This window comes from Dermacentor andersoni, chromosome 1 (assembly GCF_023375885.2).
Source record: "Dermacentor andersoni chromosome 1, qqDerAnde1_hic_scaffold, whole genome shotgun sequence".
NCBI lineage: Eukaryota > Metazoa > Arthropoda > Arachnida > Ixodida > Ixodidae > Dermacentor > Dermacentor andersoni.
The window spans coordinates 214,932,450-215,076,628 of record NC_092814.1 but is presented as its reverse complement, the minus strand read 5'-3'; the positions used below and the strand labels follow the sequence as shown (position 1 = coordinate 215,076,628).

Sequence of the window (144,179 nt, the reverse complement as noted above, 5' to 3'; positions counted from 1 at the left end):
CCAGCTATATCTTCCTCTCATTTCTACGTCGCACTTATTATCCGTCTTCCAAGGCCGACTGATCACATTGATAACAAAAGGCCCTTGATAACGTGGCCGAAGCGCCGCTCTGTCCGCTCACGAAATGTGAAAAGCAATGTAATATAGGCAGAGAATGTTTCAAAATCCCGGCTTTGCTCGCACCGCATCAAAAGAGTGCGCGCGAACGTATATTTCGGGTCAGAAACTTGCTTCGGACCAGTGGCGTAGCCAGAAATTTCGTTCGGGGGTGGGCTCACGTTGTAGTTCGGCCTCCTCCTCAACAGGAAGCTTTAGTTCGGGTGCTCCTATCAAAATACATGTAGAAGGAGAATTCGTTTTTCTCGGCAACCACTGCACCAAATTTGACGAGGTTTGTTGCATTTAAAAGAAAATCTTAAATTCTAAAGACTGTTTTTTTTTGTATTTTTCATTTAGATTGTGAATTCTTTATTGAAAATTGGCAAAAATCGCAAATATTGAGAAAATGAAACTATCAAGTTTAAAATTCTGTAACTCAACAATAAAAATGATATCACAATTCTGTGAAATGCACGTAATAGTACATCTACAGCGGACAAAATTGATATGTAACACATGAATCTGGAAAAATGTAGTATTATGGAAATGCGGCTTTTGCAGAATCATTGTACACAACGTAACCAATTTACGTAAGATGCAAACTGACATACCAAATTTGTCCGCTTTGACTGTTAGAGTAGATGCCGTTTACAGAACCTCGATATCTGTTCTTGATGCAGAGCTATTAGTTTGTAAACATCGTGCTCCTACTTTTCCGAAATTTCGAATTTTTCAACATATCTTAAACAAAATTCCGGCCTTAAATCGAAATTCCTCTTCCAACAGACACTAGAATTCAACTTTCTATCTCAAATGCAACAGATTTTATTAAAAGCGATCCAGGGGTTATCTCAGAAAAGCGTTTCTGTATTTGACATGTATCTGAATAGATCGTGTCGGAGTTGAGCCCGAGCTAAAGCTTCCTCTTAAACGATTTGTCGAGGGATCAAATACATTAATAACTGCATTGCCATTGCCATAGATGCTGCAAACGAATTCTTGAACGCTACGCACTGTCAAAACAAGTAAAATAATTATTTTTTTATAAAAGAATATACTCTTATGTGCCAAAAATTGTACCCAAGTAACTGATATCATTGCTTCCATGTTTTTGTCTATTTAATATGTAAAGAAAATATCACACGAACTTTAGAACTATATCAGTTCGAAACCAGCAAAGCATTGCATGCCGCTGATATGAAAAATGCAAAGCCCATGAAATGAACGAGTTGAGGACAAATATGTTAATGAAACTTTGTCATTCAAGAACCTTGTTTACATTCTTGCACACATGGAATGGCCAGTGAAAAATCTCAATGTCGCTGTTTCGTGTTGTTCACGTAAAGAATACGATCGAGCCAAGTGTCAGTCAACACAGAACCCCGTTGCTTTATTTGCTCAACTATATATACGTTGTGGGTAGGAGAGGGAACACGTTTAAGATAGCTTTCGAGGGCATGTTCGTTGGTTCGATCGTTAGTGGGCATGCGCAGTAATGCCGAGTTGAACATGATGTGCATGTCTTTATAAAACACGATACAGTCGCTATCATTTGCTCCGATGTATTACGCAAGAGCAGCTGTCACCGGTCCTGTATCGTGAGTAATTGCACCGAAATTATAGTCGCAACAAAGAGCGTGTATAAAAAGCAGGCGTTCTGCAAAATATACTAGGGCGAGTTAAATAAAAGTGATCCAATGCGAATATATGACAAACGGAATACTTTACTTAAAAGTAGTCTCCATGAGCAGGGGCGTAACCAGGGGGGGGGCTTATGGGGCTTCAGCCCCCCCCCCCCCCCCCGAAATTTTTTCGTGCTGTCCATGCACCGCCGACCAAAGCAACCCCCGGCGCCAGAAATAATTCTGGATTTTGTCTAGAATGTCTTTTCACGCTCGAAAAAACAAAAACATTGCGAACTCGGACGTGATTTCGCGACAACATCCATGCACCGGAAGTCACATAACGCAAGCAGCCCCATCCGAGCACAAAGTTTCGAGGGCGTTTTGATGGCGAACGGGCTCGCCGCGGCATCTCGCGGAGGCCGCGGAATCTACGGAGCGCATGGATGTCAATTTCGAAACTTTACGGGTATAAAGTTCTCATGAACTTTTGATGTGAAAGGTGCATTGGCATTTCCAAAGTTGTACTTTCGGTTTTCAATTGCGGAACATTGTTGGTTTAATGCTGTTATTAACATTTGACGCCAAAGGTGTATTTACTTTTCTAAAGTGGTACACCGGAACATACAACAAGGCAAGCCAAATCAACGCACTATCAGACAAGTTGACAAAGCATGGTGCGAGGTCCAATGAGACTAAGCGTTGTGATGGTTCGTTTGTGCCGCCATCTCACACAGAAAAATATCAACGTTTGTTTTCACCTACTCCAAAGCATCCATGTGAAGACACTAAAGCCAGCAAAGGTAGCTACGTCCTTATTTATTTTTCTACTTTGAATTTTATTCACGAGGACACATTGAGCCTCTTCATTTTGTTTGTTCTCGCTACCCTACCCGCGGGCTGCCAGGGACGACCGCACGCCAAGTTTCATCCTAGACGCGAGCGCTCGTTTCTCCCCTGGCGGAACGATTTCATCTCCAACGGGTGTAGGTTTCCGCCGCCGCTTCCCTTAGCGGTCGCGCCCGCGTTCAGTTCGCGCTGCGCGCGAAACGTCTCTTGTTTGCGACGGCGCCTCTTCGGATGACCGGAAATTATTATTGTGTTGTTAACTGTCACGACAGCAATGTAAACACGAAAGGGTTGATGCCACCAGTGAAATTCTGCCGATTCACAAGAAAATGGTACGAAATAAGCAGACGACACACATGGATTACTACGGTGCGCCGAGCGAAGTAAACAACTGGAAAACGAAGCGAGCTCGTTCATTGATCACTCCTGAGTGTATGACGGTTTTTATATGTAACCCACATGAATTTATTAATTACTCGGTACATAATCCTTTTATTCATATAAAAACATTAAGTTGTTCGACGAGCGCTTGTCTTGACTTCTTTCTCGTGTTTCGTTTATGTGTGCGCTGCCCAAGAATGGAAACCACTTCTGTTGTATGCGCTAGCAGTGGGCGAAGTTGAATATGTGCACGATGCATTGAGCATGACCAGAGTTCATTCCGGCTTCACCACTGCACCGATCGATCGAGTTGCTGGACGATACACGCCCGCGTCTTGGTCGCGCCGGCATTGCTGAAGCAGGAATGATTACTAATACTTTCAACTTCCGTCTCTTGAGCACTGTTAAAAAATGGCCAAGCTGTCTACACTGCTGCTTCTATTCCATATTGTAGGGGACGCACTAGTTAAAGTTGTGTTCGCATGTCGTACTTGTGCTATGCAGCGATATATTTTTGAGAGCAGCATTCCGGGCAAGTTGGTAATCCATTACTTAAATGATATTGCGCGACAAAAAACGACACGGACGTGAGAGACGACACACCAAGCGCTTGGTGTGTCGACGACATGCGCTTGGTGTGTCGTCTCTCACGTCCGTGTCGTTTTTTGTCGCGCAGTATCATTTAAGTCATCGATATATTTTGTTTATTTCCGCACAGTGTCGATGGAAGACCGTTGTCGTCATCAGAGACAACACGGATTTGTAGCAAACATATTGTGAGAAACTGCAAAAATGACTTTAACTCGTATGTGCCGTATGTATGTGCCGCATCGATCGTATGTGCTGACGATTTTTCCGGCGGTACATACGATGTCATTTCCAATCACCTGCTCAGCGTCACTTACATGGTTAAGCAGACGCTGCCCTTTCGCCGCATTGCAGCCACAAAAATAATCGTCAAGCGTACCGATCTTCTTAAAGGCAAATAGAAGCGTGTACAGTCTGTTTCACACTTAGGGGAAAACTCGGAACGTATTGCATCGCGATGCGGCAAGCAATGGAGTCGCGCGGTGGCAGCAGCTCGAGCAGTCGCAGACGCTCGAGGGGCGGAGTCGTGATCTGCGTCGTCTGCTACGGCGGCACGCGCTGGCCGCATTGTCAGGAAGCGTGCTACTGTCAGGGGCAGTGCACGTATATTTCTTCACTGTGTGTGCTACCGTAATAAGCAGCGACAAGACGCACTAAGATGTGCGCGCAACGTGTTCAGTCTTTGTTTGACTCGAAAGGAAAACAAAGCACTCAACAATGATAATTATGGGAGTCGAACACGATGAAACAAACGGATACGACTAAATGAATGTTTTAGGTTCAGACAATGAGCTGGAAATGATTTTTCTCGACAATCTTTCGCTACACCAGACAGACTCTGCCCGCCGGCGGGGAATTGGACACGTCACGCACGGAACTTCAGTTAGTATCTCGTCATGTCCCCAGCAGCAGCGATGACAGCGCTCATCCTGGAAGGCAGTGAAGTGAAGAATGACTTGATCAGGGATGTGTTCATTCGCAGCACGTCTCAGTCGCTGACGATGGTGGATCGAAGCCTATCCTCGGGCGACTGATAGAGGGATGGTGCGCCAGCGATACTTTCAACGAGCCCCAGACATTTTAAATGATGTTGGCGCCCGGGGATTGAAGCGGCCACTCCAAGAGAGTGACTGTGCGCTCTTCTAGCAGTTGTTGCACCACACGATAGTGTGGATCGGCGACCTATCGCGTTAGAATATATAGCCGCCTTCCAGAAACGGGCCGTCAAGAATGTATGGAATCAGTACGTCGTCTATGACTGCCCTGTAGCGATGAACTTACCTTCGAGGCATATCAGTTGGCGTCGCACAACGCATATTAAAGAATACCGGCTCATTTCATGCCGTAACGATGAGATCGGCGCCTTGCAACTGATAGTAGAACATTTATTGCGGCCAGCGCGCGCCGCCGTTGCAGACGACGCCGTTCAAGATCCCGCCCCTTGAGCACCTGCGCGAGCTGCTGCCGCCTCCTGACTCAAGCGCTCGCCGCATCGCGATGCAATGCGCTCCGAGTTTTCCCCTAAATGTGAAACAGACTGTACACCGCCCTTTACGCGCACACACGTAGGCACACACCGCGCGCGGCGCGAAACGTGCCCAAACACGCGCAGTGCAGGAGGCAATCAAGGCGGCGCGAACGAGAGATGGGAGAGGGTACCACCCGCTAATAGAATTTTGCTTCGCATGCGGCGCTCTCAACGCCGGCGCAGCAGCGCCGCTCTCGGTGCCGTTCTTGTCTAGAACCAGCCAGAGCGCATGCGTTTTTCTCGTGTTGCCCCTACCACCGCGCGGCGCACTTCGATGGCATTCGGTTTTCTCTGGCAGAGTGCATTTTCGCCTAGCAGAGTTTTGGACGCTTTCTGGCTAGCAGACGAGAAAAAAAAAACAATGCTCGCCATCACTGTGGGGACTCGACGGATTGCACCGCGTTCGCTTGAGAGCAACATCTCCGGAAAGTCTTGTGTAGCCGGTGTAGGATACCGAGCAGTATGCACGTGGTTCTCGGTGGACCAAACCTCTTATGTTTTCTTCGATATTCCTTCGGTAGCCACATTAGGAGCCCAAAGTAGGCATTCGATTGTGCCCAAGATACTTTCCTTTGCGTTTTTTTTTTTTATTTCGGTGCCCATGCCCCACAAAAGGAAAAAAAAAAAGACATCCTTGTGGCGCAGCGAATTGTCGCAGGGTGAAAGTTCGATTTTGTTACTGCTTTTGCGGAAAAGAAAGCAATGGACCACGGGAAAGCTTCACTTACCGGGTACTCTTATATTATTATCGATTATACGGACACTACCGGCGCATTCCTGCCTTCGCCGTCGCCCTCACGTTCCGCATAATGTCCAAGGGCGATAACATCGGTACCGTGCACCGCATGCTGTATGTGCGAGGGAAAGCGTAGGGGGGGGGGGGGTGGCATGGGTGGGCCGACGATGGCGGCTCAGTGTTGTGTGCGCAAAGGAGAAAAGCGGAGAAGAAGCGCGCCGCCTTCCGTCGCGGGGATACATCGGGGGGATTGGATGGAAAGGGGGTGGGATCTAGTATTCCGTGAATCTGTGATTGTGCTACATATTTATTTGCCTTATTTCATGGATTATATACAGTGACTTTTTCTTAGATACGTAGATTTATTGGAGACTTATACGTATATTTAAATAACTTAATTGTTGCGAGGTTTTGTGTATACGTGCAGCGAACTTGGTTTCCAGTGACACTTTTTTGCCCTTTATCAACCTGTATCTTCGCATTTGTATATTCCATTGTATCTTAGAATTTCTAATGTACGAGGGCGAGTCAAATGAAAGTGAGTCTACCTACCCCGCGCAATAATGGTTCAGTTCATTATCTGCGAAGCATGCGCGTAGCACACAGTCATCTCTCATTTACAAAAGTGATACGCAGGTTTGAGGATAAGTGTTCTTTAATGCTCTCATACACTGGGTTGAACATGGACGCTGCAGAAGTTTAGCAGCGTGGTGCTGTGATGTTTTTGACAGCTGAAGGTGTTTCCTAAAAAGAAATTAGTCGTCGTATGGCTGCCGTGTACCTAGAACATTGCACTTCATTGGCCACTGTGAAGAGTTGGAGCAAACGGTTCAAACAAGGACGTGAAAGTTGCAAAGACGATCAAAGACCGGGCCAAAGCCACCATGCAATCACCCCCAACAAAATTGCAAAGGTTGATGAGCTGATGAGACAAGAACGGAGGATAAGCACTGATGAACCGGCTGAGCGTGTGAACATCAGTCACGGTTCCGTTCACGCCATAACTCATGAACTGCTTGGTTATCCGCTCTTGTGCGCGCAATGGATGCCCAGGATTTTGAACCACCGCCAGAAGACGGAGAAGTTCGGCGCTGCCTTGACTCATCTGATCCGGTATCACAATGAGGGTGACGACTTCTTGTCTGCAATTGTGATCGGGGACGAACCATTGTGCCATTACTACGAGCCTGAAACACGACGGCAAAGCTTACAGTGGAAACATTCGAATTCACCACCCTCAAGGAAACAAAGGCCTTCATTTCCGCCGGAAAGGCGTTGACTTTTTCGATCTTCAGGGGCCATTACTGATAGAATTTGCTAAATCTTGAGAGACTATCAATTCTTTCCGATATTGTGTGTGAAATGCGGGATCGGCTACCTGTCGCAATCAAGAACAAACGACGTGGAAAATTGACGAATGGGGTCATCTTATTCCACGACAGTGCCAGTCCCCACGTCGCTGATGTGGTTAATATAAAACTGGCGAAGTTCAAGTGGGAAACGCTGCAATATCCGCCATGCAGCTCAGACCTGTCGCCTTGCGACTTCCACATTTTGGGCCAACTGAAAAAAAAAAAACAGCTCAAGCAAACCAGATTCTTGTCATACGATGACGTGAAAGAATCAGTTGCAGACTTTTGGAGCAGCAACCCAAGGAGTTTTATGAGACGGGAATCACGCGACTGCTTAGTCAATGGGACAAATGTCTAATTGCTCATGGACAGTGGCGTAGCCAGAAATTTCGTTCGGGGGGGGCTCACGTTTCAGCTTGGCCTCCTCCTTAAGAGGAAGCTTAATCTCGGATGCTCCTATCTAAATACATGTAGAAGGTGAATCAGTTTTTCTCGGGAACCACTATACAAAATTTCATGAGGTTTGTTGCATTTAAAAGGAAAACTTAAGTTCTACTGTCTTCTGGTTTCGAATTTTTCATTTAGGTTGTCAATGTTTTATTAAAAATTGGCACAAATCTCAAATTTTCAGAAAACGAAACTATCACGTTTAAAACTCTGTAACTTCTGCTTCCAACAGATACTAGAAGTTAACTTTCTCAAATTCAACAAATTCCCTTAAAAGTGATTCAGGGGTTATCTCTGAAAAGCGTTTCTGCGTTTTACATTTATTTGAATAGGCCGCGTTGGAGTTGGGCCCGAGCTAAAGCTTCCTCTTAAACAATTTGTCGAGAGATCAAATACACGAATAATAACTGCATTGCCATTGCCAAAGATGCTGCAAGCGAATTCTTGAACGCTACGCACTGTCAAAACAAGTAACATATGTATTTTTTAATAAGAAGATATACTCGTATGTGCCAGAAATTGTGCTCAAAATAACTGATATCAATGCTTCCATGTTTTTGTCTATTTAATAAGTAAAGAAAATATCACACGATCCTTAGAACGATATCAGTTCGAAACCAGTAAAGCAGTGCATGCCACTGATATGAAAAATGTAAAGGCCATGAAATGAACAAGTTGAGGACAAATATGTTAATGAAACTTTGTCATTCAACAACCTTGTTTACATTTTTGTACATATGCAACGGCCAGTGAAAAATCTCATGGACGCTGTCATTTATTCCAATGTATGACGCAGGAGCAGCTGTCACCGGTCGTGTATCGTGAGTAATTGCACCGAAATTATTGTCCCAACAGAGAGCACATATATAAAGCCGTTCTGCAATATATACGAGGGCGAGTCAAATGAAAGTGAGCCAATGCAAATATGACAAACGGGGTACTTAATTTAAAAGTAGTCTCCATGAGCATTTAGACATTTATCCCATTGACTAACGAGTCGGGTGGTTCCCGTCTCATAAAACTTCTTAGGTTGCTGCTTCAACAAATCTGCAACTGACTCTTTCACGTCATCGTCCGACACGAATCTGTTTCCCTTAAGCTGTTTTTTCATTTGCCACAATATGTGGAAGTCGCAGGGCGACAGGTCTTAGTTGTATGGCGGATGGTGCAGCGTTTCCCACTTGAACTTTGCCAGTTTTGTATTAAAGGGACCCTGAAACGATTTTGGCGATTTTCTACAAACGTACTGAGTCGTTAGAGTAGGTCCTTCTGATCATTAATTGATGCATCTAAGTGCTCTGCGTAAAGCGTGTAATTTATTATAAGGTTTTAAAAATACGCATCGCTGCCGATCGTAGCGCACTGCTCGGCGGAATTTTAAGCCGCCCCTACCCATATGATGCAAATAACCCATATGACGTCACGTGGGCGAGCTATCTGATTGGCTGACCAGTGTGCGTGGTCAATAATTTTTCCAACTGTATGGTAAACAAATAATCTTCGTAATAGTTGGAATGTTAGTTCATTTGTTTTTATAAAAAGAAAGTAACATAAAGAGAATGCACAAGAACAATTTTTCAGTACACTTCAGCACTTCCGGCACACAGCAAGTGTCGTCTGTTTGTGTTACAACGTACTCCATTTTGACGAGAGCTCCGCGGTCAGAGTCGGTCTCAGTCTTTTCGCGAGCACTATGATTCGACTTTGTTGCCTTGTGGACTGCAAACCTAGCGACTGGCAATATGTCAAGCTGCGACATCGTGTCCCTCTGCAAGGCAGTATACAAGCGAACTGGCTGCTGCGCATGGGACTGCCGGTATCCGATCGGCGCCAGGATTTGAGCGTTTGTGGCCGTCACTTTACACCGGAAGATTACTAACGCAATACCGTTTAGGGCAAACGCAAGCGCAAGGGGACAGGGTCTGGCCGCTTGACTGTGCCGTAACGGGATGAGCCATGGGATGAGCAGAATCGCAAGTGCGAATGGTCTGCACGGTGCAGCCACCTGGTGGCACAGAGCTCAACCATACACAGTAGCAGCAACGAAGTGTGTTCTTTGCTGCTGGTGTGTATTTTTCGCAGGAGTGTAATCATCAACACGTTGATTTATAAATGTTTAAAATGCTTTACACTTGGTTAGAGCAATATTAGCGCTTTGTTTGACTGGTTAAGCGCTGCGCCAGCAAGTGTCTGGACCGTGCAGACCGATCAGGCTGCTCACGTACGTCTACGCTAAAGTTCCTTCATCAGCTTGAGTTTATGCCTCCAGTCATTTGCCGAAATGACCAGCTTGCCTGTTTTTAGCGGAGTACCGGACACGTTCGGCGCTACGACAGAATGCTCGCAACGCACGCTGCTTCGATAGCTCTCGGTCGACGGCCAAGCGGCTAGCGGAGAGGTCTCGCGCGGGAGGGGGCGTGCTCCTAAACAACCGGAAGTGAGCGATGTGACGTCGCATCGTGACGCTAAACCGGTGAAGGCGGAGCTTAGCGCCGCTCGCTCGGCGAGCGAGTTGAGGAGGAAAAGCATAGCTAGGGAAGAGGGTAACTTCTAATCGCTTGCAGCTCCATTAATACGTACCGCTTCACTTAAATTGTGGTGCGAATGTTCTACTTAAGCTGTACCCTACGCGCCTACAAAATTTGTCCGAACCGTTTCAGGGGCCCTTTAACCACATCAGCGACGTGAAGACGGCTATTGTGGAAAAATTAATAATTAAATTATGGGGTTTTACGTGTCAAAACCACTTTCTGATTATGAGGCACGCAGTAGTGGAGGACTCCGGAAATTTCGACCACCTGGGGTTCTTTAACGTGCACCTAAATCTCAGTACACGGGTGTTTTCGCATTTCGCCCCCATCGAAATACGGCCGCCGTGGCCGGGATTCGATTCCGCGACCTCGTGCTCAGCAGCCCAACACCATAGCCAGGTCGTGGAACAAGATTCGTCAAGTTTCCACGTCGTTTGTTCTTGATTGGGACACGCAGTCGATCCGGCGTTTCACAATATCGGAAACGATTGATAGTCTCTCCGGCTTTAGAAAATTATATAAGTAATGGCCCCTGACAATCGAAAAAAACATAGTAAACAACACCTTTCCGGCGGAAATGACGGTCTTTGCTTTCTTTGGGGACGGTGAATTCGAATGTTTCCATTGTAAGCTTTGCCATCGTGTTTCAGGCTCGTAGTAGTGGCACCATGGTTCGTCCCCGATCACAATTGCAAACAAGAAGTCGTCACCCTCATTGTGATACCGGATCAGATGAGTCAAGGCAGCGCAGAACCTTTTTCTGGCGGTGGTTCAAAATCTTGGGCATCCATTACGCACACAAGAGCCGATGAGCGAGATGTTCATGAATTAAGGTGTGAACCGAACCGCGACTGATGTTCGCACGCTCTGCCAGTTCATCGATGTTTATCCTCCGTTCTTGTCTCATCAGCTCATCAACTTTTGCACTTGTGTTGGGGGCGATTGCGCGATGGCTTTGGCCCGGTCTTGAATCGTCTTTGAAACTTTCACGTCCTTTTCCAACCGTTTGCTCCAATGCTTCTCAGTGGCCAATGAAACTCGATGTTCAACGTACACGACAGCCATACGGCGACTAATTCCTTTTCAGGAAACGCCTTCAGCTGTCAAAACATTCACGGCACCCCGCTGCTCAACTTCTGAAGTGTCCATTACGTCACTCAACCATGTTCAATCCAGTGTATGAGAGCATTAAACAACATTTACCCTCACATCTGCGTGTCACTTTTGTAAATGAAAGATGCCTGTGTGCTACGCACATGCCTCGCAGATAATGAACCGAATCATTATTGCGCGGGGTGGGTAGGCTCACTTTCATTTAACTCGCCCTCGTTCATTAGAAATGCGAAGATACCATGGAATATACAAATGCTTGATAGAGGGCAAAAAAAGTGTCACTGGAAAGAAAGTTCACTGCACGTATACACAAAACGTCGCAATAAGATATCTAAATATACGTATAAGTCTCCAATAAACCTACGTATCTAAGAAAAAGTCACTATATATAATGCGTCAAACAAGGCAAATAAACATGTAGCGCAATCACAGATTCACAGAATCCTAGATCCCGCCCCCATTCCATCCACTCCATCCGATGTATCGCGTGCGACGGAAGGCGGCGCGCTTGCTCCCCGCTTTTCTCCTTTGCGCACGCAAGACTGAGCCACCATCGCCGGCTCACCCATTCCAGCCCCCCTACTCTTTCACTCGCACATACAGCATGCGGCGCGCGGTCACGACGTTATTGCCCTGAGACTTGATACGAAACATGAGTGCGACGGCGACAGCAGGAATGCGCCTGGAGTCTTCCTATAATTGCTACCACAATAATATAATAATAGTATCCGGCAACCGAAGCGTGCCGTGGCCGATTACTTTCCGCAAAAGAAGTAACAACTGTCACCATGCGACAATTCGCTGCGCCGCAACAATGTATCTTTTTTTTCCTTCTTTAAGGCGGGGGCACCGAAATAAAAAAAAATAAAACGCAAAGGAGAGTATATGTTGGCAACAATCCAATGCCTACTTTGGGCACCTAATGTGGCTACCGAATGAATATCGAAGAAAACGTGAGACGCTTGGTCCACCGAGAACCATACGCATAGTGCTCGGTATTTTACACCGGCGAGACAAGACTTTCTGGAGAGGTTGCGCTCAAGCGAACACGGTGTAATCCGTCAAGTCTTCACAGTGATGGCGGTGAGCGACCATTGCTTCTTTTTCTCCTCTGCTAGCCAGAAGGCGTCCAAAACTCTGCCAGGCGAAAATTCACTCGGCCAGAGAAAACCACACGCGCCCCGAAGTACGCCGCTCGGTGGTTTCGGGGCAACACAAGAAAAACGCATGCGCTCTGGCTGGCTCTGCCAGCCCACGGGTAGGGTAGCGAGAATAAAAAAATTCAAGAGGCGCAATGTGTCCTCAAGAATAAAAGTCAAAGAAAAAAAAAAATAAGAACGTAGTTACCCTGGCTGGCTTTACTGTCTTGACATGGATGCTTTAGCGTAGGTGAAAAAAAATGTCGATATTTTTTTATGCGACATGACGGCACAAATGAACCACCACAACGCTTCGTCCCATCGTATCTCGCTGCGTGCTTTGTCAACTTGTCCGAAAGTGTGTTGATTTGGCTTGTATCGTTGTATGTTCCGATCTAAGACTTTAGAAAAGGCAATGCACCTTTGGCGTCAAATGTTTATGACAACATTAAGCCTACAAAGTTCCGGAATTGAAAATCTAATGCACGACTTTGGAAATGTTAATGCACCTTTCGCATCAAAAGTTTATTAGAACGTTATACCCATAAAGTGTCAGAAGTGAAATCCAAGCGCTCCCGATTGCGCGGCCTCAGCGAGATGCCGTGATGAGCCCGGCCGTAAGCTTGTGCTCGGATGGAGCTCCTTGCGTTACGATATGTGACTCCCGGTACATGGGCGTTGCCGCGAAATCCAGCCCAATTTCGCAATGTTCGCGCTAAAATGCTTTTTCGAGCGTGAAAAGGACATTCTAGACAAAATCGAGCATGATTTCCTGCGCCGGTGGTTGTTTTGGCCGGCCGCGCATGGACAGCACGAAAAAATTTCGGGGGGGGGGGGGGGGCTGAAGCCCCATAAGCCCCCCCCCCCCCCCGCCCTGGCTACGCCCCTGGTCCGGTGGAAATTCAACGACGCCCTACCAGCGACCAGGACATTGTGAGAGTGGTACAGATCTGTTGATGGAAACCAAGGTTTCACGGCTGAGGCGTTCTCCTCTTTAGAAAAGCTTGCCGAAAGTCGGGGTGAAATGCTGTTCTGTGCTCTGATAGTGGACGACATGGCAATCAGGAAACATGTTGAGCTTGTCGGCGACAAGGTTGTCGGCTATGTGGACTTTGGGACAGGCGTACAAGACGACAGCCTTCCTGAGGCTAAAAACGCATGTGTATACATGCTAGTTGGATTGAACATGTGGCTGAAGTGTCCTGTTGGCTACTTTTTTATTGACTCCCTCACGAGAGCAGAGAGGGCTGAGCTTACTGGGCAACGCATTGATAGGTTGGCATCCATTGGAATTGAAGTGGTCTCTTTGACATTCGACGGTGCTGCATCCAATTTTACCATGGCTGAATGTCTAGGTGCAGAGCTGCGGCATAGCTCTGGGCCTTTTTCAGAAAGCTTCAAGAACCTAAGTGACTTGTTCAAAAGTGTGCACATTATTTTAGACGCCTGTCACATGGTGAAACTGATCCGCAACTCGTTAGCAACCCTGAAACGATTTTGACGATTTTCTACAAACGTACTGAGTCGTTAGAGTAGGTCCTTCTGATCATTAATTGACACATCTAAGTGCCCCACGTAAAGCGTGTAATTTATCATAAGGTTTTAAAAATGCACATCGCTGCCGATCGCAGCGCACTGCTCAGCGGAATTTTAAGCCGCCCCTACCCATATGACCGAAATCACCCATACGACGTCATTGGGGCGAGCTATCCGATTGGCTGACCAGGGCGCGTGATCGATAATTTTTCCAACTTTATGGTAAACAAATGATCTTCGCAATAGTTGGAATGTTAGTTAATTTGTTTTTTCGAAAAGAAAGTAACATAAAGTGAATGCACAAGAACAATATTTCAGTACACTTAAGCACTTCCGGCACACAGCAAGTGTCGTCTGCTTGTGTTACAACGTACTCCATTTTGACGAGAGCTCCGCGGTCAGAGTCGGTCTTAGTCTTTTCGCGAGCACTATGATTCGACTTTGTTGCCTTGTGGACTGCAAACGTAGTGACTGGCAATATGTCAAGCTGCGACACCGTGCCCCCCTGCAAGGCAGCGTACGAGCGAACTGGCTGCTGCGTATCGGACTGCTGCTATCCGATCGGCGCCAGGATTTGCGCGTTTGTGGCCGTCACTTTGCACCGGAAGATTACTAACGCAATAGCGTTTCGCGAGTCCGGTATTAGGGCAAACGCAAGCGCAAGGGGACAGAGTCTGGCCGCTTGACTGTGCCGTAACGGGATGAGCCATGAGATAAGGGCAAATGTGAATGGTCTGCACGGTGCAGCCACCTGGTGGCACAGAGCTCAACCATACACAGTAGCAGCAACGAAATGTATTTTTCTTTGCTGCTGGTGTGTATTTTTCGCAGGAGTGTAATCATCAACACGTTGTTTTTTATAAATGTTTAAAATGTTTTACACTTGGTTAGAGCAATATTAGCGTTTTGTTTGGCTGGTTAAGCGCCGCGCCAACAAGTGTATGGACCGTGCAGACCGATCAGGCCGCTCACGTACGTCTACGCTAAAGTTCCTTCATCAGCTTGAGTTTATGCCTCCAGTCATTTGCCGAAATGACCAGCTTGCCTGTGGTTACCGGAATAAAAGACACGTTCGGCGCTACGACAGAATGCTCGCAACGCACGCTGCTTCGATAGCTCTCGCTTGGGGTCGACGGCCAAGCGGCTAGCGGCGAGGTCTCGCGCGGGCGGGGGCGAGCTCCAAAACAACCGGAAGTGGATGATGTGACGTCGCATCGTGACGCAAGCCAGTGAAGGCGGAGCTTAGCACCGCTCGCTCGGCGAACGAGTTGAGGAGGAAAAGCATGGCTAGGGAGGAGGGTAACTTCTAATCGCTTGTAGCTCCATTAATACGTAACGCTTCACTTAAATTGTGGTGCGAATGTTCTACTTAAGCTGTACCCTACGCGTCTACAAAATTTGTCCGAACCGTTTCAGGGGCCCTTTAGCAACCACATATTAAGTAACTTGGTTGATAATGACGGCAACTTCGTGAAGTGGGCGTACATAAAGGCGCTTGATTACTTGCAGCGCGAGGAAGGGCTGCGGCTTGGTAATAAGTTGACCAATGCCCATGTTCAGTGGGAAAAACAAAAAAAATGAAGGTACGGCTTGCTGTGCAGGCACTGAGCGCATCAGTAGCTGATGCATTAGACTTTTGCGAGGACGTGCTGAAATTGCCACAATTCAAGGGAGCACGAGCTACTGCAAGGTTTATCAGGATTTTTGATCAGCTGTTCGATATTCTAAACTCCTGAAACCCTCTCGCCAGATCTTTTAAGGCGCCAATGCGGAAGCAGAATGAGGCTTGCTGGAAGTCGTTCTTCTCCAGGGCTCGGACATACATAACGTCACTGAAGGATCCAACTGGTCAGCTCGTCATAGAAGGACCAAGAAAAACAGGATTCGTTGGCTAATTTTCCTTCTTTGCATGGAAAGTGCTGGAAATATATTTGAACAGCTCGTGAACCAGGGGCCTCTTAACTACATCTTGACGCATAAGATGAGCCAAGACCATATTGAGACATTTTTTGGCTGTGTGCGAGGTCGAGGAGGCTTCAACAATAAGTCAATAACCCAACTGCATCTCAGTTTATGGCCTCGTATAAGCGCCTTCTATGGCCTCGTATAAGCGCTCGTATAAACGGAAGTGCGATCTTCAAGTTCTAGCAATTGTATGCAAAACTTTGTCTCCATCCTTAGCGGGTCAGTCATCGCTCAGGAAAGTGCCGACCAAGCCATTACTGTGGAGAGATGGTCGGTTATTCAGCCAGAAGACCACGATTACACGCACCGCATAGATTTTCCTGAAAGTCTCTCAGTGTTTACAAATTCAATAGTGCCATATATTGCTGGCTTTGTTTCCAGAAAGGTTGCGGCAGGGTCTTCTTGCGAAGAGTGTGTGATGGCCCTCCAGTCAGAAAAACAACCACCTCTTGTGAGACAAAAAAGCCGCGGCGGGCTTGTTTCACCATTACAGGACGTGCTATCGATTTGCACAGCGGCAGAAAAAGGGCTGCGCTGGCTTCAGGCTGAATGCAGGAACTTCAAGGCTATCCACTCGAAGTCAAAACATTTAGTATTGGAAGTGGTGAGCCCGGCTTCATATAAGAAGTGGTTCTCTGCGCTAGATAATCGCATCCTTGACTGCGATGCCCTGGACAACCACATCTACAACCTGTGCAAGAAGGTAGTGAAATTGTACATTAATATCAGGCTACACCGCATGATGAATGAAAAAGACCGAGCAATGTGTGCAGAAAAAGCCAGGCCCGTTCTTTCAAGGCTAATAATATTCAAGAACCAATTAGAACGAATGGCATACTCGGTAGTGCTGCACACGCGGGAGAGAGCTGAAATAAACTACATTTTCTCACAAGTGTACAAAACTGGGCTTGTAAGTTAAAATCATAGCGCAAAACAGACTTAAGTGAGACAAGCACGGCATTGCGTGTGCGTTTGTCTTTTTCGTCCGTAGCTGCTTTGCGCTATGATTCTGAGGTGAATGTTTTTATTGCGAAAGCAATACTGCTCGCACTTTCGGCCCATCGGTGGTCGTGGCGCCTCCTTACACAGCTGCGCGTCACGTGACCGTATGACGTCACGCCAGACCGAGAGACGGGGCCCCAGCTCGCGGCATCGATGGTGGAGGCGAAGCCTTGCCCGCCGCTGCTGCGCCGCTACCGAGAGAGGGCGCTCGCTGGTGTGACGTCACGCTAGAAGGATAAATGGAGCTACAGCTCGGCTCCTCGCAGTGGTCGGTGCGCTGCCTTGCGCTATGTCGGATGATGTAAGCCATAAGTTTAACAAAGGGCAACCATGTCCACACCATCAGCCGAACCAAGGCGCAGCCAAGGGTATTGCTTTCGCAATCTTCCAGGCTTAACCAAGCTAAGCCTTCAGCCAATTTTTTTTCTCACGCCTTTCCTGGTGAAGCTTCAAAGTAGCCACATCTTGTTGACAGTGTCTCCCTTGACAGTGTAAAACCATGACTGTGGAGGATTTAGCGAGGGAGCGGCCGCCCCCTTTAAGCGAGAAATTTTGTTGAAAAACTACAGAAAAGCGCACATAATCTAACGTAGCCGTGCCCTCTCAGCGAGGAATTTTGTCTAAAAACTACAGAAAAGCGCACATATCCTAACATAGAAAGTAAGAAATGCATTTCGCAAGTAAGACGGTCTATCGCCCCCTCCAAAAGTCACTCATAAATCCGCTCCAGATCTGTAAATGCGACGGCTGAAAGAAGCTACCAGTGCGCTGGACAGCCTTTCTTGCACATGGCAAGATGGCCGCTGCAGGCTTCACCTCCGCGCGTACGCTGGACCAATGGCTGGACTCCAGCAAATCTAAGGTCTCCTCGATTTGGCTGCACTTTCTGCACTAGTTCATGTGGTGCAGCACTCTAGCACTCGATTTGCCAGTGCAGCTAGCGCCACCTGCACTTCGGCACTCGATTTGACGTCGTGCTGCACGAGTTCATGTACACTTTGGCACTAGACTCTCCGCAAGTTCTTTTCTCGTGCACGTAGTGCAAGGCTTTTGATAGCAGACGACACATGCGGCTCCGTGGCCATGCGGGTGTTGGTAGACGGCATCGACGGCGCCTGCTATTAGTAACGCAGCACGGACGCCAGTTTTCTTCAGGATGTGTACGCAGCATCTTGTTAAGGGCGCTTTCCGGGTTCAACTGCTGCTAAGTGCACTGAAGGCCGGGATTTTCCCTCAGGTCACAGTCGTTTGTATTAATTTTCACGAGCTTACCGCTACCTCGACGTTAAGTTTGCGCGAAACCACATCAGTCGTTTGAAACGTTGTGCCATATATGATTCAGAAAGGTGTGGAAACCACGCTTGGTCATGCTTTCTGAATAATGACACACCAACAAAAGAAAAGCCACAGCTGTCCAATCGCAGCAAACGAAGGCCTGTACGTTTCTGCACTTTTGTCCTCGATTTGACCACTGCACCGAAAGCGCTAGTGTCGCGCCACACTCACACTTCAAGAACTGGCACTGCACTGGCACGACACTTTTCTGAACTAGTGCAAAAGGTGCAGCCAAATCGAGGAGACCTCTACATATAACCTCCTTGGGACAAACTTCAGTGCTTCGCGCCATATAGTTTCTCACTACATTACCTAGAGGGAAATCTAGCGCTGCTGCGCTGTGGTATGCATAGAGTTTCCTACAAAATTACTAGAGGGAACTCTGGCGCTGCAGTCGTTGTCCTACCATGGGAATGAATGATCGTACATGGATTTGTCTGATCTTCGTGCTTGTGGATTCAGACGTTCTTGTGGCTTTGTATATTACGCTATATAAATATTATTGTAGTATATTTCGGCGCAATCTATATTCTTCGAAGTGCAGAAGACGTCGGGAACGCGTAAAATTGCTATTAATTACAACGACTGAGCTTGTCCAGGTGGCCAAATCGAAACGCGCCAATCGTCTCAAGGCACTGGCATGCCCGCGATAAATTCATAAGGGCGTTTCATTCGCTTGTCGATACGTGCGTCCGTGGCTTAATGGTTTCAATATAAGGCCTCTGTGCTAGAGTCCCTGTGTTCGAATCCTGCCGTCGGGCAATTTTAATGATGTTTATTTAATTATTTATTCCGCAATATACTGTTGAAAATGACGAGTTAACAAAGTCACAATGCCGTTTGAAGCCAGAAGAACGAAGTTTAGGCAAATCCCATGTACTTCCCATAATTCCCATGCTGGGACAACCGCTCCCATTGCAGCTCCCGTAGACACTAGCGCCAGAGTTCCCTCTAGTAATTTTTGTAGGAAACTCTATGGTGGTATGTATAGTGCACTAGAATAATGTCCTAGTGACACGACCGGAAAGGGGCGCGCGTGCCTCTTTCCGTTGACGCCACCAGGTGTCGTCACTGCGACCTTTTCTAGCAGACCGGCTGCTGTCATATTCGCTGCTTTTCAGGCGGTCCGTGTTATTAAGCGTTTTTTACGGACATAGTTCTTTCATTATAACAGGAAAGGATTGTATTTAACAAAGTATTGTGTAAAGGAAGATTTTGAAGGCCCCATCGAGACTAGTATCGACAATGTCGTCTGCTAGCGTATTCTCGCACAGTCCGGCGCTTTCATTGCGCTCGTCCTGTCGCCTGTGTCAGCTGGCAATTCACCGAACTTCTTCTTGGTCATCTACTGCTCAAGAGCCAATATATCTGGGCCTGCCTTGCTTCTATGGAGCTATATTTACCACTCCATTTAAATCGCGTGCTCATCGCGAATGACCGGAAAGTGCGTAGCGACTTCGGTGTTGCGCTGCTAACCCCGAGGGCGTAGGATAAAAATAATGGTCTTGTTGGCTGCACTTTCATGGTGGCAAAATGCAAACATGTCCGTGTTGCCGGTTATAAAACCCCAGTTGGTCGAAATTATTCCTGTGTCCCTCCCCCCCTTTACTGCGTGCCTAATAATTAGATCTTAGTGCGTTTTACACATGAAACCCCGGAATGAATTCATTTTTGACTATGCGATTGCGCACATACAAACTCACAATTTTTCCCGAAATTATGGCTCCTAAGAAATCCGCCGCATCTTCAGTACATACTGTCAGAGTGGCGCTCGAAAAAAAATCCAGGTTAGTGTTTCTTTTTATTTATTCACAATGAAAATAGCACAGCTATAAAGGAACCCTAAAGTGTACCTTCCCTAGACACCGAGCATCTAATCCCATTATAAGTAACTATTACTGTTAAAACACATGACCAAAAACACCTTGTAGCATGGAGTCCTAGGAACATCAACTGAGCTTAATATATTTTGATGCCTGGCGCCTTCTTTCATTACACTTATTCACGCTTTTTGTGAAGAAATGTAGCCTGGTTATGATGTAGAAAGCAGTGAGTTCTGCTGTGATGGATTCGAAGTGATCAGGGCAGCTAAGTTGATGCTGCAGCCTGGCTTTAACAGCATGTAAAACACCTTAAACACTGTCTGCGCGCAACTCAAGAAGACTAAAACAAACTATGAAGTCTTTGTCCAAGTTGATCATAAACTTGTACAGAGGGGAGGCAGGATATGACAAACCACCGTTGTCTTTCATATGGTAAACTCTGCAAGCCTCAAATTTCCTGCTGCCCATCTTGTGATCAGTAGTAAGTTCAGGCAGGCGTCACAGCCTGTCTTTAAAATGCACTTTCTCGCCACAACCAGCGATATAGAAAATTGGGCGGCTGTCACGGATGCTGGAGTCCCAAATACCACAGCAGCAGGCTGCAACCTCGAGTTAAAACATGTGAAAGGTCATGAAAGTTACTTTCAGGCATTATTCCTTGGCAGATGATGCGGCTCTCAGAGTCTTGTAGCAAATGGTTCGCAGCGGCAAGGGAGCGTACAACTATGTCTTGGCACAGCGCACCTCTAAAGTACAGTTGAGACACTTCGTCTTCATGCCCACTGAAATGCAGAACTAACTTTTTCATGCAATATCTCGAGCCTTTCTTGCTTTTGTACCTACGTTGTCGCGAAAACTACGGTTGAGTCACTGCTGCAGTTAAAGTGGCACCAGAGCTTGAGGGAACATTCACTACTTGGAGCGAGCTAATTGGGAATGGTTCATTCTCCGTAAACTGTCCGTTTTCATCTTACGCAGCCTCGACCAGGATCTCGCGAAGTGATTGGCGGAGCTGACAATCTCCCGCTCTTTCATCATTCTGTGCGGTCCGTGCGCTCTTACGTGGCTTCGAGCTTACCATCGGTGCACTTTCTGCGGCTGGCCTCTTCCTTTCTAGCCTCTCTTCAACAGGTGCGACAGAAAGGTAGGACGTACAGTCGGGCAGGAGGGTAGGCACCGCGCCAGGCGCCAGCGACAGCTTCCCACGTGGAAGTCTCATTTCGGTGCTATTGATGATGTGGACGTAATCCCTCCAAATGTATCGAGGTTCAAAGTGGCGCTCACATGCTTCTGAACATAAAAAATTGTAACATCGCAAGCACATGCAACCACAAAGTAACAAGCACGAGACACAAGCACGCAATTTTTATGTCAAGTATGCACCAACTCGCCCAGAAAGAAGTTTTAAATGAAATACCGCTGAAGATTCAGTGAGATGCTTGTCTGCTGTTAGCAGATTGCGCTCTCCCATTTCTTCCGAAGTTCATTTTCCGTTGGTGCGGCGAACAATGACGCTTTCGGAGCGCCCTGATAATCGCTGTGGCAGCCCGGAGCGTAATTACAATGGGTGTCCGTCTTTCTTTTTGGCATCGAACCTCCTGTGCTGCAGTAGATGCAGGGATAAGCCTTCTCTTTTTCAAATCATCCACTGTTTTTCACAAGCATGGCCACGTTGAACGTAACACGGCTCGGAAAACACATGGAGCAAACAGCCGCAGAGCGTGTCTGAGCCGGCTCGACCGCGCGCCAGTAGCTAGAAAAAAGCACAGCAGCGCCACCGACGGCGGCTACTGGCATTTGCTTCAGCCGGGCACGGCCGGTCTCGAGGAGTGCGCGCGCGCGCTCTCCCCTAGAGACCGGCCGTGAGCCGGGGCATTGTCCCTCCCTCTTGCTCGTGCCACTAGGACATTATTCTAGTACACTATAGGCACTCCCATGCTATAGTGCCTAGAATATACTGGCTAGTGTGCCGTCCGCGGCCTCCCGGGTGGCACCGGATGCAATGAATGCCGGCAGCTGCCGCTAGGAGCGCTGCAGTGCAGGTGGGTGCCGCGGCACCATCCGGTCTTCGTAGGCCGCCGTATTTCCACCGCATCGGCAAGCGGGCTGTTGCGCTTTTTGTTTTTATTAAGCTGTAGCAGCAGCGCAGTTCAAATGTGGGCAGCTGATTTATAAATCGTGGTTTGTTTTGAGAACAACAGGTTTCTCTAGCACTTGTCGCTTGTGTGAAAAGCGTGTGCTATCTCAGCTCGGCTTTGAGCGGGGAACCTGATGTGTTTCTATGCTGGCGAAGAGAAAACGTAATTTTTAAGGCAAATGCATTAGATTTCCATGTTCCAAGGCCGTTTTGCGAGGTACAGAACACATCACACGATCCAAGGAAGGCCAGAAACGAACCAAAGCATGTCCAGCCGTGTATAAGAGATGCTAAATGATTAGCAAATTTAATTATTGATTAGTGATTGGATTAAGGGGTATTAGGTTGAATTAGGGGGATTAAGGTGCATTAATTAAGGAGGATTAGGGTGCATTAAGGTGAATTACAGTAGGCTTTACAAGGCGTTCGCCTTCGTACGTGTCTCTTCGGCGGTAGCTAAGGACACTTGTTTTTTATTCTAGCCATGATGGCAGCGTAATATTTTTAAGGGTAAGTTTTAGGTTACATTTTTCATTCTAATGAAGTAAAGGAATTCTAAGGTTACGTTACTGTTCTATTGATGTTATATTAATGCATAACCATTGAAAACCGCTGTAACCGATCATCCATTGAAATGACTTGAATTTCGCTGTCCTCTTTTTATTTGCTGCTATTTCTGCCTATTATCGTATTGTTGTCCTCATAGGTTTGAATGTTTTTTATTGTTTGTAAACCATGTACCCATCTCCTCATAATGCCCATTGGGCCACAAGGATAGGATAATAAATTAAGTAAAAAATTTGCCTGTAAAATGGACTGTATGCGGTGTTCTGTGTACTATACATTTTTTAATACCTGGTAAACACGTGCAGATTTCTTTTTATGTCTGATATAAGTGAACGAAAATGGGAAACAGATCTTTCATTTAAGCGTAACCAATATTTTATTCTCGCGTAACAACAGTCAAACGCGGGCATATAAGACAGCCCTAGATGAGATAATGCACACATACCTGAAGAAGATAGATCTAGTGGCAGTGACGCAGTTTAAAGAGCTTCTGCCGTTGCCTTTGCGCTTCCCTCTCTTTGTTGATGCCTTTTACGAAAAAAAAAAACAAACCCGAAACCTCAAGAAAACGTAGAACGAAGAAAAACAAGCTTGTCAAAGCTGGTTTTTCATGCTCTGGGCACCCTAGTTGGGGAAAGGCCAGTGTCTGCAGCTGACCTGAAAAATCAGCTAGACTCGCTACATGTAACTTGTTTTTGCTAAAGAACACAGTAAAAGCATCTTCCACGGCCTTCACAGCGGTTGCCAAGGTCTGACTAAGATAGACAAGGCCTCCATTGTCAAAATGCGTAGTGCAATAGCGAAGCAGCGTCGGCATGCACTAGCTTCAGCTTTACTTACGCAAAGGAAGCCTGCACACTGTGGTCAAGAATTTTGGGCAGTGATCTTTCTTGCAACATAACAGTATAGTAGATCAAAGCACTACTGCTCCTTTTTTCTTGTTTTTTTTCCCCCTGGTACTCACGAAAAGTAAGGTGCATGCTTAGGATACTCAGGAAACATCGTGGGTATAGCGTAGGGTTTCAGGCGTGGTTTATCGCGGGGAATCTCGTGGACAACGCCGTTCACGGTGATAGAGAACGCGCGCTCGACTAAGCTGTTTTCGATATGTTTTTTTACAAACCACAGCAGTTGGTGCCGGCCTTCTGTCCGCTCTCCTGATCATTCTTGCCCATTCTGCTGCCGCTTCGTATCAGTGGTGGAGTGAACAAGGATACACGCCCTTTGTTCTAGCGGTAACCGCTTCGACACAACGGCACAAGGTCCTCTCCTTGCACTGTCCCTTCGGCATTTTTTCATCGCCGCCGCATAGTTCTCGTAATGACAGGTACACGAACACAGCAGCGACGCACTCACTCTTTGACAACACCAAGAACAAACACGCAACGCTGTAATAACACTGAAAACGCCAACATAGAAACCGACGCAACAGCTGCGAAACTGATATGCGAAGCAGACGACACGCGCAGTCTGCATGGATGGATGGATGGATGGATGTTATGAGCGTCCCCTGCCACACACCCGTGTGGCAGCGACCTCTGTCGGCAACCGTGGGCATTCATTGCAGGCGGCGCCACGCTCCTCTATTGAAAAGAGCGGGTGCACGGTACACTAGCCAGCATATTCTAGGCACTATACCCATGCATACCACTAGGGTGCCTCGATGCGCGCGCCCCCGCTTAGGGTGAGGACATCTGCGTCGTCTGCTACGGCGGTCGCCATTCTCGTTCCCACTGCATGCTCGTTCTCGCGGAGAACGGACTCCTCCGCTTTCCGGCTCCCTATCTCACGCTCGGCAGCGACTGGGGCTAACCCCCTTTCTCCCGCGCTGTTATGCGGAGGGCGTTAAAAGGCTGAATGGGCATTTTTCTTCGTGAACGGAGGCGCGGTAAACAGGATTGCATGGGAAACCTCACTGATGTCCCAATGCAAGTGAGTGAATTTGATCGGTAAGAAAATTCAGCCGACGCGGTCAATGCAACAACGTCTTGGTTCTGCACGCTTTGAAGAAACAGCATCAGCAACGGTAATAAAATATAAAGTCCCCTTTTCGTCTGGTAACAGCCAGATGAATACAAAAGCTGTTACCCAAGCAAACATGAAATCATTTATTCAGTGCTTATGAAAACACACAAAGTTAGAGATTTGTGTTTAATGGGAACGTGAACACTGAACATTATTGCACTTTTTAAAAGTCGACATTTATGTTAAATAGACCGTAATTGATAAAATAGTTGTGATCACTATATATATAGATGCAGACTTCAGACTTTGAAGGAAAAGGCTCGCAGAACTGCAGATTCCAGCTTGCTTACGCAAGGCTGACCCCTGCACAAGTCTTGCTTCCGTGGCCACTAGGATGAGTGCTCGGAATTTGTCGGAGATGAATTCGGAGCCTCACTCTGGCATATGCAGCAGTCAGCATTTTGCTTATTCGTTCTTTGTGAGCCATGCATGTGTTCACTGAGGGTTTGTCTATGCCTTCGAGATAGGCTATCAGAGAACGAAGTGGCGACTTCATGGTGAAAAATTTGCCTGTGCACCATGAGTTGACAGCGGTGAAATGTTCCTCGTAGTTTTTTAAAGTTTTCATGACATCAGCGCTTGGATATACGAGGTTTTGCCCATCCCTGACGTATTCCTTGAGTGCAGTCAGGGAAGCATACTGATCGTCAGGCTTGCCAAGGAGAGCAGCCTTGCACTGCGGACAAGTTATAGATTTCAAAATTCCTTTCAAAATAAAACCGCCAAGGTAAAACAAGATGCGGCACTCGGTTGACGTGAGCTCTTCAATGAACAGAATTTCCGTGTCGTTGATTTCATCGACTTCGCTTTCTGCACATTCCTTCTTGCTATGTGCAAGCAGATCGACAAGGTATTCGCGGTCGTCAAGTTCGTAGCTTGTTGATCTCGGAGTGTGAAGAAAGTGGCTGACGCTGACGAGTCGGAGTGCACACTTCAAGTCATACGCAGTGGGCACTGGCTTCATGAGCCGCACCACAGAAAAAAGGTTTTCTAGGCAGTCTTGCAACAGCCTGCTCGTGAGGAGGAATTCATACCCTTCACTGCCAAGAAGCACTTCTTGAAGGCGAAGGACAGCCGTTGTCGCAATTAGGACCCCTGCTTGCGATGGCTTCCACTGAGATCCAGTGCCCATTTTCAGTTCTCTGATGGTGTCTGTTGCCGTGCGTAGTGTGTCCAAGGCGGCATGATATTTAGTAATGTTCCTGCGGCTTAGCGCCATGGTGGGATGACGCGATGACATGAGGGCATACCACCTAGAAACGAGGTCCATAAACCACGCTGTTGTTTCGGCCTCTGGCTCAATCACTCCTTCTTTTATTAGGAACCGAATAGCTGGTGGGGCTTCACGGAAGAGCTGGACAGCGACTCCTACTTTCATTTTGGTGAAGTGCCCACAACTAATGTGGGTTTCTGACAAATTTGGTGCTACCTTAAGTTCGTTGGCTGCGTCATAATCCAAGACGGCCTGTACATGCTCCAATTTCACCTTCGAGGCCGTCAGTCCGTTCCTGCTTACTGTAGTATCACTGAGTGTGAAAACTTTTGAGCTTAGAAGCTGTCCTTTCAGGTTCTTAAGGACATGTGCCGGGTCCGAGATGAAAAAAAGTTCCTTCCCTTTTAAGGTTGGGTGAGGTATTGAGCACGAAGTTGTCGAATGGCGGTGGCTCGAAAAGCCAAATTCTCTCCACATAGCGCGGTTTGCTGCACCCATGTCACATGTGATAACACGGACTCTTAGAGAAATCTGGCTGCATATCTGCACTATTTCCAGGACATATGCCTTGAGTACAGAGCCGTCCACGTGCCTACCAGTGAATTCATAGGCTATCACTTGCTTCCATCTCTGGTTTACCCCACCTAGCATAAACACCAAAGCATGATTGGCTGGCTCTTCAGGCTTTGAGGGCAACGTCGTTCCTCCCAGAAGCACGTCTTCGCCACGGTCGAGTTCAAATCCGGGTGCTATCTCCATTTCATCTAAAAAGAGAACGCAGTCTTTCTCCACGTCCTCCATTCCCTCTGCTTTCGACCTCATGACGTCGATCACTTCATGCAGGATACCTGGCAGAAACTTCAGGCCCTGAATTCTTCTTGCTAACGTTCTGCTGGATGGAAGAGGGTAGCCAATCTTTCTGAGTGTTTCATACCCGGTGGTTCCACAAGCAAATTTAATTTTTAGACCTTGCTTTACTGTTTGCGCTGACCACGAATTACCATGATTGTTGTTCCGAGAAAGAGCACGAATTTGGTCTTCATTTAAAAACTTCGTATTTCGTGAGAAATTAGTTGCCTCTTTCTGCAGCTTGCGTACCTGCATCTGTAGTTTTTTGACAGTGTTCTTAGATTCGTTATGATGTTGTCTAAGCTTATTATTGGCTGCTGTGAGATCTGCAATCTTCTTCCTAAGCTCAGCTGCCTCAGAATCGAGGGGTTGGGTCGCAGTAACTATTGCAGTTTCTTGAAGCCGTGCATCCCTGGGGGTCGAAGTAAGTTGCCCATTAGCATTGTTGGTTTCCGTAGCCGCCAATCTCTCATTTATCTCCCCGTCTGACGAAGAATCAGCGGGAGAAAATTCCTGCGTAGTTGAGGGAAGAACGTTTCTCACTTCTCGTGAAGAATTGTGTGCGGCTGCGTCGTCACTGAATAATGCAGGCACGTGTGCATTTCGTTCCCTTGGTGGCCTTCGCTCTTTAGGAAGTTCTGGAAACAGATAAATAAGAAAAAATGCCCATTACATATATTTAAGATTGTGTTAACTAAAAGCAGAATAGAAGGCGCGCCAGAAAATTTAATATGTATGCGCATGAATCGTTTCCTCACATAACTTTTTCAAATGTAGATAATGAGCCGATAAGCAACGTGGTAACAAATACCAGGGTCAGGAGGCATCTCACCTTTGAATGGGAACACCGTTGGTACAGCATTAGGCTTGAGCTTCTTCCACCCATCCGCGCGGTTCTGTTCGAAGCTGCTGGCTTCGAAATGAGCCTGCAGATGAATTTGATATTGAAATTAGCGGCGCATTTCCGGCTCGATAATGAAAACAATGAAGGCAGCACGCAAGAGAACACAGTAGTCCAAATATCAGTCGAATTACTCGAATGAGAGCCTCAATCTGCACATAACATATCCTGTCTATCTCATTCACTGACTTAATCCGCCATCGCAGAACGAAGCGTCGGGTTAACAGGCCAAAGAACAAATTAGTCGAAATATCAGGCGAATTACTCGAATGAGCGCCTCAATCTGCACATAACAACGATCTCTGTTAATCTCATTTACTGACATAATGCGGCGTCGTAGGACGAAGCGTCCGGTTAATAGGCAGCGGAAGCTACCCAACGCCGCACACATGTCAAAAACAACTTCAGAAATCGTGAGTGAATTAATCAAAATTGGTTCCTGGACCATCCATTTGCACAGTAATTGCCACAGCTTATGTGCCCTTGCTTGTCCTCATGCTCTGTGCCTTGATGCAATGTTTGGGCCCAGACCGCAATTCGCTGGCAAGCGCCTAGTAAAGGCAATTACCTTTGAATGAAAAGAAGCGGCGAAAGCACGCGTGGTACGTATTCCCCAGCGGACACGTGTCGTGCAATTTCGGATGCGAACAAGCAAGCGGCAGACAATGGCCTGTACCGCGCTGTAGTGAAACTCATTTACTTTGTTTTAGTGTTTCACGCAGCTTTTTTAAGCCGAGCAAGAAGAATATTGAACGACACTTAGCTGCCCAAACGCAACAAAATACAAATAAATCGCAACAAAAACAGCACTGAACCAACATGTGGCACTTACGCTGCAGACACACGAGGAGTTCGTCGGTTGCCACTTGTCACGCTTGACTCGCACCAGCCACAGAAGCCGCCTTTTTGGGTCCCTTGGAAAATGGAACATCCTCCAACCATTTCTCGAATGGTTGGAGCACTGAGGAACACAACATCCAGGCATTCTACGCCGATGAAAGCCGCGCGAACGCAGCAGCGTTTCGAGGACGCCCGCACAGCAGCGCGGCGAAGTCGACGCGGGCAACGCAATGGCGGAGGGAGCGCGCGAAAACAGGTTTAGGCGGCGCCGGCTGGTTCAAAGGGTGACCTCACCCTAAGCGGGGGCGCGCGCATCGAGGCACCCTACATACCACAGCGCAGCAGCGCCAGATTTCCCTCTAGGTAATGTAGTGAGAAACTCTATGGGAAACTCTATGGCAAAAACCACGTAAACAAATAGACGTTATGAGCGTTCTCTTTGAAACGGGGCGGTGGGTAGCGCCATCAAGCCATTGCTCGGAATATTGATGTTAATGCTGCCATCTATTTTTGAGTACGAGAACTACTGCTCAGTTTGGCAGTGCCTGGTTTTGGTTTCCCGTGTCCTTCATTTATTTTCGGGGGTCGTGTCGTCCGTGCTCTGCGCTTGATGCGAGACTGTGGCAACAAATAGACGGAATGTGGCCGATCTTTAAGAAGGACGTGCTACTTGTTAGCACTCTGTAGCAAGATCCTAAACAAAAGAGCCCTGCACCACTTGCACGCAAAAGTAAACGTATCACCCTTGCATGTGCAGGCAGCATGAGAAGTCGCAGGAATTCTGGAGTGCGCCTTGATTACTATCAGCGACTGGTGTGCCGTACAATTCTTGACTATCAGGTAGGCAAAAAGTGTGCTATTATTCAAAAACCACACCTAAACACAATAATATGTCTGTTGGCGTAAATGGCACTGCATTTATGCGAACCTCTCACGTATGCAGCGCGTTATGCAATGTTTGTTTGCCCGACACGCTCACTTTTGTTTCATTTCCTGACATGCAGTCGGCCAGCTTATTTGCCTCTGGGCAGGCAGTATTTGTGCTTATATTGTTTTTTGAAGACCTTCCAACCATTTCGTTGGTGCTTCTGTTTTTAATTGATTGTTTGTCCAGCTACACACTGGTTGATGTTCGCTTGAAACTTCACAAATACATATAAAAAAATGTGTTTCCTCAGGATCCTGTCACAGGTCTTATTCCAAGTCACAAGCAAGATGATCATGCCTGGGTCAGGGACAATGTCTACTCCATTCTTTCTGTGTGGGCCTTGTCAATGGCTTACAGAAAAAACGCTGATTTGGATGAAGACCGGGCAAAAACATATGAACTGGAACAGGTATGTTAATGCTAATCATTTTTATTCTGTATTAAGTTTCGATCACACTCCATGCCTATCCCCTTGACGCACGAAATGAATCCCGTCTACCGAAAATTTGGTTTCGCCGCATTTCTTGCTTCTTCAGAAACGAATGTAGCTGCAGCAGGAATTAAGAATTTTTAATTCTTCAGTGAATTTTGTCAAGCTTACAGAAAGTGGACTCCATGCGAGAACTCGCTGCAGGAACGTCAGATATGAGGACATAAAATACTTCAAGTATAGCATACTTGAAAATCGCCTGTTTCGATTTTTTAAAGCTGTGCATGCCTGATTGTAAAGCATTGTAAGAAACTAAGAAGCGAACATGCTATATGAAGACATACTGGCACCAAAAGCAAGCACTCTGTAGACTCACTTCCAGCGTGTTTTGCTAAAACACTTTACACATATTCAAACTTGCAGCAATGGCCCAATCAGAAGTGTTTCAAGATCGATGTATGCAACGATTTGTAAATATGATTATTTTCACGAGTACTTTTGCTTTTGATGCACTATTTTGGCTCGGAAAATTGTGCACATAGTGCCTGAAGTGCAGGTATCTTTAATCAGATATGTTACCTGCCACTGTAGCTCGGCGGCTGTGGCATTCTGCCACTGAGCATAGGTTTGATTCCTGGTGGCCACACTGTAATCCAGGTGGCCAAGACCCTGTAATCCAGGGGGGTAATCCATGTTGCCAATTATAGTCAAGCTCCCACTTCAGCTCCCTTCATAGCTGGATTGTGCATTTGGAATGTAAAACCTTGTAATTCTTAATTGGAGCTGCTGCTTGAGATTTCCTTTATTGGTTAAATTAAGCTTATTGAATGCAATTTAAACTTATTGGTAAACTTTTTACACATGGCACACATGTAGTGAGTGCATCCTACTTTGCTACATCACGTTAGCGGTTGTATTTCAAATGGTTCTAATGGTTTAAACAGTTCATTGTAAGGAGACATTTCACAGCTTCCACAAATGAGATTGTAAGTCAATTGCCTATTAATTTTAATTGATGTCCAATAATCACTGTCATAATGTGTCTGCTATTTAGTAACAGCACCAAGGGCATAGGTAGCTATTTGGTAAGTTTATGACAGGACTTTGTGTGGAAATAAAGAGTGTGTATGTGTTATTACCCTTCTCTTCTTGGTATTTCAGGCCTGCATTAAAATGATGCGAGGCCTGCTTTTAGCCATGATGAGACAGAAAGACAAGGTGGAGAAGTTTAAGCAGACTCAAAATCCGGCTGACTCCCTTCATGCAAAGTACAGCTCACAGACGACCGCCACAGTAGTCGGTGACCGTGAGTGGGGACACCTTCAGTTGGATGCCACCTCCCTCTACTTGCTTATCCTGGCTCAAATGACAGCCTCTGGTGTGTTGATTTTTACCCATTGTCACATCTGCTCACAGCTGTGCATCCAAATCCTGCTAAATAGAAAATTCTATATTTGCTCTCTCTCTCTTTGAAAGGGGTGTCAAAGGAGAGTAAAGAAAATATGTATTGCTCTAAGTCAGGCATTATCATGCAAGCTTTTATAAAAAAAAAGTAATACTATTATTGTGTATAGTATTCATGGCCAAAGTTATTTGATCCAAAGTCCTTTAAAGGACTCCGGTATGGCCTATAATCTAATATTGTTGCTAGTAAATGGCTTTTGCAGTATCATGATGCAATGTAACTTTTAACATTTGAACTGAGTGTCTTCTACTATGAAAAATATATTATTTGCTGCACTAAATCAAGTTGCTTGACTAGCATATAAATATGTGACAAAATATATATTATTTGTCGGTAAATCCTTTAAAATTAAGTTGGATATGTAAGCAAAAAAAATTAAAAAATCTAATCTGCCTCTATTCCACCCTGTGAAAGTGGATATGCAGCCAAGCTGTTGCCTACATTAGATGGCATTACACAAGCACCACCACCACAAGCAATGTACATCACGCATGCATGCACGTGTGCAGAAGTGCAGCATGCATCCTCATTCTTCTAGGCCTTCTGCCAAGCATAAATGCAGTATTGAACTAAATTAATGTTTAAACATAGATTGCGTCAGGAAAATGCATAAAGTATGACTTGTACACAAGCTGCAGACATGATAGCTTCGGTTTGTTATTCGAATATACAAGAAAACATAAACCTGCTACGCGGAAACTGAAAGACAGCTGCTGTTTGAGGTCTGTCTAAGTGGCCACGGCCCCTAGGTGGTGGTACCGTTAGCACAGCATACATCCTCATTCTTGTAGGCCCTCCGCCTAGCGCAAATGTATTATTGAACCAATTCAATTTAAAGTAAATTGCGCTCGAAAAATTCCTAAAGTACGACTTACACACAACCTGCAGACATGATAGCATCGGATTCTAATTTGAATATACAAGAAAATGTAATTTTGTTACACGGAAGGCTAAACACAAAACCTTCCACCTGCCGTTTGTTTTTGTGTGAGCACCATGAACGCGGACACAAAAGATCCCCTCCAATTAGAGGCTAGCAGCTTTGCTGTAAAATTATTTGGTTTAATGTTTCGAAACTGCAAAGTGAACTAAGCAAATATAATCAAGAAAGGGTCCTTGTTATGTGCATGTTTATATGGATTTGTGTTTTTATTCCTGAACCTGACTTAATTCCCTATGTGCAAACACTTTAAGTGCAGCTTCAGATGCAATTCTTTCTCCCAACATTACTGTGTACTAAATTAGTTTCTTGAAGTTTAATCACTGCTGACCTACATTTTCTCTTTTGTGGATTCACTGATATTCTTAAAAGAAGAAAGTACCAAAGAAAGGTAAAAATGATTTTGTATTTTACCCTTCAAGCCAAGAAAGTTGAGAAAAAGCACTATAGCAATCAGGTGACTGCAGTGTGTGTCTTAAATTATTCAGAATTTTTACGAGCTGTTGGAGGAGCTTCAGGTGAACTAAAGGGCTCGTGTCAAGTAGCAACCATATGAAGCCAACGGATACTGAAACCAAGAAAAGCATAGGGGAAATTAACTTTGTTTTGTTTAAGAAGTGTCTAAATTTATGTTTGGCTTCTGGTTTGTAAGAAATGGAACAGAAGTGAAAGTGAAACAATAGATAACTTGCTGCAGGTGTGGGCCGAACTCACAGCCTCCACATGATACGTGCAGTGCTCTACTAGTGGAATGCATAGCAGTGGCTGCCAACTTCCCCCACTTCCCCCTGCGCACACACACATAATTTTATCAGCATTTATGGGCATGTACCATCAACATAAATTGAAATGCAATTGAAATGCAAAAGGAAATAACTTATAAAAGTGCCTGTTATGCATAATTACATGGAAGTGCTACATGTAATTGCTCTGTAGCCAGTTTTAAGCACATAGTAATCCCAAGGGGGCATTTTAGAATCTGAATTAAGCCACTGTTTCGAGTGCAGGTGAACCAGTAAGTGGGAACAGCTCATTGAAATAATTTTGGAGTTCGTGTTTGAATTTAAGCTGATAAGTACATGCTTCAGAAGATTTAGCCAGTAATACTCGCGCTGACTAACACCCCGAAAATTTTTTCCAGCTTATGTGTTGGAATATTTGAGTTTATTTCTCTATGTTCACACTTTTTCGTCAAATGTTCTGTATAGGAAAACTTATTTTAACATTGCAATCTAGCAAATTGAGGCACTTTCTGAACCAAAACTTCAAGAGTAGCAAAAAGACTGCGACATTGTGATCTCATGTTGATATACTCTAGGTAATATGTGAAATGTTGCAAGGACAAAGATGCTCGAAAAGTAGATTAATATTTTTGTGTTTGTGTGTGAAAAGGAACAAAATATTATCACTAATATATTGCCATGTTGTGTGAGTGTTTGCAGTCATTTAATGGGAACTGACCCTGGCAACCTTTAACAGCCGAACTGTCTAGTGAGGCTAGCTTAGCAGGACTCTTTGAGGAACTATCAGATATTGTTTGGGATATCATTGACCTTAGCGAGATTAGAAGAACTGGTGAGGCTTATACAGTGCTAACAGCCATGTCCTCTGCTATAGAGGTCTCCCAGATAAGAAGCAATACGGTTAGGATTCCTAATCCATAAGGACATAGCGGGCAACATTGACGAATTCGACTGCATTAATGAGAGGGTAGCAGTAGTGGTAATCATAGTTATTAAGAGGTGTAGATTAAAGGTAGTACAAGCCTACGCCCCAACATTCAGTCACGATGATGATGAAGTAGATCAGTTTTATGAAGATGTTGAATTAGCGATGACAAAAGTGCAAACTCAGTATACTGTATTAATAGGCGATTTCAATGCAAAAGGGGGGAAAAGCAGGCTCGTGAACAAGCAATTGGCAACTACAGCATTGATTCTAGGAACGTTACAGGAGAGATGCTGGTAAAATTTGCATAAAGGAATAAGCTGAGAATAATGAACACCTTTTTCAGGAAGCGTAACAACAGAAAGTGGACCTGGAAAAGCCCTAATGGTGAAACAAGAAATGAAATTGATTTCATACTTTCTGCCTATCTCAGCATAGTGCAGGATGTAGAAGTGATAGCTTGGGTAAAGTGCAGTGGTCATAAGCTTGTGAGGGCTAGGATTCACCTCAATTTGAAGAGAGAACGAGTAAAATTCGTCAAGAAGAAACAGGTCAACCTAGAGGCAGTAAGGGTAAAAGCAGACAAATTCAGGCTGGTACTTGCAAACAAATATGCAGCATTAGAACAGAGAGATGAAGATGACATAGAGGTAATGAATGAAACCGTAACTAGGCTGGCTTCAGAGGCATCAATTGAAGTGGGAGGCAAGGCACCAAGGCAACCAGTAGGCAAGCTCTCCCAAGTAACAAAGGACCTAATAAAGAAGCGACAAAGAATGAACGTGTCCGACTCAAGAGATCAGATAGAATTTGCGGAACTGTCAAAACTAATCAACAAGGAGAAAATAAGTGATGTTCGAAAATATAACGGGAGAAAGACTGAAGAAGCCGTAAAAAAGGGACGCAGCCTGAAATCAGTGAGAAGAAAACTTGGCATAGGACAAACCAAGATGTAAGCACTGAAAGATAAGCAGGGTAATATCATCAGCAATCTTGAAGGTAAGAATTCTATACTGACCTGTACAGTACCCAGATGACTCAGGATAACTCCATTCGAAACAGTAATAAACAGGATACAGAAACTCCTCCTATAACTAGCGATGAGGTCAGAAGGGCCTTGCAAGACATCAAATGGGGAAAAGCGGCAGGAGAAGATGGAATAACAGTCGATATAATAAAAGATAAAGGAGATATAATGCTTGGAAAACTGGTGGCTCTCTATACGAAGTGTCTATCGACTGCAAGGGTCCCAGAAAACTGGAAGAATGCTAACATTATATTAATCCACAAAAAGGGAGACGTTAAAGAATTGAAAAATTATAGGGCCATTAGCTTACTCCTACTGTTACATAAAATATTCATCAAGATAATCTCCAATAGAATGAGGGCAACACCGGACTTTAGTCAACCAAGGGAACAGGCAGGTTTCAGGAAGGGATACTCTACAATGGATCACATCCCTGTCATCAATCAGGTAATCGAGAAATCTGCAGAGTACAATCAGCCTCTCTATATGGCTTTCATAGATTACGAAAAGCCATTTGATTCAGTAGAAATACCAGCAGTCATAGAGGCATTACGTAATCAAGGGGTCTAGACCGCTTACGTAAATCTCTTGGAAAATATCGACAGAGATTCCATAGCTACCTTAATTCTACACAAGAAAAGTAGGAAGGTACCTGTAAAGAAAGGGGTCAGACAAGGAGAGACAATCTCTCCAATGCTATTCACTGCATGCTTGGAAGAAGTATTCAAGGTATTAAACTGGGAAGGCTTTGGAGTGAGGATCAACGGCGCATATCTCAGCAACCTTCAGTTTGCAGATGACATTGTCATGTTCAGCAACACTGCCGACGAGTTACAACAAATGATTGAGGACCTTAACTGAGAGAGTGTAAGAGTGGCGTTGAAGATTAATATGCAGAAGACAAAGATAAGGATAAATAACCGGGCAAGGGAACAAGAGTTCAGGATTGCCTCTCAGCCTCTAGAGTCTGTGAATGAGTATGTTTACCTTGGTCAATTAATTACAGGGAACCCTGATCATGAGAAGGAAGTTCATAGAAGAATAAAAATGGGTTGGATCGCATATGGCAGACATTGTCAGCTCCTGACTGGAAGCTTACCATTATCATTGAAAAGGAAGGTGTACAATTAGTGCATTTCACCAGTGCTGACATATGGAGCATAGACTTGGAGACTGACAAAGCGGCTTGAGAACTAGTTAAGGACCACGCAAAGAGCGATGGAAAGAAGAATGCTAGGCATAACATTAAGAAACAGGAGAAGAGCCGTTTGGATCAGAGAGCAAATGGGTATAACCGATATTCTAATTGACATTAAGAGAAGAAAATGACGCTGGCCAGGTCATGTAATGCGCAGGTTAGATAACCGTTGGACCATTAGGGCTACAGAATAGGTACCAAGAGAAGGGAAGCGCAGTAGAGGACGGCATAAGACTAGGCGGTGCGACGAAATTAGGAAATTCGCGGGTGCTAGTTGGAATCGGTTGGCGCAGGACAGGGGTTATTGGAAATTGAGGGAGAGGCCTTCGTCCTGCAGTGGATGTAAAATAGGCTGATGATAATTATGATGATGATGATGAGTTGAAGAAGCCACCTGAATCTCAAGACAATAGCTTTCCTGAGCTGGCACACTCATTTCAAAGCTTTGAGGTATACATAAAATATGGAAAAATTCAGGTGCATGCTGGAATTTTGCAGAGATGCAAACAATGCTTAATTGTGTTATCTTCAAAAATGTTATTCCAACCAGACAAGTAGATCAAGATGTAACTCTTTTTCCTCCCATCTCACTCATAAAAGGCCCCTCACCAGGTTTGGGCACTGCAAACAGACAAGCACAGTGCACAGATTGTGTGGTGATGATCATGCCCACAATGTATTCCATGAATATATGCCACAAAAACAGCTTAAAGCTCGAACAAAAATCCATGCATCTGTCTTCTCAAAGGAGCCACTGTCCCCACCAGCAGCCATGACATCTGACGAGAAGTGCTTGCAGCGCATAAATAGCCAGAAGTAGTGTAGATGACTCGGAGAATCCTGTGAAATGCGGAATGAACAAAAATGCCTCTGGAAATGTATCACACAGGAAAAAAAAAAAGGACGCAAAAAGAAACGGAGGCAGAAGTCACGATATAAATGCCACATGGGCTCTCAGTTCCGACATGGGAGAGGACAGAAAAGAAATGTCACTTCTCAAGTGCTTGTCAAGGTACATAGGAGAGAGGCTATGCTTTGGGGGAGGGTAGCTCTCCTCCTTTCACCATAGCCTCAGAGCATTTCATTTTCTTCTTCCATCTTAGCTGCTACTAAATGTCTTTTCAAACTTCTTGTGGTAATACGCTTCTTGGACAACACGTTACAGCTTCCAGTTCATGACATGATTTTTTCAAAGTGAAACACTGAAGTGCAGAAAGAAAAGAAAAGAACAAAGGGTTAGTCAAAGAAGGACGAACATGAGCACTGACTACCTATTGGATTTATTGGTCAAGAACACACAAATGTATGCACAAGGTGATAGGGTTATCAAACACTGTATCAGAGGCACTAGTCACATTGGTAGGCCAATAAACCAGCAGTAAAGGTTTGTAAAAATTCATGCATGGCAAGAATTTTTGATAGTTTAAAAACAACACTAGATTATAGTTAATATAAGCTCAAAAGTGCAAACTCCTTATTGTGTGAAATCACTGTTGGTTGACTCCCGCACCTGTCACCCTATTTCTTAATATAACAGGCCTCAGAAATTTCCTGCGTTCCCCGATTGTGATGGCGATTTAGCATATTTTCCTTTTTAAACTGAGGCTTACATTTGTAGCCGTTGCAGTGCAACACTAGGTTAGATGTTCTTTCTTTTGTTAAGTCATTTTTGTGTTCCCCCAGCCTTTTGTTTATACAGTGTCCTGTTTGGCCTATATAACTGCAGCCACCTATGAATAGTAGTCAATGTACAACCCCTACACAGCAATCCACAAATTGTGTTTCCTGATTAACTGTGCATGTCCGTATTTCTTTTATTTGATGTCCTTCTAAGGCGTTCGTCCGTTATCCTACAAATGTGTCCAACCTTGCATGAGACTCTTAAGATTACCTCTGCACCGTATTGCGACCAAACTTTTTTCAAATTATGGGAAATGTGCAAACATGGGATAACTGCTGCTCGTTTCTTCTTATTTTGCCTTTCTGCTTTTTTGGTGCCACTTTTTTACTATTTGCAACAACTTTTCGCAAACTGATAAAATGACAAACCTTGGGAATTTTGCCAAAAGAAGTCTGTCTCTTACACTCTTCGCTGCCATGTGTGAACAAAGCTTTAACGCTACACAAATGGCGAATGATGCAATCACTGTCTTTACTAATTCGGATCGACTTGAGCTGTAATTAAGAATAGGTTTGATGCTTCGCGGTTGGTATCCCCAGCAAACATCATCTCGCAATTGCCAAATATTAATCTCTAGGAAATGCAATGAGTTATCGTGAGAAACCTTGCACGTAAAATCCAAAATCCTGCGATTTGCTTTAAAAACACTTAATACATGCAAAGTCAAGTCACTTCTACTACCCAATAATGAAGACTGCAAGAAAATAAACTAATCATCTACATATCTTTTTGCAAGGTCATGTTTGTCAGGGATACCAACCGCGAAGCATCATTAACACCTATAGTCACTCCAAATTAGTAATCAGAGTGATTGCTACATTTTCCATTAGTGCAGCGTTAAGCGTTTCATTGCTGTGTCTATAGAAATCAATCTATTTGATTGAGAGTTTTTCTGTGCATTGTTATAAATTTCTGTGGGAATTCTACTAGCAACATCATGCACCCTCTGAAATGATGACTGAACTTAAGCTGTTTGACAGATTTGACAATTTTTGGCAAATTTGGGAGCCTGGAAAAAAAGTAAAACTTCAACTGGAGGTATCGTTGAGATTAGCCTGCGGTGCTCCTAGCACTTCTGCAACAAAAAAACTCAAAATTTGCAGTTTGGTCACTTCAGCAAGATAATTTTTAAATAACAGCAGGAGCGAAGACACAGAAGCTTCTTTCGGGATCTCATTTTTCTGATCAGATACATAGGCTCTCTTAACAATGTCTCAAACAACGGTAGATGCTCATGAGTGCGTGTTATTTTCATAGTTGTTTGAGTAATATCAAGTGCAACTTTATTTTACCCCCGTGGGTTGCTTTTATCCATCAGTGATTTGGCAGCATATGCACAAATTATTGCGAGCAATCCTCCCCTTTGTGTATGATTTTCACCCACACAAGAGTGTGCAGTCAATTACATACCGACCTTCGACTGAAGCTTGACTAGTTGTCTAAGCTCTTACATTTTGAACACTGCCTGTTCAAGTGCCCTTATTCATTACTGTACAATATTGTGTAACATTCCACATTACTGTATAGCACTGTGCAGGAACTGGACAATGCATGTGGACGCTCCAGCACTAACTGAAAGCACACTGGACCACCTTGCTTGCCTAGAAAAGCTGATTGAACGAAATAATAAAATATGAGGAGTCGTCTTCATACTCCCTGACCTGACAACCATTGCTTGATGAACCTAAAGAATGCAGTAAAACAGGGATCAGGTGCCTGCTGCAATGAGTAAAAATCAAATGCTCCCTGTACAATAGGAACTTACTCGTTCTCACATTAGCAAAACTACTGCTTTCCCACATTGCATGGGCATCACTATGGCTAGTATTCATGCCAACAAATTTTAATATTTTTTTGCTTCATCTGAATTACGAAAATTGGGAATTAGGAACCAGCTGCATATGTTGTACATTTCAGATTTTTTGACTCTCAGTGCATAAACTAAAAATAGCAAATTATTACTTCGATTCATGTTCCTTGAGATACTTTGAAGTTTCCCATGAGAATTCACAAAAATTTGAGCAATGTTTGCTGCTACACATCCATTCAAACCACCAGTGATCAGGCTACAATGTTATGTATCACAGTATATGTTGCGACTACTATGTCTTGAAATAAAAATGTTAAAACATGAAAGCACTGAAAATGAGGACATTTCTTTCAGTAACGAAAGAGTTAACAAAGTCTTGCTCACACATGGCAGCAATCAGCATAAAAGTACAAATAGACAGGCTCCTTTCTCTGGGATTCCCGAGGTTTGTTATCTCATCAGTTTGCAAAAAGTTGTTCCAAATAGTGAAAAAAATTTACCGCTGTTCCACTACTGCGAAGAGGATTGCAAGTGAAGCTCGGAATCCATGGCTCTTCATTGTCGTAAGGCCTTGGCTTCACGCTCCCTCACGGCAAGGTCGGCACGTTGACGATGAGCCCGTTCTTGAGTGAGTTCCCGGCGGTGCTCATGAAACACCACCTGCTCTTTGGCCGAATGCATGACGCGTGGCTCGCTCCCGCTGCCATTCCTTCAACGCAGCCTGCTCTTCGGCAGAATTAACCAAACGCGGCCTCCCCATCTGACTGTAGGGCCTGAACTGGCGGAAAATGGTGGCCGCAAGGCAAGTGAACACTCAGTCACACCCTTTCCCTCCTTCGGAGAGAGGGGACAGCTGGGATTAGCTTGGCCTTGCACTGCATCTACTTCTTCATGCATATAACACCCCGCTTTAGAAGGTGTGCATGATGAAACGACAGTGGCTGAATTGGTTAGCATGGGGGTCTCGCAACCCAGAGGTTGGCAGTTCGAATCCGCAGCCCAACAAGCAATTTTTATTTTCGCGTGACGAGTTTTTTCATACGGCAACACCAAAACCGACGCCGACACAAGTGAGGCAATACAAGCTTTGCTTGAAAAGTGGGACCACAAGAAACAAAACAGGCAGAATAAAAAGAAACGAACAGTAGTTATCCCATATATGCATAACATCTCCCATGGTTTGAAAAAAGTCTGGTAGTGATACGGTGTCAAGGTAGTCTTATTAGTCCTATGCAAGGTCAGATGCATTTGCAGGAGAACAGATGAACGCCTTAGTGGGACATCAAATGTCGCCATCATGATTTGGTAACGCTGGAAACTTCTGAGGCCTATTATATTAAGAAATGTGATGACAAGTGCACGAGTCAACCATCAGTAGCTTTACACAATAAGGAGTCCTTGACCAATAAATCCCAGTGCTTATGTTTGTGCTTCTTTCGCTAACCAGTTCTCTTTCTTTCTGCACCTTTAAATTGTACACTGAGGTTCGCAGCCTTGGCTCTAATTGCCAAATTGCAAATAATGGTACCACTTGGAGCTGACATATTTTGGCTACCTATGGGCATTTTTTCTGAGCCATATTGTATTTCCCAAAAAAAGGTCCCTTGAAAGCATTTGCGTTACAAGATAGTTTTTATGCTCTAATACCTTGGAAGTTGGTTTACTTCTGTAAGCTTAACTCCTTCAAAACTATCTTAGAAGGGTCCAGAAGAGGTTTCATGTAACTTTGAAAGTAACTTGGATACCCTACTTAACATGTAAATATCCAACTGGCACATGTACGTGAATTTAAGTGGAACTCCATATTCACCCTATTTCTGTCGCCAAGAGTGAAAACTTCCGTTGCTATTGTCAACATTTTTTTTTGTGCTGCATCATTTCAGCTTAAACGCAATGAACACAGTATCTGAATGTTTTATACACAATGGCAAACATATTTATACCATAATATTCTGTCATTTTGCATCCAAGTGAACATAAAATAACTTTATGGAAAACAGCAAAATATTAATTAGTATTGTATTAGTATTGTACTGTAATTGTATAAAAAAATCTAGGGAAATATTGGGGATTTTTTCATTCGAGTTTGGAGAACATGGGTCTGGTGGTTGGCAACACTGGTTAGTTGTCACAAACCACTGATGTGTGTACCAGCTAGCCTGCTGTATTAAATGCAAGCTATACCATGACTACCGACTGTGACTGCCCGTGAGTGTGTCACCAAAAGTCAAGTGCAGCGAGTCGTGTGCACTGCCAGAGCAGTCACTTGATAGGGTAAGTGTGGGAGAAGGTCGGGGAGATGCATTATATTTCTTTACATTTTTTTAGAAGTGACAGCAGCTTATACCATCTAATCTTTTATTCCATGTCAAATGTGAAGAAAGCCAGTGTGACATGGGATAAAAGGAAAGGGCAGAAATTTGTCCTTGTTGGTACGACATGCTGAAAGTAAAGTGCTAAAAAACGCAACAGAGGGTACACGACACACGCGCACAATACATGTGTGCATGTGTTGTGCACGCCCTCTGTTTTTATTGAACTGTACTTTCAGTATGGAAGGGCCACTTTGGCATTGACGGAAGTAGCCCAGTGCATGTTCAGCTCTGAACAGCATGGTCATGGTGTGGCCTTTGTCCACTGCACCGTGCTGAATAGCACACATGTCAGTGATTTGTGATACCATCAACCAGCATAGCACCCTTGGTCGACTTCTGCCTACTTCACTGCCAAATTCATGCTGCATTTGGTGCATGTTTTGAACTGGTTGTATTAGAAGATGATGCAGTTATTTCTTGCATGCCCAAGCTATTCAGGCTTCATACCATAAGTATGAGGTCAGCAGCTGCCTAATAAACAAAAAAATGTTTCACATCAGTAACTTCTTTAGCATCAGCATCTGAAAAAGTAACTTATGGGGAAAAAAGCTATTTGCATTTCGCACATATGTTATGTTGTATCATTGACACCTTTTAATCACCTTTCAGGTCTTCAAATAGTATTCAACTTAGATGAAGTCAATTTTATACAAAACCTGGTCTTTTACATAGAGGCTACATACTGCATCCCGGTAAGTGATGGGCACGTAGTATCAAGGGCACTTTTTTTTCTCCTGTATAACTTGTTCTATTCTTTTTCCAGGACTATGGTATTTGGGAACGTGGTGACAAAACAAACCACGGGTTACCAGAACTGAACTCAAGCTCTATCGGAATGGCCAAAGTATGCTGTTCACTGTCTTAGCTCACCTTTATATTGATCGAAGTGTAGCAATTTATATAAATGCATGTGCAGTGTAGCTGCAGTGATATGCAGTGTAGCCATCTATTTGCATGTTGATTTAAGGCCCCACTTTTATGTGTGCAGATGGTAGCAAAATTAGTTCTAGTTAGGATGAAATGATATCTAGCATACCATATGCTGCATATGCTTTGGCCTTTTGTTCATCTAGAGCATGGTGCTGTATTATAGATGTAAAGGGAGATTGAAAGAATACAAGATTGTGCTGTTGGGATGGTTGATTTGATATAGCACTATTTTCCAGTGTAAAAATGAGACAGCCAAATAATCAATACAAGATGGAGCACTGGAACTAGACTATTTCATTGTCCCATTTTCATTGAAAAATAGCAGCATTGAAAGAAGACACCTTTTATGTTGTCACTTATGAAAGATTTACTTTTAGGTCTTGTCTTGAAATTAAACAATTTTATCCTGTGACTTGCTAAAAAAAATTAAAATCCATTTTCCCTAAATTTAACATTCAGTGTAGTAGCACTGTTCTGGGCAAAGTTGTTGCATAAGATTGAGCTTTGCAAGACAGAGGTCACCATTTTATCAACACCTTTGATCTCATGAACTGATTCGTGTCATGTGTTGATTTGTATGGTGCAAACTTTTTTATTCCCTCACAATTTTCGGTAACTCAGCTGCACGTCACAGCTAAGCAGTGTGAGAGAGGTATTGGTAGTAGCCATCTTTTGCATTACTTATACTGCAGTTCCTCAGTTTGAATTATCATTTCCTGGATTATTTAGAATAAAAAATCGGACCATTGTTTTTCAAAGTGATATTTGGAAGAAACAATTGTTTTTCTGTGAGCCCTGTTGGCCTTTGGGTTTCTTTTCGTGTTTTCATAAAAATATGTGCCAAATACAAGCCTTATGTGCATAAATGGGTGGGCGATCCATTTTTATGCAATTGAAAGTGATGAAATAGCATGTGAGAGAGCATTAAAACATGCATTTAGCTTGCATTTGTGCATTAAAACTTTTTTTACTCCTGTAGCCATGTTTATATAACCAGCCATTTACTCACGCAGCCATGTTTAATTTAGAGCATTTCTGTACTTATGCTAAATGTTACTAATAAATGCTGGTCCTTAGCATAGTCTTATGTATAGTACAGACTGACATGGAGCCCATCATGCTTTAAAGCGACCTTTCAGGCTTGCATGCAGCATTGTTAAACTTATACTGAAGCAAGCGAATGTATGATTGGTCACAGTCAAATAGAAGTTGTAGTAAGTCAGTAATCGTTAAATGAATGACTTGAAGTACTTTTCTGACCAATGTAGGGTTGCTCATAAATTCAAAAAATTTTTCCCATCTTCAATAACTCTGAGTTTTAATGCGCTATCAAATATGGCGCCAACTTTCACACAAAATGATGTATAGTTTTAATCCTTCGCAATTTATTGGAGCTTTTGAAATTTCAGGGAAACATTAGATTTGACCAAATTTTCTCAAACTTTGCTCAGGGAGCAAAATTTAGGAATTTATCTGCTTCAGTCAAAATAGAAGTGCTCAATGTATACTTTCTTTTTTAAAGCAAGTGCTGCATTTTTTTCAGCAGCACAAGTCCTGAGAAGTCAGTTTTTTTTACATTTGTTTTCTTACTTGGTCTTGTGGCTTTGTGAGGCCCAGGTTGCCTAAATTTTTACTTTAGACATTTATCGAAACCACTGTTGAAGGGATATTGGCAGTGAAGTTTATCTACTGTACATGGAAGACAAGCCATGCAGCTCCTGTTTACGCATTTTAATTTTTGTTTTCGTCTTGCTGTAGGCAGCTCTTCAAGCATTGGATGACCTAGATCTGTTTGGGGGCAAAGGGGGCCCCTTTTCCGTGATTCATGTCCTGGCTGATGAAGCTCAGAAGTGCAATGTTAGTATGCATCCCAATCGATTTTTCTGAAAAAAATAATAATAATACTAATGTTCAACCTTGTAACCCTGTGTGACATGCTTTCTGTACATGTAGGCTGTGCTGCAGTCAATGCTTCCACGAGAGTCCAACTCCAAAGAAGTGGACGCAGCTCTTCTCTCAGTTATTGGCTATCCAGCATTTGCTGTGGAAGACCCAGAGCTTATAGCTCAGACACGAAAAAGCATTCTGCAAAAGCTGAAGGTACATGCCAAGTTTGAAGGAGGTAGTAATTGTCTGAAAACAAAAGCAGTGTCGTTTTTAACTTCTACAATAATACATGCAGCTCTATAAACTGCAGAAGTTTTGTGGTTTCATTGGTGTATGATGTAAATTTGTTGCAGTAAAATAGTTGACAGATTAATTTAGTGATGTAGGGAATTTGTAGTGCTGCAGCATTCTTCATTTCATGTAAATAGCCCTGATGTAGGCAACAAAAACGATTGCTCAGCATGAGCAAAAAAAAGAAATATTTTCTATTGTGAGGGCTTCTAGGCACATCCTTGCTGTCTGAGGTGCTAGTGAAGTGCTCTTTTTTTGTTAGATTTTTTTGTTAAAGCTTGTACACATTTTAAGCTTTTAGATAACTCCAATATCCATTTAAGGAAGTTGACAGTATCTTCAATTGTCAAGAAGCAAAATGACATTAACATGTCTTTCTTATGCTGTAGTCTAGTGTTTGCTGTACAAAAAATAACAATATTATTTTTTGCTTAGGGCAAATATGGTTGTAAAAGGTTTTTACGGGATGGCTACAAGACTGCGAAGGAGGTAATGAATCCATACATTTTGAGTCCATGCATTTATTATTCTCTGTTCGATTTTTTTTTTGTCTGTTTGTCTATAGCTGCAGTCTTATTTGCAGGACCCAAGCAGGCTGTATTATGAATCTTGGGAGCTACAACACTTCGAAAACATTGAATGCGAGTGGCCACTCTTTCTCTGCTATTTGGTGATTGACGCTTGCTTCCGTGGGGAGCGCCTGGAGGTAACAAATTCAAGCTTTGGTGTCCTGCAAACAGCATAAGAAAATTTCTGCAACATATATTGTAATTGAGTAAATTTTGATGAGTGCTGCACGATAGCTCATATGCCATAATGAAGTATTGTAAAATATTCATTGCATTGCAGTCATTGTGTGTGACTAGAAGGTGTTCTTTTTTTTGTCAAGACTAGTCTAAGCTTTGTTTTCTGTAATATTTGAATCTTTCACTTGTGGTTTTCATTTAGGTGGAGGAATACTGTGATGCTTTGGAGCAGGTGCTCCTTCTAACTGATGATGGGCTTAAACTGGTCCCAGAAATGTATGCTGTATCAGCTGACAAGGTCTGTGATATTAATTTGCACATAATTTAGCCCTGTTAACTCGTACCTTACAGTAGCTTCTAAATGCGGCCGATCATGTAACTATGGTATGTACAGTAATTGCCTCCTCCCTGCATGCTTCTTCTACGTATTGGAACTGCACACTGCTGTGTAGGTTGAAGCAGAATACAAGAATCCACACAGTCAGCCAAGAGTTCACGTTGGCATGACTCCTTTCATGTGGGCGCAGTCATTATTCATCATTGGCCGACTTCTACAAGAGGTGATCCCATTTTTTTTAATCTGCATTTTTATGTTGCTCATTCACTTTGCTAATTTCACCTCTTATGTACGTTTCCAGGGTTTTATTGTTCCTGGGGAGCTGGACCCCCTGAATCGTAGGCTGGCCTCGGAGAAAAGACCTGACGTGGTGGTGCAAGGTTACTTTCATTATTATTATTAGCAACTTGAGTGTCTTCTGAGTGAATGGCAAGCATGATAGATAACTTGGTGCTTTTCATCTTTGCAGTGGTGGTGCTTGCAGAAGACCACATAATACAAGAAAAGTTGATGCACCATGAGATTTTTGTGCAGACTATACAAGATGTTCCTGACTTTGAAGTGCTACCAGCAAGGGTTCTAGGACATATTTATACATATCTAGGTTTGCTGGGCATTGTTATATTATTTATAAACTTTTTGTTATGAATGTTGTTGATTCATCCATCTCTAAACTGTTCTGTAGGAAGAAGCTCTAAACTGGGCTTGAGTGGACGACAGTCACGAGATGTGGGCATTCTTAGCACAAGCAAAATGTACTTGTTCAAGGATTCTCTCTTGGTATTCACTCCTCAGGTAAACTTACTATGAGTGCATTACCAACTTGTTTGAATTGCATGCTTATACTGGCAGTTGTTGCAGTGTTTTGCAATTTCCTGTAATAATTTCTTTTAATTTAACTCTCCCTCATGGACCTATATCCCCCACTAATGCACACAAAAATTTATTCGTTCCAGTTCGCAGACCAACATCGATTTTATCTTGCCTCTGACACTGACCTTCTCATTGATACTTTCAAGACCGAGGTGGCCTATCTGAAGTCAGCGTGGAGAATGCTTGGAAGGCCAACAGTCATCCTACCTGTTTCACAGGACCTCCTGCGTTAGTAATGTGGCTTTTTGGGCTTGTTGGTACGGCATAGTGGTGACTCGTAGTGCAGATAGCATACACAACAACAGCAAAGACGAGACAAGTGCTACAGTCGTCTCGTCTTTGCTGTCATCTTGTATATCTGCACTACAATTAACCACTCCTGCATTAGTTGCACACTTAAATTTTAGAACCCCAGAGCTTGCTTTGGGATCCTGTATTTGTATTATAGCTGTATTTTTGATGATGATTGGGTTTTTGTAGCGCAAGGGCCAGTTCTGGCCAAAGAGCATTCTATTTTTAGGTGAAAGCATTTCCTTAACGTAAGAATTTTACATGTTCCTCCAGTTTTACAGTGTTTCTTTAATGAAACAAATTGGCAGGTGCTTATTGAATATGTCAGTATGATGAATATTGGCAAAACAACAAATGACATGTCTACAACAAAGCAAGGTTTCGTTTTTGTTGGTGTATATTTCTTGGAAGGAGTAGTAAATGAATACATCTTGTGCAGCAGTTTTTGCACCATGACCAGTTTTGGGGTTCTGGACAACTGTGCAGCTTTAGATTTAAAAACACTAGTACACTCAACTTGACTTGAAAAGTTGTTTTCTTGAAGTTTTCGGTTTGTAAAGAGGAATTTTGTTTGCATCTCAAATGATCTAAAGTTTTGCACCTCATTTTATTGATTTTGCCTTTACAGATAATGGAAAAATACCTGGGGAGGTTATAGCCACAATAAAGAAGCTAAAAAGTGGTTATACTACTGGTACTCGGTATGTTTCTGACCTCATATTTTTACTTTGGTGTATATTACTTGGAATTCTTGCCCAGCAAAGTTAGGACAATGGAAAACTTTTGCAAAAGTAAACGAACCAAGAAATTTGTTCTTTTTTTTTTTCTAGCATTCTTTTAGGTACTCTTGAGGAATTTGTGAGCACTTCCTGTATTGCAAGCCTCAGCTTTGTTGGAAATCAAGAGGAAGGACATCCAGAATGTGCGTCTTTGACATTAAGATATGAACCCTCATTTTGTATAAGAAAGCAAGAAGCCTTTGTTTCCCCTTGAAAATGATAGTTTTTCCAATTTTACTTTCATCATTGCCTTTCTCCAGTATATAACTCCCAGAGCAGCACAGCTTGACAGTTCTCTGTGTGGTATTTCTTTTTCTTTGTGTGATTCCTAATTTGATAACAGTTTCTCGCGGTTCTCTGCACGTGCTTTGAACATGAGCCCCACAGCTGTTAAAATGGTATCAAGTGTTGCTCACTGCAGTTCCCACTCTTTACAGGTATTCCAGCTGAACTCAGGGAATACCTGAACAAAGAGTTCAGCAGAAAGGATGTAAGAAGAGACTCCATCTTCCTCAGGAGGCAGTCTATTATTGGCCCTCCAAAGAGTCCATCAGCTTTTGGCAGCCGTGGGAAGTTGGGTGTAAAGGGCCTTGTAAAGAGATCAAGGTCCATTCATGTGGAAAACTTCTTCTCATGTGGTAAGTTTTGCAGAATGCATCATTACACAAGGTTCTCCATTGAACACACTTTTAAGAGGAATGAAATATGTCTGGTTATCAGGCTTTTATTCAAGTAAGGGTTAGTAAACACTAAAGAAGGTTGCAATAAGTTTTCACCCATCATTCTTGATTGTTCCTCACTTAACTGTTTCCTTACCGCTAGAATTGTGCTCATTTTCAGTGCTTTCATGTTTTACCATTTTATTTCAATATCTATAGTCTCAGCATATGCCATGATACATTAAATTGTATCCTGTCCATTTGTGTTATGAATGAAAGTAAAGCAGAAATAATTACTCAGAGTTTTTGAGAATTCTTATGTTAAACTGTAAATAAGCAGCTCAAGAAGCATGAATGAAAGGAATAATGTCCTATTTTTAGTGTAAGTACTGAGAGTAAAAAAATCTGAAGTAAACAAAATGTGCGCTTTGCTCTTATTTTCCAACTTCTGTAAGTTAGATCACGAAAAAAAGAAATGCCGATTTGGTGGCTGAAAACCCTGGCTTTTCAAGCGTGAAAACGAGTAAGCACCTGTGGTGCAAGGAGCATTTATTTTTACTCATTGCAGTAAGCACCTGGCTCCCTTTTTACTGCATTCTTTAGGCTCTTGAAGCAATGGCTGTTAGATTGGGGAGCATGCACAAGCCTCCTCACTTGATTATTGCATTCGATCAGCTTTTCTGTGCAAGCAAGCTAGTCTAGTTGTGCATCTTGAACTGGCGCTGGAGCCTTCACATGTTTTAAGCCTTCACGCACTTTGTACAGTACTGTACTATAATGTGGAGTGTTGCACAGTATTTTACAGCAATTAATTGCAGCATTTGCACAGGCGGTGTTCAAAAAGTAAGAAATTAGACTGCTAGTCACGCTTTTGCTGAACGTCAGTCTGAAATCAACTGTGTGCTCTTTTGTGAATGAAACTGCACATGACTGGAAGGATTGCTCGTAATTAGTTGTACATACGCTGTCTAAACGCTGATAGATAAAAGCAACCCATGGCAGGAAACTTTGAGTTCAGGGTTTGTACACCTTGAATTTGGAAGAAAAGTTAAGAACCCTTAAAACGCTTTGAAAATAAATGCGCACCTTGAATTCCTTGAAAATTGGGGTTGCGGGTGACTTTTGAACAATCGAAATAACAAACTCCACTAGTGGCTATGCCATGGACACAGTCTATTGGGAAACAATCCTCGATATTTTCTTTTGAAAGTGTCCCTAACTGATAGCAACATGGTGTGTCCACAGCCACTAATGACAGGCTTGTTTAAGTAACCATTGCAATTGTGGAGCTAGTCAAAGCCAGATCAAGCAACCAAGCCATGCCACTAGTTGGTTCACACCGCAGCAATTATTGCTCTATTTTAAAGCTAGCTGTAGGCTCTAAAAATGCTTGGCAAAAAGTAAGTTTAATTAATTTGGCTTTAACACTATGAGTATCTTTGGCTGAAGCCGGACGCTACTAGCAATCATGCCAAAAGGCAATTGACATTATTACAATAGGAAAGTCATCTTAGAAAAATGACCTGAAGAGCTTGAAGTGTGTGTCCAAATCAGAAGCTGCTCAGCTACAAGAAATTGCAGCTAAGAAGGAGATGTCACTACTTTTCAGTGTGTGTATGAAAAGGTTTGTTTCCCCATCCTTAAATTTTCACCTTCGGCATCCTTGAAATTTTTTTAATTGTCCTATAATCTTGAGTCAAATGTTCTTTATGAACCGTGCAAAGTTCCTCTTTATATTAGTCGAATGCAATCATTAAAGCAAGTGCTCTTGAGCATGTACTGATGTTTGGGACATCGTGAAAACAGCATAGACATCGGATTGGAAAATTAGACAACCCAACAGAAGCTTCTGTGTCTTCACTGCTGCTATCATTTAAAAATTATGTAGCCGAATTGACCAAAGTGCAAATTTTGCGTTGTTTGAATGCTAGGAGCACTGGAGGCTAGTTTTGATGATCCCGTCTGTCAAACCTTATTTACAGACTCCCCAATGTGCTGGAAATAGTCAAATCTGACTAATAGTTTAAAGCAGTCATAATTTAATACGGCGCATGGAAGAATTCCAACGACAATGTTTAACAATGTGTTCAAAAACTGTCAATCAAAATTGATCAATTTCTTTGGGCCCGGTAATGAAAGAGTTAATGTACAATGCAGTTCAAGCCGAGTCAGTTTTTGAACCACTGGTTTAATTTCAATGAATATTGGAAGGCTTGTACGTCGCAATTATGCAAGGTGTCGCGCTAAATACCATTGCTCTACCTTAACTTTCAAAAGAGTAAAGACTCTTGCAATGTGTAAATGGGTATAGTTACTAACAAAAAGTATAAGGAAATTCTTGCATGTTATGTTGTCTCATGAGAGCCCAGGCTGCGCAATTGTGGAGCTGTTTTGTTATTTTCAATACTTTCTGTAGTAAAGAAGAAGGTGCATAAAGGACACCACTACAGTACACCTCGACCTTGCCTCCAAAGTTCTAACTTTTCTATACTTAACCTTTTCGCTGTCGAACCTTTCTGGCCGTGACGCACCCCCAGTGTCGGCTTGGTTTCAGGGAACGAGCATAACAGGGAATGAACATAGCAATTTATTTTTTATTATTATTGGTATACAAATAACATAGTCAATGCAATATGCACATTTCAGTGTTCTGCAGCTGTTAGTAAACATCATCATCATCATCATCATCTGCCTAACTATAAATGAGATAAATGAGGGTAACATGGAAAACAAAAAAAAAACGCTGTTGAATACTTCTTGAGTGTGTGTTATGGTAGATCTTGAAGCATGGGTCCAGGCACAAGCCTTTGTCGCACTCAGCGCACATCACACGGGTATCTTTCCTTTTCTTTTGCCCTCGAACAGTGTTCGCACACATGTGACACCTCCGTTGGGTGCGGCTCCCTTTGGCTTCGGTCGGAGGAACCATCTGGGGAAAGTGTTGTGCCGTGAGCCTCGTCAGGTCATCACCGCTCCGTTTTCCACCTCTCCTCCTAGCAGTGTGCAACTCTTGTATAATATATGTCCATAATATGAAAAAATACTTTTTGTACCACTTGAGGCTCTTCCTAATGCTTTCAGCGAAACTCATCATCATGTCCGTCTTGTCCACTAATCCCATCTTCATATTGTATTCGAGAACACATGCAGGCTTTCGCTTGTTCTCGCCTGTTACCCTATCCACATTCCCTGCGTCTTCCAGACGTGCATCACACATCGACGTTAGGACATGTACATCTCTCTTATCATGCGATTTGAGCGCAAGAAGCGTCTTGGTATGGTATGACTCCACTTCCCCTTTTTTATCTTTTTTGACAAATTTGGAAGCCCCTTCCTAATGGTCCGAACAGTTCCACATGTGTTGGTTTTTTTATCTTGAAGGCAGTTGAACAGTGCTGGACTACTGTACCAATTATCTACAAATAGCGAATGTCCTTTTCCGAGGTCGTCTTCAAGTAGCTCTAGAACGACGGAGCCAGAAAATCCTAAATCCTTGGCCATGGTCATGTTTGTCGTCACTCCAGTGTACACAACAAATTTCAGAATGTAGCCGGTTTTGACATCGCAAAGAACAAATAACTTGACACCAAAGCGGTGCCTTTTTGAAGGAATGTATTGCTGAAATGACAGCCGCCCTTTCCATGGCATCATAGACTCGTCTATGCACAGGTCTTGGTGTGGAAGTAGTAGGCTGCTCAGCTTGCTCTGAATTGCTTCCATAAATGGCCGCACTGTTCTCAGCAAAAAAAATGGTGTGTGCAACATAGGGCTCGTGCTCCAGTATTCCTGCAAGGCATTCTTTCTTGTCAGGCCCATAGCAGAACGACCGCAAGGAAACAGTACATTTCTGCTACATCTGTCTCCACCCAAGCTCTCAGCCGCGACGTGTGCGCAACTCCTTGTGCGCTTGTCTTCACTCGCGTGAACCGATTTGTTTCACTCACAATCTGTAAAACGATTGGCTCATCAAAAAACAGCTTGAAATAGTCACCTTCTTGCGCATCCGGTTGAAGAGTTGCGCTCGCGGACGGTCCTGAACGTGACACGTCGAAAGGAAACAACGTCGGTGAGAAATCTCCTTTCTTCCACATAGCTTCCGTTCGCCGCGCACGCTTCCGGGATGATGGTCCCGCCGTTTCAACATCTGAATCTGATGATGCGGACTCACCTCTTCCTCGGATGAGACGCTGTCCGAGTCCGAATCCGAGCTCAGCTCCTATTCTGAGTCGGAAGAGCCACCGCTCCAATGAGCAGACAAAGGTCCCGTGCGCTCAGCCATCCGAAAGCAACCGTGCGCAGGGAGGATGCGCTTTCAGTCGCCCGCACAACGGAGAGATACGGGACGTTGTGTGATCAAGAAGCTAGAGTGTGATGGAAAAAGGCTAAAACAAAGTTTGAGGGGCTTTACAGTTACTGCTGCAAGCCGGAAGCGAGGGTGTGGCGAGAGAGCGAAAGCAGCAATCGAGTGAGGTGTCAGTCTCTTTTCGGAGAGGCAACGGCGCGTGCCCGTGAACTTGATGCACCGTAGCAGACGCGCCAACAGAAGAAAACTAAAAACCTTCAAACCAGCGGAGATGGCAGAACAACTCTTGAACCCATAACCACACGTGTGCGACGCATGGTCCAGCGAATGCGGAGCGACCGCGCTACTAAGCAAGGAGAGAGGGGCGAGTGGCAGTCGCACTGTACTCTTCAATACATGTACCAACACAGTGCTGGGCGAAAATACGAACTTGTAGAAAGATTCAACTAATGGCGTGGCCAGTCCAGTAGCGCCAGCTTTGCGCTCAGACGTGAAATTTTGAACGCATGATAGAGAACGTACCGGTACGTCAGTGACACTGAGGGGGGGAAGCACGATGACGTACCGGTACGTCCATGACAGCGAAATGGTTAAGAAAGGCAAATTTTGAAAATATGAGTTTGCAGTAACATTTTATATAAAATTTTGCTGTGGAAAACATCCTAGAGACAAGTCTCTCTGACCAACAGTGGGCAGACTAGGCAAACCTCAACCAGGAGCCAACATTTTACCAAGGGAACTTATTTTCATCAGGCTCCTGCTAAAGGCAAGTTCCATGGTGAAGACATTGGCTCCAAGCTGAGCCTTCCCTTGTTTGCCTAGTATTTATCACTTGAAGTATCCTTCACGTGAACCCTTTGTCTTGTTTGGAAGTCTTTCTAATGTAATTTAAATATGAGCTCTTACCAGCCCGGACTTTAGATTAAAAAACAGAGTGTCTTCTAAATTGACATTTCCAAATTCTCCGAGTTTTCCGAGTTTCGCTGAGTGCCTTTGAAAAATTTCTTAAGTGACACAGAACTTTGTTTTATGTCAAGATTGGCTGACATAATGTTGCCTGATGCTGTCACTCTTTAGCAAGCATGTTAAAAAATAAAAAAAAACTAACATGATTTAATCCGGTTTGAATAGTAAGGAGCAGTGTTTATTTTATTCAAAAAGAAAACAGAAGGGAGGGGGTTAGCGAAATTCACAGCGAATCAAATATCTTCGAAAGAAATAGTAAAGCCCATAGCCGATTGAGCTGAACATGCATACAGAGCATACAGAAGTAAATATTTTCGAATATGAGCTAGTTCTATCGCCTGATTGCAAGCTCATTGGTATGAGGCCCGAACTTTGTCACAGCTGAGATTGTCTCTCAGCAGCTGGGAAGTCAACCTCAACTGCCCTGACATACTCTCAGCCCACGCATAATGCCTCAGTGTTGCGTTTCACTGCTTCAAAGAGTGTATTTTGGTTTGAATGAGGGACAGCTGCATCTCGGCGTCAGCCAACACTTCGTTTTTTGAGCTCAAGCTCCTTCAAAGAAGCGGCGGCACACTTCTGTTCCCGTTCATCCCGCACTGCGTCGGTCTTTTCTGTTCGCGTCCTCCTTCCGCCGTGCATTCGCCCCACGGACCATTTAAAGCAGGTCAGTTGTACAGTGAACATCCGATTTTTTGAACTCCATAGGGGCCACGAATAAATCCGAAAAATCGAGCAGTTCGAAAAAATGAATGCATATCTTTTACTGCCCTTAAAGGCTCAAATCGCCACAGGCACATCCAGAGAAGCTCTGAAGGCCTGCCAGTACACTTATTAGGCATACTGGTGCTTGTACTGGGACAGGAGATGGCGGGTGCACGCATGTATAATTCAGGAATACATATTGGGTCCCATGACAATTGCCCCTTCTCGCGCTTGTTAAACGTCACCGCAATACTTCGCATATGCTTCACCGCGTAACATTTCTGTATTGAGGCGTAGCTTACTTTCAGAAACAGACAAAATTTAACGCTTCGTGCTTTCGGGCTTTGAGGCCATTGGTGAGGATTACAGAGGCCAAGTCGGCGTCATTATAAACAGTAGCACATTACTAACAGTAACGAACGTCGAAGTAGCTCGGCCTAGCGTTGCAGCGGTGGTGCTACAGCTGCCAGCGGATCTGCGTGCGAGAGCGTCAGTTCGAGGCAGCGAAATAATAAAAATGGTGGCAGTGGTGGCTTTAATTAATGCTGTTTCGGGCCTGCGATCACGGCAAAAAGTCCGGAAAATCAGACGGCGAAGGGTTCTTGCGTCCGAAATTTCATACGTTCTTATGCATTGACTCATGGGGCACTTGGTGGTGCCGCGAAGCTGTCCGAATTATTGGGCATGACCCAAAAATCGTCTGCCCGGAAAAGCGGTCGTTGATTGTACACTGGCAACTCTTCCTGCCGACGACATGGCGTCAAAAACGATTTGTTACAATTCCTTTCTGTCACTCGAGTCAGCATTAGCGCCACTTTCGTTCCCTTTCAGTAAAATTACAGCTAATATTCCCTGATAGAAGCACAAACTCCCCGAGTTTTCCCTGAGTATTTCCAAACTATTCAAAATCCCTGAGAATTCTTGGTTTTCCCGGCTGGTAGACACCCTGAAAAAATACTCAAAAACTCCGAAGATTGAGAATCGTACCATCTTATTCTTAATGCATTTATAGCCATTAGATACATTTGGAGAATATGTGGGGCCTTATCTTATTGTCATTGTTGCCTTGTTCCGTGGCAAGAATTTTAAGCCGTCTGTTATTGTTTTTTGCCATTATTAAGCTCTCGGGTGCACTGGTTGTTGCTATCCTCTGTATGGGCGACAAACTAGTCCCAGCTTCTGCTGCGCTCGAAACCCACTTTCACAATATGGTAACCACAAAGGTGTTGCATGTTGTGGCGGGCATCTGCACTTGCACTTTGGGATGTGTTGTCACGCAATTGAAGCAATGCAGCGTTTCACTCAAATGTGGTCAACATTGTCTTACCATCATCCTCAGAAGCTGCGGAGCTTACCAATTCTGATGTTTCATTGTAGGAAAGTGATAACACTGCATCTGTTGCTAGTGGTGGGCTTGAAACTTTCAAATATGAGGGTTACTCATGTACAGTCATTCACTCCTCAAATAAAAAACGTAAATGAGGTCCTTAACGTACCCCCACGACCACAATCCTTAGTCTAGCTCAAAGAACGCATCAGTGCTACAGTGAAGACAATTGACAGGACTATTCTATGAAATGTATGAAATGAGCTCAATTATCGTCTGGACGTGTCTCGTGTTACCAAAGGGGCACATATTGAACATTTGTAGAGGGTGTATAAACTTGGTGAGTTAGTGGTTCTTTTCATATATCTTTCACGTGTGCACATGTAATACTTTTGAAAATATAGCCTTTTCAAAACAAATGAATCATTTATGCTAGCCCTGTATTAATTGGCGGCACAATGTTGAATGCTTGCATGCCATGTGTCGCTAAAACATCGAAGAGTAGGGTCAGTAGCGCAACCATTGAATTTCGCTAGAAATTTGAAAAGAATACGCTACAAATATTATACTGGATGGAGTCAAAATTTAGTGCATTCATGGAAGGCTTGTGATTTCTTCATTGTATTGCATTTTTTTTTTTGACAATAAGACATCTTTAAGATTCTTTTATTTTTAAGAAAGTAGTTTTTAGATGCTGCTGGTTTGAAACATAGTTTGAAACTTGTTTTGCACAAGGTTTTCTATCTCAGTTTTTTCTTCCGTTTAAATAACTGCTGTCTGACTTCATTGTTGCAATTCCAAGTTGTAATGGATTGGTCGATGGTTGGCATGAGCATTATGTCCCTTGCCACCGTGACATTTGGTTGGTGCTGTTTTGGGGAACTGTGATTTGGCATGAACATGATATCATCAAATGTGGACTAGTGTAGGCTACTGTGATGCACCGCATCACTGTTAATGGCTTGCCTCTTGAATATCACCTGGAAGCATTTCTTTGAGGCAGCTGGTTCATAGATATTCATAATGCATGATATGAAGCCCTAGTAAATAACAGTCATGGGAGATGCTTTCTCTAAGTGGATGTTCAAGAGAACATATGTAGCAGCAGTAAATTCATTCATAGAAAATATGCACCTAGCTATTCTTTCCATCCATTATTACAGTGCCTATGTTTCACTAGGAGAACTGGTGTGGTTGCTTTTCTGCATCAAACACAATGTTGGCAGTAATTATTTGTATAGAAAATATTAAGACATCACATGACAAATTTGATGTGTATTATTTGCATGCATTTTTTGATCCTCAGATAAATTTCTTGGCAAAGAAGGAACATCTCTGCATTGCGACAGTGTTAAGCCTCTTCGACTCTACCTAGCCTGATGTATTGAAGGTGCAAAACCTTGTGACTCGCTCAGTTGTGGAAACCAAGCATTGTGTTTTGAACGATTCTTTCCCTTCATTTCTACAATGGTTCTTTTCATAGTATCCGCCATGCAAAATGGCTGATCTTAGCAGTGATAGCAACTCGACCGTGTGTGAGCCAATAAAGAGGGTAAAAATAATGAAAAAGGAAGCTAGGCATATCACTGGCAAGCAGCTTAAATGTCCTTGGAAGGGGAGAATGTAAAAAAGCACCCTCTTGCACTAATGAATCATTTGCAATGATTTACGTTTGTCTTGTAGACTTGTGCCGTCCCTTTGATATTTGTAACTCTATATTGTGCAGACCAGCCAAGCAGCACAAAATCAGAGGAGTTGCTGCCGACTTTGTCAGAGGACTCGTATGGTGGTGTTGGTGATACGGGCTCGCCAGCCTATGACACAGATGAGGAAGAGCTGTGCGAGATGGTGGACCAGCCCAGCAATGCCACCACCCTGGGTCTGTCCCAGCTTCAACTAGACAAGGTTTCCGAGAAGGAATTGCTTGACTTGCTTGAGGAGAGTGATTCTCTTGAAGAGCATGGAGACATACTGCACTGCCTAGTGCTGAACAAGTATGTCACTTGCTGTCTTGCATACTGATAAGAATATTTTTGGTGCTATGTGCCATCCCCACCCCACCCACTCCTATCTTATGGTCTGACTTTGAAAGGAGAGCCATTGGGTACTCTCTACATTAATTTCACTGCTGTGAATGCACAAATGTACCAGTAAAAGAAGAGGTGATTACCTTGGTTGCACTAAGTTTGTTGAGTAGATACACATCAAGTTTATTGAGTGTGCTTCTAATCACTATTAATTATGGCACAGTAGAACCTAGCTGTAATAAACCTGAAACTATTGAATTGTTACTACTCTACAAACACGATCAAGCTTAGCTTTATGCCATTCATTGAACTGGACATTGGGCGTGTCAAACTTAGAGCAGGGTATCGAGCCAAAATGTTTTGGGTTCGGTTCAGGTTCAGGCTTCTGTACATTTTCTGATTCAGTTCAGGTTCAGCTCCAGAGAAAAAACATACTGGTTTGAACCGGTCTGAACCAGTTCATGCAGGTTCATAACTGTGCGGAATTAGGGAAATTTAAATGTTTTAGAAAACAATGTTTTCCAGCCTCACTTTCAAATTAATAAGCAAAAAGGTAGTTTATTTCTACCCTTACGTGACGCGGACTGATGTATGAGGCCTGTCTGAAAAGTTAATGCCGTGAGTCAGCCACAAAATTGTGCAGTAACCATCCACGATGATTGCCAATGTAAGTGAATAACCCTGAAAGAACGAATGTGAAGTTTTGGCATAAAATTCCACCACTGTGCTGGGACACCCTCCCTAATTGTCAAATTTAGCCCCCTGCAACATTTTTTTTTTACAGCGAAGCTGTTAAGGGCTACTTTCCCCACTATCGTGTTCACATGTATAAAAAAATCCTGAAGATAGTACAATGCCGGGCCGACCCATGGCAAAGGTGACGCAGATGTTAAGCACTCCTCATACGTGGGCCAATCCCAAAAATAGTACAATACCGGGCTGACCCGCGGTGGAAGTGAAGCAGGCTTAAAAGAACTGACAACTGGCCAGAATGTGTTGTGAGACGTTGATGGAAATGAACTGACCTGATTTATAGCGATAGAATCCAGCACGCTGTTCGCGATTTAAGTAGGAATTATAATTTTAAATTGGCAAACAAAGACTAAAAAACCAGTAAGTGACGAGGCCTGGCAGTGAAATCTTGGTACTTCGGATGTATACTATCAGATTACTGTATCTAAGTCAACTGTTATTAAGTATAGTATAATTATTGCTTAAAATTGCAGTTAGTATATTATTAGACTATATCGCTTTATTCTATGCTTCGGAAATCAAAAGCACACGCATGGCTACGGCAACACGCTGAACTGCGTATCACGTGTGAATGCGTCGTTTCGTTTGCGATCCGATTGGTTTTGTATTGACTGGTTAAATACCAAAGCAGTTAAACAGGAAACCACGAAAACATGTAGCTATTATTGCAGAAATACTTTAACACTTTGAAAACATGAGTCGCAGGAACATCGACTTGATAAACAAAATAATGCTTCTCACAGCTACGGCCGCACTTGTCGTCTACCTCCCACTAATGTCAGCGTATAATCACTATCGCGCTCACCTATCACTGTTTTCAGCATGCTCCCAGTGAACGGCTACATCCTCACTGCAGGTAGAAAAATTTTGATAAAATATGTTCCATGGCGTTTTCTGCATTACCTTTTCATGATTAGACACACTGACCTGTAAGCTTTACATTGCACTACAAAAAATGGGTACCATGAAAATTGGTTGTCAGTCCCTTTAAACACATACATGAGCCGATCCCAAAGATAGTGCAATGCCGAGCTGACACATGGCGGAGGTGAAGCAGGCATTAAGCACTCCCCATACGTGGGCCGATCCCAAAAATAGTGCAATACCGGGCCGACCCGCGGCAGAGGTGCAGTTCTCCATAAGGGGTCCACATTCACAGCTTTGCTGGTCATCCTTCTTCACAGATGGGAATGGCATTGAGGTTTTCTTTTTTTTTTCCCCAAATGCAAACTGGTGCTCTGGGGGAGGTATTTCGGAGTTGTGACGACAGTTCAAAAGCAAATGACTTTGCATCTGAAGCACTTAGCAGAAGAGGACTTTCAAGGGTACTTCAAGCAATTGAATAAGTCGAACCAGTGCATTTTGAAGGTGATCACATTGATGAACCTGAAAGTTTCTGAAATTTTTTAAACATGCATGCATAGGACAGACATACATGTTAAACATACATACATACATGCATGAGACAGACATACATTTGGGACAGAGCTCATATTTATGATGTCTTAAATATTATGCAAGAAATTGAATACACTGTGAACCAAGGCGCAGAGGCGTACGGTGATTTTTTTCGGAGGCCACAGTGTTTCAGTGCATCTAAATAAATTAGATGTGTTGAAAACTCATCTAATTTCCTTTAATTTCACCTGTAAGCTGTCTTGCACCTGCATGTACATCGCCCGTTGAGGTTGTGGGACTAATATATTTAAGGGACCCTGAAATCATTTTGACTATTTTGTACAAATGTACTGAGTCATTAGGGTAGGTCCTTCTTATCATTAATTGAAGCATCTAAGTGCTCCTCATAAAGCATGTAATTTGTTACAAGGTTTTAAATATGTACATCGCTACCAATCGCACCACGCCACTCGACTGAGTTTTCAGCTGCCCCTGACCAGGTGATGCAAGGTGACCATATGACGCCAGTAGGGCGAGCTATCTGATTGGCTTCCCAGAGCGTGTCATCAATAATTTTTCGAGCTTTATGGCAGACAAATGTGGTTCATAATAGTTGGAATGTTAGTTAAATTGTTTCTACAAAAAAGAAAGTAACAGAAAGAGAATGCACAAGGACAATTTATCACTACGCTCAAGACTTCCGGCACACAGCAAGTGTCGTCTGCTTGTGCGACAATGTGCTCCGTGTTGATGAGAGCTCTACAGTTGGTGTTGGTCTCGGTCTTTCTGTTCGCGAGCACCATGGTTCGCCCTTGGTACATTATGGGCTCCAAACATAGCGACTGGCAATATGTCAAGCTGCAACATTGTGTCCCTCTGCAAGGCAACAGATGAGTGGAGTGGCTGCAGCTCATCGGACTGTTGGTGTCTGATCAGTGTCAGGATTTATACATTTGCAGTTGTGACTTTACGCCAGAGGATTACTACCACTATAGTGTTTCACGTGTCCGATATTCGGGTGAACGCAAGCGCAAACAGACTGGGCCTGGGCGCTTCACCGGATGAGCGGAAGCACAGACATGAACAGTCTGCACGGTGCAGCCATCTGGCAGCACAGAGTTCAACCAAACACAGAACTAATATAGCAGTAACAAAGTATATTCTACTTTGCTGCTGGTGTAAATTTTTGGCAGGAGCGTAATCGTGAACACATTGTTTTTCTTAATGTTTAAAACGTTTTACATTTGGTTAGAGCAATATTAGCTCCTTGTTTGGCTGATTAAGCTCTATGCCACTAGGTGACTGGACTGTGCAGACTGATCAGGCCACTCACGTACGTCTGCGCTAGAGCTTTATCGCAGCAGTAGTAGTATGGAGAAGCTTTAGATTAAGCCTCCAACAATCCGTCGAAACGCCCAGCTCGCCTGTGGTTACCGGAATACCAGACACACTCGGCACTGCGAGACAATGTTCCTAACGCATGCTGCTTCGATAGCTCTTGCTTGGGTTCAACTGCTAGGTGGCTGACGGAGAGGTTGGAGAGGCTTTGCACATTGGCTCCAAGACAATCGGAGGTAGACTTCACGACGTTCCATCAGGATTCAGATCCAGTGAAGGCGGAGCTTAGCCCTGATCACTCGGCGATATGTTAAGGAGAAAATGCATGGCTATGGAGAAAGGTAACTTGTAATCGTCCGTAGCTTCTCTTAATATGAGATGCTTCACACAAATTGTGGTGTGAATTATTTACTGTAGCTGTACCCTACGAGTCTACAAAATTGGTCCGAACCGTTTCAGGGACCCTTTAATATGTGGAAGCAATACAGGCTTGTGTAACAGGAGTTGCCCTTACAAAGGATATTCCATTCTGTACAGTCTGCAATCAAGTTCTGACAACACTTCCATCAAATTTCTGTTATTTCAAAGGGCTGAAATTTGGAAGCTGTGACATGTTTTTTTGCATAAGTGTTTGAATTAGCGCGCTTTTACATTATGAGTTCTTGTGGAGTTTTGTAGCTTGCTGTATTGTGAATGTAGATCAATTACATTATGACGATGGTGTATTGCACTCAAGAAGCAGCTACTGAAGTTGTGTTTCTCCAGGTTTACTTGACTTAATTCACAGTTTATCAACCTACACTGATGGCTTGGTATCACTCCACGTACTTGTACCAAGTAGAGCAAACTTGCGCCACACTGAAAATTCATTGTAGTTCTTAATAAAATATTTACTTTCTTATCATGTATGCAAACCTGCCAACCACCCAGGTTTGTCCAGGATACGCTTGTATTCCAACCAATTCCTCCCGATTGTACGAACATAACCATAAAAATCCATAAAAACTGCCCCAGCTTTACCAAAAAAAAGAAGAAGAAAAAAGACCATGTTACACAGCATAGCCATTTCGTGATTGCCATTATGTGCTAGGTAGCTAGCCAAAGTAAGATTTAAATCCAAGCCATATTTGTGTAGGTAGTGTAGGCCTAACTCAGTTCACTTCAGATTGAGACATTCGTTGAGGAGTGTGCGTGAGGTAAATGCCTAATCAAAGACAAAGGCTGCATAATCACTAGTTTCCTTAAGTCAGATTCGTCGTTATGCAGTGTTTTTATGCTGTGAAGCATATTAAGAGTGGAAAGGGGCCACTGTCACAGGACATGGTACGTATTCCTTAATTATACACGTGTGCACACGCCATCTACAGTCACAGTATGAGTGCCGAAACTTCGAGTAACTGTACTGGAAGCGATTCAAAGCTGTTTCTTACGGTGCTGTGACTCAGAAAAAAAAAAAAAAGACAAAGAAGGATTTCCCCCTCGGCGAATGTTTCGAATTTCGAGGTCCCCAGGCTGGCAGGAATGCATATGAAGTTTCTCTGTAGGTTCAAGAGGCACCTTCCCGTCCCTGTTTCTTTCACCGTCATTGTCACATAATGCATTGTCGCATCACACATGATGCCAAGCAGCACTGGAAAGAACGTCTGGAGTTTCAGCACTATAACTTTCTCGTGAGTTGTTAGATTACTACTACGGCTTAGCCGACTGCATACAGCTTCAAAACAGAATAGAAAGTTGAACAGAGTTGTTCCAGTCCCCTTGCTGGAGCAAGATGCCTGAGCACACGTAAAGCGCCCACAGTTCTCATCAATAAAGGGCAGCCTTGGTTACACAAAAATTAACAACACATGACAAACTGAGTTGAGGTTATTTGAAGTTATTTGAGTCTTGTCAAGCTTGGGAATCGTTTGCAGACTACGGGATGCTTTGAGCCTTTGTCCCACGTTTCCCTTCTGATGTGCCCTATAGCAGAGCATCCACAGTGCCTTTTAAACCGTTCGTTGAGCCAGTTCAGAACGGTTCCTCCAATAAGTTCAGTTTTGGGTTCACATCCATGTTAGCGGGAAAATAATTGGTTCAGTTCCAGTTTTTAGTTCACTTTGGTTCGGTTCTACATCCTGGCTTAAAGTGTTCATTACCACGACCAAAATATGCCCGCTTTTATTGTTGCTGGCTTTTTATTATTCAAACTGTATAATAGTTAACAAGTTAAGACCTTTCATGGCTGTTAAAGTTGTGCAGAAACCTTATTGGCCCAGAACAACACATCCCTTCACCATCTATTTGTCAATCACAAGTCGAGCGGCTACCTCAGAAACAGAAGCCCTTCTCACAGGAAACTATAGAAAGCCATATGTAGTACAGTGAAACCTTGTTAAACCGTAGTTGGCCAGAGCTCGGAAAAAGTACGTACTAAACGGTAGTACTGTTTAACCGAAATAGCATGAGATCGCCCACTTACCTGTCGTAAACGGAACACAGAACTCAGAGAGAGTGCGATGAAAGGTGAAAAAAACATGCAGTATTTATTCACTTCACGCGACAAAAGTGTTATTTTTGTCTGATGCCACGGTGGCCTAGCACGACAACAGCAGCCTCAAACTTACTGAAGCTGTGTGCCAACTTTTCAGCCAGCCCTCTCTTCTCGGCAAACATCGCACGGCAGATTTCTCGTTGGCGTTACGTATGCTCCGTGCCCGCGCGCGGTAGTGCTGCAGAAGTCCCGGGGCACCTTTTTCATTCCCGGGTGCTGTTCTCGTCACGACGATTGCATTCATGAGGCTGACGTAACACGCAGCTTCTGCCACTGTTGGGCCTGAATCGCTCATGCTGTCGCTTTCGGCGTCGTCCTCGTCACTGTCACTAGTCGACACTGCGGCAACAACAGAGGCAACAATGGCGAAAAGTCGAACCTCATAGTCGACATCTCTTCGCGGTTGCAGCAGCGCTGCCGAGCAACTTCTTTGCATTTCAAATGCCACACACCGTAGTCAACAGCAGATCCCTGTTGCGTGCCAGCGCCAACTTCTTCATGTCATGTTCGATAGCACGGATGCTGTCTAATTTTTCTTCTATGCTGAGCACCCGGCGTCTTTTTTATCCAAGCTTCGGCATGATGCGAGTCCTCACTTGCACGACGCCACAACGCTCTCTGGCACGGCACCGAAATTATGTTGATGTTGATGTGGCTTCACGCGCATATGCACAGGGCGCTTAGAGGCCGTTCCGATCTCTGAGGCTTGTTGTTCTGCCGGGCCGCCTGATGGAGACGACGCACCGCCGTGTTTGCGCGACGAAAAGTGGAAACGGTACGTGTTAACCGACACGTACGCAATAAGCTGGTATGGTTCATGCGGATACAAAACACCTTATGTTCAATGGCCGCTGAGTGGGGGATTTGGCTTTACTACTTTTAAAACGAAACTACTGTTTAAGCGGGAACGGTTTAACGAGGTTTTACTGTATGTTGAGAAACGTGGTAGAAATTTATTTTATTGTATGTAGATGGGAAAAACCTTATTTTCTATAATTATTCCCAATTAAGTATTCTCATGTATTAAATGCTATTGGATTTACGTTTATGTGAACTATCTTGAATTGAGAAGTATTAGAACTGGGCACAAATTTGTACAGTCACCCGCAAAAGTTTACGAGACGTGGGATTTGCAAAAGAGCCAAATTTTCATGAAGCCTGTGCATGTAGCCTCTTATTAAAAGCTTTGATCCATAGCATTTCTTGCGAACTATACTGTGATCCATTAAATTAGAAGCGCTACACCTTAACAGAGCAGAAATCCACATTTGTCATGAAACCCACGCCTCGTAAACTTTTGCGGGCGACTGTACATGGTATGCATTTCATGTGTTGTTTCAATATTATTGCAGCCATTGAAAGCTGGCTATGAGCTCAGTTTTGTTTAAAATAATATCTAACCTTTGTAATTAGGCACACATTTGGCAGTATAAAGCTATTGGATGTAGTGAATAAATCTGTATATTCTACAGTTTATGTTAAGTGAGCTTGATTTTTTTAACAAATCACTGAATGCCATCTAATGAAAACCAACTTTAGTTGTACTGTCACATTATGTTTTATCATATTTTTAAAGGGGTCCTGCAACATTTTTTTAATACAGTGATGAAATGGATTTGGCAGTAAAGGGCATCACTTTGCAAATATCCTCCAGCAAGAAATAGTATTTGGATACATTGCCTATGATCAAAGATATTGGCAGTCATGTTGCCCTCCAACACGACTCCTCTGCGAGGCTTGACACTGCTCAAGCTGGAGGCTGTAATGTGTCATTGCCCGCAATGCTTCACCCTATGTCACTGTGCTTCAGTCTTTGTTATTGTTTTTTATTGATAACATGACAGCCAGTGTTATGGTACTGGCACATCTGACATGCTAAACTCAGGGGCTCTCACTTGCCTTACCATTGAAGTTCTATGCATATATACTCCATATGCTATGCTCTCGCATGAAGCAGTAACACATAGCCAGTGCTAAAACTTCTGCATTTGACAGCAGCGTAATAGCACAAAATCTAGTTAGGGGAGGAGCCAGCACCTTTTGATAAAGAAAGCAGCTGGCAGTTTGGGATGCTGCATTTTATAGCCGATTGAGACACAGATCTCCTCCTACTTCTGTCGAAGGAATGTCTGCTCATTTTTTATGTGGTTGCACAGCGACATACTCAAATGAGGGAGTGTGTGCAATCTTATGCTCAGTGTGGCCACATGCATCGACATGTGCTTTACAGGTGCGCTTCTCTTGTTTAAAATGCCACCCAAATTTGCCAGAAGCCCAAGTGCCTGGTATTGTGAGTGGCTATGCAGACACAGCTGGTAGCTCAATTTACTGTAAGAATGCTCCTTGGAGCTTGGTGTCCCTCAGCTTTTGATGTAGAACCTTACATCACTGTCTCTGCCTTTGCAGCCAACAAATGCTCATGGGTGCCATAATTTTGCATTCGTCTTAACCCATTCCCTTCTGCGGCTGGCACAGAGCTGGCCAGAACAGAGGAGGCCAAAGTGCAGGTGGCCGGCTCTGTCGGCCACCTCTGGAGCGGATATCTTTGCAAGTTTTTCATAGATGGCAGCACATTGCAATTTGTTTCCTAGTTGTTTTGGGTTTTGTACACTAGATGGACATACTTGTCCACACTTTCAACAGGAGGTGATAGCAAAATAATGAAAAGCTTCCCACTTGCTGGGCACTTCTGTGTCATTGTAGCCATTGCAATCAGGGTACCAAGTTCGACGCTTCAAACCTTACCAATGCACCTACAGGCTTCCCAGTGGGCTCATTTTTCTTAGAATATACCACCAAACTCTGTGCAGGATAACTCTTTGAGGCTGTGCTTAGTGAGCAAGGGCCAAGACAAAAAGTTCGAGAGGCATTCTTAGTGCGGACAACGCAAAGCTGCACTCCGCATCCTTGTGTGCTTTAGGCTTTTTCATGCTCGAAAATAATTTTAATTAATGCACCTAATGCAAATTCCCTTTGTGAACAAAATAAACCAGACATCTTGGAAATGAGATGTCTGTAGAAAATTTGAGGTTGATTTTCTTACAGAATGGAACACTGTGAATGAAGCACCAGGCTATGCAGAGCACTGTACAGACAGAAGTGAAATGTTTAACACTGTGGCTGTTGAAATGTGACACAGTGAACATGCATATAGTAACCACAAAGAAGGCAAATGCAACTTTTCTACTTTGAATCTCAAAAGGACAAACCAAGAAAAGTCAACAGTAACACCTCAGCCTGCATTCACATTATGCCAAGACGCTCGCAGAGAATTTGTAGGCACAAACATGCACCATAGTACACAAACACAAATTAAAGGGCCCCTCACCAGGCCACATAGAAAATTTTGGTTATATGCTGGAAGTTGTTACGTGCCCTCTAGGGAGCACGTTCTGCCGCAATAATTTTTGAAATTGGTTCATTAAGAGCCGAGGTAGAAATATTTCAGTGCTGTGAACCCATGATTTCAGGAGAGGAGGGCCTCTGCAAAGAGAGACACTCTCTCCACTTGCGCCGTCTATTCTCTGCAACTATCCTCGACTCTGCAGGGAAGCGAAATTCCTTTCCTGCATTCTCCCATACCAGAGCTCGAGGATCGTGTGATGCATACGTCACAGGCCCCGCCTTCATTTTTTTTTCCCCCTTGCTTTTCTTGCTGCGCGGCGCACTTCCGCTGACGGCGTCGCGTGCGAGCTGTTGCGTTTGTCTCGTTTTGTTCAACACACGATTTTGCGCGCTATGCATGAGAACACTTGACTAGCGGTATAAGTCAGTGCTACGCGAATGCTGAGGCACACACAAGCGGCTCATAGAGCATGATCGCACGCTTGAACATGGTGAAAAATAACATACTTTCGTTGTCTGCGCTCGCGATTGCACGACATGGGAACAAGCAGACAAAACAGAAGTACTACATCTTTTTTGCTGTGGCGCGAAGTAAAACAAGAACATGCAGACATTCGGTTTGTGTGTTTTATTATTTTTCTAAACTTTAATTTGTCTATTGAAGCAACAGATTACACAAATAACAGATGGTGCCTTGAATGATTTTGAAGTCACGTGTCACTACGAGTGACGTCACAGCAGTGCAATGTACGTAGCCACACTTCTGTGATATATGTCGACCCCCCAGCTGGGAGCGCGACGTGCACCAGGAGAAGAGCAAACGGAGTTCAGTTTGAAATTTCAGATCTTTCCGCAGTGCATGGCGATGTAATACTTAGCAGACACGATCGTTAGCATGCATTGTATACACGGTGCTTGTCAGCTCAACATGGCCAGACCTGGTGAGGGGCCCTTTAAAGGCCAACTGCAACAAAATTTTGGACCGAGTAAAAAGCCTAGTTTTAGATGATGTGGATATAAAGAAGCCTCTGTGCAAAATTTGATGTTTGAAATACGCCAGGAGCACCACAAAAACCAAGCAGAAATAGCCGTTTTTTATAATTAAACTGAAAAAAAAAGAACCCCGCCATTGCCACTTACTAAAAGTGACGCATAACCAAATGAGTGGCTCCTTGGAGTGACCTTCTTGATTTCGGAGGCCAAGTTGCTACATAGTGTAGATATTGCGGCTGCTGCGGGGTGCAGCGATGAGCCCTCTCCCCGTGAGACATTTGAACTACTGCGTGCTCTGATTGGTCTCTGATTCTCCAGGCGTGGCTATGCGAGCCAGTCGGAGTGCCTGGTACCAGCGACGTGCTGAAAAATCTTGGACACTGCGTGCTGGGACTTAGTACCCACTCTACGGCTCTGCTAAGATTGGTTCAGTGGTATTTACTACTCATCTATCACAAATTTAGCCAAACGGATACAACCAAATGACACAACCTTGCACTATGCAGAAAGTAGCATAACTTGAGATCACAACAGTCACTGTAGGCCACATGTGCAAAACTGAAAATGTTTGTTGCATTTCTTCATACTGCAATTTTCTATATTATTTATAATCCAAACCAGTATGTATAAAAATGATAGCATTTCTGATTTTCTTGTTTTTGCTAAAGTAATGATTTCCCGTGGCATAACCACAAATCCAGCGAATAGTTGTACAGCATCATCATTGCGCCATCAGGTACACTGAAGGATTGTGGGAATTTGAAGAAGCCACAGGAAAGCATGAGCGATCTTCAAAGCAATATTGTACATACCCAGCTGCATGCAAGTGAGTAATATTTGACTCAGGTGCTCATGGCAGCATTGTTTTGTGTGGCATGGTTTATTTACCATGCTCAAAAATTGTTGCAGGGCCTCTTTATGGGATAAATGTGACTATCTTTTTTCAGATGCCCAGATTGGAATTTAAAGAGGAAAAAAAGAAGCTTGCCGGTCTGCTTTTGTTTTTTTCTTGAGTCTTGAAAAATGACCTGCAGAAAGAAAAAGCTTTTTAGTAAAGTGGCTTACACGTTTTCTCACATATACTGGTTTTTAGAATCTAAGAAAGCAATTCAACAAGTGTGGCACTGCTAGGCTGTCATGTCACACCGTATTTATAGCCTACTTTGAGTATTGCACAGTCTGTGATCGATGTGATCTTAGATTACAGTTTTTCAGTGTTTCTCAACTTATTAATTAATGCAGTTTAACATTCCAGTTTAATGTCCCACACAGGGTATGAGAGATGCCGCAACAGAGGGCTGTGAATTAATTTTTATCACCTAGCATTTGTTAATGAGCACCCAGTGCTCGTTATGTGAAATTTTTTTTGCATTGTGTCCACTTGAGAATGTGGCTGCCGTAGCCAAATATTAAATTCACCAACCTCTTGCTCAGCAGCAAAACACCATAGCTGCTGAGCCAGTGTAAAGAACGTTTCTGCCTCATGTCACTGTCAGTGGAAAGGAAGTTTGAGCACTAAGAGTTGCCCCAGTTAATTGAAGCTTAGTGAAGGATAAATGTGAAGATGTAGGTTAGCGTCAGAAATTCAATACAGTTGTAGTTGACTTCTCAACCTTAGTTACCTAAAAAAATTTCATGTATATAAGTTTGGATGGTATAGAAGCTACAGGTACAGATGGATACAGCACAGAAAGCATCTCCTTAGAAATACTAAAGTTTTATGTGAGAAACAACTCACTTGGGAAAAAGCAGGACATATAAGTAGTCGTGACCCCCCCCTGACAGACGAGCAAAACTTGCTGCAAGTGGAAGGCTGTCTACAGACAGTACTACGAGTTTCAAAAACATGTGGAGTACCAGAACTGTGAGAAAGTGAAAGTTCTATGTAGCCAGTTTGCACAGCCTAATATTCTTAGTAGCACTCTGTACTGGTGCGTGCAAACAATGCAGTGCTTCACTTTTTACAAGCTATTTGCCTAAGCTGGACAACAGTTATGCTCTTTGCTGGGATATTGCGCTATAAACTTTGGGGTGAATTAAATACATCCTCAGTTTGTCACATATGACTGGAAATAATCTAAGCTACAAAGAGACCCTCCCATAAAAATCAAAAAGGCTCCTGTTGCCTTTGTGCAACCTTGAATTTTGGTCCTCCTCTTTTGTTAAGACTGTGGGCTGCAAGGTCACCTATGCAGTGTGTTATTCTTTTTTTTGGTTAGAATTCATGTTGCTTGACAAAGAAATTTTCTTAAAAGGCAATACTCCTTTTGTTTTTCATTTCGTTCCTGTGCCTGTGTGCACAAACATCTGGCAGCAGGCCATTTCTCACACTGAATTATGCATTTACTTTACGTAGACGCTAATGACACAAGACCTATGAAATCTGGCTTTTTCTTAAGTGCTCTTGTTGTCATTTTATTTTGTCGCTTCACTGTGGCAGCTTATCATTTCGCTGTCTGCTTCATTGTCTGTTTGACAACATGCCATAAAAACTCAAATATCAGAATTTGTTGGGTCTTCAAAAAGCTCTTACATAATGAGACTTTATGGACATTTTTTGTTTACTTTTTATTTATTTATTTCATCATTCATCATTAGTACAGGAGGAGGTCCAGGAGTTACAAAAACTGTCATGGGGACCTCCTATTAGCAATTTAACAAATAGTAATAATAAATTATGGCAGCATAGCAGTGACAGAAGGTAGATTACACTAAGTATAATGAACCAGATAATAAAATACAAGAAAGGTGCTTACAATAATTGAAGTTCAAGTCAAACACAAGCAAATGAAATAGATATTGCGTATCAGTAAATAAAAATGTAGTAATTGACACATTAGGGAAACATAGGAATGACATATCAGAGAACATGAGGTTAATGTAGCAAATAATTAGAAACAGAAACATGCTTACAATATGCAAAGTACAAGTCAAATATATGCTATGGAATGAAAAACTTAAAATTTCTAAGAAAAATATGAAAGACGATGGGAGATAGAGAATAAAAGCAATACATTAGGCAAGTACAGAAGCAACGAAAACTGTTAAATAAATCTGCATACAGTATGTGTTCATAGTAATCAGTTTGTAGCCAGTAGTGTCGTTGTTTAATATGGGGTAGATTATTCTAGTATCTAATGGCCGTAAAAATGGCAGTAAACATACCATAATTAGTGTTTATTTGAGAGAGTAAAAATTGTTGTTAGAGGAAAATCACATATTGTTAGTGTTGGTAAGAGCAGGTATATTAAATGTATCCAAAATGATTTCATGGTTTAGTGTGCGATATATTAGTAGAACCAATTTGAGGTGGAGCATATAGCGTAATGGTAGTATATTTAAGGAAGTGAAAATTAGTGCTGCATGTGACATGTAACTAGAGAAATTGATTATCCTCAAGGTTTGATTTTTTAAATATTGTAGATGTGTTACATGTATGGAATATGTGTTTCCACAAACTGAGATGCAGTATTCTAAGCCGCAGTGTGTAAATGCGTAATAAAGTGAAGTTCACTAACATTCAGATGTAGAATCTATGACTGGGCTAGTTAAGACATGTATCAGGGAACATAGCACTGGAACAATGAGATGTGAAGGCACAATATAGAGAAATGAGTACTGACTCGGAACTGACTACATCTACCATTACTGAGATGTTTCAGTTGTGTGTAATAAGCTCGGAACCTTGCTAAGCTTGTGAAAATATTGGTACTCAGAAGCAATGTTGAAGGCAATGGCTGTGAATAGTTGTGGTGCATTAAGTTATTCAGTCAAAATATTGCTTTAGAAAAGTATTGAACACGTGTGGATTTTTTGTTAGTACAAAACTTTTAAAAAGTATGAAAGAGCACTGCTGTTAAGAATAGCCCTTTCCTTTTTAATTTTGGCAGGAGATATAAAAATTTAATAATTGAGAATTGGTCCTTGGTTGCATTTATACCAACTGCATAAGAAGACAGGACACAAGGTAAAAAAGGGAACGGACAAGGACAGTTTGTACCAATACATTTGTACCAACTTGCCTGGTTATCAACCATATTAAGTACTTAGTTGATCATTTACAGGTACAGTTCCAATGTGGTGCAGCCGACTTATCCATGTTGGCCATAATGCTTCAAACTTTTAAGTCATACTGACCTACGTACATGAAAAGCTTCCGGTGATTTTCTTTTTCTATATTTTGAATTGGCGGAAAGCACCAATGCCTGTATTCACATTTCCATAATGTATTTTTATACGATTAGCCATTTACAAGAACACTTGTTGGACATACATATAGTTCCAAGAATTTCTAGAAAAAGTCTAAGGAAGTAACAATGAGTGTATCTACTACACATGAGTACATGAATATGCGTACTTGTGCAGCATGTGATCAATGCTTGATTCATTATCGGAAGTGTATGAGATAATGCTGAAGTACTGCATGAACAAAAATGTACTAAAACAGCAGCGCTCAGGTTGAAATGATGGTGTGCTACAGTTAGCTTTCTATGTGCAAAGTCAACTGTTGAAGGGTTCATCATGTCAAAGCCATGTGACACTGGTTAGAGCAAATTTGGGAGAGGAAAAAAAAGGGGGGGGGTGTTCCTCAGAGGTTGGTGAGCAGAAGCATGCTTACAATATGCAAGTATATGTAAAAGCATGGCAAAATAACAATGATTAAGTGTTGAAGGGTTCATGATGTCAAAGCCATCTGACGCTGGTTACAGCAAAATTCTGATAGGAAAAAAGGGGGGGGGGGAAGGTGAAAGGTTCCTCAGAGATTGGTGAGCAGAAGCAGCAGAAGCGTGGCAAAATAACAGTGATGGCAAAACGTGTGTCGTTAAGTTTCTTGACACCAGTGTACTGGTGCTTGAAATTGCATGCACTTATTAATGTGAAAGCATTATATGGCTCATGAGGTGGAAAATCTGCCGTAGTTGTTGGCGTTGGTGTGGCCATCAATGTCGAACCCTCAACCTTTGGTGAGGGTCGAACCCATGACCATTGGTAGGAGTCGAACCCACGCCCTTTGGTGTTAATTAATTTATTTACTTATTTACATATACTGCAGCTCTATATAGGGCTATAGCAGGAGCGGGAACATTATACATTACTATACGTTACACATTAAAAACACATAAACACAAAAAGATGAATGATCAAAAAGAAGCGCTTTACATGTTAGCAAAGTACTTACCATGGTAGCTGTAAAATCTTGTAGTGATAGTGAACGAATGTTACTGGGTAGAGAATTCCACAGCTCTACTGTACGTGGAAAAAAACTGCACTTGAATGTGTTAGTACGGGCAGAAATAGGTGTTCTGTTCAAGGCGTGGGAACCACTGGTACAACTTGCATTAGTAAACGTGATATAGTTATAATCAGAAAGACCAGAGGTGGAGTTATTAATCGCATATAAACGTTTTAAGGCTTCAATGTGGTAATGTGAAAGTAATGGCTCAATGCTCAAAGATTTTTTAGCATGTGTTGGTGAGAAAGTGTGGCTGTAATTTTGGCAAATGAAATGGATAGATTTTCGTTGAACGTTACTGAGCGAGCTTATTTCACATTGTCTGTACGGGAACCGAACGACAGATGTATATTCTAGAACAGGGCAAATTGATGTTTTATATAATAGCAGTTTAGTATCGCAGGAGGTCTTAGCTAAAGTGCGGAGCAAATAACCTAATTTGTTCAGGGCTTTCCCGTTTACATATTCAGCATGTTTAGACCATACAAGATGTTCTGTTAGAATAACACTTAAGTATTCATATTGAGACAGTCTTTTAAGTTGGATGCCATCCAGAGAATAATCGAATGAGAGGGGGCTCTGTCTATTGGTAAATGACATCACAACTGTTTTACTACAGTTGATGCTCATTTGCCACGTTTTGCACCAAGTGCAGAAAGACATAAGGGATTGGGCAAGATGGTGGTGGGCATCAATGGAGTTAATGGATTCAAATAATACGCAGTCATCTGCATAAAGTCTGATTTTAGTTGAGATGCTACGAGGTAAATTATCGATGTATATTAGCAATAATAAAGGGCCTAATACGGATCCCTGAGGAATGCCTAATGTAACGTCGACAGGAGGAGTCCACTGAGTTAAAGGAAACAAATCGTGAGTGACAACGAAGAAAACTGGCTATCAAAGAAACAAAACAGAGATAATTGAATATGGCATTTAATTTTACCAGTAGTTTAGAGTGAATCACAGAGTCAAAAGCTTTAGAGAAGTCAATAAAGATGGCATCCGCTTGATTACCTATGTCTAGGTTAGAAGTCATATCTTGAACAAAATCGACTAATTGCGTTACAGTGCTATAACCACAACGGAAACCATGCTGGGCAGATGTCAGAACATCATTAGAGTTAAGGAATTCGATTATATGTTTTCAAATATTGTGCTCTAACATCTTGCATGACTGGGGTGTGAGAGCTATCGGCCTGTAGTTAGAAGTTGTTTATCACCTGATTTATACAAAGGCAGGACTTTGGCTGTTTTCCATTTAGTTGGTACTTCACCAGAGTCTAAGGATTTCTGGAAGATTACAGTAAGGGACTGAGCTGTCCATAGGGAGTATCTTACAAGGAAAGAATTCGGGATACTATTCGAACTGGTACACTTTTTAGTGTCGAGATTCAAGATTAGGTTTAAGACACCATCAGAACTTATTAAAATATCGCCTGATTTGTTAGTTTGTGCATCATAACTAAACTTTGGAACTACATGGTTATCGAGGGTGAAAACGGATTGAAAGTACGAGTTAAAAGCATTCAAAACTACGGTGGGGTCATTAGTAATAGCATCGTTAATCTTGAAAGAGGTACTGCACGTTGCACTAGGTAAAGTTAATGTCCACAACCTGCGAGGATTTGATTTAAGCAGTAGAGGGAGCTGGACTCAAAAATTGAAATCTTTAGCATTTTTAGTATGGGCACGAAGTTCCTCCTTTGCTTTTTCAAAAGGAACGCGAAGTGCGGAATTAGAATGCTTTGATTTACGTAGGCTACCTACTCGGCGTGAAAGGTGCAAAGTATCCAGGTTAATCCAGGGAAGTTTATTATTTATCTTTTTTGTTTTTAATGGACCGTCGTTATTGATGCAAGATTTCACTAACGACTCAAAACAATCAACAAGACTGTCTTCATGACATTCGGTACTGAGTGACAAAAATGGTCAAAGTTATCTGTCAAAATATCAGTGATAGATGTATCGTCAGCCTTGTTAAAATCATGAAATGTGGAATAGCTAGAGCGTTCACGTGGGATGGGACAGTTAATGTGTACGAGAACTGCGTTATGATCCGAGATTCCTTCCAGGATATCATAGTCAAAACCTAAATGAGCAAGACTGTCACTGATAAACACAAAGTCAAGTATTGAGTTCTGCTGTGTATTCTTGTCAACTAATTTTATCAGGTTATAGGACAAAGAAAACATAATTAAGTCTCTACAAATAGAAGCACTAGTGGCAGAATATGTGAGGGGAGGCCAGTAAGTGCCGGGAATGTTAGTCACCAAGAACAATTAAGTTAGAACTGTCGAGGCTATGGTCATGTATGAAATGCAAAATATTATCAACGAAGTCATGTTAAAGTCACCAAGAATGATTAAGTTAGAACTATAGAGGCTATGGTCATGTATAAAATAAGAAATAATATCGAAGAAGTAACTAGGGCTATCGAGGGCGTAATAAAGACCACAATATGTTAAATTCTGCTTATGTACTTGTAACTTGCACCAAACCGATTCTACATTGGGAGGACCTGGTAGAATCTTTAAAAGTTAAAACCTGAATGTAAAAGCAAAGCAACACCACTGCTTTCTTATTCTGACGGTCATACCGGACAGCAATTTAACTAGGAGGCATGAATTCTCAGTCGTGAATATTTTCATAAAGCGAAGTTTCTGTGATGCATATAACATGAGGAGAACATGAAGAAACTAGCGAAAGAAACTGTGGCAGTTTGTTAGTTATGCTTCTGACATTAACATTCAAGATCGCAAGATCTGTGGCAGAGTGATGAGATTGTCAACCTAGTGATAATGAAACATTTGGAAATCTTGCGCTCTATAATCAAAACTAGGAGCTATTACTAAACTATTTGAGGCATTGTCCTAGTTTTTTAACGAACGTTATCTATAAATAAATTATCAAACCTCGTTTTAATAATCGAGCCGTTATTCCGCTGCTCAACCAAAGTGTCCCATAGCTTTTTACAAAGTACTGCACGCACTCTGGACAAAAAATCTTTGGAAAGCTTCAGGCCGGAATTTTTCAGCTTATAAGCATTTTTCAGCATCGCTAGCTTACCGCTGAAATCAAGCAATTTTAAAATGATAGGGTGAGAATGCCCAGGTTCGCATTTTGCCTGACCTATGGAAGCGTTCAATACGCGGACAGTCAAGGAAAAGCCTATTGAAAACGTTTGCAACCTTAGAGTGCAGTGTGTCACGATCCTCATTAGTATCTTCTGGTATGCCATAAAGGATTATGTTATTTCTTCGTGAACGGCTTTCAAGAGCGTCATATTTGGCAGTTAGCTCGGCAACAGTGCGCGTCAGGCAAGCTGCCTCAGAATGAAGCTGACCAGAGTCTTGATAAGACAGTGCATTCGAACATGAGGTTTCAAGAGCAGCCACACGCAATTCCAAGGCATCGAAATGTGTATTCACAGCATTTTTGATTTCAGATATGTCTTGTGACATATTTTTCTGATAAGCAACTAAATCGGAAAGAATTTTCACAAGAGAAGGGTTATAGCAACTAGACAGTGCCTGCTCGGCCGACGTCTCAAGGGCATTAAGAAAGCTTTTTTGGGATTCGTCAGGTTTGCCAGTTTTAGATGCCGGTCTCCTGGGGCCGGGGTTAAGCTCAACTTCACCGCTCAGGGTAAGACGACTAAGGTAATCGAGGACATAAGAAAAATTGCACATGAGTCTACTACACAAATAACTGTATGGGCAACACAGCAGCAGCAGGAATCTATTATCGGATCGGATACAGTACGGGTTGTCCATTTACCGTATCTGTGCAAGCAAGAAGAAGCATTTAGGCAACATGCTGAAGCTGCTGCTGCTGCATTTCCCACTGCCGGGGCGCTGGAACGACGGAGCTTTTATACTTATGAAGCTTGACGTCAACGATCCGATGGCGTCACCTGTCGGAGTTGCCATCCTAGGAACATCCACGGGAGTGCACAGAATCACCAGAGAAGGAAAAACGTGGGCAGGAAAACGCCTGGACGATAGGGCTAAACCATGTCGAATTGCTGGTAATGACCACGTGTTCGACTGGTGCAGGGCCAGCCAAGCCCCGGATACGAACAGCATGACCAGCATAAAAATCCCGGAGCTGTGCAAGCAAGAAGAAGCGCTTAGGCAACATGCTGAAGCTGCTGCTGCTACATTGCCCACTCTTAATTAAGGCATGGTTAATTAAGATGGAGTTAATTAAGGCACTCTTACCCACAGCCATTGGTGGGAGTTGAACCCACGACCTTTGGTGATAATTAAGGTAAAGTTAATTGATGCATAGTTAATTAAGATAGAGTTGAATATGGCACTCAAACCCATGACATTTGGTGTTAATTAAGGCTGCATAAGTTACGGCACAGTTAATTAAGGCACTAGAACACTCTACCTTTGGTGGGAGTCAAACCCACGACCTTGCGTTGCGGCATAATGTCTAAGCATAGCAAGGTGGTCGCAGTACTTTCACATTCATCCATGTAGCGATAACTAAGTGCCCTTTGAATGTATTTTTGTTTTCTTAGATGCGTATAGATCAGGTTTTGCACAAACTGACTGATTTAGAATGAGTAAGGAGAGTGGAGCTTTGTACTTGGTAAAGTGGAAGAATATCACAGAGTATCAGTGGCCCCAGTTGATGCCACCTTTCTCCCACATAATAATGCATGAAATCCTTTTCTTTCTTTTTTCTTTTTTGCCATAGATGCCACTCCTCTTTCTGCTTATGTTTAGGTAGCACACACGAACTGCACTATCACATTACGATTTGTTTAATGGCACATGGAGTAACAATCAGATAGTTGCTGGTGCTTCTTAGGGTAGTATGGAACTATGTATTACAATTGGTTGTTATATATTGCCGTCTCATATATTTTACTCATTGCTGGCAGAAATGTAAACTGCATTATGCAAGAGTTATTATCCTAACTGCTCAGAAGTTGGCTTAATTTTGTTCTACATAGTAATGATGTTGAATGCATCTGGATGATTATTGATGTAGCAGGTCGATATTCTTGTGAATGTATTTTGAAAAAAAAAAAAAAAAAGAAGATAAAGGAAAACGCATGCATTTGTTGATGTTGTTAGCCCATCATTAGGCTGACCTATTGGATTCGCGTGAGTGCTTGTGAGTGCGTTCACATAGTGATTATTACTTTGCTGACTGCTATTATAGGCAGCTTCAGTCATTAAGCTGTTGCTGTCCATGAAAATCCTTGATTTTAATTAAATCTTTAAAGTTATTTTTGTTCATCCTCTACAGGGGTCTAAAATGGGACACCGAGCTGGGTGATGGCAATCGTGTAATCACAGTAAGACATCTTCTGAAGGAGCTGTATGAAAAGGTAGGAAATTACTTATTTTGCTGTAAATGACACTACCTGCTCATTAATGTTATTATGTTTTCAGGCTTACAAAGAACACAAGTGGGGTCTTGTGAGACATGTTGCTGGCCTTCTGGGAAAGAAGGTTGAAGACCTTGCAAAGGTATAGCATCCTTTCTTTATTTACAATATACTGTACTCTTCGGTTAAGGCCAAGCAGGTGGGGAAGCAATACATGAAGCAAATAATGACACAAAAAGAGAGATCAGCAAATTGCAGACGAGCAGAGCGATCAGAAAACTGCAGACTATCAAATTTTAATGGGACTTTTCAGTGGGTGAACGGTAGCACTTAGATCTGTTCAAAAAGTATTCTGGCAAGGGCTTGTGCTGGTTTTAGTGGCATCAAGGGCAGCAGCGTGAATGATTGTGAGGGTACCATTGCTGCTTTACTGAGGGAAGAACTCCACTCTTGCATACCAGTCCTGGCAGGTCAGGAAACGATGACTCTGGCACGAATGATGTAGATGGTTGAAGCAGCTGCTAGTTTAGGTGTAGCTCAATAGTCAGTGAGCCTGTCAAATTCAGAGCGGTGTCAGTGTGGGCTTAATGTACAAGAACTTGACAGGCCCTCTGGAGAGGTGGTAGTGGCTGTAGGTTCATGGGACTAAGAATGGAGATGCGGTAGTTCAAGTTACATTTCATCGTTCCATGAGTATGGCAGAGTTATCGAGGTGACTGACAGCAAGCAAAGAGCTTCACTGATGCAGCCATGGGAAGAAAAAAGTAGCTTGCTTGCTGGGTCGTGGGCTGCTAATAATCAGGAATATCAGTGATCTGGTACCTGGTATATCCTTGTCATACTGCCAGCTTCTATGTACAGTTGCAGGCAGGCCTCCTTGATGAAATAGAGAAGGGAGCTGGTAAAACGGCACCACCATAGAGTTTCCTATAAAGTTTACTAGAGATAACTTTGGTGCTGCAATCGTTCAGCTACCATATGAACAATGGGTAGTACATGAATTTGTCTAATATTTGTGCTCGTAGCTTCAGACATTCTTGTGGCTCTATTTATTGCACTTTATGTATCTGCCTCTGCTGGCCTAAATTTCAAAGCAATAATGTTTTTCTAAATGCAGAAGGCACCAAATTTCTGTGCCCATGCATAATTATGGTAAATTGTTGAATATTATTTGTTGAATTGTTGAACAGTATTTTGTTGAATATTGTTGCAGGAAGAAAGCAGGGCCACGAGTGTAAAATAGTGTATATTTACAACTGGTGTATATGGCGTTCAGGCAACTGCCAGGCTTCGTCTTCCTCTAGTCCATGTCACCTTCTTCTTTCCCTTCACCGTAACATCACCCTCGCGGCGAGGTTAGCTCTGTCCTGGTGCAAGTTATATAGACTCACTTAATGGGGGGACATAGGGCTTGAGCCTGGCGACGTGAACAACATCGCTGGTGACGTTGGGAAGCGCTGAATGCTGAACGACTGGGGCGACTCGTATGTCATGTCGGACAGTTGACGTAAGATCTGGTACGGACCAGAATAACGGGAAAGTAGTTTTTCCGACAAGCCGGCGCGATGTGAAGGCGTCCAGAAAAGGACAAGGGAACCACGTGAGAAGTGGTGGTCTCGGTGTTGAAGGTCGTAGCATCACTTTTGAGAAGCTTGCGAGACTGTGAGGCGATGACGGGCGACATCTCAGGCCTGGGTGGCTAAGGCAATAGCATCGCGAGCGTAACCAGTGCTGGGTGATTGTACTACAGAAGGTAGCAACGTGTCGAAGGGCAAGGTGGGGTTGCGGCCATACAATAGGTAAAATGGTGAAAATCCGGCAGTGTCGTGACGGGACAAGTTGTATGTGAAAGTGATGTATATTAAAGCAACGTCCCAGTCGCGGTGATCGTCAGAAACGTACATGGCCAGCATTTCAGTTAGTGTGCGGTTGAGTCACTTGGTGAGGCCGTTCGTTTGAGGGTGGTACATGGTAGCAAGCTGGTGTTCTGTAGAACAGGAGCAGAGCAGATCATCGATGACCTTCGATAGAAAGTAGCGGCCGCAATCCGTGAGTAACTGGCGAGGGGCGCCGTGGTGCAGGATGACGTCGTATTGTAAGAAGTCGGCGACATCTGTAGCGCAGCTGGTTGGCAGCGCTCGTGCGATGGCATATCTCGTGGCATAATCTGTTGCTGCAGCAATCCATTTGTTTCCTTTGATGGAAATTGGAAAGGGGCCAAGGCAGCCGAGGCCCACATGGAAGAAGGGCTCTGTAGGTACCGTATTTACTCGCATAATGATCGCACTTTTTTGTCAGAAAAAATTGACGCAACTTCAGCGGTGCTATCATTACGCGGGTTATATTTCCCGCAAAAATATATATTTTTTTTCATCCCGAATTTGCTGCAAAATGACAACAGGTCAACAAATAGGTGGCTGCCACTGTATGTAGTGCGGGACACCAAAACAAAAATGGCAGCTGGCGGAGCAAGCCGAACGCGCCGAACGCGATTTTTTTTCTTCTCGTGAGTATATTACGTGCATTGAAACAGTTTCTTCCGTATCAGTAATGAATAATATTGTTCATATCGGCAAGTTTGCGGCAATAACGTAGCCATGTCCACTTTGAGGGGACAGAAACAGATGGGCGCGCTTAGCTGCCAGTGACATAGGAACATATGGCGGGCAGGCTGCGGAAACTGCGGCATTTGTCTTCACTACTATCCTAATACGGCACGTTTCAGCTAAGGGTGGGCGAATATCTTAGCTGTGTTACAAGCGTCGACGTAAGAACAGGGTACACTTCTAACGTATCAGTGTAAACGTGTCTGTTATCGTTGCCGCTCGCGATTTGTTGCGTGCCCACGAGTGCAGACGAGAAGAATCGAAAGGCGCCTTTTTTTGTTGTTGTTGTTGACCACAACCATTATAAAGCCTACACATAACAAAGGCAAGTTTGGTTGTAGCTTTGTTTTTTTTTTTTTTTTGTCATGGAAGTGCGGAAAGTGATGAAAGGAATGAAATGGGGCATCTGCTTAAGAATGTTCGGTGCGTGCAGACCGCTTGGTTTGTCTTGAAGAGTCGTTCATGTAGCGTTCGAGAGATGGTAAGTGCGATCATTATTAGCTAGACTTGGCACACGACATATCGCTGTGGCAAGTTCGGGGTGCGATCATTACACAGGAAATAAAAACAAGCTAATTTTGACGACAAAATTCAGGGGTGCGATCATTACGCCAGTGCGATCATTATGCAAGTAAATACGGTATATCAATTGGTTGAAGCAGACCAGCAGGAGGCATAGCAGGCGTCTTCCGGCGCTGACACAGGTCGCAAGAAACGACATAACGGCGCACAGAGCGATAAATGCCGGGCCAGAAGAAGCAGCGCCACTCGTAGTGATGCCAAGATGTCCAGCAGTAGGAGTGTCATGAAGTTGCTGGAGCACGGCCAGTCAAAGGTGCATGGGAACGACTAGGAGGAGCTCCGGGCCATCAGGACGAACGCTACAACGGTATAATGTTCCATTGCGCAAGGTGAACATTCGGAGGGACGGGTCATTGGGCTAGGAGCTTAGGCGTTTCGTAAGTGTTCGAAGAACAGGATCTTGGCATTGCTCGTCACCAATATGGAGGAAGCCAGAAAGGGATAGAACACTGATGTCCGAGTCTGCATCAGTATCGACCGGTCGATCCGTGGGATTGCGGGACAGGCAGTCAGCGTCTTTATGATGCAGGTGCCCTGACTTATACATAATAGAAAATGGATATTCTTGTAGACGCAATGCCCAACGTGCAAGTCATTCAGTTGGGTCCTTCAAAGAAGAGAGCCAGCAGAGGGCGTGATGATCAGTTACGATGCAGAAGCTCCTACCGAAAAGGTACGGTCGAAATTTCGCGACTGCCCATACGAGCGTGAGACATTCTTTCTCAGTAATGGAGTAATTTCGCTCGGGCGTGGAAAGAAGGTGGCTGGTGTAAGCGATGGCACGGTCTTGGCCCTGTTGACGCTGAGCGAGGACAGCGCCGATGCCATGACCACTCGCGTCAGTTCGTACTTCAGTGGCCGCAGAAGGGTCAAAATGTGACAGAATTGGGGAAGTTGTAAGCCGCTCAATCAGGGTAGAGAAGGCTTTTTCCTGCGGTGGTCCCCAAGAGAAAGAGACATCTTTCTTAAGAAGGTCAGTGAAAGGGTGAGCGATGTCGGCAAAAATAAGCGTATAAGCCCAGAAAACTACGGACATCATTTGTTGAACAAGGTACAGGAAAATTTCCCATGGCGTGAACTTTCTGTGGATCAGGTTGGATTTCGGCGGTGTTTACGAGATGGCCGAGCATGTTAATTTCACGGAGACCGAAATGGCACTTGGAGGAGTTTAGGTGAAGGCCAGCCCTGCGAAACACAGAGAGTATGGTTGTGAGGCGCTGCAGGTGGCTCTCAAAGTTCGGCGAAAACACGAACACAATCACAATCACACAGTCACATCGTCGAGGTAGCAGAGGCATGTAGATTACTTCAAGCCGCGCAAGAGGGAGTCCATCATGCGCTCAAATTTAGCTGGCACATTGCATAATCCAAAGGGCATGACTTTAAATTGGTACAGACCGTCCGGTGTGATGAAGGCAGTTTTCTCGTGGTCCATCTCATCGACGCTAATCTGCCAATAGCCGGAGCAGAGGTCAATTAATGAAAAATATTGGGATCCGTGAAGGCAGTCAAGAGTGTCATCAATGCGAGGCAGGGGATAAACATCCTTCTTTGTTATCCTGTTTAGGTGACGGTAGTCAATGCAGAAGCGCCATGAGTTGTCTTTTTTCTTTACTAAGGCAACTGGTGATGCCCGTGGGCTAGTGGATGGTTCAATGATGTCCTTGTCCATCATCCTGTCTACCTCTTTTTGTATGATGGCCTTTTCTGTTGCAGAGACACGATATGGCCGCCTATAAATGGGGCTGGTGTCACCGGTGTTGATGCGATGCGTGACTACAGATGTCTGGCCCAGTTGACGGTCGTCCAAATCAAAGATATCCCGATAAGATGACAGGAAGTGATGAAGAGCTGTTGTTTGCTTGGAAGGAAGGTCAGGGGCAATAATCTTAGAGACATCATCCGCAGGCGTCGAGTACGAAGGAGTGGGTGACAAAGGTTCGTTGGTACTGAGGAAGGATTCAGAGGTCAAAGAAGAAATCTCAAATTCTTTCAAAGGAGTGATATGCACTATGGCAATACCGTGTGGCAGCACTTGCGACGAAAATCCAAAATTGAGGATGGGCACACGAGCACAGTTTTTGCGGGTCCGGATTAAGGGGCTCGGTAGGGCAATATTGCGCGACAAAACCATGTCAGTAAGTGGCGACACGACGTACTCGCCATCAGGTACGGGAGGACAGGACGTCAGGAGGACGTTTGTAGCCACCTGTGGAGACAGCCTTGCATACACAGCAGAACATAAGCGGTGTGAAGCACAAGTTGTTGCTTCGGCAGGAAGCGGCAGATCCAACTGTACAACACCTGCGGAGCAGTCAATTTGGGCAGAGTGTTTCGAACAGAAGTCGAGGCCGAGAATTAGGTCGTGCGGACAGTGCTCAAGGACGATAAATAAAACAATGGTATAATAGCCCCCAATGGTCACACATGCTGTGCACATTCTAAGAACAGGTGAAGTACTCCCATCGATGACTCACACAGTGCACAATACGGCGGGCGTCAGAACCTTTTTGAGCCTTCGGCGGAGAGCAGCGCTCATAACTGAAGGCTGCGCTCCTGTGTCAACGAGAGATGTAACAGGAACGCCATCAACTTCAATGTCCAGTAGGTTTCCACATGTAGGCAGGGTCAACAGAGGATTTGTGGGCCGGGTCGGAGTTGCAGCTTCAACTCTGGGACCTGCGCCGCCTAGTTTCCCGAAGTGAAGCAACCAGTTGCAGAAGGGGACGAAGAGCGGTGAACGAGAGGTGAACGGGACCTACGACCTTGCGGAGACGGGGAGCGGCTGGATCTTGGTGGAGCACTGTCGGCATTGGATGTTCCTAGTCGGCGTATAGGGCGAGAAAGTACGATTGTCTGGCGCTTGGCGGTAGTGACTCGGAGACGACCACCGAGGAGGCGACGACCAGTGGTTGCGGCAATGACGGGCGATGTGTCCAATACCAGAACAACTAAAACAGATGGGTTTATCATCCGCTGTGCGCCAGTGAGCTGGGTTGCGATGCAGTGGCTGAAAGCTTTGCATCTGGAAGCGTGCAGCCGGAGTAATCTGGTAGATGTTTGTATGGCCGACCGAGCAGAGAGATGGAATGCCCAAACTTGCTATTTCCTCCCGAACGACCGCTTGTATAAGAGATAGCGGGCATGCTTTCCCGACACTCTGAACGAACTGGAGCCGGAGCCACGGCCTAAAGCTCACCGCGAACGATGCGCGTTATATCGTTCGGTCCTGTCGGCTGAACGAACCGTGGCAGGTCTTCGCAAGGAGATGTCGCGGCGGTATTGGGCAATCTGTCGAAAGTTTGAGCGATGCGGCGACCCTTCACTTGTTCGAAGCGCCGGCACTCCTTTATAATTGCATCCACAGTGGCACAATTCTTACACATCAGGAAATTAGTATGTTTAGTACCTTTTAGTATGTGACCAATCTTGTCTGCCTCAGTCACGTTGCTATCAGCCTTGCAACAGAGGGCCAGCACATCCTGTATGTACACGACATAGGTTTCTGTGGACGTCTCAGCGTGGCACCCAAGTTCTTTTTTTTGCTGCCAGCTGACAACCGACAGGTCTGCCAAACAGGTCTCGCATTTTTTCTTTGCAGACATCCCAGCTCGTTAGGTCATCTTCTTGTGTATTGTACCATTGCTTCGCAGTTCCTCTCAGATAAAATATCAGGTTTGCTAGCATCATTGTTGGATCCCACCTGTTGTTGTCCCACACTTGCTCGTACATCATAAGCCAGTCCTCGACGTCGGCGTTGTCTGTGCCACGAAATGTCCCCGGGTCCCGCGGTTGAGTGAGGATGACCATTGACACGGGCTGCTGAGGCGTTGTCGCTTGTGTCGGTTGATTTGCCATTGTCGCGGCAGGTAGATGACGTCCACTGTGAAGTTCCGTGATTGTACCCAGCACCTTCCACCAAAACGTTGCAGGAAGAAAGCAGGCCCACGAGTGTAAAATAGTGTATATTTACAACTGGTGTATATGGCGTTCAGGCAACTGCCAGACTTTGTCTTCCATTAGTTCATGTCACTTTCTTCTTTCCCTTCACTGTAACAATATGATCAATTTGCAAAGTCAAAAAGTCATTTAAGCCTTGGTTTGGTGGGCGTTTTGGGGAATTTCCCCTTCGCTGTATGCCAGAGGTTTTCCCAAAGTGCAACAAATGCAATTTCTGTTTAAGAAACACGTTAGCAAAGTTAAAATGCTGCTTGACTGTCTGTGAAAACATTAAGCTTAGTGTAAAGGGCATTTTGGTGACTTTGCGAGCAGTGATGAGTTAAGTTATGGTGACAGCAGGCTCAGCAGTGAAGGTGAGCTTGGATTTGATGGTCCATTTACTGTTGACTGAGAAGGCAGAGTGGGTGCTTTATTTGTCTATGTTAAATGCAGCGTTGATCTAGAAATATGATTGAGGCGTTTTCAAAGGCCATGTGCAGATTGAGAACAGACAAAGAAAGAACAAAAGAGTGAAAGAAAGATGGAAAGAAAGAGAGAACGAAAGAACCTTTAAGTAGTGCATTAGGTGCTTGCATGTATCGTTGAGGAGGTTGACCTACAGCCCCATACGTTTACTTCTCACTGTGACTCGTTATGTCTTGCAAGAAGTCTGACACCTCCGATTGTATAACTTAATGCATTGCCATGTGTGCAGCAGGCTTTCACCTTCATGTGTTACAGGAGTGTAACATGCTGCCGAACTTTTTTTTAACAAGTACGATGTCCCATTCCTATTCTTTACAGGCCGTGACAGATCTGCTTGTACGGCAGAAGCAAGTTACCATAGGCATGCCACCGATGAATGAATACACCATCACAAGGCAAGCTGCATGTAGATGCTCACTGTTTGCCTGCCTGTCTTTATCTTTCTCTCTCTTTGATTTCAATCAAAGTACTTCTATGCTTTTTCTTGTCTGGCGTATGCAGAGTCTTTAAGTAGCACTGTAATGTATCTATGTGGGTAGATTTGGGGACTAACACGTTTTTGTGATGTTTGTAGGCCACAGCCAGCGAAACAGCTTCGTATTATCATTTACAAAGCCCATGGCGCTGATAAAAGTGCGGCTATGTTGACCCAAGTAAGGCATCTGGTTCACTTGGGAGCTTGAGGTGCACTCCCACTGCCTGCCTGCCTGCCTGCTGGCACCTCTTCTGTGGCAAGCACTCTTTCAAGCATGGCATGGTACTCACCCCATCATTCACTTGAATGGCACGCACTCTTTGTTCTGGTGCTTATTGCCAGTGCTATCCCTTATGCTAGAAGTGCAGCATGTCTGCCTGCTCTTTTGTTTTCCTTTGGACTGATGGTCTAATTTTTGTCTATGTCCTATGTTTACTTTCTCTATAAAGGAATTTTATTTTGTTTGATTCACGTTGAGTGGAGGGGGTGCAGGGTGTATGTTGAACAACACATGATTCTGGTTGGTAGATTCTCTTCAATGACGATTACGAACCAAGAAATTTTGCATACAAAAAGTTACATTAGCTTTATTGTAGTTTATTCACATCTATAGCATCTGACCAGCGAACAGTGTCATAGCCAGCTTTTTATGTTGTGGGGCTATTGGTCAATTTTCTCTAATTGAACACTTCAGCATTCATGTTACTAGAAATGGAGGAGGTGCATTGACTCAAAGATAGATTGATTTGGTAGAAACACAAGTATAAAGGGATAAAGGACCTGCATTCTTGGAAAGAATGAGTAGGCTGAAAGATGCTATGACTCTATTTAAGGTTGCATGTGACATAAAGAGTGCTATGGCAAGCAGGCATACTGTGCATGTTCTGGTCTGCAAGCTGCTGTACTTGTGTCCACATATTGTTAATGTAACAAAAAGTGCACTATCACATTCAATATGTGCTACAACATGGGCTCTTGTGGCTCAAGGTGCTCTGAGACTGCACGGCAGTGCCAATATATGGAAAATTGGAGACCTAAATGCACTTCCAATTACTGCTATTTAGTTTACAAATTTTTCGCACATTGACACTGCCGTGTGGTCTCAAAGCTCCTTGGCCCACAGGATCCTGTTAGTAGCCCATATTGAATGCAATAGTACCTGCTAAAAGACACTTCCAGTGGTGTAGGTAAGAGCTCTGTCAACTTGGTTTCCTTACTCCTGGTTACGTGGAAGGGTCTACATGCAGACCAAAGTAACAATGACCAGGCATGGGAGTATAGTTTTTCTGTGAAGAACACTGCATAACACTTGCTTTCCTGATGCAGTGCCTGCTTGGCTAAAAAAAAGGCTGTTTGGTGCTGTGGTGCATAATATAATAGAATTTTTTCACATCAAGAGGACAGAAACAATGCACTGTTTTAGTTTGTTACACAGAATGATATCCTCTATATTTGTCTATTTCATTTTTTTTTTTAACTGTGGTTCATGGTGGTTTGTGGAGCCCGAGGGTTCCTCAAAGGTGCTCAAGGGGGGTTCGCAGGGCTGCTATAGATTCACACTATCATTTGTTGAAAGAGCAAGCAAGATGTCTGGCAATGTATTTTCAACAACCTTTGTCTATGAAGCCATATCCTCTATATTGACTAAAATCACATCAAATCAAAAACAAGAAATAGCGTTTGCATTGAACTGGACTTGGGTATCTGACTGCCTTTAATAGAACCTGATGTCAGAACTGTTGCTTAACAAACCTTCCATAACATAACCTTTATTTTTGATTGTGAACAACAATCATGTTTGTGTACCTTATGTGAGAAATGTTGCTTAACCTAACCTTTCATGACATAGCCTTTCCGATTGATTTTGGACAAGTGATGTATGTGTTATACACCTAAAACATAATATTGGCAGATTTAAATACATAATGTGTTTTTAGTTATGACTCCAGCACTACATCTGGCTTTCTGTGCATGATTTTGCATTTATAAAGAAATTTCATAACATAATTTCATAACATGTGAGAAGGTTGAGAGTCATGCTCTGGCTAAAAGTTTGAAATCCATTTGTATAATTGCTGTACTTTATTGGCTGGTGCCTTGTCCTGCACTGCCTTTGGCATCTTCTTTCTGCCTGTGAGTTGGCAGTCATCCTTTCTGTCTTGCAGTGTGCTTGCTGCAGGTTGATGAGAAGATTGTATGCTTGGCTTATGAGTTGTCAACCCGCCGTGGTTGCTCAGTGGCTATGGTGTTGGGCTGCTGAGCACGAGGTCGCGGGATCGAATCCTGGCCATGGCGGCCGCATTTCGATGGAGGCGAAATGCGAAAACACCCGTGTACTTAGATTTAGGTGCACGTTAAAGATCCCCAGGTGGTCAAAATTTCCGGAGTCCTCCACTACGGCGGGCCTCATAATCAGAAAGTGGTTTTGGCACGTAAAACCCCATAATTTAATTTTAATTTTATGAGTTGTCAGATGCTAGATGAATAACAAGATTTAAATAAGTGTATGGTCAAGCCAAAACTACTTATTCTAGCAGGATATTATGAGAAATTTTGGTTCCTATGTTCTTGCCTGTGTTACTGACCTTTACTGCTGCTTGTGCACAGTGCTTGTACATGACTATAGCAGGAAACAAGTAAAGGAAAATTATTTGCGTGGATAATTGTGTTTGATAGCAGCTGGCTTATAGGACAGTAGAATACCAGTAAAAAAGATTTTGAGGTCAGGTGTGTTTCCGTCAATCAGGCTTCTGTTTTTGAAAGTGCCTGTTTTTGTGGACTATAATCTGTGGTCTGTGCACACAGATGACATTTTTTTATGCACATATACTCCGTGGGCACAAACTCTTAATGAGCTCATATTAACCCTTTCGCTGTCGGACCTTTCTGGCCGTGACGCACCCCCAGTGTCGGCTTGGTTTCAGGGAACGAGCATAACAGGGAATGAACATAGCAGTTTATTTTTGATTATGATTGGTATACAAATAACGTAGTCAATGCTATATGCACATTTCAGTGTTCTGCAGCTGCTGTTAGTAAACATCATCATCATCATCAGCCTGACTATAAAATCCGTTCAACAGCCGAATCTGACGATGCGGAACCCTCTTCCTCGCATGCGACTCTGTCCGAGTCCGAATCCGAGCTCAGCTCGTATTCTAAATCGGAATTGAGCCACCGCACCAATGAGCAGACGAAGGTCCCGCGCACTCAGCCATCCGAAAGTAACCGCGCGTTGGGAGGATGCGCTTTCAGTCGCCCGCACAACGCAGAGAAATGGGACGTTGCGTGATCAAGAAGACAGAGGGAGATGGAAAAAGGCTAAACAAAGTTCGAAGGGCTTTACGTTTACTGCTGCAAGTCGGAAGCGAGGGTTCGGCGAGAGAGCGAAAGCTGCAATCGAGTCACTCTTTTCGGAGAGGCAACGGCACGTGCGCCTGAACTTGACGCGCCGTAGCAGACACACCAACAGAAGAAAAATAAAAACCTTCAAACCAGCGGAGATGGCAGAACAACCCTTGAACCCATAACCACAGGCGCGCGACGCATGATCCAGCGAACGCGGAGCCACCGCGCCACTCAGCAAAGAGAAAGTAGGGAGTGGCAGTCGCACCGTACTCTTCAATACATCGGTTAACACAGGTCGGGGAGAATATACGAACTTGTAGAAAGAGTCAACAGATGGCGTGGCCAATTCAGGAGCGCCAGCTTTGCACTCAGGCGCGAAATTTTGAACGCACGATAGAGAACGTACTGGTACGTCAGTGACACCGTGGGGGGGAAGCGCGATGACGTACCGGTACGTCCGTGACAGCGAAAGGGTTAAAGCATGTGTTACAATGGAAGTTTCTATATTACCAGTGGCATGTGCCACAACACCAGGCCTGACTGCAGTTGTGATTTCTTACTGTAGTGCATTACATATAGAAATCAGCAACATTTTTTTCATTTGTAGACATTTTTTTTAGGCACCATGTTGTTTTTCCATCTATGATCATTGCATGAAAGTGATGTGGACAAGCCGTATTCATCTGAGATGGTAACTAGCTCATGTAAGCGTGACAGACAAGCTGTTACTCATAGAAAACATGAAATGGGTTAAAAATGGGCTGCTGTCAGGTAGAAGTGAAAGTGCGACATTGAAAATGCCACTGACAAGATCAGTATATGTGATGCCTGGGCATGCAGGTGCAACATTACCACTACCGCTTGGCTGAAACGCTAACGTGTCGCTTGCCAACTTGTGCTGCTTTACATGGGAGAGAGTCTGGTGTGGGAATTAACATATGAGGCTGTAACTATTGTGGAGTGTGCTACTGCTCAAGGAGCACTTGGGAGCTATGCAAGTTACACTCAGTGCATGAATGTGTCATTTAGCATTTGTAGGTTTGTTCTTATAATTAAATAGGTATGGATAACAACAAAACATGCTTTATCACTGCCTTTGCATTGAAATCTTTCTTTGTAGATCATTTCACTGCGAAAATTCGTATTTTTTTTTAGTTTCCCCTGTTTCCCCACCTGCATCCTGCCAAGCATCGTGTGTTGGTGTATGGCAACATCTTTGCATGAAGACAGACCCTGCTAATACATGGAAAATATTACACAAGTGAAACAGTGCAATGATATCTTCAACAAAACATTAAAAAAGGGGAAAAAATGAATGACAGTATTACAGTAACAGTAATGAGCACTTGCAGTTGTGGGGTCCTCCTATGAAGGTCGCCTATTGCACTTCATTTCACAAAGTTTCATGATGAGAAAAAAAAAAGGTTTTTATGTAAGTGTCCAGCCTGTCAACTAGCTTGTATAAGACATCTTAAAAAGCCTGACTCTTGCTGCCACTCCCCCAGGTGTGTCGTGTTTTCCTGATGTTGTAAATACTGTTGGCTGCATATGCCACAGTGTGATGCTGAAGTTTGTGATTTGCAAAGTTGCTTGTTCTTGTATTTCTTTTATGTTAGTCTTTTACTTGGCGTGTACATTTCTTCCACTGTTCTCCAATACAGTTTACAGTTGACAAAACCATCAATTGCATCTCAATGCTTGCTCCAATTCTCGAGTTGCATGTCCCTTCAGTGGCCAAACTGGTCCTGGTGCATTGCCATGGGCACTTTTGCAGCCCACCATGCAACTATTAATGTTACCATGGTCAAGGGCTCATAATACAGCAGTCACAAACAAAAAACATCATTCACAGCACAAACATGCTGCCCCTTTACAGGCACTTGCTTTGCTCGTTGCCCTAGGCTGCACAGGAACAAACTTTTTAATGTGAAGCATTATTAAGATCAGCCTGTGGGTTTCTTTATATGTTTGGCCAGGTAGCCTTAATCGCAGTGTCAGTAATAAAAATTCCGGCAGAACCCATCTCCCACTGAATGTTGACGTTAATGCGATCAGCATTAAAGTAGCGTAGCAACACACCATACTACCAATGCCGATCATGCCAACCATGTCGTGTATGAGGCATGTATGCAGCCGGGCTCCTCTCTCGCACTTCCCACTGGACGTGCTGCGCCATCTAGCACTGCCACCGCGATGTCCATGTGTGACACATGCCTGAATATATATTCAAACAAGATTTTTTTAATACCTATATAGGATTCGATTCCACCCAACATTGGAGAAGTCTGAAACAATATTTTTTTGTCACTGAAGAGCTGCACATACCCAGTGCCACATACTCGGTCACCAAATGTTAGCATCAAAGAGGTTCACTGATAAGCGGCACATACCCAGTGCTGCATACTCTAGACCCAAGTTTTCTTCAAAGCAGTTCATTGAAGAGTGGCACACACCCATTGTCACATACCTAGTGAGCCAAGTCGGTTTGATGGGTGCTTTCGAACTCGGTTCCCTCAGCACAGCAGCCTGGCAGATCTACCCACAGACCACAAACAACCGGTCACCCAAGTTGTCTGGAACACTGTTAGAGATGGATAGACTTCTGTCCATCCGTCCGTCCGTCCAAAATAGGTTTCAAACCCGTGACTCCTAACGCAGCAGCCTCATGCTGTACCAATTAGTCCACACATGAATGCATGCATAGGCTAGCTAAAGCTTTAAAATGCTTGATGCTTGCTTCACTTCGCATAACGACAATTTACTTATAAAAGTATGAGCTTACCAGCTTTCCCCATCCTTCTCTAGTGGCAGCTAGCAGTTTGAGATGCGATTTGCCATTGCAGTCCCTTTTGGATCAGCCCAGTTCAGCCCAGATGCAACATCCAGCAGGTGTAGCATGTGGAAGTATTTGTTCATACTCACTACACTGATGTATTATGCTTTCTACTCCTGGTAGCATTAGGTGTTCCCTCAACTGCAACCTCCAGCCCACACCTGCAAAACCAGTGTAGGCTGTTGTTTGAGAGTGATGTCAAGTGTTATCCCCCTCATTACCTCTCATACACATCAGGGCCGGGATAACTTAAAACTATTCCAAACATTTTGACCTATCACAGAGGGCTAATGGCGTATTTGGAATAAAAACAGATTGGAGTAGTTCACAGTATCCCGGCTCAGGTAGTTCACCTCGTTCAGTGCACTACCTGAGTTTTGTCATTCTCATTGTGCTGATGTGTCATGTACTGTACTTGAGATAGTGTTACTTGTACTATTACGTATGGCATTGAGGAAGTTCATGTCACAATTTTGCTGTGTAAGGCAGGGTGCTTAGAGGGTATGCACCGGTGCTTCTGATGACATCTTAGTGAGTCGCACGAATGGAAGCGAAGTATGCACTAACCAAGCCACTAAAAACTTCATCACATGCATTGTGCAGCAACTGTTTCTTAACATCATCATCATCATCCTATTTTATGTGGTGCACTGCAGGATGAAGGCCTCTCCCTGCGATCTCCAATTACCCCTGTCCTGCGCCAATTGATTCCAACTAAGGCCTGCGAATTTCTTAATTTCATCACCCCACCTCACCTTCTGCCATCCTCGACTGCGCTTCCCTTCTCTTGGCACCCATTCTGTAAGCCTAATTGTCCACCGGTTATCTAACCTACGCATTATATGACCTGCCCAACTCCGTTTTTTTTTTCTCTTATTGTCAATTAGAATATCGGCTATCCCCGTTAGCTTTCTGATCCACACCGCTCTCTTCCTGTCTCATAACATTATGCCTAACATTCTTCGTTCCATCGCTCTTTGCGCGGTTCCTAACTTCTCGCCAAGTTTCTGCCCTGTATGTTAGCACCGGTAGAATGCACTGATTGCACACCAGTCTTTTTAATGATAATGGTAAGCTTCCAATCAGGATCTGACGATGTCTACCGTATGCACTCCAACCAGTTATTATTCTTTAAATTTCCTTCTCATGATCAGGGTCCCCTGTGAGTAATTGACTTAGTTAAACATACTCCTTCACAGACTCTAGAGGCTGACTGGTGATCCTGAACTCTTGTTCCCTTGTTCGGCTATGGATCATTATCTTTGTCTTCTGCCTATTAATCTTCAACCCCACTCTTATACTCTCTCTGTTAAGGTCCTCAATAATTTGTTGTAACTTGTCTCCAGTGTTGCTGAACAGAACAATGTCATCTGCAAACCAAAGGTTGCCGAGATATTTTCCATTAATCCTCACTCCTAAGCCTTTCTAGTTTAATAGCTTGAATACTTCCAAGCACGCAGTGAATAGCATTGAAGAGATTGTGCCACTTGTATGACCCCTTTCTTTACAGGTATCTTTCTACTTTTCTTGAGGAGGATTAAGGTGGCTGTGAAATCTCTGTTATAGATGTTTTCTAAGATATTTATTTCAGCCTCCTGTACTCCTTGATTACGTAATGCCTCTGTGACTGCTGGTAATGTAAAGTAATCGAAGGCTAACATAAGGAAGAGATTAAGTGCCTTAACAGTTATCTCTCACGTAGACCGGCACATGTACCCGACTGACACGTGGTGATGCCATTCCAGAACTTGCGCAGATGAGTTTTGTGTCTTTCTTTCTTTTGCCTCAGTGCTCCCTTCAGTTGGTAGTCGACATTCGTGTTGGCCACTTCTCTTCTCTTGTGTCCTGTCTGCACGCCTCACCTTTTCTTGCATAATGAATCCTTTTCAACTAGCTCAGCTTTCTGTCGTTCTTAGGTTTCTAACTGTACAGTCATCTTAGGAGGAATCCATGTGGTGGTTGTTTAGTAGCTCAGTGAGAGGTACACAATTTAGTAACAAACGCCCGCCGTGGTGGCTTAATCGCTACGATCGCGAGGGTGAGGGCATAATTGGCACCCAGCAGTGGCGGCTGAATTTCGATGGGGCGAAATGCAAAAATGCCCATGTACCATGCATTGGGTGCACATTACAGCACCCCAGGTAGTCGAAATTAATCCAGAATCCCCCACTCTGGCTTGCCTCATAATGATATTGTGGTTTTGGCACTAAAGCCCTAGAGTTTAATTTTCCACTAACATAACTGGAGACTTGGCATCATCTCCATACAATGTTGTACCTATATGTGATGCATGCACATAGCAGTCAGATCAGTGCTACGCACAGTGTTTTTTACTAAGGCTCACAGTTGCCCTTTCTATGTGGCATCTCGGCATGCCTTGGTAATGTCATTCAAAGACTTTTCATTGTTGGCCTGCATACCTGAAATGGGTGATAAGCTGTTGCTTCAGCCACATGGATGTTGGGTGGCCTGGCAAGACGACATGCACCACTAATGGATGCATATCGGTGCAAGATGAGTGTTCTCCTTACTGAAATAATTTTTATATGGCGAATGGTGTGCCACTTCTTGTGTTCTTTGCCCCGCTACATTTCTTGCTGCCTCTATTCACCTTGCAATGAATTTAAGACATGTGAACAGTGCAGTGAAGGTTCACTGTGAACTGCACTTTACATTCCAGAAGGATGCTGTGTTACTGCTTCAGTTTATGCTGTTTAAGTTACGTAGCTTTCCCTTTTTTATTCAATGTCATTCATCAACGTAAACATGTTTGATTTTGCTGCCATAAGCTATGTTCTGTTTAAGCACATGAACACACAAATGTGTAGATTTTTATAGACTATTTGTTAACTTTGCACTTCAGAGCTGATACTGAACTGAGCCATTTTCTCTGAACCAGAATAAACATTGGAATGAAAGACATTTCAGTTTGACACCCTCTTCTTACACCAGTTTCTTCATTCCTAAATATTTTTAAAACTTTCTCCATGACTTGTTGAAATGTTGCATAGACACTCACCGGCTGCTTAGCACTGGATAACACTCATCAATTTTTTTCTCAGTTGCCTTAAAGATGTTGTGCCATTCGTCCTCTGCGGGTGGATTATACTTGAAGAGGCGGACATTACTTCCATGACAAATAGCAATGTTGAGATTGGTAACCAACAAACTTCCAATAAACTTTTTAATTATGCAGTTTGGGTACATGTTGCTCTTACAGAAATAAAGTCTGGTGGCAGTGAAGTAACATCTCCTTAGCAGAAATCCTGAGTTGCATTGGTTTTAAGATAGTCATTTCGAACGAAGTACACTGTATTAGATTTGTCAGTCGTAGCTGTAGAGATGAACTTGGGACGACAGGGCTAGGCGAGCAGGATTTAATTGCAGGATTTACATTTTGAACAGGACATACATTGGCAGACTAGCGCGACTCCCATATGGAGCCCGCAAAACTAACATACAGCAAACAGTTTACGAGCACACAGCTCACTAGTTCATTTCTAGCATGACAAGGAGCACTCAGCTCCCGACAACGAGCACGACACGAGCACTACACGAGCACACCCTAGCAGCCGGCAAACGCTGCTTATAAGCCCTTGCTCGACGTCATAGTTCGACGTCATTCAAGATGACCCGCCTTTTTGGAGGATGAGGTGGGTCGGAGCAGGAATGGTCGGGAAGGTTCGTCCAAGCATTGTAAACTTGCCGCCGCCCGGCACTATCGTTTACGCCCACACACACGCAAACACACAGGTGCGAACCGATACACACAAAGGCTCCGGAGTCGACGACCGAGGGCTTCGTAGAACCGTGCTCCGTCTCGGGTGGTGCGGCCAAGTACCAATTTCCTGAGTTGATCGCGCGCCACGTGGCTGCCGGTCATCCGCAGTTCTCGGTACCGCCCAGCTTTCAGTGCCGACGTCAGAGGGCTTTGTAGAACTGCTCCGTCTCGGGTGGTGCGGCCAAGTACCAATTTCCGGAGTTGATCGCGCGCCACGTGGCTGCCTGCCGACCGCAGCTCTCGGAAGGGCGCTTCGACTCGTGGGCTTGGAACACGTGCCGCGGGCTGAAAGCTGGCACGTTGCCACCCCGTATGGCCATTCTTAACAGCTCCTCCATGGCCCGGAAAATCTCGCCTGGCCAGTGCAGGCAACCGCTGGGCAGGAAGAGAATGGCTGGCGAGCAAGACGATGGCTTTGCTCTCTGCAACCCCTGCGTACTTGGAATGCCTTCAACCATCTTACAACAACTGGCACAAAAGAGTCGACCCGGCAACACAATACCGCTCAGCGTTCAAACGCCCGGAATTAGCTGCTAACCCACCAGGCCTCCTATCACAATTTCCATGCAAGTCACTCAACTGGGAATCCCAAATTTTGCCCCAAAATTTCGTGCCGCCAAAGCGAGCGTTCACGTTCCTCCGGAGTTCGACCAAACCCGACCGTCGCGCTGCACAAGAGTAAAGGTTTACGCAGAATTAAACCGAAGCCTTTCAAACACCAATACTCAAACATAACTTCAACAGCCTAACTTCGCGAACAGCCTGTTCCTACCCTATCACAGTGGCGTACTTATCTCATGTACTGCTGCCACTGAACCGTCTGGCCAACTCCACAGGTACGTCATCACAGACGCGCTAAGTTTGAGGTCCCTATTCCGAACACGTGCTTGCATCATACAAAGTTTTCATCACGCTGACTCACATTCGTTCCTTTAGTCCACAGAGGACACGTTCCTTAAATAAGCAACCAAATTTGCGTAACTTACGCAACACAGAGGAACCTTCGAACAAATGTGTCTTCTACTAACTAGCTCTTCGCACGCGTACTAGAGAAGTCAGAATACGGCTGCCTTTGACACACCCGAGCAACCCAGTCATAAACATTCTGCTTCCTTCCGTCCACACAGGACACGCGCTAATGGACCTAAGAGCTCTTCTCAGTGCAAATCACGCACTTACTGAAAATCTACGCGCTTAACCTTAGAAAAAATCAAAAACACCTAAAAAGAAAGAAGGTTAAATAACACACGCGCGTTACGATAGACCTCTCAACGATAACCTTGACCTACAGGTTACTCACACACACACAAAAAAGAAAGCCTATGTACTCAGTAATGAACATCTCGCGAGACTACAGGTTTACATAAAACGCATCTTTCAAATCTCGGAGCTTCTCTAACGAAAACACAAACAAAGCTCAAACCTTACACATTGAAAGAAATCCCAGTCTCAATTCGCGAAAATTCTCCGATGCTCAAAAAATCAAACATAACAACATGTTTCTACGGACGGGCTCTTGGCCTCCCTTTCCAAACTCTTTCGTCTGACTCATACTTTGAGTCGGACCCGAGGTGGCCGCGGTTTGAAAGCTACTCTGGCTGCCGAGGAACAACAAAAGGGCTGACTAACTATCAGCTCCCTCAAGACGTTACAGTCCCCTGCCAATTTGCGTCCTGGCGCCCCGCTTTCAACACGAACTCGATTGACCGCGTCGCTACTCCCCACCTGGTCTCGTCTTGCCACCTTGCGCTTCTTTGTACTGCACGCTGAGCTTCGAAGAGAACGACGGAACGACGAGGAATTTGACTGCCCCGTGCCCTTTGTCCGCGTCCGTGCATAACAAGCTTCTCGGTCCCCCTTTGACCGGTGGCTCGAACGTTTTCGATGCGTCAACATCGTCAGTGACGACCGCACCTTTTTCCTCGTGCCCTGCCCTCTTGGGTCTCTCGCCATCTTTGGCGGCGCTACATTAGTTACCGTCTTTCGGTCTTCACCGCGCTTCTTTTTACGGCGCTTTCTCTTCGCACTCACTTTCATGTCGCCTTCTCGTGCCTCGTGCTGGCCGGTACACATTTCGTCGGCCCGGATCGGTCTCTTACCCGCACAGTCTGAGTGATTTTCCTTTAAATCAACATTCTCTCTGCCTCGACTGGCGGACAGCTCAACCGACTCTGGAACAATGCAGCAGGCTTTACTCGAGTTAGACAACTCGCACTCTTGCGAACTGCCCTCTACTACATTGCCCAGCTCACGCTGTGCATCTGCACACAGCCCGTCGGTATCGATCGCTGTCTCACGCGCACAGTCCGAATGATTAACAGCTGAATCATCCCTATCTAGGCTATCTAGACTGGCGGAGAGCCGCACCGATCCCTGAACAATGCAGTTGTTCTCTCGTGAGCTACAGAGCTCGCCACCCCGAGAACTACTCTCAACTGCATCGTCCAGCTGGCACTTCACTTCTGCACGCAGATCTGACTCGACATGGGTGCTCGCGTCTGTCAAGTCCGTAGTATTCTGTACCTCGCTAACGACCTCGCTACCATGAGATGCGACGCACACGCGCGGTAACTGTGCCAATTTGTTCGCAGCTGGCCTAGCTGTCTCTACAGTCCTCTGTTGGCACAGCACCTCGTCACTCTCACTCTGGCCTTTAACGGCCTCTGTTGCCACTAAGGCTTCGTTAGCTGCTAGCACTTTGAGTTCACTTGTGAACGTGCTGCTACTCTCACAGGTACTACTACTTTCCTCGGCTTTCGACGAAAATCTGCAATCTACTTCTTCACACTTTTGCTGCGTCCAGCCTACAGATTTCTCAAGCCGCTGTTGTCTCTGTGCCAATAACTGATCACAATACTGTATCTCTTTGATCAGTGCTGCCTTCTCTCTCTCATACTTTTGCTCACGCTCACGCTTACGTTCCTGATACTCACGTTCGCGTTCATTCTCACGTTCGTGACGCTCACACTTAAGAGTAAGTTCTTGAAGCTCACGCTTCCGTTCATTCTCGCGTTCTTCACGCTTACGCTCACTCTTACGTTCACGACGCTCACGCACCAGTGGTTCCTGTCTTTTACTTAGAATTCGTTTGCCCATTTGTTCTATGAATTTCAAATCATTGTTACTTTCTAGAATGGTTTTACGAATCTCTGATTCCTTCAAGTCCTCATCTACGTTTACCTCGATCTCCTCACACAACCACAACAGGTCAGCTCTCGTCAAACACATTAGGACCATGGTCGCTACTTTAAGCTTTGGCTCTGCTGTCACACAATACTTGTTGCGATACCCACGCAAATCAAAATACAAGTAAAAGATCCCAGCGAATCAAATCCAAAAACACAGTGAAATTGAAGCCTGGTAAATCTTACAGCCAAAACCAAACGCTTACCCACTGAAGCAGCACCATATCACCAGTCCTTCCCCGCCGTATCCAGTTAGTTGCAAGAGGTGGTCAATCTCAAGTCGCCTCCAACTTGATCAGGATGCCGGTCGGTCACCATGTGCCAACGTCCGTCAGCTGCCGTTGCTGTCTCCGAGTCGTAGGCCGATCTAGGAGCCGTAGTCGGATCCCTCCGCTGCCATTCAGTTATTAGATTTGTCAGTCGTAGCTGTAGAGATGAACTTGGGACGACAGGGCTAGGCGAGCAGGATTTAATTGCAGGATTTACATTTTGAACAGGACATACATTGGCAGACTAGCGCGACTGTCATATGGAGCCCGCAAAACTAACATACAGCAAACAGTTTACGAGCACACAGCTCACTAGTTCATTTCTAGCATGACAAGGAGCACTCAGCTCCCGACAACGAGCACGACACGAGCACTACACGAGCACACCCTAGCAGCCGGCAAACGCTGCTTATAAGCCCTTGCTCGACGTCATAGTTCGACGTCATTCAAGATGACCCGCCTTTTTGGAGGATGAGGTGGGTCGGAGCAGGAATGGTCGGGAAGGTTCGTCCAAGCATTGTAAACTTGCCGCCGCCCGGCACTATCGTTTACGCCCACACACACGCAAACACACAGGTGCGAACCCATACACACAAAGGCTCCGGAGTCGACGACCGAGGGCTTCGTAGAACCGTGCTTCGTCTCGGGTGGTGCGGCCAAGTACCAATTTCCTGAGTTGATCGCGCGCCACGTGGCTGCCGGTCATCCGCAGTTCTCGGTACCGCCCAGCTTTCAGTGCCGACGTCAGAGGGCTTTGTAGAACTGCTCCGTCTCGGGTGGTGCGGCCAAGTACCAATTTCCGGAGTTGATCGCGCGCCACGTGGCTGCCTGCCGACCGCAGCTCTCGGAAGGGCGCTTCGACTGGTGGGCTTGGAACACGTGCCGCGGGCTGAAAGCTGGCACGTTGCCACCCCGTATGGCCATTCTTAACAACTGGCATTCCACTTAGTGTTACAAAAACTTTAGTGTGTTGCTGAAGCTAAAACCAACGCATTTCTTTTAGCATATTTGGACATTGGTGCTACTTTTGGAGTTTTTGCAAAATAGATAGTACTTTACTATTATTTGGCTTTATTTATTCAATTATATTGTGCACCCTAAAGGGAATAATTAAAAAGTTAATGACTGAAACTTTACTGATTAGCTACTTGATCACTAGAGTTTGTCATGGAAGCAGTGTCAGCCGCCTCCACTGACCTACCTGAAGAGGCATGATGTCTGCCACAGGCGAGTTTTATAAAATATGTGTAATATTAAAAAAAAATGGGTGGCATATAACGGTGGTGTTTGCGTAGCGCACGAAAGTAGGAAAGGAAGGATAGAGACGAGTAAAGGTGGTATATAATGCATTTCAGCTGCAGTGTTAAAGAATACCTTGCTAGAGGGCAGGCGAGATAAATTTGCAGGTTTTCTTTAGAATAACTCCGACCACACTGCCAGAAGAAAAAGTTCATCCGCATTGCAGAGACGTAAAAAGCTACAAAATTTGTAATATGGTGCTAATGACTTCTTAACTGGACAAGACAAGCACTGCATAATAGAAAACTTGTAGCACTTTCTGAATGTAAAGTGACAAAAAACTGAGTGAGTTGGTGAGAATTTGTGACTTAAAAAAAAAGAGGTGTAAGAAACATGGACACACGATACATGAAAAGGGCAATACCATGTTCATGAGCGTGTTCATGGTTATTACAGCTGCTTTTTAAATTCGTGTTTCTGAGTGTAGTGTGTACCATTGTTAGATTCATGAAATAGTTTCACTACTCGCTGCTTTTGTCATAGCTTCTGGCTTATTTGATGCACCAAATCAAAGCTGAGCTCATAATACATGCAACTGCCATGCCAGTAGGAAACAGCCTCAAGTAATGTAAACCACTTGCCCCTGTGGTTTGGAGGCTGCATGTGCCCAACAGTAATGAACCAATATAGTCACTCTGCAATGAAATTTTGTAAATCACCTTTGCCTGACTGCGAGCTCTGGCTGCGATAATTGTGGGTAACTGGTTTGCACATGTTTTGCATAACTGAGGCCTGCTGCTTCCCTCGGGCCTGGAAGTTGCGCTCCTGATGCTCTATGCTATGGTTTGGCACTACAAACAGTTTAATTTATAATGTCAAAAGCAGCTAGTAGTATTACTTTTTGTTAGTTTATAAGTGAGTATGGAGTACACTCTGAAAGCACTACAAGTTTCCCATTGCAGTGCAGAACCGTTCAAAAGTTAATTCGAGCATTTTTGTTATCTAATTGTGAATTTTATGGCTTTTTATAACTTTAGCAACATGGCTGAAGTTATCCCAGAGGACTTGCTCAAATATTGCAAGCTCTATTTTCAGGCACACTCAGACACACCAGCTGAAACCCATTGTGTGTGATGTCTGTAATAAACTCAGATACATGTACGAATTGAAGAATGTGTCAAAACTATGGTCAAAACTCGTTAATTATACATCTGAGTTTGTCTTGAATATGCTCAGTGTGGAAAAATAATTTTAGGGTGTCATTGCTGCACATTCGTGAGGACCAGTAAGTGAGGGTACTGGGATGCTATTTGATCAAAAGGCCTTGTGGTTCGAATGAACTGAATGATATGTTAATGTCAAGAAGAAATCAGTTTAAACATAAAATATTTTGCTTATTAAAAACATGGAGGACAGACCCCCTTTGCTGTTAGGAACACGACTGCGGCCTTGCTATTTCGCAAATATATCCATGGAGGGATGGAAACGACTTTATTTTAAATCCGGCAAAGTTTGACGACCCAGGCTCAGGTCTCCCATGAGGGGACTTCGAGGCCTTGCCACGTCACCACCTCTCGGGCCTGCTGGACAGCCCACTCTTGCGTCTTGAGGTTGGAGCTGTGCAGAGCGGCGGCCCACTTCGACGCGAGAGCCTCCGGAGCTACCGCCATTGTAGCTGATGAATGATTGATTGATGTTTGATGTTTAATGCCGCAAGGGCCAGGTATGGCCAAAGAGCGCCATTGTAGCTGATGTAACACGACATTCCCACAACATGTGTGAGAGCGTCGCTCTAGTTTCCTGACATAATTTGCAAAGAGAACTCGGGTATTGCGTGGGGAAAATGTGCCGCAATTGAACCGGACTGGGGAAGGTTTGTGTCTGCATTAATAGAATGGTGTCGGATGATGCTGAACGCTAATAAACACAAAATCCTCTATAAAGTGTATTTCATCGCGAAGTTCTAGCACTTAAACTAGAAGGAGCAGCGAGTTTTTTGGCTGACTCTCATACTTGAATGTTTCTTTTCATTGGTTATGTTGTGCCCTCAGCTGTACCCACCGTTTTCTGTCCCCTGATGTGCAAAGCACTGTGTGTTCTCAGTTACAGTTAAATTTGACTGTCATGACTGCATGTCAGGGATGTATTTTAACTATTGTAGCCTCTCATTGTCCACTGCGTTAACCTTTTCCATGGAATCTTCTTTTTTCAGAAAACGACCAAAATTTCTAAAAATTTTTATGACAAATTCATTGTCAGTAGCTTTCATTACTACAATATCAGCAATTAATTCGTTATTTTCTGTTGAATTTCTATTGCTAAATTATTTTTTAATGCTTGAAAGTTTCAGGTAGGCAAGGCCACAGAAGCAGTCTATACGGAGCATGATATTTCCTAGAACATAAGCATGGCTTTTTTGTTTTTGATGCGACACATTATTGCTGGCACGGCCAGGAAAGAAAATCGCAGAGGTGCAAGCGTTTTTGTTGAGCCAATTGAGTGCAATTTTTAGAACGCAAGGCAACTAGACTTCTGCTTCGTTCCCGCCAACTGCACCCTCAAAAAATTCATTACTGGGAAGTCGGTGCAATTTAATACCACTTAATAGCGCAGCATTCATACCAAAATGATGAAATGACTGCCACTTGTCTGTGACACTCGGTAGATGAAAGGAAATTCCTGGACAAGTGTGGGGGGGACTCGTCCTTGGCACAGAAAGGGTTAATCGGACGTATGAGTGCTATTATGCATGCACTGAATGCATGGATTTATTCCTACATCTTGCAACCAACTTTGTTTCATAGCCTTGTTCAAGAATCATTTGAGAACAAGAAATATGCCTGTGTTATTCTGGCCCCTTTCCTGTGTTATTCTGTTTGCTTCAGTGGGTGACTCAGTGGCACTGTTAGCTTGCTTATTAATGACTTGAACTAAGATTGGCAAGCCTCCAAGTCTGGTCTTGCGTGTTGCAAAACCTTCGTCACTGTTTTTTAAAATATATACTGCATTTAACACTTTTGTACACCCGGCCACAAAATATTACGGACCATGAAATCTGAGAAAAAGCTGAATATCTCCGCATCCTCACAACGCAGCCTGGTACTTGCATTTCGGGCCTCGACTGGAATATGCTAACAATATAGTCATATACAGGTTTATTGGTTACTGCTGCAGGCTGCTCGGGAATTGAACGTTTTCCGAGATCTTGTGGTCCGTAACCTTTTGTGACTAAGTGTACATCTCATAAGCCTGTTCTATTGGTATTCTCTACTTGTTGAATTTAAGATATTTCTACTCTTTTAATGTGTGCTTACTATACGACATACGTTCCGTGTAATGCTAATAAAATTTTTACGCCTTAGCATACAGCAAACGGAAAACAAGTGTGTGTTACAGAAACTTGAAGCTTGTTCTGTATGGATAAGTAAAATTTGCTCTTTTATGTAGACTGGAAAAAAGGAACAATCATAAATAAAAAGGCCTCACAACACTTTTTAATGAAGCCGCAATTATGTTTTAGCTGCGAAAGAACACTGCCCATTAATTTTCTCCCCCAAGAGTTTTTGCGTAGTGCTTGACAGAGTGATGAAGAGCCGAAAGTTGCCTTCACAACCATTTAGGCTGTTACTCTCCTTTTGTTGTTCCTAGCATGCTGGAAGCTGCAACTCTCCGCTGACAAGGGGAATGCTCTGTGTGCCGCGCTGTGCTTTATTTCCTTATATTTCTTCATGCACCTTGATAACCACAGCTGGTTTAGGTGCACAACTCAATTCTCACTTGGTTTGTTTTCTCCACTGTTATTTTTTTCCTCCCCAATTTGCTTTCTCCACTGCTCTGCTCACTGTGACTCCTGGTGTTTGCGAGACGGCATTCATTGTGCCATTTGAAGGAAGCCACCCAGTGGCATTTGATATTCATATGTTGGCATGTCATCAGTAGCATGGCAGAGATTTTACTCATTGACAGGAAAGGACAACTATTTTTTTACCAGTTCTACATCCTACGATGTGTGTGGAGGTGTAATATATTTGTAGTTTGGATGTTGCAATTTAAATGACTAGGCACCCACTTTGTGGTTACAGCCGTTTGCTGCTGAGCAGTAGGTTCTGGATTTCATTCCTGGCAGTTGCAGCCACATTTCAACAAGGGCAGGGCCTAATGTGATCAGGCCCATGTACGAAGCTTTGGGTACACATGTAAGGACCCCAGGTGCCGTAATTAATCTGGAGTCCTCCATTATGGTATCGCTGATAGCTCCTGCATTGCTTTAAGATGTTGAACTCAATGAATTGGTCAATAACTGGCCAAGCCTATTTAAAACATTCAGAAAGTGTTGCAGCTTTGAAAGTATTTTACATAAAGAAAAAAATGTGAGTGAGTATTCATATTTTTGCATTTGTACATGAATGTAGAAAAGTTGTACCTTTGTTTTTGTTCTTTGTAACTGCAGCTTGAATTACTGTATTGCTGGCCATAAAATGTATTACTGCTCCTGCTGTGGATTAAAATGATGTATCAGTTTGGTAATAAGTGCTGGCAGCATCAACACTCATTAAATAAACTTAGCATTTATGGAAGCAGCATGTATGTCGTATGCTGCTTCCATTGTATGTCGCGGTAGTGACTCACTCAGTTTAAATTAATTTGTGATAATGATTGTCATTGCAAATGGCTGATTGCATGTTTTGATGTTCTGTTTTACAGGAACTGCTTGTGTATTTGTCTATGTTCATTCGAACAGAGCCAGAGCTCTTTCAGGAGATGTTGAGGCTTCGTGTGGGACTCATCATCCAGGTCATGGTTTCTGAGCTTGGACGTTCACTCCAGTGTTCTGGTAGGTACTTTGAACAGGCATGGTTTAGGAGGTTGTGTGGTGCACAGTTTCACCTGACCACTGGGTGCTTTCGTTTCAGCTGATGAAGCATCCGAATACCTCCTCAACATGCGACCATTTGAAATGAAAATGCTTTTGCGGCAAATTCTCAGTGGCAAAGAGTTTGTCATATTAAACAGTGAGTAGGTGACCTCATTGCATGCTCTGCAAAAAGTGAGATGTTGAAGCTATCCGTTTCAGTTAGTGCCATTAAAATTCCATTGAAGTTTACACTGAATGTAAACATACAGAAGGCTACTAAGCGCAAGGTCATGGGATCAAATTCTGGCCATAGTGGCTGCATTTCAATGGGGGCAGAATGTGAAAACACCAGTGTACTTAGATTTATGTGCACGTTAAAGAACCCCAGGTGGTCCAAATTTCCTGAAACCCCCTCAACAGCATGCCTCATAATCAGATCGTGGTTCTGGCACATAAAACCCCACAATTTCTTTCTTTTTTTTTTTGTAAGCATGCAGAAAAAGTTTGCATAGCTCAAGGCATATGTGGGACCTCTTATAACCAGTTACAGAATACTATAATGCACAAGCAGTTGTGGATTATCGATAAAGTACAGTAGAAGTTCATTAACACAGATACAATATTTCTTTTTCTACAGTCGAATTCAGTTACTAAATTTTGTATGTAAGGGAAATGCCAACATAAATAAGGAAAAAACAAAGCAAGGTGTGAAAAAGACATATTGAAAAGGCATTCAGAATAGTACAAAGCAACTGTGTCTGAAGAAACTAATAACAAAACATATTTAACTTGAAAGTAATCAAAATGCAACAAAAATTAATGACGATATGATAGTACAGAAGATAGGGGCTAGGAAATTGTGCCATACTCCAAATAAAACGCCTAATTGATATAAAGGTAAAGATGGTGCACTCTTAAAAGGGCACTGCAACACCCTGAACATGATTTATTGATTTATTTATTTATTTATTTATTTATTTATTTATTTATTTATTTATTTATTTATTTACATATACTGCAGCCCAATATAGGGCTATAGCAGGAGCAGAATCATTATACATTACTATACAATGCACATTAAAAACACACATGTACACAAAAACATCAATGATCAAAAAGAAGTGCTTTACATGTTAGCAACATGCTTACCATGGTAGCTGTAAAATCTTTTAGTAATAGTGAACGACTGTTACTGGGTAGAGAATTCCAACGCTCTATTGTACATAGAAAAAAACTGTACGTGAATGTGCTAGTACAGGCATAAATAGGTGTTATGTTCAAGGTGTGGGAGCTACGAGTACAACTTGTGTTAGTAAATGTGATATAGTCACAATCAGGAAGACCAGAGGTGGAGTTATTAATTGCATATAAAAGTTTTAAGGCATCAATGTAGTATTGTGAAAGTAATGGCTCAATGCTCAAAAGATTTTTGAGCCTGTGTTGGCGCGATAGTGTGGCTGTAATTTTGGCAAATGAAACGGATAGATTCTCATTGAACGTTATTGAGCGAGCTTATTTCACATTGTTTGTACAGGAACCAAACGACAGATGTATATTCTAGAACAGGGCGAATTGGCGTTTTGTATAATAGCAGTTTAGTATCGCAGGGGGTCTTAGCTAAAGTGCGGTGCAAATAACCTAATTTGTTCAGAGCTTTCCCGTTTACATATTCAGCATGTTTAGACCATACAAGATATTCTGTTAGAATTACACCTAAGTATTTATATTGAGACGCTCTATTAAGTTGGATGGCATCCAGAGAATAATCGAATGAGCGGGGGCTCTGTCTATTGAAAAATGACATCACAACTGTTTTACTACAGTTGATGTTCATTTGCCACATTTTGCACCAAGCGCAGAAAGACATGAGGGATTGGGCAAGATGGTAGTGGTCATCAATGGAGTTAATAGATTAAAATAATACGCAGTCATCTGCATAAAGTCTGATTTTAGTTGAGGTGCTACGAGGTAAATCATTGATGTATATTAGAAATAACAAAGGGCCTAATACGGATCCCTGAAGAACGTCTGCCATAACGTCGACAGGAGTTGATTCCACTGAGTTAAAAGAAATAAATTGTGAGCGACAACGAAGAAAACTGGCTATCGAAGAAACAGGACAAAGATCATTGAATATGGCATTTAATTTTACCAGTAGTTTAGTATGAATCACAAAGTCAAAAGCTTTAGAGAAGTCAATAAAGATGCCATCCACTTGATTACCTATGTCCAGGTCAAAAGTCATATCTTGAACAAAATCGGCTAATTGCATTACATTGCTATAACCACGACGGAAACCATGCTGGGCAGATGTCAGAACATTATTAGAGTTAAGGAATTCGATTATATGTTTGTGAATAATATGCTCTAACATCTTGCATGACTGGGGTGTGAGAGCTATCGGCCTGTAGTTAAGAGAGTCGTTTATCACTTGATTTATTCAAGGGCAGAACTTTTCCATTTATTTAGTACTTCACCAGAGTTTAAGGATTTCTGGAAAATTACAGTAAAGTATTGAGATGTCCATAGGGAGTATCTTACAAGGAAAGAATTCAGGATACCATCTGAACCGGTCCACTTTTTAACAGCGGAGCTGTTTAAGCTTTTAGTTATGCCGTGGAGCATTACCAGAAAACTCAGCCCAGCTGTGCACCGCCTCGCGTTGCCTAGCAACCAGCTGCGAGAGCACTGAGCTACGTAACCTCCTCGCAACACACGCACATATGGTGGAGTTGTGACGTCACAGGCGAGTATGGAGTTCTGCCCTGTATTCTTATCAACTAATTGTATCAGGTTATGGGACAAAGAAAACATAATTTAGTCTCTACGAATAGTGGCACTAGTGGCGGATGGCGGAACATGTGAGGGAAGGCCTGTAAATGCCGGGAACATTAAAGTCGCCAAGAACGATTAGGTTAGAACTGTCAAGGCTATGGTCATGTATAAAATGCAAAATATTATCAACGAAGTCATGTTAAAGTCACCAAGAATGATTAAGTTAGAACTATCGAGGCTATGGTCATGTATAAAATACGAAATATTATCGTAGAAGTAACTAGGGCTATCGGGGGCGTGATAAAGACCACAAAATGTTAAGTTCTGCTTATGTACTTGGAACTTGCACCAAACCGATTCTACATTGGGAGGACCTGGTAGAACCTTAAAGTTAAAACCTGAACATAAAAGCAAAGCAACACCACTGCTTTCTTATTCTGACAGTCATACCGGACAGCAATTTAATGAGGAGGCGTGAATTCTCAGTTGTGAATATTTTCATAAAGCCAAGTTTCTGTGATGCATATAACATGAGGAGAACATGAAGAAACTAGTTAAAGAAACCGTGGAAATTTGTTAGTTATGCTTCTGGCATTAACATTCAAAATCGCAAGATCTGTGGTAGAGTGATGAGATTGTCAACCTAGTGATAATGAAACATTTGGAAATCTTGCGCTCTAGAATCAAAACTAGGAGCTATTACTAAACTATTTGAGGCACTGTCCTAGCTTTAACTAATGTTATGTATAAATAAATTATCAAACCTCGTTGTAATAATCGAGCCGTTATTCCGCTGCTCATCCGAAGTGTCCCATAGCTTTTTACAAAGTACTGCACGCACTCTGGACGAAAAATCTTTGGAAAGCTTCAGGCCGGAATTTTTCAGCTTATAAGCATTTTTCAGCATCGCTAGCTTACCGCTGAAATCAAGCAATTTTAAAATGATACGGTGAGAATGCCCAGGTTCGCATTCTGCCTGACCTATGGAAGCGTTCAATACGCGGACAGTCAAGGAAAAGCCTATTGAAAACGTTTGCAACCTTGGAGTGCAGTGTGTCACGATTCTCATTAGTATCTTCTGGTTTGCCATGAAGGATTATGTTATTTCTTCGTGAACGGCTTTCGAGATCGTCATATTTGGCAGTTAGTTCGGCAACAGTGCGCGTCAGGCAAGCCACCTCAGAATGAAGCTGACCAGAGTCTTGATAAGACAGTGCATTCGAACATGAGGTTTCAAGAGCAGCCACACGCAATTCCAAGGCATCGAAATGTGTATTCACAGCATTTTTGATTTCAGATATGTCTTGTGACATATTTTTCTGATAAGCAATTAAATTGGAAAGAATTTTCACAAGAGAAGGGTTGTCGCAACTAGACAGTGCCAGCTCGGCCAATGTCTCAAGGGCGTTAAGAAAGCTTTTTGGGGATTCGTCAGGTTTGCCAGTTTATGACGCCGGTCTCCTGGGGCCGGGGTTAAGCTCAACTTCACCGCTCATGGTAAGACAACTAAGGTAATTGAGGACATAAGAAAAATTGCACATGGGTCTACTACACAAATAATAGTGTGGGCAACGCAGCAGCAGCAGGAATCTATTATCGGATCGGATACAGTACGGTTTGTCCAATTACCGTATCTGTACAAGCAAGAAGAAGCGTTTAGGCAACATGCTGAAGCTGCTGCTGCTGCTGCATTGCCCACTGCTGGGGCGCTGGAACGGCAGAGCTTTTATACTGATGAAGCTTGACGTCAACGATCCGATGGCATCACCTGTCGGAGTTGCCATGTTAGGAGCATCCACGGGAGTGCGCAGAATCACGAGAGAAGGAAGGATATGGGCAGGAAAATGCCTGGACGATAGGGCTGAACCATGTCGAATTGCCGGTAATCACCACGTGTTTGACTAGTGCAGGGTGCCATGCCCCGGAGACAAACGGCATGACCAGCGAAGAAATCCAGGAGCTGTGCAAGCAAGAAGAAGCGTTTAGGCAATATGCTGAAGCTTCTACTGCTGCAATGCCCGCTGATCAATAAATCATAATACTAAATGCGAGAGAATGCTTCCATGAACACATAAGCCAAATATTGCTCAATTCCACGCAGCAAGGAGCATACAATGCCTCTGTAAAGATCAGTCATGCTTGGTGATGAATACAAGGTCGGGAGGTAGGAGGAGTAGAGCTGGGGGTTTATTCATATGAGGTAAAAAGGGCAAACTTATGTAGAGGAAAAGGGTTACTCGTATTGGCCAGAGCACGGAGCACAGTACATTGTTCTCATAGCATGAACTACATGTCAGAGCAGACTACATCGTTCTGGGACCACACACTCCACGCGCTCAGAATGTCTCTTAAACACCCTCCATCTTCCCTGGATCACTTGTTTGGGCAATGGGTAATGTTTCAGTCAACCAGTCTGGTAGTTCGAATTGGCACAGCACACCGCCTCTGATAGGGCAAAGGATGACACAAAGCGTATGCGCTGCCCCCAAGCTAATTGTGGAAACGGGAAAGTGAGGCCCAGTGTTTCACTGACGACCAGGCAGAAGACAATGGCCTAAGCTCTCCCAAAGGTAAAGCGTCTCGAGGTCCTGGTGTCTTTCACTGAAGTTCTGGGAAAACCTCACTCATCTCATTCTCACGCTGATCTCTAATTTGCCGTCACTGTCAGCATCTCAGTGTCCACGTTGACTCGGTGGAATGTTGTTTGATGTTGGTGCAACAATAACCCCTGCCTCCGCTCTTCAGTGAATACGCCAAACATAACAACATGGAAATGCCTTGCTTTTAAGAATCATGTTGATGACTTCTGGGTGGTTCAACTGTAATTGTACGGCCTACAATTTCTTCAATCTAACCACTGAGTACAACGAGGGTTAGTGTTGCAAATGCTGGACTGCAGTTCTTACTGTGGGCTGTGTAGCTAGAAAGAGAAAGCAACGTTGCAGTATGCGATAAGGAATTGCAAAGAAGCATGGCTCTGGCATGTTTTCAACAAAAACTAAATGTGTCTACAGTGTCATTTTCATCTGAAAACAAATTTTTATCATAGCGTATCTCAATGAATATGCTAACCAACAAGGTTTTATTCAGGAATGAGTTTATGACACATCGCTGTTTGCCAGTATAGCTACAGCCATACTACGATAGCCAGAGTAATCTGACTATCATAGTATCTCAATTTTACGTCATTCATAAGGTGCTAGAATATTTTAAGAGTTTTTTTTTTTTTTTTTCCTTCAAGATGAATGGCTGCCGTTCTGTATTATACAGGTTATCTCAGGTAATCTTTTTTGCATAGGTGGCTAAGCAGGCCTGCAGTTCCAGGGTTAGTTACAGAGCTGTGTTATCCAAAGCTTGTTCATGTAGATTGGCTGCAAGAAACATTTTAACAATTCTATGTGTTTATTTTAATGATGCATGTATATTTTCAGGCAGCGAAGGTGTTTTTTCAGTCCAAAGCAGCAAAATAAATAAGGTAGGCCCTTTTTACAAATCAATCCATTTGGCATTCTTGTTTCATTAACCAAGCTACCATATCAAAGAATTTGCAGGAATGAAAAGAAGTTCCTGGCCTATCAGGGAAGGAAATAACATTCAGCATGCCTGGCTAACCATATCTATACTCTTTTCCCTATCCAGGCAGTGCACCCTCTTTGACATGAGAGTATTGATTTGCATGGTGCAGCTATAACTTCACAGTCCTTCAAAAGTTTTTGTCTTTTATTATGTGTGTGCTGCTTGGAAACAAGAAATGACTGTGGCTCTATTTTGATGATTGCTTTTGATAATAGCACTCCCATTTTCATGTGAGGTATCATGTAGCACAGCACCTGCATACAGTAATGTACATGTGTTGATGTCACATTTTTAATTTACATTGAATTCAGTGTCAACATTGTGTATGCAATTGAGTAAGCATGTTTGCAAACTTTGGCCTTAAAAGTGGAGTTGGAACATTGCTGCTCAAGTGAACTGTAATTAAATAAGACCATTGTCCCACATTTACAGCACTGATGTGGAAATATTCATAATTTGTAGGAAGTTACATAATGAAGTGAAAAGTAATTTTCTTATATGTTCAAAGCCAAGTCTGAATATTATTAGTTAGCGGAGGGATTGGTGAGCTATATAATTTTATGATATATTGTACACGTGGGCCATCACTGTAAGTGCCGGCACTGCAATTGTTCTTGCATCGAAAGTGTGATCACGTAACAGTGCTTTGCCCTGACAGGAATGCACGCAAAGATTTTATTCTGCTATGTATTTAGGAGGTTTATTTTATTTTGATAGTTCATCAACAGTGCTCCTTGTCATTCAGTGATACTGACTTTCATATTAGAACAGGGAAAAAGTTGCATTAGGCTTTCCAAATGCTTTTTAATGCGCTCATCATGGAATATATACTGGAAAGGCAGGCATTTGTTTTGCTTTTGATCAGATTGTTCATTTAGAATGCAGCGAGAAGACCTGGTCTGTGCAAAAGTAAACTGGTCAGGGATTTTTCTGTAGCCTTAACTAGTTAGAGATCACACCTTGGAATTTCATTATGATAGTAAGTTAAGTTTTCAAAAGTTGTCAGTGTTCCAAATGCGGTTGGGTTACAGTTGCTGATAACATTTGCCATAGTGATAAGAAGAAGCATTTGACACTTTTAAAATAGCTTTTTTACTAGTAGAATAGATAAGGACAGCCTTGACTGCTACCTGACACAATTACTCGCCGCGGTTGCTCAGTGGCTGTGGTGTTAGGCTGCTGAGCACGAGGTCGCGGGATCGAATCCCGGCCACGGCGGCCGCATTTCGATGGGGGCAAAATGCGAAAACACCCGTGTACTTATATTTAGGTGCACGTTAAAGAACCCCAGGTAGTCAAAATTTCCGGAGTCCTCCACTATGGCGTGCCTCATAATCAAAGTGGTTTTGGCACGTAAAACCCCATAATTTAGCTTTTTTACCTGACACAAACATAAGATAAGATTACGTAAAGTTTACCATACAAAAACAAATATATGACCACTCCCCTCCTCACTTCGTAGTTTCTCACTTTCTTCTGTTCTCTTTGGGCATTTTCTTCTCTAAAAACAGAAAATTACACTTATCATGCACTGGGGCACATGTGAATAAAACTTGACTTCATGGCAAGATAAGCTCTTTATGTAGGCTAGCAAAAGTGTGCACTGATCCCAAAGGCTCTGCATTGCGCGGGCGATTAAAATTATGCTGTTACAGAGACTTATCTACCAGCAGTGTTGCTGGTAAGTTAAATAAAAGAGACTTGCTGTATCAAGTTGTACAGGTAATGAAGGTGCAATTCGTGAACGTGTACGGTCACCGATAACTATCTGACTCATCGGAACGATGCGACACAGGCTTGTGAGCACATTGTTCACGAGAAAGTGAAAAATAAAATAAAGCGTACCAGTAAATTCTGAGTATCTATGACAAGATTTCTTCATATGTTCAAACCAATTAAAGGCCTTCAATTTACGAGATATGATGCTCTGCCGCGTGCATGATTGACTGCATTAGTTGTGTATGTCTCGCTTCACACATTTGACAGCTTCGCTCTTGCAAATGTAACTTGTTATTTTGTACATGTATATGCGCGCTTTAAAATTTGCCACCTGGATTTAATGACCATTGAGCTTCTGTAAAAGCTGCCATGCTTTCTATTTCTACGATAGTATGTGGAGCAAAATCTGACCCACATCAGCAATGAGAAACACTGTATACTCTCATACAGCACATAAAACCTTAAAGGGACACTAAAGGCAAATACTAAGTCAATGTGGACTGTTGAAATACCATCGCAGAAACCTCGAAACGCTTGTTTCGTGCCAAGAAAAGACTTTGCGATAAAATTGCATCTGAAGGGTCCAAATACCTTTTTCTAAATTCAAATCTCCCGCCACCCAAAAGGGGGAGTGGTGACGTTGCATATGCCATCACCATGCTTTGCTGTCGTCGGTGAGAAAAACGGCGCCCGACAGATGCCGGTACCAAGCCAAGACAGCGGTGGATTCGCTGCTGCAGCTGCTTTTCAGCTTTGCAGCTTTGCAGCTGCATAGACCATTCGGGCATCCTGCGACATTACAGGGAAGTTGAATTCTGTGCTACTTGCAGTTTGTGCGAGTTTTGCGAGCCTGCAAAACTAGTGCAGCACTACTCAATAATGAAACTACTGAAATGCAAAAGCGTGGAGGGCGCGGAGTCAAACAAAAACAAAACCTTTCGACTGCCCGCATCGTTGTCAAGGGTAATTAATGAGGTATTTTTTCTAAAGATGGCATAGAACTGAGTAAGCAGCATTTTATTTCCTCCTATAATACAACACAAGGATGTTTTTTGCAACGAGTGATTGATTACTAGCGACATAATTTAACTGAGAAGTTCTTTCGTCATCAGGCAAGTACTTGAACGTCCCGGGGAGTCTCTAATCATGTCCTGCATTTACCTCAATTTTTCCATTATTAAGGCTCTGTTCGCAATAATATTGATGCCTTAGAGATTCTCAAGCACTAATCTGTCACTTTAGCTTGACCTAATATTTGCCTTTAGTGTCCCTTTAAAATCAGAACAAAGAACAAACACTATCATAAAACTACTTCAACCGAAATTCCACAGCAGCACAAAGAAAAAACAATGCATGCGATGGCGCCTACGCAGACGCTCCGACACACGATCCAACTTTACACATCATCCCGGCGTTTACAGCTGGCAGTGCCATGGTATAGTCCTCGCCCCCAATATCTAAAATGGTAAATGAAGCAGGGTTGCCTCAGGTAAGAAAATAAGACATCTCCAAGGCCAAAATAATCTTTCTGAAAAGTGTCTTTTACTTTTATTATAGAATGCTTGTACAAATCTAGCCTCATTATAACGAAGTCTCATCTGACACAAAAATACTTTCGTTATGTCTGATAATTCCTTAAAAGCATATTGTTATGCTAAAGCTACAGCAAGGATGAAAGAAGAGGAGAACAAAGTGCACTTGTCTTTGCAGCAGCTCGGTGTCGGCGCGGCCCCTTTTCATCAATTCATCTTTAAATAAACGCACCCCATCGTAACAGTTTTGGTGGACGGTGTGGGGTAAAACAATGGCGCCCCCGAAGAATGACGACGAACCGCCCGTAGAAGCGCAATCCGTGGAACTTCGCTGACGTCGCCGAATTGCGGGTCTGCCACCACAGATGGCTTCCGACGGCGACAACCCGCCACCTTCTTCCAGCTACCCATGGCAGCCCTACATCGAACCGCAAACCTTTGCTGGAAAAAGACGTGGACAGATGGCTCAGCTTTTACCAACGCACAAGTCAGTTCAATGGCAGGAATGCCACCGCCCAGTTTAACAATGTTGCCTTCTTCCTCAAGGGAACCGCGTCTGTGTGGCTTGAAAAACACAAAGAAAGCATGACAATGTAGGAAAAGTTCGTAGACAAAATCGGAAAGTGCTATGGAGATCCGGCAGCTGAAAAAAAACGTGCAGAGCAAACCCTTATGCAATGAGCCCAAGTTCCCGGCGAAACCTGCACGATGTACATTAAGGAAGTGCTGAAGTTGTGCAAGGCCCTGGACCCTCAGGTGACAGAAAGAGGACAAAGTTGGTCATCTTTTAAAAGGGATCGCCACGGACGTGTACCAGTTCCTCATTGGAAAAGATAGTCTGGACTCTGTAAGCGACGTCATTCGGCACTGCCGTACATTTGAAGCCTTGAAAGCTCGGCGTATCATACCGAAATTCGGCCACCTGGGCAACGTAACTAACGTCGCCAGTGTTGACGTGGTCCCAGCTCCATCCGACCTTGCGTCAATTATTCGGCAAGTGGTACGCGAAGAGCTTGATAGACATGAGGCGGCTTCCCTCTCGACTCCACGGGCTCGAGAGCCCTTTTCTCATTGCGACTTTGGTGAGACGTCCATCACTGCCACCTCCATAGACGCCTACAACTTTGCTCCTCGTTCAAGAGCACCAAACCCTACTATGAACGCGCATCCCAGTTATCAGTTCCACAATGGTTACTCACCCAGACCACCTGCAGTTTCTCAAGAGTGGGACAGCCATGCCAGTTATTCTGCTACTGACAATTTCAGTGTGTCTCGTGAGCGCCCCATCTGCTTCCAATGCGGTATTCGCAGTCACGTCGCCAGATTTTGTCCTCATCGCCGTCGCACGTCACCACCGTCCTACGAGCGACCGCGCACTTTTGATCGGCGTAGCAATTGGTACAGCGGCGGGACACGCTGGCCTTCTGACACCGATAGCAGGACAAACCACCAGGCGAATTATCATAGTGATTCACCAGCTTATGTGTGGAGCTTGATGCCTCCGCCTTCACGCCAGCACAGGTCTCCATCTCCGTGGCGACGTCTCACATCACCGCCGCCAGGAAACTAGGCGGCGCGACCAATGGAGGTGAGGTCACCAGTCATCATCAACTACACGCCCCTATGCCTCCGCCAATCACCATGTGTCATAACAAGATTCGTGTTTTAGTGGACAATGTTGCTACGTTGGCCTTAGTGGACACAGGAGCGAGTCTCTCCATTATCAGCCTGGATTTCAAAACCTGACTAGGCCGTAAAGTGATGTTTCGCTGGGATAACGCTAATGTATTTCGTGCTGTGAGTGGAGAGTTGCTTCGAACTATTGGAGTGTGCACTGCGAATGTTTATTTCTCCGATAACATGTATCAAGCTGAATTTCCAGTGCTTGCTCAATCTACTCACAACGTAATTCTTTGCCTCGATTTCCTACAACAGTGCGGTGCCACTGTTGACTGCGGTACTGGCAAGCTTTTCCCATCTCCTCTTGCCAACCAACCTGCTACCTGTTCAGGCACACTCGCCATCGTTGAAGATGCTGTCTTACCAGCACGTTCCTTATCCAGAGTTCGAGTTACTGCTTGCGGTGTCTACGCCGATACATTTGATGCAATAATTGAGCCTGTGCCTTCGATGGTTGTGAAGAAAAGTGTGCTCGTACCTCGATGCGTCCTCTCTGTGGCCTGCAGAACAACTACACTGTGGGTGTCAAATTTAGCCTCCCAGTCTGTTGTGCTACCCAGCGGTATTCGACTTGCCTCTTTTGAAGTGGATGTCAGTCTCAGCATAGGTGCTTTAAATGATGACACGTCACACGAATCCCAAGAGCACAGGGCTGGCCCCAGTGTCCCTGAAGACTCGTTGCGTTTTTTAAAAATGATCAACAAGTCACTGTCTTCAGAGAAGTGTCAAGCCCTGGTCAGCGTCCTTAGGAAGCATGCGTCATTATCTGATTTCGCACAGAACGCTAACAAAGTTCGCATTCCAACTACGCGGGCTCGCCACAGGATCGACACGGGGTTCGCGCATGCCATCAGGCGGAAGTCTTACTGCGTGTCCGCGTCAGAGCGCAAGATCATCGCTCAACAGGTCTACAACATGCTAGCTAAGATCGTCATTCAAGATTCCTCTAGTCCTTAGGCTGCGCTGGTCATCCTTGTGAACAAGAAAGATGGGTCCTGGAGGTTTTGTGTTGACTACCGGCGTCTCCATTTTGTGACAAAAAAAGATGTGTATCCACTTTACTGGATCGATGACATTATCGACTGCCTCATTTCGCATCCTACTTTTCATCTGTGGACCTTCGATCGAGCTACTGGTAGATACCCATGCATTCAGCTGACAAAGAGCAAACCGCATTGTGACCCCAGACAGCTTGTTTGAATTCAACGTCATGTCGTTTGGTTTGTGCGACGCGCCTGCAACATTTGAAAGGGTTATAGACACGGTACTGCGCAGCCTGAAAGGGGAGGTTCGTTTATGTTATCTAGACAACGTCATAATTTTTGGCCGCACTTTTGCAGAGCACAACCATCGACTGGACGTTGTTCTGGCGTGCCTTGAACAAGCTGCCCTTACCCTCAACTCCAAGAAATGTCACTTTGGCCAATGAGAGGCACTAGTACTTGGACATCTAGTGGACAAATGGGGTGTGACCAGACCCACAGAAGGTCGCTGCAGTTAGCGGCTTTAAACAACCGCAGTCACAACGTGAGCTGAGAAGCTTCTTGGGTCTTTGCTCTTACTTCCGACGTTTTGTGCCCAACTTTTCCGATACTGCCTACTTTTGACTTACTGCTGTGCAAGATAAGCCTTTCACCTGGACAGCAGATTGTGATTCCTCGTTTTGTCAACTGAAGTTCCTGCTCTCTTCCGGACCCATACTTCGCCATTTGGACCCCTCTGCCACAACAGAATTGCACACCGATGCAAGTGGAATCGGCCTCGGCGCCATCCTCGTCCAGCGTTTTGGTGACACCGAGCATGCCATTGCCTATGCCAGCCATTCGTTGAGCAAGGCCGAACAGAATTACACCATCACTGAGCAAGAGTGTCTTGCTGTCATCTTTCCAGTCCTGAAGTTCCACCCATATCTCTACGGGCACCGCTTCACAATCATTACTGGTCACCATTCACTATTTTGGTTGGTTGGTCTCCCGCGTCCCGTCTGGCTGCCTTGCTCGATGAGCGCTAGGTTTGCAGGAATTTGACTTTGCAGTCCATTGCAAGAGTGGCCGACATCATGCGGATGCCGACTGTCTTTCGAGGCTCCCTCTACCAACAAGTGCATGTGACGCCGACAATTTCGATGAGTTTCTGGCCCCCATGGACGACATTCTTTTTCACGACCTGGCAACTTTCCGGGAAAAGCAGCATAGAGACCGCAGCCTGGATGCCCTCATTGCTTCAGCTGCTCAACCAACAGGTAACAATGGCTTTGTCATCCAAGATGGCCTGTTCTACAAGAAGAATTATGCAGCTGATGGTGCCCACCTCCTCTAAGTGGTCCCTAAGAATTTGAGAACCCACGTGCTCCGTGCTATGCACGATGACTCGACTGCTGGGCACCTGGGTTTCACCAGAACATGCCACCGCATTCAGGGCCGATTCTACTGGACTAGTATGCGACGGGATATAGCATGTGGCCAGTTGTAACAAGTGCCAGCAATTCAAGTACCCTAATACTGCTCTAGTCGGACTCCTTCACTCTGTGGCGCCACTGTGATCTCCTTTCGAAATGGTTGGAGTGGATCTTCTCGGCCCATTCCTGCGCTCAACAAATGACAACCATTGGATTATAGTCTGTGTCGACCATCTGACGTGTTATGCTGAAACCGCAGTGATGCCAACGGCCATGGCTCTTGATATTTTGAGCTTCCTCCTGTCTTCCGTTATACTGTGTCATGGACCTCCTCGTGTTATTGTGAGTGATTCTGGTCGCCAGTTCATGGCCGACGTAGTCGAAAAGCTGTTGTGTCTCTGTGCTTGCCAGTTTCGCCATGCGACCCCGTATCACCCATAGACAAATGGTTTTGTCGAGCGCACTTACAGAACATTTATCAACTTGCTTGCGATGTACGTCGATTGCAGGCACAAAAATTGCCATGACGTCTTGCCTTTTATCACGTACGCCTACAACACTGCAAAGCATGAAACTACCGGCTACAGTCCTTTCTATCTACTTTATGTCAGACCACCCCGCAGCTTCCTTGACACCATTCGACCTTTTACTCCTTGTGCGGACTCTTTTATTGCCCAGACTCTCTGCCACCCTGAGGAAGCATGCCGCGTAGCTCTGCTGTGTACGTTGACATCCCAGGACCACCCTAAGATCAGCTACGATTCACGACATAAGAATGTGTTGTACGACAAAGGGGACATAGTATGGCTTTGGACACCACTTCGCAAGCGCGGCCTGTGCCAGAAGTTTCTGGCCCGTTACACCGGGCCTTTCATCATCATCAATCACCTAAGTGATGTGACCTATTCGATTGCTCATCTCGTTTCTAATGGCCACCGGTCTAAGAAGACGCAGCTTGTTTACGTCACCTGCCTGAAACGCTGTCATCCCCGTGACTCCGAGTGGACGTAACAGTTACTCGCCCAGCGGGCTTCATCTGTGAAGGGAGGAGTGTTACGCTAAAGCTACAGCAAGGACAAAAGAAGAGGAGAACGAAGTGCGTTTGTCTTTGCAGCAGCTCGGTGTCGGTGGTGGCGTAGAGGTAGAACACCCGCCTCGCGTGCAAGAGGTCCGTGGTTCGAATCCCGGTGCCGCGCAATTTTCCACCGGATTAAAAAAAAAAAAAAAAAAATCCGCGTGTTGATAAAATTGCATAAACAGGCCTGGAGTGTGGCCTGATGCCGGTGACCAGAACCGGTAACACACTCCCTCACCAGAGCAGGATTGGCCACCCTGGTGCAGTACTTGGCCACAACCTCCTATATGAACACAACAATCAAACCCCGGCCCTCAGTCCCCAGCAGCTGCGAACTGACCACGGCGGCGGTCAGACCTGCGACGCTGCAGAGGGTGCTAAGAATCCCTGGCTCCGGACAGGCCGCCATTGGAATATGAACCTGGCAACGTTTAACGCAAGAACATTATCTAGTGAGGCGAGTCTAGCAGTGCTATTGGAAGAATTAGAGGGCAGTAAATGGGATATAATAGGGCTCAGTGAAGTTAGGAGGCCAAAAGAAGCATATACAGTGTTAAGGAGCGGGCACGTCCTGTGCTACCGGGGCTTAGCGGAGAGACGAGAACTAGGAGTCGGATTCCTGATTAATAAGAATATAGCTGGTAACATACAGGAATTCTATAGCATTAACGAGAGGGTGGCATGTCTTGTTGTGAAACTTAATAAGAGGTACAAAATGAAGGTTGTACAGGTCTACGCCCCTACATCCAGTCATGATGACCAGGAAGTCGAAAGCTTCTACGAAGACGTGGAATCGGCGATGGGTAGAGTGAAAAGAAAATACACTATACTGATGGGCGATTTCAATGCCAAGGTAGGCAAGAAGCATGCTGGAGACAAGGCAGTGGGGGAATATGGCATAGGCACTAGGAATAGCAGGGGGGAGGCATTAGTAGAGTTTGCAGAACAGAATAATATGAGGATAATGAATACCTTCTTCCGCAAGCGGAATAACCGAAAGTGGACATGGAGGAGCCCGAACGGCGAGACTAGAAATGAAATAGATTTCATACTCTGCGCTAGCCCTGGCATCATACAAGATGTGGACGTGCTCGGTAAGGTGCGCTGCAGTGACCACAGGATGGTAAGAACTCGAATTAGCCTAGACCTGAGGAGGGAACGGAGGAAACTGGTACATAAGAAGCCGATCAATGAGTTAGCGCTAAGAGGGAAAATAGAGGAATTCCAGATCAAGCTACAGAACAGGTATTCGGCTTTAAGTCACGAAGAGGACCTTAGTGTTGAATTAATGAACGACAATCTTGTGGGCATCATTAAGGAGTGTGCAATAGAAGTCGGTGGTAACTCCGTTAGACAGGATACCAGTAAGCTATCGCAGGAGACGAAAGATCTGATCAAGAAACGCCAATGTATGAAAGCCTCTAACCCTACAGCTAGAATAGAACTGGCAGAACTTTCGAAGTTAATCAACAAGCGTAAGACAGCTGACATAAGGAAGTATAACATGGATAGAATTGAACAAGCTCTCAGGAACGGAGGAAGCCTAAAAGCAGTGAAGAAGAAACTAGGAATTGGCAAGAATCAGATGTATGCGCTAAGAGACAAAGCCGGCAATATCATTACTAATATGGATGAGATAGTTCAAGTGGCTGAGGAGTTCTATAGAGATTTATACAGTACGAGTGGCACCCACGATGATAATGGAAGAGAGAATAATCTAGAGGAATTCGATATCCCAGAAGTAACGCCGGAAGAAGTAAAGAAAGCCTTGGGAGCTATACAAAGGGGGAAGGCAGCTGGGGAGGATCAGGTAACAGGAGATTTGCTGAAGGATGGTGGGCAGATTGTTCTAGAAAAACTGGCCACCCTGTATACACAATGCCTCAAGACCTCGAGCGTACCGGAATCTTGGAAGAACGCTAACATAATCCTAATCCATAAGAAAGGCGACGCCAAAGACTTGAAAAATTATAGACCGATCAGCTTACTGTCCGTTGCCTACAAAGTATTTACTAAGGTAATTGCAAATAGAATCAGGAACACCTTAGACTTCCGTCAACCAAAGGACCAGGCAGGATTCCGTAAAGGCTACTCAACAATAGATCATATTCACACTATCAATCAGGTGATAGAGAAATGTGCGGAATATAACCAACCATTATATATAGCTTTCATTGATTACGAGAAAGCGTTTGATTCAGTCGAAACCTCAGCAGTCATGGAGGCATTGCGGAATCAGGGTGTAGACGAGCCGTATGTAAAAATACTGAAAGATATCTATAGCGGCTCCACAGCCACTGTACTCCTCCATAAAGAAAGCAACAAAATCCCAATAAAGAAAGGCGTCAGGCAGGGAGATACGATCTCTCCAATGCTATTCACAGCGTGTTTACAGGAGGTATTCAGAGACCTGGATTGGGAAGAATTGGGGATAAGAGTAAATGGAGAATACCTTAGTAACTTGCGCTTCGCTGATGATATTGCCTTGCTTAGTAACTCAGGGGACCAACTGCAATGCATGCTCACTGATCTGGAGAGGCAGAGCAGAAGGGTGGGACTAAAAATGAATCTGCAGAAAACTAAAGTAATGTTTAACAGTCTCGGAAGGGAACAGCAGTTTACGATAGGTAGCGAGGCACTGGAAGTGGTAAGAGAATATATCTACTTAGGACAGGTAGTGACTGCTGATCCAGATCATGAGAGTGAAGTAATCAGAAGAATAAGAATGGGCTGGGGTGCGTTTGGCAGGCATTCGCAGATCATGAACAGCAGGTTGCCATTATCCCTCAAGAGAAAAGTGTATAACAGCTGTGTCTTACCAGTACTCACGTACGGGGCAGAAACCTGGAGGCTTACGAAAAGGGTTCTACTTAAATTGAGGACGACGCAACGAGCTATGGAAAGAAGAATGATAGGTGTAACGTTAAGGGATAAGAAAAGAGCAGATTGGGTGAGGGAACAAACGCGCGTTAATGACATCTTAGTTGAAATCAAGAAAAAGAAATGGGCATGGGCAGGACATGTAATGAGGAGGGAAGATAATCGATGGTCATTAAGGGTTACGGACTGGATTCCGAGGGAAGGGAAGCGTAGCAGGGGGCGACAGAAAGTTAGGTGGGCAGATGAGATTAGGAAGTTTGGAGGGTCAACATGGCCACAATTAGTACATGACCGGGGTAGTTGGAGAAGTATGGGAGAGGCCTTTGCCCTGCAGTGGGCGTAATCAGGCTGATGATGATGATGATGGTGTCGGCGCGGCCCCTTTTCATCAATTCATCTTTAAATAAATGCACCCCATTGTAACAGTATATATTCATTACATACTGATATTGCTGAGGAACATTTTAGATTTACTTTGTTATATCCTAGTTTGTAATATTGATTTCTGACCGTTATTAATATCTGAATGCCACAGGTTTATGAAGCATCCTTAAAGAGTACTTCATTGTACTTTGAGAACTTGGTCCACGAGAGTGCAGACTCAGTGGACAGGCATACATAATGCTTGTTTGTAAATATCAGCTTTCATGCTTTCATTATGTCAGTCTAACCAGTTGAAAGTCAGTGCTCTTAATTGCCATTCTTTAATAATTGCATAGCTGGTTTACAGGTTTCCTTTCTATTTTTTCATTTTCTTTATTTCTTTATTTAATTTTTTTCAGCAGGCCCTGCAGCATACGATGAGAGACAGTATTGTCACAAGTACAAAGAAGCAGGATGAAACTTTTGATCGCCAAGGTCAGTGGATCCGCAGACGAAGACTGGATGGTGCACTTAATAGAGTGCCAATGGGCTTTTACCCAAGAGCCTGGAAGTTGCTTGAGAGGGTGAGCACATTGCAGGCACTTGTGGTGCATCTTTGTTAGGTTTTTCAGTTGAAACATTAATCTTGTAAGTATTGAATTTTCACATTTTTCTTGCAGTGTGTAGGCCTCTCTATAGAAGGTAAAGTACTCTCTCAGCACCTGACAAAGGAGGTTTGTAAAATTTCATTCCTTACTATTTCTCATGCTTCTTCCAGTTCTTACTACTTCAGCATAAGTGGATTCATTGCTGAATCTACAGATTTGTTAAAGCCTGCCCCAGATGCATGATGATGTGCAGTTAATTGGCTGTCACACACAGGCCGTGGTTTGTATCTCGATCAAGCAAGCGTTGTGCAGCATCGATGCTGCAGATTATGCTTAAGAACTACTGCCATGAAACTTACATATTTCTGTGTTGAAAAGTAGGCATTTTAAAAATCCCTATGCCACTCTGAGCTAGGAAATTTCTTTGTAGTGGCAGTTTTATGCTAATATGTGCAATGAACATGCTATCGAAAAACTTTCAATACGATGCTGTAAAGTTATAGGCATTTGGTGACCTTTGTAAATGCCATCATGGTTTCTCATTCCCCCTTGCTGCTCCTTTTTCAGCAGTGTTTTCTCTTTTGCACTGCATTCAGCTGTCTGAGATACGCGGAGACTGTGTCATCATTGTATGCCACGTCAGCATACTTAATTTTTTATGTGAGATGAAAACACTGTCTACTTCATAGAGTTTCATATTATTATAACTAGAGGGAAATCTGGCGCTGCGATCATTCAACTATCATGGGAATTATGGGAAATACAGGCTACGGATTGGTATTCTGTTGACTAGCGAACTAGTCTACAGATATTTTTTTGGCAATTTTGGTTTCGCTCCAAGTGAAATTGCTATAACCCACAGTGGGACGGTGCGACGCAAAGCTCTGTGCCTTTGTTCTGTTGCTCGAAGTGGCAATAGCGCGCTGGGCTGCAGCGGTTGGGCCGATGTTTGTGTCGTGGTATGGGGTCGAAGCCCTGATGAGAAAGCGACGGCATCGTCAACGTTGAAAGAACATGTTTTAACCGTTTTGACCTTGGTTTATGTTACGTGCTTTACGAAACTTCAGAAGAGGAAAAGGAAGACACTACTGATACAAGACAGACAGTTGCTTACATTGGCTTGACAATCAAACTTTATTCAGGGCTTCATTACGCATTGCTCATTTATGTGCTCATTGAAATGTGTGTTTTAGGACTTTGAGAACGCAAACTTACTTGTGGTAGGAAATGTTGCTGCTTCCTGGCTGTAGTCTGCTGTCGCAAAAATGTGTAAGCGCAAAGCCACGCCATAACAGCTGCTGGCGGACGCTTCAGAAGCGGTACGTCAATATAAAATATAATGAAGCATACTCGTAAGAGGCCACAAGCGTGCTAGCTAGCACTGCAGCTGATGTGCTTAAAAGTACTTGAAGACGTTCAGCAATCGTGACAGCCGACACAGCCTTTCAAAAGAGCGAGAGAGTTCGCAAGTGCCTGTCGTCTGCGAGAAAGTCTCGTGTTCGCAGTGAGCAGGTGTTGTAGCAGACGACACTTGTAGCATTCCTCTCAAAGGCGCAACACTTTCTCACAATACAACATTTTTATTTCCTTAAATACTTTGTGAGTATCTTTATATAAGTACATGCACGCTTGTTATTGCTGTTGTAAAAATAAATAAATAATTATTCTCTGGCGCTAAATCGGGAACAGAATTGCAAAAGAATGCATACCCTGGTGTGCCCTGGTGGCAAACCGTGCTTCAATGTCAAAGTCATACAAAGCTTATGTAATGCGTTGTGTATTGTAAAAGATACTGCAGAAATAAAATTAGATTTTATGCGATTTACGCATTTACTCCGCCACTAGCAAATGCCACTAGTCTAAAGATCAAAGTCAATCCGAAGCCTGTACTTCCCATCATTCCCATGTAGGTTGAGGCGACGCTCAGGAGAATTCCCGTAGACACTAGCGCCACATTTCCCTCTAGGGTATTTGTTTAGAAACTTTATAGTCTACTTCTTGTTAATAGAACTCCATGCTCATTGTTGCCAACCTTTCTTCGAGCGTGTCGCTAAACAGAAACAAATAAGTAGTTAAACTTTCATTATATATTCTGTTGCTAAAGTGCTCACTAAAACTGTGGCTAAAGCTGTCAAGTGACATTTAAATATTGTAGGGGGTTTGAAACCCCATCGGGTAAGCTAGCATCTACCGAAATGTCTTCGATCCTCCAATGTCCATGCAGGTGTAGAATAAACAGTAATTTTAACAGCAGGGTGCAGAGTGCTTTAACTTTAATAATATGTTTGGAAAATGGCAATTCACAACAGGTGACATTTTCTTGATTTCTGACACTTGGTTTTCTTAGCATGAAAGCGCACTAGGTCCAGATTATGTTTGCAAATTTTCTAGTAGTGCTAGAGAACTAAATTGGGTGACACGCTCTTGTTCATGCTGTTATCATGGTGAATGATGATTATGTGACCTTTATGCAGGTTAAATACTACACTACCATCTCTCATTCCACTTGAAAGCTCCATGCAGTATTTATTTATCCGAAAGCCGTGAGAAACGAAAGCAGTGCATACAGATTCACTGGAGCTTCGTGTGAATGAGGACCATTGCTACAACATGCCATACTCCTTTCTACAGCTGTGTTGCATTATTCAGCTCTATATCTCACCACAATATTTATTACAAATGGTAATTTACATTACTGCTACACCTGCTCACGTCCACCCATTGAACGTATATAGTGAAACTGCAGCAACAGCAGCATTTAGACCCATTCTAACCTGTTTCATAAATAATTTTTTAAAAACATCAATTTATCACAGCATGAAAGAGAACAATTGTTATGATAAAAAAAGCTACAAGTAGCATGAAGCTACGTGTAGTTTCGTGCTACAGTCCAGGTGGATGCCAATTTTTTCTTTTCCTGAAACTTCCTCCACCTTGCAACTATCAAGGACTGATTTGCCATATTCAATGTCCCTACGCCTTGAGTTGTTAATCAATTCGGCCTTGTCATGTAATCAGCTGGTCTCCTGGTTAGCTCATATGATAGAGCGACTGCTCCCTGAAAGGCATTGGTCCCCCTCAAATCAGGACGAATTTTTCTTCAACTGCGAAGCTTTCTTTCTGAAGAAACCTGTATAGGTTTCTTTTGTAGCTTCATGCTACAGTCCAGGTGGATAAAATTTTTTTCCTTTCATAGAACTGATTTGCCTTAACCACAGTGTGTGGCTTCTGCGAGTGCTAAGTGTGGTTGCTTCTACGTGATCATAATGCTCATGCACCGTACAGCCAGTTTCAGCTGCCTGCTTGTAGCTCTTGAATAACAAAGTGCGATCTAGACAGCAGTTTTCGAAGCAACTTTCGTAACTTCAATGTCGCCAAAATGTCGCACAATTGTCAAGTCTGTCACTAAAGAAATTATGCTGGCAGCTAAACAAAAAAAAATGTTTGTTGCTAAACAACAAAAAAAAATTGTGGATCCAGCAGCAAAATTGCTAAAATGGCAACACTGTTCATGGTAGTCTTTGTCCACTGCTGCCTATGCGCTCCTGCAGTGTTAGTCCTGTGCAGCGTTAGGCCCTGTGTTGTGCACCCATCTCGAAACGCTCACCAGGGTAATGGGCCCATATGGTGACATCAGTGGCTTAGCCAGAAATTTATTTAGAGGGTTCTTTGCTGTATGCTACCCCTACTCCTTTAGCTCTGTATCGGTCTGTCTGTCTCAACGTTACTAAACTAGCTTCAGTTGTAAAACTCCCCGCCCGCGCGCTTACAGCCGCTGTCGCCACTTCTGTGACAGCCGCCAGATGGCAGCGCTGTTCCATCGGGCTCCACTGCAGACGCCTCATCACAGACTTGAGCTCGTGCGGACGGGCAGTTTGCGCGTGTTTCACGCTCGCTGGCGTTCTCCCTTGTCCGAATTAGTGGTACCACGAGAAAACGGTATCCACCTACAGCAATAAGGTTTATCGCGCGAGTTCGTTAATACCGAAAAAATGGTAAACTGCACGAAAGGAAGAAACGCACACAGCGAAGCGCAGAAGCTGCGTTTCTAGATGTGTTTCTTCCTGTCGTCTTAACGTTTCGCGCAGTTGAGGCTCACGAGCCTGAATATCTGGCCAAAGTGCGTGATTGTAGGATGATCTTCATCCCCACCGAAGCTTCTCACCACGCCAAAGAAGCACTACAAAAAGAAAGATGAGGTCGGTCTTTGTACACACAAGCCACAAAAAAAAAGAAGTCTGATTTTTAATTCCGTGAAGGTGGTAAATCAGCGAAGCTGAATCGTGCGGCCCGTGTTTATCACTGGGTTAATCCTGCGGGTTCATTAAAGTATTTCTCAGTTATGAGGTTACACACACAATCAGCTGCGACGGAGAGAACGACGTCACTGACGGCATGCCTGCAGTCCGCAGTTGTCGCTTGCGTTCGATGTCTCGAGTTTGCTCGGTGGCGTGGTTAGCAGCCTTCGCCTGCGATTTGCCGCTTGTACATTCTCCGAAATTAAATTTCTTCAAAATTAAATTATCTGTCAAGAAGACTCCTACCTTCGCCGCACTCCTCGCTGTGCAGGGCCCAGGCAGTCACTCTCAGACTTCTGCAAACAAGCACTTACCCGAGCCCCGCGGCGCTGCACACAATGTACCCCGAACGGTTCCCAAGCCCGGACTGCCCTCTGTGTGGTGATTATGCGGACTTCGAACACGTCCTGTGGGGCTGCGCCTCTGCCGGTCCCCCTTTCACTCAAGAGGAAATGATGAAGCTAATTAGGGCCCAGGATCAGACCTCTCAAATCCTGGCAGTCCAGAGGGCTCACGAGAGGGCCGTCAGGTTTCACCTGATGGTCCCCGAGTGGGCCTAGCCAGGTGACGTGGAGTTTGCTTACGTCTATAGTGGACCAAATAAAGTTGTTTCACTCACTCACTCACTCACTCACTCAAAATTAAATCTTTCCGTTACGTAAGACCATGAGTGGCTCATACTCCCTTAAGCAATGGCTCATACCCCCGTAAACGCGGCCTCCCCATTACGACGACAGAAGTGAAATTCTACGCTGGAAAGATGAACGGCCACGCAGCCAGCTGTGGAAGACGAGTACGAACGCGGGAGCAGTGGCACGAGCGCGTGCCGTTGATTTCGCAGAGAGTTCCCGGTCGGCACGAGGAAAGCGTCGCATTGCTGGGATCACAGAAAAAGTGGTGCGCCGAACTGTCGACATCGTTCCGATAGCGGCCTCTGCAGCCAGGTACGCAGCACGTCGGCCTCGTCTGCTGATATTAAGAAACTCGGCGAAGGCTACAGTTCCATGGATGACATGCTTGCTGAAATTCGCCGTCAACAACGAACCACAGAAAACACCAACGATGCACCGCGTGCTTAGTCCGGCCCACCTGCGTAGCCGGCCAGTGAGGAAGTGAAGCCGGGCGCGACTGCAGCGTTACGAAGGCGCGGGCGGGTGGCGGTTCCGCGCAACAGCGCCGAGTTTTAAAACTGAAGCTAGCCTAGTAACGTTGGTCTGTCTGTCTCTCTCTGTCTCTGTGTGTGTCTGGGTGGGGGGGGGGGTGTACACCTTGCAAAGACAAACTCCTAGCACTCCACAGAAAAGAAATCTTTAACAAGGAGTATGCTTGTTTTTACGTTGCCGAAACAACAATTTGCTTAACCTCTGGTAAAAGGTTTCTTTGTTAAGGCGTGCATCCACATCACGTCACATTACGTTAACATCCTTATGCTATTTTTAAGAATGATGATATTAAAAAAACTATAACATTTAGTTCAAATCGAATGCATTTATAATAATGTATGTTGATGACCTAGTTGGTTCATGACTTGGTAAAACGAACAGAGCTAAAAACAGGGCCAAACAAAAAGGCCTCTGTTAGATCTTGCCGTTTAGTATGGGAGTTGGCCAATGTTGAGGTGAACTTTGAGAACAGGTTTATTTACATTATGTACAGGACTTAGGAACAATTGAAATAACAGTAAAAAGTTATTGACAGCCAGCAGCAAATCGTACGCTGTGGCCCGTGGCAAGAAGAATGTCTCTGAACATCTCCCTTTCCGATGGTTCTCTCACTTATAACCCCTTCAGTCCGTCAGAGTCACGTCACTTTCAGGCAATCGTTGAGCTCGTATAGGTGTCGTAATTTTCCTGCAATTGTAGGGCCCGTGCAAGTGGTGTCATGTTTGGCCAATGGGGACACTCCCTACGCTCTACCCTCGGATGGCTGCATCCGTCCTGTGTTGTCTCCTCACCTGGTCGTCTGTGAATGGCCTTTCAATGCTGCAAAGCTACTTTTCTCAGGACTAAGGTCAACCACCTCGAAATGTGCCCTCCATGTACACTTTCGGGAAGTGTCACCCCGGGGGGAGGGGAGACAAAAGCTCCTCACATGACACACGAGGGCAGGCTAACCAGCCTGTCTGGCGGGTCTGGTAACACGGTCGACGTTCACCTGCACACCACAATTGGAAAACGTCGGCAAGGGGTTGCACTCAGATAACTTAACCGATGCTGAGAAATGGTCCATATCTAACACCGCGCACTGTCTTGTGTCTTTTTGTATGCAGCCCAAACTTGTTGCAGCCAAGGTAACCGCGGAGCTAAGTGTTGTTTTCCAACAAGATCTTCTAGTGAGTGGTTAGACCACAGTTACGTACAGAAGAAGGCAGGCACTATTTTGCAAGTTGCCTACCACTCAATTGCACTTCCTGCATTGTGGGCATGCTATATTATTCTACATTTAGAAATGCAAGAACGAACCTTTGCGCTAGAACTTCAATAGTATCATATTTTCTGTGCAGAGTGGTCGATGATTCGGTCAAGTACCACAAATGAGAAGCTCTTAGACGGAACAAAGGTCTAGTGGGGAGCAACAATGCCCCCAAGTATTAAGCACAGACTCATCCCATCTTTCTCCGTATGTGGAATTTTTAGCGCTGATCCCCCCTCAACATTTATGGTTAACACGATCTGGAATAAGGTAGAGGCACGTCATGGGTAGGGCCACAATGTTCTGCTTGCTACAGGCACTGGGCAACACCTTTCTCCTACGTTTCTCTCCAAAAGTGGTGCATTGCCTGCACCCCCCTTTGGCATAAGGAGTGTGATCCTTAAACGTTGGATTGAGAGGGGGGAGGGGGGGTTGTACAGCTGGAACCTTTCTTTTTTTTCGTCGGCTCTGTGACCACACCTCAAATATGCTTGCCAGCAGCAAGGTCAGGCTGTACATATTTTATCCAAAAAGGATCTCGTGGTGCACTTGGTGTGTGCAACTGGTGACAGGCAGAAAGCAAGGGCTGGTCATTCTCCAGAGAACGACAAAGTCGTCATTCTTTAAACAAAGAAAAATGTGCAGTCACTTCAGACAGCATTTTGCATGCATGTCGATTTTTCCTTCAATAAAGCATTTCTCTCTCTCCACTCTCGTAATTTCTATGTGCCTGTCATAGGCATACACGCCTGGGGGGAGCAGCGACGCGTATGAGCTTGTTTGTTCACTTCAAGGATGCCTCGACACTGGTTGTGAGCGAAGCTAAGGCTCCGGAAAATTTCTGGAATCTTACTAGATACAATAGCTCATTGGCTTGCACCTCTTGAAATGGGCTCTCTTACACCCCTGTCACACGGGCACTCGAAGTCTTTCGAGCAAAAAAGACTTCTCCCAGAAAAGAGTTTCGCCTGCAGGCACACGACAGGGAGCGATGTCTTTTGAGAAGTGTTCTTTTTTGGAAGCGGAGTTTGTTCATCTTTTTTACGACCAAAAAGGAGTAGTGTCGAAACCAATGGTGCCAGCAATTATCATATATTAAAGAAAAATAAGCAAATGTGTATTTTTCTGTCACCTAGGCTCATCATAAAAAATAACTATGTCTCACAGAAGATATAATAAACCAAGTAAAGCTCATTTTCATTTGTAATCTCGTAAGAAGGTCGAATGGGTCAGGGATGGCATGTGATGACACTTACAGACGTGTTCGGCACGGACGAGACATTAAAGTTTCTTAATCTCACATTGTTAAATTTAATTGAAAAACATGTAATACAATAAGTTCTCACTTTATATTTCGAGATTCACGAGTTTATTTTGGCCGATTTTGTTTCGAATGCTAGCACTACTCTTTCGGTAGCGTGTTCAGAAGGAAACACTAAAAAGAGATCGTCGATGCAGTCGTCGATGTCTGCTGCGCAACACTTCTTGATTAAAAAGTCTTTCAACTTGGTAAAAGACCGCTTATGTAAAAGAGTTCTTGCGTGCTCGTGTGACAGAGTATTAATTGCCCGCTAGCCGGTTGATCCCCTGTATGGGAGGCAAAAGTAAATTGCCCTAATATTTACTATTGTAAATACTGTAACTATTGTAAATAGACGTTCTGTCCTTTTTTGCTCCCCACTTTGTGCTTTCTCCAATTATGTTCCCTCTTCATTACACCGCCCCCCTTTCTGGCCAATGTTTAGGTGTTAGCCATCGCCAGTGCGACCAGCAAAATTATTTCATTCTTCCAACAAGCACGAATGTAGTTGCTTTTTTCACAATAAGATGCGAGCTGATGCAAAAGTGTAGTAAGCTGCACCTTCTGCCTATTTGTTCTTGGCGTGACAGCAAAAATGTTTTGTGCGTGTGCATGAGAGAGGGGACCACCCCTATGTAGCTTCTGTGCTGTGCATAGCTTGTGGTATCCACCTAAGATGATCAGCATGACATTCTGCACACAATGTACTTGTTTACTTTAAAATGTTTTTAAATTGTTGGAGGTGATTTAGAGGCCATTCATAAGCAAGCAGTACACTCAAGCATGTTGGCTTTTAGCAAAGTCTCCCCTTCATTTTAAGTTCTGATTTATTGGTAATGGTCCAAGCGCAGTTGTAGTAGCATAATGGAGCTTCTATTTGTGCATCCATGAAGAACGCTGTAACTGCTCTTCATTTTGGCTACTAATTGCCTTAAAACCAGTAACCTGGAACTCATGCATATCTAAGGTTGTGGGTAAATCTGTTGTTTTTGTTATATTTCATAGAGGCCCATTCTCCTGTGGGATTGTTTGTAATTAGTGAATTGCTAATATACTTGCAACACATACTCTGCATCATCATCGTCCAAAATAGTGAAAGATCTAGTTTAACTTTGTCAGTGGAGTTCCTCATTAGTGGCAACACTTAACATAAATGCTGCTCAGCTTGGTTAACATGCATGTCATTGCCATGATCATTTTGCCACTACTAACTGCAGTCACAAAACATGTTTCTGAAAGTTAATAATTTGGGTTGGGATGTGCATACATACAAGTTTTTGAATGGCTAAATAGTTTGATCTAACTCACGCATTTATCATTTTGCCAACGTGGCATTCAGGATAAGTACATGGCCCTGTAACAAAGCTCAGAAGAAGCAGCACTATAGAGATGCTTACAAGGATTGCATGAGGGTACCGTCTTATAATCTATTAGGTAATTATATTGTCACAAGTAACCCGCCGTGGTGGCTCAGTGGCTATGGTGTTGTACTGCTAAGCACGAGGTCGCGAGATCAAATCCCAGCCACCGGCCCACATTTCGATGGGGGCGAAACCCAAAAATGTCCATGTACCATGCATTGGGTGCACATTAAAAGACCCCAGGTGGTCAAAATTAATCTGCAGTCTGCCACTATGGGACACCTCTTAATGAAATAGTGGTTTTGGCACGTAAAACCACAGGATTCAATTTAAATGCCACAAGTAGTCATTTGCACAGATAATGAATGCATCTTTCTACAACAGGCAGATACACTATCCTAAAAGCAAAGACTGCATGAACACCAAGCATGTTGCCTGGGTTCAATGGCTCATGCACACATATACCACATGCTGTATGGTTCATGGCACTCATGCAGGATAAGCTTTGGTGGTGCTAATGCAATAAATATTAAAGGTTGCAACTTGATACTATAAGTAAAAAAACAGCTATGTTTGGCCATAGCTATCATGCCTGTACCATGCCAATGAGTGAGCAACATTCCACTTGAACTACCCTGTCTAAGGTTTCACCTTTTTTCTGTGCAGTGTATTATTGTTCTGTGTCAAGTGATATCGGCATTGCAATATTAATGTTAATTGCTTTGTTGAATTGTTTTTGTATGATTTTGTTCACTCTCTTTCATTTAAAAAGTAGAGGCCAGCACACTGTGGCCAGCAATGGCTGGCTGGCTTTTACTTTCTTGCCAATAGAGTACCATTTCAGCCACACTACAATCCTGTGGTTAAGATAATGATATAGATATTCTCATTTGGGAGGAATTGAGTATTTGAATTCAGCACTTTACTTTTTCTGCCACTCTTCAGTGATATTGTATTCAAATGCATTTGGAATTGAGATTTATATTTTTGCTCATACCCAGTAAAAGGACCTTTTGTTTCAGATGACTCAAGGTGAGCTTAAGTTTGCCCTGGAGTTTGAGCATGTGCTGAACTGCATCCCACAGCCAGAGTATCGTCAGCTGATGGTCGAAGCCATCATGGTGCTTACCCTTCTGGCTGAGCATAATGTTGTCACATTTATCAACAAAGTGATAAGTGTGGATGGCCTGGTGCAGCATGCCTATAAGGTGTTCTTGGAGGATCAGGTAAGCAATTTATTTCAAACACAGGCTCTGCATTGTGTTTTTTTTTTTTCCTACTGCAAGGCCATCTTGCTTTATGGAGCTGATGTTAGACAGTGATGAAGAAGAGTGTGCACTCCTCTTCTTCATGAGAACTTTCAATTCATTCTTTTGCAGAAACTTTGCAATGGTGATGCCACCTTATGTTGTGCCACGGACGGTGTCCCTAAAAGCCACTGCAACAGAGTGGCCAATCTTTGCCAGCACTTCTATGACTCTGCACCTAGTGGTTGTTATGGTACCATGACGTACCTCATAAAGGCTGTGGCAATGACAGTCGATGACCTACCAAACACAAATCTTGACTGCACAATTAGTTAAACTTGCTGCAGTGAGACAATGTGTGAGCCAGTCTGTGTGGATCCTTATGATCATTGCCTGTTATATGAGTAATTTCACGTTGCATGTAAATATATATAAAAAAAATTAACTGTGCATATAAGGGGTTCTATCAAAGAAACTAAAGGAATGAAAATTTTTGGCAGAAATGTATTCTTTTATGTTGCATTGTTTAATTGAAAAGCCTGTTCCAAATGATTTCAGCATGTTGATCGGAATTTTAGCTCTTCACTAAGCAAAACACACAGACAATTTTTGTTGTCTTGCTAGAACTAAGGAGGTCACTCTGAAATGCATAATTGAAAGCATAGTAAAGATGTAATTTGATAAAAATTTCAGTAGTGAAGCCACTGTACTTATGCAGTATGTTTTTCATTTGAGCTAACATGTTGGCAAGTTGCCTTGCAGTGTACAGATTAACTTAAATAATGTCATTTACGTAAGAAATTGTCAGTACTCTATGCATGTATTTCAGTCAGTGTTCTGCATAAAATTTACTACTCCTTGTTATCTGTGGTGTTCCTAGTGTACATATTCTGTCCTAAATTTGTCAGGTGTGTTCAAGGCATTGATTAGCATTGTTCAGCTGTTTCAGAAACAGTAATGTCTCCTTTATGATTTATTCTGAAATTGAATATAGTTCTAGGTGTATTGCAGTGAATCCTCACCCCCACTTATACGCCCCGCAGCACAAGCACGGGCGCCTAATGATGTGCTAGAGCATTGTACAGTATTTCAGAACATTCTAATGAAGTGCCCTCACATAGATTTTTCCTAATAGTAGTTGTTTTATGCCTCAGTCAACATATTCAGCATGATGGTCTGGTCAGTAGATACATCAAAATTAGTACTGGACAGCCTAGATTCATTAGTGTTTAACAATGTGACTAGATTTTGTTTCCATTATAAAGAAGGCATTTTATGTTTTACCCCTATCTCTATATGTTCCAGTAAATGCGAAAAAAGATGGCAGTTGTAAAGAATAGTATAGATAGGCTGCATGAATTCATTTTTTAAAAGCAAGGTTCAATTCTTTGAAGACACCAGGGAGGGTGCTGCATGCACTGTCGGCACCAAAGTTCATGTGGTGCAGCTTTACTGAGAAAGTGATATTCTTGTGCAGAATTGGATGTGCAGCTTCCAAAAAAGTGAACACAGTTCTGACAGCACACAGTACTGCAAATATGAAGTCTCTATTGCAGGCTGCATGCCTAAGATTTATGAAAATATAACTTTTTAGCAAATCTTGCACCCTGCTAAGTTTTGGCACCAATAGTATTTCTGTTCTCAGTGTGCACAACAAGATGCATATGTTTCTGTAATAAGACCTCTAGGGCTGTTTGATGTGCATTGTGAACTTCGCCCCCAAGTATAACTAGGGAACTTTTCTAGTCTGCCTCATATTTTCAAGTCCATAAGCTGCATTCGTGTGCATGTGTTTTGTGCACAGGATTTCCCACATAAGTTAAACCAACCCACACATGCACACACAAACACACACTCAAAAAAAAAAGAAAAAAAAAAGAAGGCACACACCATGCAGGTGAAATCGGTGCATATACATAGTTGCAGCGACTGGCAAGCGAACAGCAGGCTGAGATAGCAGGCAACACAATTGATTAACTGGGCAACACTCTCCAGTAACTCTAGGAAGCCTTAGGACCAGCCTGATTGGAAGCTGTCCTAAGAGCAAACGATGCAAAAAATAACTCTAGAATGGCATCTGCCTTTCGACTTAAGCAGTGTGATGAAGGAAACTGCGTGAGCAGTGCATTGTCCTCAGAAGAAGCTTGCTTTCACAACTAAGTGCGTCTCCCGATTATTTTGTCAACTTTTAGATGGCCAGATGCCTTGCACTGACATAAAGTGAAAGACATGGCTAAAGAAGTGCTTGCTGCATCTGCTTTGCTGCAGGAGTCCTGCACATGTTCAAATTGAGGCAGGAGTAGGAGAGGTACAGTTAGGTGCCTGAGGGTCCCTCCTCAGGCATGTTAGATGGGGATGGCAAAAGCCCAGCAGGTTGGCAGCTGTGGCAAGATTGCAGCGACATAGGCTCCATCACTACGAGGGTTACCCTGTACCTCCACCAAATTGTTATGAAAGCAGGAGATGTTTATTCAGACCTTAAAGGCAAGCGCAAACAACAAAGGGCCACCACACAGTCGCCGTTCCTCTGCCCTTCTCATCAATGCGAATCTGTTTCATGCATGGATATAACAATATCATGAACTATCTCCAGTGACCTTAACTCGCAGAATCAAACTAAAGAGTCGTGGTCAACATGAATACAGCGCCTTTCAACATAACTGATGCCCTCTTGCATTAGTGGGGTCACTGGGCCAAGCCATGAGTTCTAGTAGGTAGAATATAAAAAATTATTATTCGCACGAAGTGACTCGGAAATTGATCATGTTGGTTTTAACCATGTGGGTTTCAATGTTTTTTTTAATAGGTTTGGTGAATTTATGTGGGGCACCCTGTACACATACTTGACAATTTTAGCTGTCGGTACTGGTATGTCTTACTTGTGGCAAGGAGAATAAATGTCACTGGTGTTCCATAGATTTATTGTTACAGCAGCGCTAGTAGGTGCATTGGAAGTCTCAAGTCTGTGAACGGATCGAACAAGCATGTGCTTTTTATTTGGCTGTTGTTTTGAGATTGCATAGTTGAGAAATTGTGATCGGCCAAAGCAAAAAGTGCAGTATTATTAATACTGTAAGAAACTACACTGTTGGTGCATAACTGTAGAGACAGCATTTAAAAGGCACTTTGATACAACAAAGAAACAGCTTTTTCTGTTATACGCATGTTAACTTTCTCGCATCAGAATGTTTTTGCCATTGTCAACAGCACTGCAACATGCAGCTTTGTCTTTATATTTTTACTTGGTCATTCCAGGATTGCAATGAATGCACTAGTTATTTTGAGACTGACATGTAGGCAAGACAGGATGATGTGAATAAAGGCCAGATTCAAAATTCTTAAAATGTGATGTGTTGGTCATATACAGCAATAGTTGGAACTCCTGGGGTGCGATCGGAGATAGTTGTTCGGTGCGTTTGTTCGGTTACCGGCGCGCGCGATTGGCCTACTCTGCGCCAACGTCACCAGCTGCGGGGCGCGGCCACGTTTTCGGTGACGTCAAAATGGCGACACACTCCTGTCAATCATCCTCCCACCAAGCATTTTGTCTGCTAGGCGCCGAACCCAACGGGAGCTGAGAAGTTTGGAGCGATCATACGGCTTCGCATGGCGCGTCTGGTGGATTGGATTGGATCCAACCGGCGGCTGCGGCATGGCACATTTGGATCCAATATATATTTAATTCGAAAAAATGGCGCTTCCGTTGGGAACTTAGGTTGTTGCACTGGCGTTTCTAGAGGAAAGAGGAGAGCGGGTGGCAGTGCAAAACGCATTTGAAGAAATGGCAGAAAGTGAATTCCGGCGTCGTTTTTGTTTCTCTAAACAAATAATTCGTTGGTTGTACAGCGAAATCGACCCCATCATCGGTGCCAGCAAGCCACTGGAATGTTGTCACTGCCTCTTAAAAAGTGCGCCACTCTTCCCGTCGTTTCTTTTTCTTCTCGCTGTGCGCAACACCACCTAGGGACGACGCAAAGAAACTAATAGTTATAAATTGCAGTAGTCACACGTACTATTTGAAAACGTGTTTGGGCTTGAGAAGAAAAAATACATTTTTTTAGACATAGATTTAATTCATTTGGAAGACGAGGAACATTTCGTTTTGTAGTATACTGTCTGCAAGCAGACGATAAACGATGGAAGTAAACTTCCGGGGAGGTCACCGCTTCCTGATTGGCCGCTCTCTCCGCCCCGTTGTCACAAATTTTGCATACTGCCACTTTGTGACGTTGCAGCAACCGAACAGAACGCGTATCGAGCAAAATATCTCCGATCGCGCCCCTGGAGTGCATTTGAATTTCACATTATGTCCCGTTTATAGTGTTGGCTACCAATAGGTTCCGCTGCAACGGGAACAAAGATGGCGCCTGACTGTGCCAACCTCTTCATGGCATCACTTGAAGAGCCTTTTCTTCAATCCCAGCCGTTGAAGCCTATAATTTATAAAAGATTCCTGGACGACATATTTCTCATTTGGCTGCATGACGAAACAAGTCTTATAAAATTCATATTGGATTTCATTTATGTGCATTCATCCATCTCATTCACACACAGTTGTTCGAAATCAACTATACATTTTTTGGATGTCACTATACAAATTAAGGGAGATTCCCTCTGCAAAACATTGTATAAAAAGCCGACCGACTGCCAATAATACCTACACTGACAAGCATTCCCTACTCACAAGCTTATAGATATTGTCATATTTGCTCCGATGTTACTGAATTCGACAGCCACAGCGAAAAGCTTAAGGAAGCAAGTTTGATCTGTGAAGACTACTTGGAAACCATTGTTGGACGATGCCATTCAGAAAGCGCGAGCGCTGGACAGAAAATTAATTTTGGCTGGCTGGACCACTCGTCTTGATGAAAATCAAACAGACCTTATCCTGACCCACTCACTAGATTTACCTCATGTTAGCAACATTTTGTTTAAATGTTTTAATAATATATAGCAGAGCAGTCATTTGTCCTCCATCTTCAGAAACCTGGCACGACTGGTGTACTGTCGGGAGGAACTTGAGGGATGTGCTCACCAGCTCCAAAATATCTGTGACGGAAGCAAAGCATTCGGCCTGCCAACCATGTTGCAAAGTGTGCAAACACACGTCCACATCTGACACTGCTAAGGCAACGTTTACTGACTTCACCTTTACAATCGGAGATCTCAACTGTGACAGTAGCAATGTGGTTTACATGTTGCATTGTGACGTCTGTGACATGTGATACATTGGTCAGACGTAAACTTCATTCAGGCTGTGCTTCAGTAACCATAGCAAATAAGCCATAAAGCATACGTTCACAATAACCATAAAGCACATGTTCACGCTTTGCCAAATCTCCCATTTTCAAAGCATCTTCAACTTCCACAACACTCATTCGACCAAATATGAAGTCGCACTGCTCCAGTTTCGTTTCCATTCACGCCATAAACAAAAACAAAGGAAGTCGCACTTCATTCATAGATTTGGCAGATTCACTCATGGCATAAATGAGAGCTTGGGTAAACTCTTTTCTCAGAAACGAACAAGGCAGGCACTTGTCATAAACCTTCCACATAGAGAGCTTGTTATCTCTCGTTTCTCTTGCGCTCCTACAAACCTTCTCAGAAAGGACATTCTATAGCCCCACTTTCACAGCAACACTAACACCTCCTACAGCAATGCAGCATTCCACAGTGTGGCACTGGGGGCCCTCCCGGGCATTAGCTTTACGACTGATCTTTGGTGATAAAAATAATATAAAAAATGAGGGATGGGGATTAACTGACATCAGTACTCCTCATGCCAAGTTAGAAGTTTGGGTGGAGGGGGGGGTGTCGTTTAGTGAAAGGAAACCGACAGACACGGCGACACTAATAGAGCCATGCTGTTGCCTATGATAACTAGCTTATTTCAACATGGCAGTCGTGCGCTGGTAGGGCGGGCCGCAGGGTACCGCGACCTCGTCTTGTCTTCTATTTAAATTATTTCTTTTAAAGTTCCCGCTTCGTCTGTCTCTCTAACTCTGTATGTGTGTGAGAGAGGGGTCTCCTACAGACCACCGTCAGTTGCACTTCGCTCCTCGAAAGGCAGCACGTGTGTCAAGTGAGCTCCTGAACTGTGCGCTGTGGTGGTGCTGTGCGTCCGCGCCGCATGAAATTTTTGGCTGGGGAGCGCGCCGAATGGGACGACCGGAGCAAAACCAGCCAGTGCGCGTAATCTCGGAGGTCACGATTCATCTCTCTGGGTCTTGCACTATGCTCTGGGTGTGCTCAGCCGTGGTTTTTGTTAGCGTGCTGCAGAACGCGGCCGTTTGTGGTGGTTGCGCAGCATGCATCTGTAAGGATGGGTGGGGTGGCTCACCGACATTGTGCACCGCTGCAGCGGCAATTCTGCGTTCAAATATTTGTGCTTAGCACAAGGCCACCACTCTTGCATTTTCTACAATATATAGGACGTTTATAATAGGTTTGATGTGAAAGCATTGAATGGCCCATTGAGCAAGAAAGCCAGCGTCTGTAGCAGCGAAATGGCGCCCAAATTCCCACTGGCTGCGATGCCAAGTCACCTGCATGCCTCGACGGAGCAGACTGGGCAAAAGAAAATTTTTTTTCGTAGGCGCCGCCATATTGTCAACGCAGTGGCGCTGCCTATTTCCCAGGGGGCGCTGCGAAAATGGTGCTAATAAAGCCCCTTAAACTTCGTAAAGTAGTGCCACGCTTTGAAGAATGCCGCCTCCTCCTCGCGCGCTCCGACCGAGGCAGCCGCCGCGTCGCTATTGGCCTAATAGCATCACGTGGGCCCTCGCGCCTTGTTTCAGCGCCATTTTTGCTCGAGAAGCGTGTACGGAGTGGCGAAGAGCGCATGTTGACGCCGTTGCTACGCTCGAGCAGTGTAGGTGGCGCCAAGGTCGAGGAGGGAGCGTGAAAAAGAGGTGAAAGAAGGAGGAGTGAAGGCGGAGCAGGAGAGTGTCACTACTTTACGAAGTTTGAGGGGCTTTAGGTGCTAAAAAGCGCCCTCTGTCCTCAACTGGGTAGTACCAAGCTCGGTCGTCTGCTTCAGAAAGCACGTTTACAATATGGACCCGCCACTTGCGGTTTTGTTGTACCACGGCTTGCACCGAATAGCGGGCGCCGAAGATTTTTTTCAGGGGTGGCACGCTGCGTAAAGGCAATAACTTATGCAACGCCGAATACGTGTACGCCGCTCAAGAAATAAGCGGCGAAGTTTTAGCACGGTGTCAATCGCAAGTGAAGCGAGTCGCGTACGAAGTTGAACTTCAGGTAAGGTTTGCTCGCTGCTAGATTCAGGCACACAAACGCAAGGAAATGCTTGCTATAAATGAACTCACAGCAGCGATAAGCCGGCATCATGAGTACGGAACTGCTCGAGCGCACGTCGGTACGCGCGGCAACGGCAGCGGTCTTACAGCATGCCGCAATGTACGAACTGCTCGAGCGCACGATCGTACGCGCCGCGACGGCAGCGGTCTTTCGACATGCCGCTAGACAAGTAGCTATGCCTGCTGCACTGTAGTAGCGGCCATCTGTCCCTTTAGCAATTGATAAATAACTGATGCAATGCTATGAGCTCGCAGTAACGTACGTGCGAATCGCGCGAGCTCGTGCGCTGCTCGCTGGATGTAGCTTTTAATGACAGCGCTCGAACATCGATGTGCTGCAATCAATACTACCTTGCTGCGCTGCCTCAACGTGCTGGCTTGAGGTCAAGGATAAGCACATTTAACTCTCTAACCTGTGCTGCTCGTAGTGGGGTAGTGAATTGTGTTAGGAATGGCCGTACGGGGTGGCAACGTGCCAGCTTTCAGCCCGCTGCACGTGTTCCAAGCCCACCAGACAGGGAGCCCTTCCGAGAACTGCGGATGACCGGCAGCCACGTGGCGCGCGGTCAGCTCAGGAATGTGGTACTCCGCCGCGCCACCCGAGACGGAGCACAGTTCTACGAAGCCCTCGGTCGTCGACTCCGGAGCCTTTGTGTGTATGGGCTCGAACTTGTGTGCATTAGTGTGTGTGAGCCATACTGCGGGGCGGCGGCAAGTTTACAATGATTGGACGAACATTCCCGACCATTCGTGCTCCGTCCACGCCGAACGATGACGTCGAACTATGACGTCAAGCGGAGAGCTTATAAGCAGCGTTTGCCGGCTGCTAGAGCGTGCTCGTGTCGTGCTCGTTGTCGGGAGCTGAGTGCTC

General features: G+C 44.0%; 2 protein-coding genes across 5 annotated transcripts; one reads left to right on the top strand and one right to left on the bottom strand.

The window, feature by feature from the left end:
- Positions 1-24,834: 24,834 nt before the first annotated feature.
- Positions 24,835-28,897, bottom strand: LOC140219422 (uncharacterized). The gene is made up of 3 exons (XM_072289213.1): positions 28,571-28,897; positions 27,670-27,763; positions 24,835-27,475 (listed from the first exon to the last, which is right to left on the bottom strand). The coding sequence occupies exons 1-3, from the start codon at positions 28,721-28,723 to the stop codon at positions 25,062-25,064; spliced, it is 2,661 nt and encodes an 886-aa protein (XP_072145314.1). The 5' UTR covers positions 28,724-28,897; the 3' UTR covers positions 24,835-25,061.
- Positions 28,898-29,112: 215 nt separating this feature from the next.
- Positions 29,113-140,519, top strand: LOC126548107 (probable phosphorylase b kinase regulatory subunit alpha). 4 transcript variants are annotated; one of them, XM_055063175.2, is made up of 31 exons: positions 29,113-29,418; positions 29,757-29,915; positions 31,098-31,314; positions 42,710-42,792; positions 42,864-42,944; positions 44,789-44,887; positions 44,984-45,130; positions 45,644-45,697; positions 45,792-45,914; positions 46,157-46,252; positions 46,407-46,514; positions 46,593-46,671; positions 46,761-46,895; positions 46,977-47,086; positions 47,248-47,392; positions 48,084-48,156; positions 48,286-48,377; positions 48,672-48,872; positions 57,921-58,188; positions 69,318-69,407; positions 79,083-79,164; positions 79,229-79,306; positions 87,096-87,172; positions 87,352-87,430; positions 106,612-106,741; positions 106,821-106,919; positions 112,969-113,012; positions 125,180-125,344; positions 125,441-125,494; positions 135,762-135,965; positions 140,324-140,519. In XM_055063175.2, exons 1-31 carry the CDS (start codon positions 29,341-29,343, stop codon positions 140,414-140,416), a joined length of 3,543 nt encoding a protein of 1,180 aa, XP_054919150.1. In that variant the 5' UTR covers positions 29,113-29,340; the 3' UTR covers positions 140,417-140,519. The 4 variants fall into 4 exon arrangements, with proteins under 4 accessions (XP_054919150.1, XP_050052174.1, XP_050052173.1 ...); XM_050196217.3 differs by lacking the exon at positions 140,324-140,519 and adding an exon at positions 136,119-139,330 and having other exon boundaries at positions 29,116-29,418; positions 125,183-125,344; XM_050196216.3 differs by lacking the exon at positions 140,324-140,519 and adding an exon at positions 136,119-139,330 and having other exon boundaries at positions 29,117-29,418.
- The last annotated feature ends 3,660 nt before the right edge of the window (positions 140,520-144,179 follow it).

Bases quoted from the DNA above. Each gene is read 5' to 3' on its own strand.
- LOC140219422 (XM_072289213.1), bottom strand. From the start codon at position 28,723: ATGCCTGGATGTTGTGTTCCTCAGTGCTCCAACCATTCGAGAAATGGT. The intron at 27,764-28,570 runs GTAAGTGCCACA...ATTCATCTGCAG, and splicing joins ACTCCTCGTGTGTCTGCAGC to GCTCATTTCGAAGCCAGCAG. The intron at 27,476-27,669 runs GTGAGATGCCTC...ATCTGTTTCCAG, and splicing joins AACGGTGTTCCCATTCAAAG to AACTTCCTAAAGAGCGAAGG.
- LOC126548107 (XM_050196216.3), top strand. From the start codon at position 29,341: ATGAGAAGTCGCAGGAATTCTGGAGTGCGCCTTGATTACTATCAGCGA. The intron at 79,165-79,228 runs GTAGGAAATTAC...TTATGTTTTCAG, and splicing joins TGAAGGAGCTGTATGAAAAG to GCTTACAAAGAACACAAGTG. The intron at 79,307-87,095 runs GTATAGCATCCT...TATTCTTTACAG, and splicing joins AGGTTGAAGACCTTGCAAAG to GCCGTGACAGATCTGCTTGT.